General features: G+C 43.5%; 2 protein-coding genes across 2 annotated transcripts; one reads left to right on the top strand and one right to left on the bottom strand.

Annotated features, from left to right (window-relative positions):
- Positions 1–32111: 32111 nt before the first annotated feature.
- CUNH18orf63 (chromosome unknown C18orf63 homolog) lies at positions 32112–52175 on the bottom strand. Its single transcript, XM_070421554.1, has 13 exons — positions 52042–52175; positions 50059–50137; positions 48228–48284; positions 43999–44110; positions 43346–43387; positions 41816–41892; positions 38878–38987; positions 37720–37816; positions 37527–37612; positions 36189–36372; positions 33865–34863; positions 33392–33481; positions 32112–32302 (listed from the first exon to the last, which is right to left on the bottom strand). The coding sequence occupies exons 1-13, from the start codon at positions 52173–52175 to the stop codon at positions 32297–32299; spliced, it is 2073 nt and encodes a 690-aa protein (XP_070277655.1). The 3' UTR covers positions 32112–32296.
- Positions 52176–62507: 10332 nt separating this feature from the next.
- Positions 62508–90806, top strand: CYB5A (cytochrome b5 type A). The gene is made up of 5 exons (XM_070420466.1): positions 62508–62733; positions 82144–82272; positions 84208–84237; positions 87873–87907; positions 89535–90806. Exons 1-5 carry the CDS (start codon positions 62605–62607, stop codon positions 89614–89616), a joined length of 405 nt encoding a protein of 134 aa, XP_070276567.1. The 5' UTR covers positions 62508–62604; the 3' UTR covers positions 89617–90806.
- The last annotated feature ends 25728 nt before the right edge of the window (positions 90807–116534 follow it).

Here is a 116534-nt window from a genome sequence, read left to right as displayed (position 1 = left end):
GGCTATGCCTTTTCCAGTTGCATCCGACTTACAGTCAGCAGTGCTGACTTCATCTCCACTCCCCGGAGATGATACATTTTCACAATGTATCTTGATAAGTTGTAGTTAACATCACCTTGTGATGAAGCCATTCAGATCACATGCCCCACTGGGTTATAGATGACAGACATCAACTGCACAGAAACCGTGGGCAGCTCGGGCCACGTGCCCCTGACCTCGTGTTTCCTGAACGGCTCGGTCGGTACCCTGGAGGGACGGACGTCCTGGCAGGGCCACATGGCTGCATCTAACCCTCCTCTCCTTTCTTACCTCCTCACGGCTGAGCAGCAAGCCGCTGCATCTGAACAAGATTGGTCAATTCAGAGAACCACGGGCAGAGTTTCTCTCTCTACCAGTGGTCCCAGACCGCTGTTTCGGAATCACCTGGAATCTTCTTCTAAATGCAGATTAGAATCAGGGTCTGTGGGGCTGAGGCTGCCCCCACCCTGAGATTTTTGATGCACCCCAACGTTTGAGAACACTGTTCCCTAAGCCTGGCCCAGTCCTTCATTCTGGAGACCATCCCTGGGTGATCCAGGCTGGCCTTGGGCTGGGGGGGTGACATCCCCAGCTAGTCTTTCCTCAAGCATGCTCCCCTAGGTTTGGGGCATTTAGTCAGGTTTTTAAAGAAAAGATCATCTTTAAATAGAGCAATGGCTTTTCAACCAGTCACTTTTGGGTAATAGACCTGGAGGCATGAATTCCATTCTTACAGCTTCTATTCCTTCTCTTCCCATCACTTGTCAGCGTCCCTGTTCACCAAACTCCCAGGTACAAGTGCCAGTTGACTCTGACCCCCTCCTTGGGCCAGGGGCCTGGGAACCCACCGCCCGTCCTGGAGCATTTCTCCGCCCTGAGTCTAGCTGCCTGTCTCTGCAGAGCAAGTGCCAATTTGTCCTCATTTAGTTGGGAAGCGCCCCTCCCACAGCTCCTTGCTCCCTGCCCCTCCCAGTCCTAAGAGGACACCCGTGGCTCACCGCAGGGACAGAAAACCTGTCTCAGTAAAGTGTGTGAAAGGTCACTGGGCAACTCCACTGAGATCATCCCAACTCTCCTGCTCTCTCCCCACTGCATCCCCAGCCTCGGGGTACCCGACCAAGCCCCTGCCGCGGGGCCTCGGAGCGCAAGCACATTTACCAGCTGTCACATTCAAAACACAGTCAACGGGAGAGCATTACGTTCCAATCGCTGGAGAGGGGTTTTCTGATGGACATTTCAGCTCCACTTTCCATCGGCGTGCCCTCCTTTCCACCCTTGGGTCAGGTCTTCCAGTGATGAGGTCCCGAGACTCAGAGCCCCCCCTGCCCTTCTGAGCCGGGCACAGCTGCGGGTGTTGAAGAAATGACTGTGTACCTGGAGAGGACCTGGCTGGCCCTCGGCTGGGGGCCAGGCCTTCCAGGCACCACACCCATTTGCAGGTGTTTGAAAGGGCTCCTGGGCTCAGAGAGTCAGCCGGCCCCCTGGAGGCACCATGTGAGTCCCAGCCTCCCCTCTCAGACTCAGCTTTTCAAACCTTCCTTCTTTGCTACAGCTTTTCCGCTCTGTAGTCCCTTTTCCTTTTATCCTCCCCAACCACCTTTGAAGGTTGGAGATGAGACTGGAGGGTGCAGTCTAAGAAGTTGTGTAATTTTGAGGGAGCCACAAAATTCTCTAAATTCATGCTTTTAGTCGATGCCTCTCCCCACTGTGAACACTCCTGCTTAACTTCTCTTGCTGCATTCTTTATTCTGCTGCTTTCTCTGAAAATATTTGGCTGAGTCACGTGCAAGATGAGCCTTCTCCAAATCCCATGGTGATTCCGACAGAGACCAGGAGGGGTCCCGTGGAGTTTGGGGGGAAGGAACTGTGGAGGCGCCACCACAAGCGGCCTTCTCTGTGTGGTGGGCGGTGGCCGAGTGTGTCCCCCGTGGGGAGTGACACCCTAGGGCAGTGATGGCGAACCTTTTGAGCTCGGCGTGTCAGCATTTTGAAAATCCCTAACTTAACTCTGGTGCTGTGTCACATATAGAAATTTTTTGATATTTGCAACCATAGTAAAACAAAGACTTATATTTTTGATATTTATTTTATATATTTAAATGCCATTTAACAAAGAAAAATCAACCAAAAAAATGAGTTCGCATGTCACCTCTGACACGCATGTCAGAGGTTCGCCATCACTGCTCTAGGGCGTAGTGTTTCTCATAGTCACTGCTGGAGCCTCCCTGCAACAGCTGGGGGCTGATGGGCCTCCAGGGCTCTCCTGTCCTGGAGCTCTCAGTTCTGGGAAAACAAACTGTGAAGCTTTCAAGAGCAATTCAGGTTTATTGTGTTTCTTGAACAGAGGTTTTGCGGAGCTCCGTGCCCTTGGGGCCAGGCCTCACACCCACAGGGTTCTCTACAAAGGGCCAATTTCTACAGGCAAATGAGAGGGAAAAGACCAAGAACAGGAAGAAATGTAGCTTGTTCTTGAAAAGCAAATGCAGTCCATTTTTGTCCTTGAGGTAAAATACATACAACATAAAATTGACCGTTTTTAAGTGAACAATTCAGTGGCATTAAATACATTCACAATGTTGTGCAACCATCACCACCATTCATCTCCAGAGCTTTTCATCTTCCCAAACTGAAGCTCTGTCCCCGTTAAACGTGAACTCCCTCCTCCCCAGCTCCTGGCACCCACCTTTCTGCTCTCTGTTTCTGTGAATTTGACTCCTGTAGGTCCTCACATAAGTGGAAGCCTACAGTATCTGTCCTTCTGTGTCCGGCTTATTTCACGGAGCATAATGTTCTCGAGGCTCACCCATGGTGTATGTAGTATAGACCAGAATGTCATTCCTTTTTTATGGCAGAATAGATTTGGATTGTGTGGACACACCACTGCCCTATGGAGTATGGGTTCCAATTGGATCATAGCTCACTTTGCCAGGTTTGGGATCAAAGACCCGTGTTGGAGTCCCATTCCACCTGAGGGCCGTTTGCCTTGTAAACTGGGCAAGTGTGCCGCGCCAGCACGGCCAAGGGTGAACCTGATTGGGAGCGATGAAAGGATTAGGAAAAGACAGACAAGAGAATGAAAGCTGGGTCTCCGTGGGACGCTGCTCCAGATGGAGAGACAGCGCCAGTGCCCATAAGCCGTGTCTTTATTTTATAGCAGATGCCACGAGGCAACGTAAAGGCATGATCAAGATGTTTACAACATTCTTGTGGGTTCAATCCTACTCAACTACATGCACCTGAACTCTATCAAGCCCACATCACTCAGGCACGTGGGACCACGTGTTCGGACCATAGGTTCAAGCTTACAACTACAGCTGTTGGCTATAATTGTGCTGGGAAGGCTCTGCCCTCCAAGCTGGGACGGCTCTGCCCTCCAAGCTGGGACTTGCACGTGACAATGAGAGGACTGTGCCCTCTCATCAGTCCAAGGCTTGAACCTGTCCAAACACTGTAGCCGCACCCCACAGGCAAGTGCCTGGATCAGGGCATAATCACTTCTAGAAACATCTCAGTTAAGAGCATCCTCAGGCCAGCGTGGGCAGCAAATGCCCCTGGTCACCTCACCTGCTCTGTTCCCCCTGGGTTCAGAGCCCCAGGTCCTCACCCACCTGCACAACATCACCATTCCCTATTGCACCACCCAGGAAAGACATCCTCAATAAATTGTTAAATGAAAACAAAAGGCTGCAGAACAGTTGGTATTTGACAATTCAATTTTTTTCACTTTAAAAACATTGCAATATAACTGGTGTACAACAGCGGTCGCCAACCGGTGGTCTGTGGACCACTGGTGGTCCATGAGGTTCGAAAGGTTGGCGATCTCTGGTGTACAACATTGTGTAAGTTTAAGGTATACAACATGTTACATAATACATTCACATATTGTAATATGATTAGCACCATAGCATTAGCTAACATCTCTATCATGTTATGTATTTATTTTCTGTGGCAGGAACAATTAAGATCTTGTCTCTTAGCATATAATTCACTTTTTGTTCAAGAAAAGAACCACATCTGTTCGTGGGTGTGTACACACTCATATAAAACCATACATATAAAAGTCTCTAAAATTCTGCACATGAAGCTGTGACCCTCTCGGGGAGGTGAATATAATTTCATCAATTATATCCTTCTGCATCGTATATTTCTAATTTTTTGGGTAATAATCGTTTTGGTCATTGAAAATTAAAAAAATATATTTTACAATTCAATGTTTCCACAGTTTTCCAAGAGTCGGTTTTCAAAGTTTCCCAGGGAAACTTAGTTGGAACTGTTAACTTTAATAAGATTATGGGCCAAGGCCCTGGAAAAAAAATAAAAGTCTATAAAAATCAAGGTTATTTTTGCTCAGATCCTCCGTACGGAACTCCTCTGTGAGTTGGGAAGCAAAGCAACTCTACTCTCACACTCAAAATATGTGCTGCCTGTCTGTGAGTATTGTCAGAGGTGCTCTTGTACTTTTCATGGATTTCTGAAACTTGGATTTTATATTTGTGAACATGACCCTACATAAACACAGTGTCTAAAATAGGCAATGCTCATTTTGAGAGAAAACTGCATTATTTGGATCCACTGCTCATTCCGGAAATTCTTTGCAATTCAGGGTACTATTTACTCAAGTACAGGGTTGAGCAAATGTAGACTTATAGTTGTGAGACACAAAACACAGTTTAATCTTGTATTATTTATTGTAATTATTATTATTATTATTATTATTATTATTAACCTACTTGTGTTCATTCCTGTATGTTGACTGGATGGAATTTGACTTTACTTCTGATATTGTTTTTTAATGTTTTCCAGCTTTCTGAAGAAATCTATTTTATTTTTTAATGACCAGTAGCCCATACACCTAAATATAAATAGAGACAAGTGACATGTCCTTGATGGATCAAGGACACTGGAGTCTTGAAGTGTTTTCTTCAGACTTGAAGATACAGGTTGAAAAGACAGACATGACCAAAGAAAGTGGGTTTGTAAAACTTGGAACATTAATTCACCCAAAGTGAATCTTTGGGGTATCAACTTTGTTTTGCTTTGACTTGGCTTTTGATTTTCCTACTGAAGGTTCCTTGAGAAAATATATTTACTCCCAAGCCTGAGCAAAGGCTGTGTGTACCACAATGATCCATCTGAAGCCTTTTGGCTGAGGAGAGGTCTGACTAAGCACTAAGCACGTGTGCTGGGCTCCAGCATTAGCGTGTGTGCAGGAGCCTGCCGGAAATGTGTGCGAACACATCTGCTCTTGGCCATGCCTTTTTCTTGCATCCATTTTTTGCTCTCCAAAGCTTCCTGGGACTGTAACAACCCAGAAGGGGGCCAGAATGGGAGGGGCTCACAGGAGGACAGGAAGTGCCATATGGTGACTTGGAAAGTTCCTCGCAGGGTGGGGGAAGACCTTTCTACTTGAGGTCAATGGTGCAACTAATTTTCAGGTCCATTGGCCAGGGGTTCAGAAGACAGCTGTTCCTGCTGCTTCCCTGGGTCCATGTGGGCTCATAACAAATTCTAATGTGGGTTGTCCTCGGAACGTGCAGGCCTGAGATCCCTAGTGAAATCGTCCGTTCAGCCATCTCCTCTCCAGCTCGAGTCTGAAGATTAAAACAAGAGGCCTCTTTTCAACCAATAAGAAGCCAGAAGGTTTAGGTGCTTGCTCTAAGGAAATAGCTGGAATGTGCTAGCTTTGGATAGAAAAACGGTTCTCTTAGATATTCATCACTCTGTTAATCCATAAGTACACTCATGCATATCTATCTATGAATGATTGTAGTTCCTTAAAAAAGAAATAAGCTTGCACAGAAGTTAGAAATAAAATCTGAAGTGAGATGGTACTAGTTGGGGGAAATAACATCCACAGAGATTCTCACTGTATAGATGACACAGATCAGCACCGGAACTGGACACCGTTCGAAGTGGAGTTGCCAAGTCTTATTAAATGCACTGGAGTTGAGCAACCTCAAAGCTTGTTCTGGGAAATGAGACAGCAGAATTGTGAGGTAGGAATGAAATCTTCCCTGAGTCCTCTTCCTAGCACAGGAGGGTTTCCTTTAAAATGCAAACCCTCCACGTACAAGTGAAAGAACGAGTCACATATCCCCAATTTCCCACTTCCCTCTGTTATGGCAGAAATCAGGCTGGTGGGAAGCGACAAACCAGATGCACTGGGAGGCTCAGAAAAAGACTGTTTTATTCCCAGCGAAGCTTGGCTTAGCGGAGTCTTCTCCAGAGGCTGAGCCCTGAATGCAGTGGGGCCTGGCCTTTTATCCCCCCTAGCTCCTTTGTCTCCCGAATATGGACTAAGCTTCCGGACATGTCCCTAGTTCCTTTGTCTCACATATATAGACTAAGTTTCCAGTCATTCAGGGAGCCTTCCAGTTTGGGCAGTTTGATGCAGGTGAGATTAAAGGAACCAAGGAAGTGGTCTGGGTAGGATAATTAGGCAAGATTACAGGAAACAGGGAAATGGTCAGGTGAGATTGCAGGAACCAGGAATGTGGTCGGGGTAGGATGATTTAGATGAGAATTTTCCTTTCTCACCTCCACCTGGGGAAAATGGCCCAGCCTCCTAGGCCTGCATATGCAAGTGTTTTAGAGCTCTACCAGGGTCTTCCTGAGGTCAAGGCAGCAGTCCATAAGAGGGAGACATCTTAGAAACAGGCCTATTTCTTGAGCTCAGCAGGCCCAGGGAAGCATAATCTGAAAAGGGTTGGTGGGGGCAGGGATGAGCCAATACGCTGAGCCAAAGATCAGCAATGTCCTCGGTGTCTCCCAGGCACTCTGATCTTGGGAGCTGTGGGACTCAGGAAAGTGTTTGCATTCCTCCACACAGTTCTGACTCTGGCTCCTCACTGAGGCTGAAATTGGGTGTGTGTGTGTGAGTATGCATGTGCACACATGTGCGTGCATTTGTGTGCTTGTGTTTTTATGTGTGTGTGCTGCACCAGTTGGTACCAGTTCCATGTTTGGAAGCAAAAGATGAGAAGACCTCGAGGGGCCACTGAGGGAGCCACACCAGCCTGGACTGGTCCTCCAACACCCTCAGGGCATATTCTGAAGGCAGACTCCAGCAGAGGAGTGGGGACCACTGGGATAACACCTGGATTCCACAGCTTTGTGGGCCAGAGAAGAGTGAAGACTTTTCTTGGTGCTCTTCCCCTTGGACCAGTGGGCGATGTGCTAGTTCGCCTTAGCTGTTGTTCTAACCCTTAGGGAGAATTTCAACTTCCTGTGGTGGAGATGTGTAGAGTGGAGGGCGGAGGTGGGAAGGCAGGTGGGGAGGAGTCTGATGTGTCCCCAAGCCTGGGATTGGAGCTCTGGAGAGAAAACCTGAGGGGGGAGGGGCAGCCCTGGAGGAATGATGGAATTTTACATTTTGAGTAGAAACCTGAAACCTGTTTATTGACTGTAAATAACTTACAATGCTGAGTCAATTGCTGAATTGGCCAGCAAAGTCATCCATTTGAAATCACAGAGAGGAAAATGAGGAGTTTGTATACACTGGGCAGAACAAGTCACTGAAGGGATTCTTGCCAAATGGACCGAATTCCCGGCGATGTGATCACATGCTTAGTGATAAGGGGATGCGGTGACTGAGAGCATTTGGGGCTTCTCGGTAAAACCTGTCTCAGCGAAGACAGCTAGTTTTATATCCATGTACTGCCATCCTATTGGCCCTTATTTTTCCTGGTGAAATCGCAGACCATGTAATTACGGATAGTTCAGTGTCAAGTCGGGAAAGAGTATTGATCTGAAGAAAGCACTTTACTCCATTTCAACTAGCTTGGGAAGTGGAAATTGACAGGAAGCCTCATGATTCCTTGAAAGAAATAAATGGGAATCGATAAAAGAAGACTCATTGGGGCCAAAACAAAGAAACTGGTTGGGAAAGAAAAACTTAAAAAGTCAGTGAAAAATGGTGGAGCAGACACTTGAGCAGGACAATGAGGATGCTATGAGACCCTTTGGGGAGCCCACTGTAACCCTCGCTCGTAAGGAGATGGCGAAGTACCCGTCATAAGTGGGTACTGCTGTCACGCACACCAGTGGACGTCTCAGTGGATTTCCCTAATGCACGGGTGAAGCTCACCTATGCGAACAACCCCTTCTCAAAGGAAGATGCCTGGAATCTGTGACAAAATTCAGTGCTGATGGTGGCTTTCCTTGGGACTGTGAAGGATTTCTGCAGGTCCCACTGTGAAGGATTTCTGCAGGTCCCACTGTGGAGAGTGGCTACAGTGTTTGGACAGGTTCAAGCCTCAGACTAATGAGAGGGTACAGTTCTCTCATGGCCACGTGCAAGTCCCAGCTTGGAGGGCAGAGCCCTCCCAGCACAATTACAGTGGGGCCTTGACTTATGAGTGTCCTGACTAACGAGTTTTTTGAGATACCAGCTGCCTCTCGGCCAACTTTTTGCATTGAGTTGATAGAGTAATTTGAGTTATCGAGCTCCTTAACGAGAACCTTAACGAGCACGGTCTCGGAACGAATTAAACTCATAAGTCAAGGCCCCACTGTATAGCCAACAGCTATAGTTGTAAGCTTGAACCTATGGTCTGAACACATGGCCCCATGTGCCTGAGTGATGTGAGCTTGATAGAGTTCAGGTGCATGTAGTTGAGTAGATTTGAGACTCAAGAGAATGCTGTAAACATCCTGACCATGCCCTTACTTTGCCTCATGGAATCTGGCTATAAAATAAAGACACGGTTCATAGCCTGTGGCGCTGTATCTCCATCAGGGAGCAGCATCCCATCCAGACCCAGCTCATTCTCTTGTCTGTCTTTTCTCTATCCTTCACTGCCCCCTCTCAGGGTCACTGAACCAGGCTGAGCTGGCGTGGCACATAAGGCGCCCTGGGGCTGAGTATGCCATGGCCGTGCCAGCTTGCCACATCCCACATGTTGCTAAGTTTTATGATTTGGGAACAATGAGGTGTGTGTGTGTGTGTGGTGGGGGTGGGGGGGTGCTATTTCACACAATCCTGCTGGGTCTCCTAATTCCCCTGGAAGCTCACACTCTGAATAGAAGTATCCTAGGTCTGCACCAAGAAATGTGATTAAAAAATAATCTATAAACTTTGTTTTTTAGAGCAGTTTTAGGTCCACAGCAAAACTGAGCAGAAAGTCGCCCTAACCGGTTTGGCTCAGTGGATAGAGCGTCGGCCTGCAGACTGAAGGGTCCCAGGTTCAATTCCGGTCAAGGGCATGTACCTTGGTTTCGGGCACATCCCCAGTAGGGGGTGTGCAGGAGGCAGCTGATCAATGTTTCTCTCTCATCGATGTTTCTAACTCTCTATCCCTCTCCCTTCCTCTCTGTAAAAAATCAATAAAATATATATTTTTTAAAAAACTGAGCAGAAAGTACTCTCTGCCCACCCACCCACCAATGCACAGTCTCCCCTAGTATCAACATCTCCACCAGAGTGGTGTGTTTGTTATAACTGATGAACCCACACTGACACATCGTTATCATCAAAGTCCACAGTTTACATTAATGCTTACTCTGTGGGTTTGGACAAATGTATGGCATGCATCCACCATTACAGCATCACCCAGAGTCAGTTCACTGCCCTGAAATCCTCCTGCGTCCATTTGTGTAGGAAGAAGGGCAACGTGGAGGGACGCAGAGAAGAGCCACAGGCTGATAAGTGGGCTGGGGGAAGGGAAGGCCTGGAAGATGCCAGGGAAGAAAAGGGTGAGTTAGATTTCTTCATCTTTGAGAAGGGAAATCTGAGACACAATGGCCAACACCTTCCAGGGGTCTTTTAGACTGGTGGGGGATGAGATGGGCAATCAAATTTAGATTTGAAGGGCAGGGATTTTTATCTGTTTAGATCACTTTTAAATTCCCAGTGCCTGGCACATAATAGTTGCTCAACAAATATAAGTTGAATGAATGAGCCAGACGTGATCTACAGAGTAAGGAATTTAAGTTGAGTGTGATGGAGGATTTTCTACAGAGGCTGCTTTCAGCCTCAGGAACTGACCACGAAATCCTACCTCTGGAGGAAATCACGTCTGGGAAGGTGGGTCCACGTCAACACATTTCCTGAGAAATGTGGGGTGTTCAGAGTGAGTGGCGGTTTCTTCGCATTATCTGACCTAGGAGAGCAGAGCGGCAGAGGGCCAGCTGGCCGTGGGAACAGAGGGAGGCACTGCTCAGACGTGAGTAAGTGCTGGAGTGTGCAGGGCCCAGAGTGCTCGTGAGACTTTCCAACAGAGAAATGCTCAGGCTCCGTCCCAACCTTCCAGATCAGACTCTCTGGGGTGACTGTGGAATTGCTGTTTTTAAGCTTCCCATGTGATCCCGACTTGGGGCCAGGCTGCGTTGCCAGTGTTGGAAAAATACTCAAGTGGGACGTCTTTAAAAATGGGCAAACGCCAGTCTGTTCAAAGTGACCTGGGTGTAGTTCTCTGTGGAGGCCAAGGGCTGAGGTAGGGTCTGCCCTTCAACGCTATGCCCCGTGATCTGTAGACTAAACCCCAATTCCAAGGACTCCTCTGTACAGAAGCAAAGGCTGCATTTCAGGAGGTTAGACTACCATGCAGTACACCTGCGCTCACCTCCTGGGGCTGCTGTCACCAAGTACCACAAGCCCAGCAGCTGAGAACAACACAAATTACTCCCGGACAGAAGTCCAAGGTCACTTCTCCTGAGCAGGATTCAAGGTGTGGGCAGGTCTCTAGGGGGGATCTCTCTGGCCTCCTCCAGCTTCGGGTGGCTGCCCGAGTCCTTGGCGGTGGCCTCAGCACTCCCATCTATCTGTCTGCGTGTTCACATCACCTCCTCCTCTTCCGTAGTCTATAACCCATCTGCCTCCCTCTCCTAAGGACACCTGTGACTACAGGTAGGGCTTCCAGATGATCCAGGAGAATCTCTCCATCTCCAGGTTCTTGATTTGATTGCACCCGCAGAGTCCTTTTTGTCACATAAGGTTTGTTCACAGGTTGCGGGATTAAGGACATGGACATATGTGTGTGTGGCGGGGGGGGGGGGGGGGCACCAGTTGCCTACCACAAGGTCAGTCATGTAACAAGCAGGCATATAATAAGTCCACTGACTTTCTAAATTTAACTACAGCCAGCTGCACGGTTGATGAGCATTCGTTTGATGAGAAGGAGAGTTGAAGAGCTGAGGGGAGGGCTGGGTTTTGCGAGGGGAGGCCCAGGCTGCTGCATCCACCAGATTTTAGGCAACTCCCAGGTCTGAGAAAGCAAAGACCAGGGTGCAATGTGGGAAGGAGAGGCAGGCAAGCTCCAGAGCCACTTTCGGGGCTCCCCCAGGGACCTGTCTGAGGGGGAGACGATCTCTGCGCCCAGGACAGGTCGTGAGCGTTTTGGGGAACAGAGACCTTTAGCCACGTGTTAGTCATTATCGTCATTGCTTCAACCTGCACACGAGGACCATTCCTACAACGAGCTATCAGGTTCCCAAAAGGAAAGGCTCTGTTTTCACGTTGTCTGTTCTGCCCTTTTCACCTAAAGCCCCTCTGCTCCCAGAAACTTGTTTCTCCTGCGAAGCGACTCCGCCAACGTGAACAAGCGGAGAGCGTTTCTCGGAACGTTCCTAAGCGGAGCAGCTGCCGATGTGAAGCGGAGGCAGCGGGTTTCAGATCACCCAGAGCCTCCGGCCAGGCCTCCTGGTCAGGCTGCAGGAAGGGAGTCGTTTTTAAAAGCACCTCAAGATGATGAATAGAAAGTCACTGAGCTTAAATAATTGATTTGTAAGAGACATCCTTTTCCTTAAAGCAATAAATGAATCATGTTTTTGTCTCTGACACCAAATAAAGTCACTTAAGATGAAAAACTGCTTTGAGCTGCTAATGCTTGGAACGGATTGAAAAACGAGTGTCGGAGCCCCTGCCGAGTGTGTGGGAATGTGTTCTCTCTCCTGTGGGACCAGCGAGACGCCCAGGAGGTTATCGCATCGGGGCCTCTGGAGAGCAGCACAGTCCCCAGAAACCCTGTGTTTGCGCGGGGAAGGAATGTGCCAGAATGATGACATGCGGACGGGCCTGGAAGGCAGCCTCCGTCCTCCCCCGCACAACCCTGGCCCCTCCCGTAGAACAGAGGGCTTGGGGTGGCCTGGTGCTGAGTGGAGCAGACCCTCACCCGGCTGCCGCTGGCTGCGAGCTAACCTTGATGAAAACACCCACTGAGCCCTGTTTCTGTTTGTTGGTTTTGTTGCCTCGAGCCCCCACACTTTATGGGGCCTGAGGGCAATCAAGCAGAGTGCTGACGTGTGCAGGTGGATTCAAATCACGTAACCACTCCTGCATGTGTGCCTCGGTTTCCCCGTCTGGGATCAGCACCTGTCACGAAGCCGGGGCCTGTTGCTGTCTGCACCCCGGGGCGGCACAGAGCCTGGCATGGAGGCGGCACCCAATGAAGGTAGGCTGAGCTCCCCAGTGGATGTGGTTTCCCAGCCAGAGCTCTCTGAGACGGGAGGCGGGGAAGGTGTTGTGACCCCAGGACTTGACTCTCCCCCTGAGGAATGGCCACTAACTGGTTTCATCGCTAATGGGTGGTTATCATCTCTACACCACACAGTAACGTGAGGACCGTTGTTTCACCCTAAACTAAGCAACACAGACATCGGGGCCCCCACCCCTCAGGCTCTGAGATGGGAGCTGGGCGCCGGCCCTCCCTCTGGTCGCCCCACTGCCCTGCTTTGGTTGGGGCCTTGCCGAGGATCAGCTGGAGGAGCCGGGGAGTCTTGCCCCCATATCTTGGCTCCGAGCCCTGGGGTTTTATCTGGAAAGTGGGTCTGTGGCCGGACACCAAGGACAACATCGGGGGAGGCTCTGGGTTGGGCCTCAGCCAGTTCAAGCAGGAGTCAGAGAAAAGCAGAGGCCGGGGGAGATCGCTGCGGAGCCATGAGAGCCCACGGAGAGGCTCGCAGGACTCAGCAAGGGCTTCCCGTCCCCTTGGCCCTCCTAGGAGAGCAGAGGGCCACCTGAGAAATGCAGGGCTGCGCCCCTCACGCTCTGTGAGTCCGTCACAATACCGTGTCTCCCTAAGAACGTGTATTTGGGGGGAACCTGTAATGTACCAACGAGCCACCACCAGAGCCCCAGAGTGAAATGCCCATAATGCCACATGGAAAACCAGCACCCCCGCGGGTCTAACTGTTTATGTCCACACTGACCTGGCTCTTCGTCGTAGAGATGAGCCACGGGCCACTCGCAGGCCTGGCTACCCATCACAACCTCACAGCTGTCTCTGCTCCGCTGATGAAGAGGCCGGGGCTCTATGGGCACCCTTCCTTCCAGAGCCATGCCCTTTTGTGCTGTTACCTGTTGTTGTTGTTGCTTTTTTTTTTTTTTAAATATATTTTATTGATTTTTTACAGAGAGGAAGAGAGAGGGATAGAGAGTTAGAAACATCGATGAGAGAGAAACATTGATCAGCTGCCTCCTGCACACCTCCTACTGGGGATGTGCCCACAACCAAGGTACATGCCCTTGTCCGGAATTGAACCTGGGACCTTTCAGTCCGCAGGTCGACGCTCTATCCACTGAGCCAAACCGGTTAGGGCTGTTGTTGCTTTTTGCTTGTGCTGCACCCGCTGCCTCTTGGGGGTTGGGGCGCCCACATGACAGGGACTGAGATGAGGTTCCTGAGAGGCAGGAAGAGAGTATTCCCAGTGGCGAGGACCCTGGCTGGTAGGTAGGGGAGGGACTGAGACCAGGGCCCCCAGCTGAGGCAGGGCTGTCAGGTGAAGGCACCATGTAGAGACTGAGCCAGGACAGGACAGGTGAGATGGAGGACCTGTTAGCTGCTCCCACTAAGCCCTGCCTCATGGGCTGAGTCAGGGACCTGAGCTGTGTGTGTGGCTGAAAGAAAGTGCCAGAGCGAGTGTACCTAGCAGCCCTGTTCCTGAGTGCGGCGGGTGGGCATTCACACTCATCCTTGGCACGTCCTGCTCAAGGCCCAGGAGCAGGAGGCAAATCGCCCTCCCTGGCTGGGGGGTAACTGGGCATGGATACCGTGGCCGAGCCTGAGTCAGCACATGCATAAGGAGCCTCTGCAGAGGCACAAGTGGAAGGTAACACTTTCCAAGGGCTTTCTCTCCTTCCTGCCCTCCCCCCACCCCTTCTCTCCTTTCTTCTCTTTCTTCCTCTCCTTCTCATTCCTGCTCCCCTTGGCTCCCTGGCCAGGTCCTGAGACTGTCACTTGGGGACAGGCTGGGGCCCTACCAGCCAAAGACCTCCTTTGTCCTGACCCTGGGGGGCTGCCACGGAGAGAAAACCCACCCAGTTCGTGCAGCTCGGATCCGGATTCCCTGCACAATGCTGGGCCACCCGCTGAGAGCCACTTAAAGCTATTTGGGTCATCAATTAGATCAAAGGAGGCATTATAGTCCACTGACTGGCAGGCTCTGAATAGATGTGAAAACAGCTTTCGCCAGAGTCCCAGAGTCCAGGGCAGAAAGCGGCTCAGCTCAGCTAATCGCTGGAATTCCTTCCCTCCGGCAACACCCCTGCGGGTTCTCCAGTCAGTGTCTGAACCTGAACCCCCGAGGGACTAGGACCATCCAGGAGGCCCACGTGGATGCTTTAATTCCTATAAAAAGTCCTCATCCGAGTCAAAATCAGTTTCCATTTAGCTTCTACCCATTTATCTATTGAGGCCAAATAGAGTAAGTCTTCTTCCTTTTTCCACACTCCTTTGTGCAGCAAACAAGTGGAAGGCTCCCGAGTACAGTCGTGATTAAAAAATAAACATGGGCTCTGGACTCGGACAGACCTCAGGTAGAATTCCCAGCTTTGCTGCTTTCTGGCTGAGTGGCCCTGGCCAAGCCACTTCCTCGCACTGTATTTTTAAAAAATATATATTTTTATTGATTTCAGAGAGGAAGGGAGAGGGAGAGAGAAACATCATGATGAGAGAGAATCATTGATGGGCTGCCTCCTGCACGCTCCTCACTGGGGATCGAGCCTGCAACCCAGGCATGTGCCCTGACCGGGAATCAAACCGTGACCTCCTGGTTCATAGGTCGACACTCAACCACCAAGCCCCGCCGGTGGGCTTCTCACTGTATTTTAAATGGGGGTTAAAAGCAGACCTGCTCCAGGAAGTTCTGAGCCCTGGAGATGTCTGAGGCATAAGCGAAGAGCAGCTGCTGGCTGTTTGGGTGCTTCAGCTGGGCCTACAGGTGCTGGGCCTACAGGAGCAGAGCAGTTTCCAGGTGGGAGAGTGAACTGCTGGGACCTTGACAGCATCCTTGGGTTTCCGTAAGCTGCTTGGTTGTTTTATCAATTGAAAATTCCTCTTCTGCCCCATGGTCTCAGACTTCTGGTCAACAGGACGTGGTGGATGGAGCTGAGCTGAGAGCCCTTTCCTTAACATAGTGGCTCTGCTCCAAATACATAAAAAAGCTCGATAAAATGACAATACCTTGGAAATTCAGGTCCAGGCTGAAAATTCCTCAGTGCCAGAGTGAAGGGCACTCAAAGCCGTAGCTGAGAACCAGGATAGAAACTGTGATGCTCTCAGAATGCCACCTCCACCTGCAAGAAGGAAGGAGTTGAGACCATAGCCCTGTACTCAGCTCAGAGCTGGGCTTTGACGTTTTCCAGGGAGCCAGGCAGAGCTGCCTCATCTGTGAGCAGGGGTAAGAAAATTCTGCCCATCTGACGTGGGGACATGGCTCAGAAGCATGCCCCTCACTCTAGGTCACGGGTGGAAAAGAGTCAGCAAAGTTCTGGGCCACTTGCAGGGGTAGGGCCTAAATCCCATTATCCACGAGGCACAGAAACCCTGAGCTGGAAAGTTAACATGTCAACCGGGTCCAGAAGTGGCAAAACGCAGAGAGTGTTGAGGGATGGCTACATCCCAGGACAGGGACAGGACCACCTGTGGAAACAGCTAATCCTGGAGCTGATTTCACAGGCCAATGGTATGTACCATGCGAAGGAACAAACTGCCACATGAGCACGAGCAGGTGCAGCAACTGCGATAGGAAACCTCCCAGGAAGTACTGGTGATGAAGCAACCTGGAAGGGACATCAACACCAACATGCTCATAGTCTTGAAAGAGAGGAGAGGCACTGAGACAAGTACAGGAAGATTTAGAAAAAAATGAGCAGAACTTCTAAGAATAGGAAGTATGGTTATTGTAATGAAAACCGAGTAGATGGGCAGCACAGTAAGCCAGACACCACGAAAGAGATTACTAATGAATGGGAAGATAGGTCTGAAGAAGTCACCTACAGCACAGAGAGCTAAACAGAAAATACAAAAGATCCTAAGCAACATGGAAGAGAGAATGAAAACCTTCAGGACAGGCTTGGAAGTGATGGAACTCACCAAGGTTACTTCAGAAGGAAGCAGAGCAGAGCATGAGGTGAACTATTTGAAGAAAGGCTGAGAGACTTTAGAATTTAAGAAAGACAATCTTTAAGTGGAAGAAGCACACAATGTCCTGAATAGGAAACATAAAAACTCACTGTTTCATTATGATAACATTTGCGAGGCCAGGTCCTCTTTGGAAGAATTACTAAAGGGTGTATACAATGGGAAGAGAGTGGAACCCTTACATATCCTTGCACCCCAAAATTCCCCAAGTTTCAGAAGCTAGGTAATGCTGATTTTATTGAATTCTGGGGAAGGATGTCACAGCACAAAGCACATGAATCCCTAAAATCTCCTTAAAAGAAGTTCTGTTGTTACTCCAAGATTCCTTTCCCTCTAGCACAGCGGTTCTCAACCTATGGGTCGAGACCCCTTTGGCGGTCGAACGACCCTTTCACAGGGGTCACCTAAGACCATCCTGCATATGAGATATTTACATTACAATTCATAACAGTAGCAACGTTACAGTTATGAAGTAGCAACGAAAATAATTTTATGGTTGGGTCACAACATGAGGAACTGTATTTAAAGGGCCAGAAGGTTGAGAACCACTGCTCTAGCAGATGTTTCATCCCCAGTCCCTCTCTCCCAGACCCTCCAAATCTCCTCTGGAGTTTAAACAACTACTCTCTTCTCCAACCCACCCTCAGGGCTCTGTCAGCCTGCAGCCCAGCCGTCTGCCCAGCAGACAAGACCACCAACTGTTCGCCACATATGTGCTCCTCGGGCCTTGAGTCTTAGATTGTAATTAATTATTTACATCTTTCTAGTCCCTCCACATCCTACCCCCCTCACATAGTGTGGTTCTGAAGTGCATCCCCATGCCCAGCATAGCATCTGGCACACATGTAGAATGGGTGATGGATAGAGTTCAATTCTAAAACACCTGGTCCTCTCTTTGGTTGCCACACCCTGCACTGCAGCTTCCAAAGTCAATGACATGTGGTATCTCTTTGCCACATAAGGCATCTGGCTGAACCGAGGTCCCATTCTGAGCTGCTGAGAGTTCGTCATTCCTCTTGACTTGCACGTGGGGGCTGTATATAACCTCCTCTTTGGTTTCCTTCAAAAAAGAGTGCAGGACAAGAAGGACCAACGTCAGTGGGTCTGTGAGCTACTAATCTTGACGCAAGTGCATGTACATCTTGTGGGCTTTGCCCTGTGCTTTTCTTGGCTTTATCCCAAGTCTCTGGGGCAATTATTTTTGGCTCATTCAGTGCATGGCTTTAAATCAATTTCTTCTGTTCTGAATGCTTAATATAGGGCTTGCCTGCATGTTGTACTCACAGTATTATTGGAAAGTGTCTCTTGTTCATAAATCTTGGTCCCTAACCCAGTTCCCCACTCATGGGTGCTGGACATGGTCTGTTTGCCAAGCTCCACGGAGAATTCCAGGTGCTTATCTGATGCAGGGGCCCTCTCTCAGACCCCATTTCCACAGTAAGGGCAGGCTCTAAAAAACACTGTACTGGAATTTTCACAGTCTTTAATGTCTCCAGATCAGCACGAGGCCCTTGAGTCCCTAAAGATTTGTGGTCAATGATGGGAGTGAAGGAACCAACTCCATGTTTTGAAGAAAACCCTTGGGCAGAGCTACCCACACTGTGGACGGACATCCAGGTCAGTGCCCCTGCTGCAGGCGAGGGCGGGTTCTTGTGCCCAGGCCCTGCTCTGGGGCTGGTTGTGGCAGGCCCAGGCTGTCGCATGTTTTCTAACTCCCTCTTCCTTTGTTTGAGTTTTTGCTGTAGCAAATGACCACAAACTGAATGGCTTGAAACAACACAAATAATTGTCTTACAGTCCTGGGAAAGTCTCAAAGGGTATGATGTGCTAAAGTCAAGGTGTTGGGGGATGGCGCTCCTTCTGGAGGCTCTTGGGGAGAATAGTTCCCCAGCTTTTCCCAGAATCTAGGGGCCACCCACGTCTCTTGGCTCATGGCTCTCTCCTCCTTCACAGCCAGAAGCGCAGAATCTCAAATCCCTCTCTCGCCTCAGCTCTGTCCTCACATCTCCTTTTCTGACTCTCCTGCCCCTCTCTCTTTCCCTTAGAAGTAAAAAGTCACCTTGTGACTGCATTGGAACCACCCAAATATCCCAAGGTAATGTCTCCATTTTGAGGTCCTTAACTCAATCACACCCACAAAGTACCTTATGCCATACTAGTGGCCCAGTGCATAGATTCATGCACATTGAAAGGAGATTAATTAGAAGGTGGCCAGTGTGACGGGACTGGGCAAGACCGGCCAGACACGTCCTGGAGCCAACTTCCTGCAGTCCCTCCCAGGCCGGCCGCACCTGGGGTGGCACTGTTGCTCAAAAGGCATCTGCTGAGTGAGCAGGGTCCCTCTGACAGGTGGGGTCCCTCAGCCTGGCCTGCGGGGATTGGGCTGAAACCAGCTCTCTGACATCCCTCGAATGCAAGAAGGCACTCTGCAAAGTTGCTGTCGTACAGGGTGTGGAACACAAACTCAAGTGTGCAGTAAACCAGATTCGGGGACCACAGTGCCACAACAACAACATAACCCACAGCCCAAGGTGGAATCGCATGGCCCCGCCAGGAATCGGGCTCCATCCTCTCTGGTTTCAGGGTGTGTCACTGGAGAACTGCCGCTGCCAAGTCATTGGCAGCTCGGCAGCTTCTGCTTTAAGCGTCTGCCCCCTGGTGTTCAGTGCATGTCATAGTGACCGGTCGAATGGGTGGAGGGACACTTAGCATATTAGCCTTTTATATATCTAGATGAGGTAACACATTCACAGTTTCTGGGAACGACGCGGGTGGCATCTTTGTGGGGCCATTGTCCTGTCTACCACCCTCCCTGAGTACCCTGAGACCCTGATAGCAAGGCGTGTATTGACCCTTTTAGTTTCTGCCCTTCCCACCCCCAAATCCAACACAGGCACTGAACCCAGTGACTGGATGGCAGGTCAAGTGGGAATTCACTAAGTCTCATAAAAAGCTTCTCACCCTAGCCAGTTTGGCTCAGTGGATAGAGCGTTGGCCCTCAGACTGAAGGGTTGTGGTTTCAATTCCAGTCAGTGGTATGTATCTCAGTTGCAGGCTCAATCCCAGGCCCTGGTCTGGGCTAGAGTGGGAGGCAACCAATCAATGTGTCTCTCTCACATTGATGTTTCTCTCCCTCTGTCTCTTCCCCTCCCTTCCCCTCTCTCTAAAAATCATTGGGAAAATATCCTCAGGTGACTGACCTACTGACAGAGAGATGTGTCTGCCTTCAGAAAGGCCACGTGCCCCTTCACCTTCTTTGGTTCTTACCTCGACTTCTCTGTTATCAACTTCCACCTCCCAACTCATGTTCACCTTTTCTTTGATTGCAGGAGAAACCTCCCAGAACTTTCCAGAGTTTCCAGAGGAAGGGAAAGGAAGGACCTCATGGAGGTCGGGGCGGGGGGCGGGAGGATGTTTCTTCTGGCTGATTCCCCAAATGCAGCTGTGGGTAAATCGTCAGGAGGTGGTGTTGTGGCAGGTGGAGCCTCTGGAAAGGCTTCTGGAAAGCGCAGGAATGTGGTAGGAGGTCACATTTCTGTACCTGCGGTTTTTCCCTTTTTAGACTGGGCTCCTTTGCTCTTCCCTTAAAGAATAACAACCCTTATGCAATGTAATTCTGTGGCTGGGAAGACAAGATAAGCTCCGCGGTTGCTGAGGAAATGTGAATTTTAAGATCGGGAGGCAGAAAAAGAGTATGTCGTTTGGGGAGCTGGAGACACTCACCAGGGATGTGTGGATACTGTTTTATCTTAAAGGTGGAGGTTTCAAAGCCTAGGAATTTTCTTTGAAAACAAAACACAAAGCCATTCAGAGTCTCTTTTTACCATAAAATTTTCCCCCTAAATAATTTCATTTAATCAGTTTAAATCCAGCAAACAGAAAATATGGGGGTGGGGTGGGAACTGCATCGCACAGCATGGCTCAAACCAGGGCATCTGGAGCCCCGCTGGTCTAGAGGAAGTACACAGAGCTCCTGGGCTTGAACTGTTTTAAAATAAAGTCATTTATTTTAAAAGCTGAGCAAATGCTCACTAATTATCATATAATCATGACAAATTAAGTCCAAATTGGACCCCAGCCCACCACTGCAACCTTAACCCAGTTTCTCACTAGCCCTGACTCTTGTCCACCTGGTCCGCCCTCTGCTCACAAATGCATCTGCCACTCTACAGCGGCACTTGCAAAAGTGACCTTCTTTTACTTCTCTGGTCCATTTCCCAAGGCTCGTCTGGAGTTCTCAGAGTAGCATTCCCCAGCTACCCCAGGCACGACGCAGACCCCAGGAGGAACTCTGTCCCCTGACCTCTTGGAGCACGTAGTGTCTGTGCCACTCATCAGCCTTTGTTAGGTCTGTTGTGTGTCATGGTTACTTTCCTCAGGTAAATATATCCTGTGGAATAGGCCCCACTTCTCTGTAACTCTGGGTTAGAGGAAATGTAACTCTCGTAATGCTGTAACCCCTGGGAGTGAAGGTCAGAAAGTACACCTAGTTCCCTAGCTCAGGGCCCCCGACCCCTGCACTCTTGGTGTCTGGGCGGATGACCCTTAGTTGTCAGGCACTGAGACAACAGACTGACTCAATGGCCTGCCTTGCTGGAAACCCAAGCCTAGCCAGTAATTTCCACATTTGCTATCTTTAAAACATGCTCTCCTCTGAATTTCTGCTACATAATCATCTTGAATAAACTGTCTAGATCCCACAGCATCTCACCCTGTGCTGATGGAAACTCCCAAACCCACCTGGAGAGCACACGAGGGTTCAGCAGAAAGGCAGCAGGATGTCTTAAGGTACAAATGCAGACTAAAACCCAGAGCTCTGAACTGTGGGCCCGGCTGACAGTGACCTTGAGATAACAACCTTGTTAGGAAACATGAGTAGAAGTCCTCTGTGACTGTGGCAGGGTGACGTTACAGAACTGTTCGAGGAGAGCTATGGATAGTCATTTGGAGAGAAGCTGAGCTGTGGCCCTGCCTTGGCAGCCACAGGGGATGCGCAGGTTCCCAGTACTCATTAGAGAGACCAGACAAATGTGGGACAGCTTCCCTCATTAGGCTGTGGTTAAATCAGGACTGTGGAGCCTGATGGAGCAATAGAACAAAATGTGAGGGAGCTGGCCAAACGTCTCAAGATGTTGACCTTCTCAGATGTGGGCAGATGTGGCTGAGACGTCCAGTGTAGGAGTATGGGTAGACATCATGGTAAGTACCCACAGAGGAAATAACCTTCAAAAGAGAACAAAAAGTCCCCACAAACTGTTTTACATTAAAGTTGCTGGCTACCACATGATGTCTCATCCCATTTTACATCCTTTCTCCATCCCATTTCCTTTCTCAAAGCACAGAATTCAGAATGACAAAAACATTACTAAATTTCCCAGAATTTGTGACTGAAGACTTATGGGGATTCAGACTACCAACCCCAGAACTTGCTCACTTGCTTTTATCAGCTGCTCCTTCGATGATTGGTTCTCAGGGCAAGGGACCTGTGCAGTGCCTCCAGAGGTACCTCGGATCCAATTACAGAGGATTCCAACGCTCTGTAAGGAGAAAGGACAAGGGTCTCAAAACTTACTAGAGCCCCAGTGTTGTAAGCACTAAGTGGAACAAACACTGTCTAGACCAGCCGTGGGCAAACTACGGCCCGTAGGCCGGATCCGGCCCATTTGAAATGAATAAAACTAAAAAAAAAACAGACCGTACCCTTTTATGTAATGATGTTTACTTTGAATTTATATTAGTTCACACAAACACTCCATCCATGCTTTTGTTCCGGCCCTCCGGTCCAGTTTAAGAACCCATTGTGGCCCTCGAGTCAAAAAGTTTGCCCACCCCTGGTCTAGACACACTGTAAAGAGAAAAGGGGCGAAGACCGAGGGGTTATTAGCTGGCATGAGATATCAATAGGCACCCATAGGGATCGAGAGGTTATTTTTATGTTTTAACTACTTACAGAAAGCAAAGCAGAATCCACACTTCCCAGTTTAATACATGCCTCTCTTCCTTGCTGAACAATACTAATACATAGTGACCCTGGGTGAGACCACTTACCAAGATTTGACATATATATGGCTAAAAATTACATATAAAAAGGATATACATATAATTGTATATAAATTATTAGGATATATATTATATAACCATGACTATATATTCTACACCCTTAATGAAGAGTAAGATAGAAAAAAGTTGTAATTTTAAAGTTCCTGCAATTTCCTGGCTCTTGAGATGTGGTTGAATTTGTCTTCGAGGCCAAATGTCTGTTTCTTCTGAGAAGCCACCCCAATGGGAAAGACCCTCTTCTGGGAGGAAGATATTTGCAACCATGTGGCTCTGGCTCCAAGGAGCTAAACTCCTCTGCATAATAATGTAAAGGTTGTAATTATTGTGGTTGGAATCACGTTCTGCAGATCATGATTGTCTAGAGCAGTGGTCGGCAAACTGCGGCTCGTGAGCCACATGCGGCTCTTTGGCCCCTTGAGTGTGGCTCTTCCACAAAATACCGACTTCTGAGCATGGGCCACGAAGTTTCAATCGCACTGTACATGCGCGCCCACACATGGTATTTTGTGGAAGAGCCACACTCAAGGGGCCAAAGAGCCGCATGTGGCTCGCAAGCCGCAGTTTGCCGACCACTGGTCTATAGTAATTTTCTTTCCCAAATATGGATTTAGAATACAATGTGCCAATACTTTATTGCTTATTTTGTGAGTGGGTGCATACTTCCTCACAGGCAGTGTCGAGAAAAGATCCTCAGACTACAGGTAATCCATCCAGACCTGACCTTTTCTTCACTTCTCTGCACTGGATGAGAGACCATTGACAAAGAAAAAGAGAAAGAAGAAGGAAAAATTAGGTATGGCAAGGTAAGGACAGATTAAAAAAAAGGGAAGCTAATCAACAGGGCTAGGGATGCCCCACCACTAGACTGTATACTGGGTTACCATAGAAGTCTTACTAAATTTAAAATGAATGACCAAGTGGACTTAAACTAGTAAGTGATAACAGAAAGCTATCTGGAAATATCACAACTATTTGGAAATTAAACAAGCTTCTAAGTAGAAATCTGAAAGTATTTTAAACTGAATGAAGATGAAAACATGTCAAAGTTGTAGGATACAGCTAAAGAAGAGCTTTGAGGGACATTTATAGCACTAAATGCTTATAGAAAAGAGAAAGATTTAACATCAGTTAATTACTAAGACTTGTTGGTTCTCCTTCCTAAATATTTTGTTAAAATATTTTTATTGATTTCCAAGAGGAAGGGAGTGGGAGAGATAGAAACATCAATGATGAAAGAGGTTCATTGATCAGCTGCTCCTGCACACGTCCCCACTGGGGATCGAGCCCACAACCTGGGCATGTGCCCTGACCAGGAATCAAACCATGACCTCCTGGTTCATAGGCTGATGCCACACCAGCTGGGCCCTACATATTTCTTAATCAGTTTACTTTTCTCCATCATGCTGCTACAGCCTCCTAACCAATCCCTGTCTCCAGTCTTGCTTTCCTCCAATTTCAAATCTCTAGTTCCTTCTGTCTAGCTCTAGCCACATGACTCACTGCCACTTCTCTTTGCATTCTAGCCCTATTGACCTCCTCTTGTTCCTTAGCTATCATACCTTCTTTTGGGTCTTCTCGCACAGCCTCTTCTGCCTTCTTCTGCTAGTTCCCAACCATAGAAATACCCCAGCTTATACTTCTCTTCTTTCTGGGAGCTCTGCTTCTGCTATAGCTTCCATAGTAGTTCACTGTACTTTCCTTGTGTTAGCGGTTAACATCTTGCCTCAACTTGTTTCATAGTCTCTCTTCCCCAAGGGAGTGGGGGAGCAGTGATTGGGTCTTCTGTATCTGATAATTGTATATCTTTACCCTAATACAGTTCCTGGCATATAATGGATGTTAGGACACAGATATACAATATCAGCATGAAAGCATTTTTTTATCTTTTATTTTTTAAGTATATTTTTGTTGATTTCAGAGAGGAAGAAGAGGGAGAGATAGAAACATCAATGATGAGAGAGAATCATTTATCGGCTGCCTCCTACATGCCCCCCAATGTGGATGGAACCTGAAACCCAGGCCTGTGCCCTGACCAGGAATTGAACTGTGATCACCTGGTTGGTTCATAGGTCGATGCTCAACCACTGACCCACTCCGGCCAGGCAGAATGAAAGCATTTTAGTGGAAATAAGACCACTAAGCATGGGAGTGTAGAGAGGAAGCAGTGGTCTTAGTGGTCTTTGTGGTTACACGTCGTTGAGGTCAGGATTTTTGGATTATAGCTCACTGTCAACACTGGTCATTTCCTGGCATTCACTTGCTCTTCCAACTTAACAACAGCCCTGCATTCTATTTGAGGATCTGTGTGGTTCCTTCAAAGCATATACTTACCCTGGTTCCAGTAGTTACATAAATACTCACCATTGAGAAAGCAGATCTTCTCTATGGCTTCAATTGCTTGAAACTGCAATTTCTCAAATAAATAAGTTATTGGGATTCCCTATATGACTCCAGGGCCTTGCATTCTGTCATCTTCCTATCAGGAAAGGTACTGAGTGAAGGTCCTGGCAGCATTCCCATCATGCCTTTCTGGTAGGTCTATTCAACATCATCTGGGTGATTGCCCAGTGCCCTAGAAAGCATCAGCAATAACTTGGCATGCTGAGATGCAACAGAAAAGTATAAAAAAGGAAAACCAAAGTGGTTTTCTAAACACTCCGATGATATCACTCCTATGACATTTTGCATATATGAAGCTAAAGGAAATGGCTGTCTGGTTGAAAGAGATAATGTTGTGTCTTGTTCCATCTATTTTAAAAAATAACACCAATTGTCTTTTTCTTGATAATACAAATAATTCATGTTTAATATGGGCAATTTGGACATTTAAAAAGAGTATATAAAAGAAAAAAAATCACCTAAAATGATACAGAGAGTAGCCATCGGTAATGTTCTGATACATCTCCTTTCAGAAGTTTCTGTACATGGAACACAGATGTATATTTTACATATTAAAAAAATAATTAAAAATCATTTTTTAAAAAGAAAAGCATAAGGTTTTTGTTTCATTTTTATTCTTTATGTTGCACATACTAGTATATATTGGATAAACTTCTGAATTCATAATGTTTTTCACAAAAAGGGTTTTTAAGAGTAAATGGGACCATAAAGCAATATAGTTATTTTTTTCTTCATAATTATGAGTGTGAACTGCATTTTCTCCTTGTATCTCAGCTTCCTCCCTGTTAAGTGAGGTAACTGGACTGTGGGCCAAGCAAAAAGTAGGCAGGTTGGAAGGAACCTTGAGAGGACATCTGGTCTATCTCTGTATTTTCCAGCAGAATGACTGGTTAATTAAAACCAGTCCAGACGAAATGGACTGATTCGACTTGGAAATTCTACCCTCCCTTTCCCCAGGAAGAAATTGCACAGCCTTGTTACATAATCAACTCTAAATGTCTGAAAATTCTTTCTTCTGACTTACACAGATGCTCTTCACTTTGGGGCCTCTTTCCAACGAGACAATACTTTCGAGGTTGAAGTTTGGGGAGATGAAATCTAAATGAGCTGCTTGTCAGAAATGTCATAGTTCTCAACCTCCAGATGGAACTGTGTACCCTTTCCGAGAGCACAACATGCAGAGAAACTACTGGTAGTATGAGAGTGTGGACAAGAAGCAGCAAGATACGCTGGGCTCATGCTCTTGCTGGCCAGATCAAGTCTTTGTCAAGTTGGTAGTTCACACACAATATTCAGTGATATGCCTGTTGTGTGTTAATGTTCCTAACGTGGCAGGGAAACTCAAAACCTTATGTCTTAATATAAATATTTTCTGATAATGTGGAACAAGCATTCTATCTCTCATAACCCCCAGAGCTGAACTGTGCTTGAAATCAGGTTAACTTGAGCTGAATTTAATCATTGTGTGACCTGATTGGCTATACACAACCTGGGGTATTAAATATCCTACTTTATGATGCTTTTATTCTCAGTTTCATCTAGTTATTTCCTTGGGGACCACAGAGCAATAGTAGGCAGCAAAGTAATGAAATGCGGTAAATCTGGTTAAAGAGAAATATGACTAAAAATGCTTTCCTTTGTTTCATCTCAGCAGCCACATATATAGTGTGGCTTACGTTAGTTTACAAAGTACTAAAACTAGTCTTAGGAGGAAAAAGGCAGGCTGAATTTATTGCTCTGGGAAACACAGAGCTTACTCAATTTTATACCATATAAAAGTTCTTTGTTTTATAGATATGTCGTAAAAGTCTAGGTCATAATCATTAACGCCAATTTTTACTGCGTGCTGCAGCAAGCTCGCTGAACTCAGGGATCTCCTGAGATGGGACGTCACATGGGCTGTGAGGGAGCAGGGAAGGTCTACCAGCCTTGTGGCTTTACTACCTACAAAGCAATTGCACAGCCTGGGAACATTTAGCATGGGACATATATTGACACCAGATAGACTCTGGAAGTAATTGACCATGATCTCTGAGAGGACAGGCCTTTATAATGATAACAGAGAATTTATACTGACTTCTCAATTAGTTCTCTGGGTAAACTGGGAAGACCCTCATTCAGGCCAGTATCGGCCCTGGACCAATCAAGTGATGCTTAAAGTACTTGGAGGAGAAGTGGGAAGGTGCTCCCCACCTACATACCTCGGTTCTTGAAGGGCTTCTTCAAACATAAGAGCTGCATACACCACCTCAAACCCTCACTCTCTATTTTGAGATTCCCTGAGTGAGCTCCCAAGGGAGCGACTCTTTGTGAGAACTAATTTAAAGAAAGGTTTTTGAAGTTGTATGTATATGGAGACGACTGATACCCATGAAAATGATCAGGTCAACATATCTTGTAAATCCTGCTTTTGTGTCACACATTAAAGCAAGCATGTCAAACTCTCGGCCAAGTAAATGAGGAATGCGGCCCACCAGCTGAGAGTTTGACATGCTTGCATTAAAGAGTCCATTAACAGCATGGAGCAGTGTGTTTCAGCAGACAGGATGCTGTGCTAACTATCAGAGACCCAAGTATTTGTCCTGTGTGTACCTCCTCAAGCCTTTGCTCATGTTCCTTCTCTTTAGAATGCCCTTCTTCCAGTCCCCGTGTGTGTGGCATAACTACTGTTCAGCCTTCAAGGTCTTTGATGTATTCAACCAGTAAAGGAAACACAGAAATTGCATCTGAAGACATAATATAGATGCCATGGGAGAATACTTTTCCAGAAAGGGGCAATCAAAGGACAATACTGTCAAGGGGTAAATGAAAGCAAGGATTTAGAAAAGCCCACCGGTGACCCTTCTCAAAAGAGCTGTCTACACTTGTGATTTCCAACCCCAACCCATGCTTCCCCTTTCCTTTAAACTCAGTCAGGCTCTTGCTTCACCATTTCAAGGAAACTGCTCCTCAGGCATCAATCACCTCCGAATTGTGAAATCTGACACTCGATCCCAGTCCTCCTCTAACTTCAAAGCCTGCTCCTCTTCATGCTGACATCACCATTCTCCCATGTGATAGAGTCAAACACCTCTCTTTCTCTCAACTTCCCAGTTGAGGGGGCCCTATTTTTCATAACACAGCCAGAATCAGTCGTTGTATCCCCACCGCCACCAGTGGACCAGCCACTTTCATCTTGGCCTGGGCTCTGCCATGTCTCCTAGCTGGTCCCCATGTCCTCTCACACTCTTCTCTACCCTGGTCTATTCTCAGCGAAGTGGTTAGAATGGTCCTTTTGACACCTAAGTTAGGTTGTCACCCTCTGGTCTCAACCCCATTTTACTTAGCATGAAAGTAAATGTTCTTGCCATGGCCCAATATGATCAGATATTTCTCCTAGTCATTCTGGGCTCCCTGATGCTTCTTAAACATAGAGCCTGTTCCTTATGCCTGGACAGCTCATCCTTCAAGCAGCTATGTGGCTAACTCATTTCTTCACACCTTTGCCCAAGGAAGCCTACCATGACCATCTCCCGTACGTTGCTCTATTTCTCTTTTTTCTCATACTTGTTGCTTTCTAATACATCATATATATATATATAAAATCTCCTATATAATAAAAGGCTAATATGCAAATTGACTGAACAGCGGAACGACCAGTCGCTATGACACACACGGACCACCAGGGGGCAGATGCTCAATGCAGGAGCTGCCCCCTGGTGGTCAGTGGGCTCCCACAGGGGGGATGTGGGACTGCTGGCTTAGGCCCGCTCCCGAGGGCTCCCAGACTGCAAGAGGGCACAGGCCGGGCTGAGGGACCCACCCCGCAAGTGCACGAATTTTGTGCACCAGGCCTCTAGTATCCTATATAATAAAAGCCTAATATGCTAAGTGTCCAGTTGTCTGTTCAATCAAAGTGTAATATGCTAATGATATGTTACGGCCGCTCAACCGCTCACTATGACATGCACTGACCACCAGGGGGCAGACAGTTGACCAGTCGCTATGATATGCACTGACCACCAGGGGACAGACGCTCCAACCGGTAGGTTGGCTTGCTGCTGGGGTCCGGCTGATAGGAACTGAGCGAGACATGCCCTGGAGCCCTCCAGCCATCCCTCCCCAGCTGGCCAACCTCCTGCGTCCCTCCCTGGCCCTGATCGTGCACCGGTGGGGTCCCTCGGCCTGGCCTGTGCTCTTTCGCAATCCAGGACCCCTCAGGGGATGTCAGAGAGCCGGTTTTGGCCCGATCCTGCAGGCCAAGCAAAAGGAATCCACTGGTGCATGAATTCGTGCACTGGGTCTCTAATACATACACACACACACACACACACACACGAAATTTATTTTGCCTGTTGTCTATCTCTCCCCATTAGAATATAAGGTCAGTGTTCACTGATACATCACAAGCATCTACAGTCATGCTTGGCAAATAGCAGACATTAAATAAATACCTGTCCAATGGAAGAATGAAGGGCATTTCAGAATAAAAGTTCTGCAAAGTGGTGGAGACTTAAACTAGTTTACCTGATTCCAGCAGCAAATGCACGTGAAGAAATGCAACCACAGAGGTAAAAACTGTAATTTACCCAAGCCTTTCCATGCCTACATAGACACTGTGACATATGAAAAATATATCTATTTGAAATGCCTTTATTTTATATTTAAAATAAGACAGTATGTAGGATACAACACAATTTAAGCATCAATATATAATGACCATGACATCATTAAACATTTATAAATACTGCCTATTCTTAAGTATCAATAAATACCCAATACAGTTCCAGGATAACACCAGATGATGAGCAATTTGAAAAAGAGCAAGACCTGGTTAGTGAACTGGTTAGTCAAATAAAAGCTATTCATTGACAAAACCATATTTTTTACTTATTTATTATAGAAAGCAATAAAAAAAAATATAATAATGTATAATTATTACAGATAATATTAAAAAACAAATACAAATGTAGTAAGCAACACTATAAAATTTAAAATATGAATAGTACACGTACAGTATTTTTACATTTTTATAAAGATGAATTCTTAGCATTAATTTTGGCAGACTGCCATAGTTTAAATGCAATGGCTGATCTAAGATTCTTGACAAATAAAAATAACTTATGTATGGTTTTAAAATGATAATATTTATAAAACTAACATACAATTGGAATGTGAATAATGACTTGGCAGCAGGGTAAGGGGATGTCCACATGCATGTGAATCACCAAAAATTTGAAGAAGTGCAATTAGTTTTCCTTAAGTTAGATTTGGAATTATTCTGGCTTTCAAAATTATAATCTTTAAAATGAACCAAAATATTCCTTGATTTCTCTAGTGAATCCTAGCAGAGCAAATTGGTCTAGAACATGGGAGAATAAATAATCTGAACATGGATAGTAAATAAGCAATTAACTAATCTGTCCATGTATCTATACAGTAAATCATACATTACTGGGTATCCCCAAAAATGTATACAAACTTTGAATAATTATTAAGTCCAACAGGTTAAATCTGAAAAGAAACATCAATTGAATTATCAGCTGTAAAGTGTGTATACATTTTTTGGGAGAGAGTAAACTTTCATTAGCATGAATACTGTAAGAAAATAATAAACCTATTTTGCCCGGCTCAGTGGTTGAGCGTTGACCCATGCACCAAGAGGTCACCATTCAATTCCTGGTCAGGGCATAATCTCTGGTAGGGTTGTCCAGGAGGGACCAATTGATGTTTCTCTCTCATCAATGTTTCTCTTTCTTTTTCCCTTTCCCTTCCTCTCTCTGAAATCAATCAATATATATAGACAGAAAACAGACAGATACTAACACAGGCTTTGTCATGTAGGTTAACATTTCTCTAGATGAAATACTACACTATAAATTCTGAATTGGAAGATACTACACACTACTTTAGCAGTGGGTTTATCTTTTAATTATTCTGCTTAGTGCACTAACAATGTAAGTCTTTGTTACCTACAGTATGATGGCTGGACAGTCCAGGAGGGCACCTAAGACACAAGGAGCAGGGGAAGACCGGTTTTGAGAATGAGTGCATGCTGCCGACAACTGAGAGACCCAGTATATGTTCTTATCAATTGCACTTTTGTAAAACATGTTCTCACCACAGTCCCAGAAACAAGATGGCAGCCTGATCTTGACTGCAGTCTCTACTAATGATCTATCATACAAGTTTCAGGACGAGAAAGGCACACTCAGAATGGGCTTCATACTAGATGTGTTTCCCTATGAAAATGGTAAAATACTGTAAAATAGAGATAAATCTGGAAAACAAATGTTTACAGTAAAGGTATATAGTACATTAGTTAGCCAAGCACAATTTCAAGAGGAAGAATGATATTATAGCTTTGAAGTAGAGTTCATGTTCATATTTGCATATAATTGCAATGGCTTAGTGAAATAGCAAAAACAGTAAATCATACTTAAAAAATAAAAATTCCACTTATGCTAACTCTTTGATATTTTAAAAAAATGTAATGAAGGATAACTTCAGTGGGATATTGAGATATTTTTAAAGTATCTTACCACAACAATTATATTACATTTTGTAAATTAAACATCTAAAGTATATGAAAGCCAGAATAATCCTAGTGAGCAGCTCTATTTCTGTTTCTCTCATCTTATATGTTAAATTTACTTGTGATACGGACCGAAAGTTCAGTCTTAATGTTTGCTTCAAATCACAGGTGCTCTCACGTCTTTGCCAGGAACCTAGAGGGATTTGCTTGAGAGCAGACAGCGACCTATGGCGGTGCTGTCATTTCAGCAACCCCACTTTGCCTCCTGGCCGGCACAGAGCACAAGCTATGGACATGTCTGAACAAAGACACCTCTACTCCAATAGTTTGCTATGTCCCAGAAGGTTCTAGTTCTTCTGTGAAATGTTTATTGAAGGCTTCCTATTAGTTTTGTTAAACTAAAGTGAAACTTAGTGAGGCAATAAAGATATGGCAGACATTCCAAAAGAATGTATATATATACATTCTTTAAAAAAATGCTACCCCTTATTTGCTATCTTTAATGTAATTTACAATAGTAAAGAAGTATATGTGAGAAGCAGAGGAAACAGTGACAAAATATTAATAATGGTTGAAGCTGGATGATGGGTACTTTAGAGGTTCTTCATACTATTATCTGTACTTTGTGTGATTTGAAAATTTCAATAATACAAGTAGTAAGGACAAAATAAAAATATTTTCAATTAACAAAACTAATCATATAAATGGTTATTTTGCAAACATCTGAACAAGACTATTCATTCACATGACACTGTTATAGTGAAAAGTCTGGAAAAACTGAAGTGTCAATCAGCAGGGACTGGTAAATGTATCCACATACAATGAACCTTGTATGCAACCATGAAAAGTGAAACTGTTGAGTGAAAAAGGAGGTCCCACAGCTGTGTACAGAGCCCAATTCCACATGCACAGGAGTGCCCGAGTGTCCATCTATTGTTCAGAGTGTTTATCTCTGCAAAGAAGAATTACAGTGGTTTTTCAAAAAATTTTTCTTGAAACTATTTTGTATTTCTCAAATTTCTTACAGGGGCATATATTAATTTTATATTAGAAGGAAATTAGTTTCTATAATGATACCCTGTAATTTTTCTCATGTTATTCTGTCTAGGTGATGGGAATGATTTTGTATTTTAAAAAATTGTTTTAGGTTTTAAGTAATTCAAAAGTGGGAAAATTATACTTTTAAAAATTATGAAATCTGGAATAGATTTCATTTATTTTAAAAAACGAAAAATTTTAAGGCATTATAGCACATACATTTTTCCCTTAACCATGTACTGAGTTCATTAAAATGTAATATGTCAAAAACTACATGAAATACACATGATAAAATATATAGGAATAGACTTAAGTACCTTTTGATTAACTCAAATCAGACTGAAATTTCTATTAATTATAAAAATAAATAGTTTTTGGAAGAATAAAGAGGTAAATATTTTCTAGTTTGCTCATAAAGAATTTGAATTGAAAGTATTCCAATAGTTCTATGCAAAAAAGTGTTTGTAGATGTTTGAGTAATGTTTGTTCTTAGAATAGAACAGATGGCAAGATGGAATAAAATGCAATTTCCAGATGCAAGCTTTTGTGAATTCAGTGTCGTGGACTCAGCATGCTCAGCTAAATCTCAAGTTTACCTTAGCCAGCACTGCAACATTTTTGGAGTAAATTTTAACTTAATGATTAACTTTTGAAACATCCCTTAAGTTTAATCATCTTAGGTAAAAGTCCCCAAAGATACATGTTCTAGTGGTTTTGGACTCCTATCTTTGGCAGCCTGCTGCTGCTGTACCCTGGAGGCTCTTAGTCTGCAAAGATCCCAGCACAAAAGTAGGAAGAGCCCATAGTGGGACCTCTCTCCACCTCTTCCCTCTTCGGGGTCTCTTCTGTATTAACAGCTACTGTTACTTACAAAGGCTGATTTTAAGGCTTCAAGGGATTTAAAAGTAACTCCTCTTTATCAAGAGGTTGGAGATCCCTAAACTTGGCAATTCCAATTCAGATAACTTAATGAAAATAAATCAAAAGGTATCACCTAAGTTACCTTATGGATATTTCCTGCTTTCACATCCATGTTATAAGCTTGAGGGCTGATGAGAGATTTCTTAGGTTTTGATTTGTCCAAGTCATGTACCTGTAATCAGATTAAAGAATCCCATTTTTAATAACTCAACTGTATATAGTTATGTTAGGGCACATTTTCCCAATGTGTTTCTAGATGATCTTGGGAAAATCCCTTAAATATATTTTTTTAATATATCTTATTGATTTTTCACAGGGAGGGAGAGGGATAGAATTAGAAACATCGATCAGCTGCCTCCTGCACACCCCCTACTAGGGATGTGCCCACAACCAAGGTACATGCCCTTGACCAGAATTGAAACTGGGACCTTTCAGTCCGTAGGCCAACGCTCCATCCACTGAGCCAAACTGGTCAGGGCTCCCTTAAATCTTTACTTAGGGATTTTAAAGATCTATCATATGATAAATAACCCCAGATTAAAATTGTTTTCTTACCTGGTTCATAGAAGAACTGGATTGTCCATAGTGGACATTACTGGAATGAGGCTGCTTTGCAGGTTTTGAAGATTCCTGACATAGTTTTCTGTTAGGCCTGTGGGCTGTCCTGCCTGCTATCTGTCTGTGGTCACTGATATCAACTTCTTTAGTTTTATTGACTGATTGTTGAAGTAGTCGGGAACCTTCCATTTCTGTGTCTGATTCAAAAATGTGTGGTCTTTTCACTTTTAGTGACTCATGTCCCTTTTCTAAAATTTGTGCTATATGTTTGCTTGTTAAAATTTCTTTTCCATTCACTTGGCAGTCAATGGCACTTTTTAGCGTACCTAAACTCTTATTTGACATCTGCAATCCTGAACTATTAGATAATCGCTTATTTCCATTCATACTCACAGCTGATGATTTTTTGTTACAAGGGAGATATTTTGTCATATTTTCTTTTTCTTGCAGAGGTCTAAAAGTCTTCTGGTTTAAATTTCTAACTTCCATCTGAACATTACAATTATATCTTTTTTCTGTAGCTGGATCTAAATTCAGTTTGTCATCCTGGACCACATTGGTCTTAAATGAAAACAACTTGGATTCTGTAACAAGTTGTTTTCTTTTCAGGTTTTCAGGCTCTAAGACATTTTTATTCATCTGTAATGATCGAGTTTTAAAAATTGGTATGAATTTAGGGGCCTTGTTACTTTGGGAGCTAAAATTAGTGTCTTGAACTAGAGTATTTCCTCTGGTGGGCTTTCGTACTTCCAAATGTACTTGTGGTGCCTTGTCAGAGAGGGACTTCTTTCTGCTCTGAGCAGATTCTGGCTGGAGGTTCAGAGCTGAGAACACGCAGGTATTCTGCTGGCTGACCCAAGGCTCCACCTTGTGGTCTATGGCCACTGATCTCGATAAAGGATGTTGAGCCAGGGAGGGTCCTGTGGAAGGGGCCTGAATCAGAGAGGTCCTGAACATTTGTTTAGAGGTCAGATTGGGTGGCTTGACTTTGTTTTCCTGAAAGGATACAGATTAAGAATTTGTAAAAATATAATAATGTCCTTAATGGAAAAGAAATGATATAAAATACCATCAAAATAAGGATATAAAGTAACACTACAATATACACTGAGTGGCCAGATTATTATGACCACCTGATGTTTGTAGGCAAATTAGCCGTACACTGCATCATATGGGATATGGAAGCTGAAGGCCTGTTTGAACACCTTTGCTGTCTGTAGTTACCAAGACAAAACATATCCAATTCGCACAGGAACACAAGGATTGGACAGTCGAGCATTGGAAAAAAGTCATGTAGTCCGATGAATCACATTTCCAGTTGCATCATGCAGATGGCAGAGTGAGAATTTGACGGAATCAGCATGAAAGCATGCACCCCACATGCATGAGTACAACCCTTCAAGCTGGTGGGGGCAGTGTTATGGTTTGGTGCATGTTTTCCTGGCATGATTTGGGCCCTTTAATTCGTGTGGAACAACATCTGAATAGCACAACATACCTAAGTATCATTGCTGATCAGGTTCATCCTACCATGTTGATGGCGTATCCCAATGGAAATGGCTTCTTCCAACAAGATAATGCACCATGCCATGGTGCTCGTATTGTGCAGGAGTGGTTTCAAGAACATGAGGGAGACTTTACCTTGCTTAGGTGGCCCCCACAATCACCAGATCTCAATCCAATTGAGCATTTGTGGGACGAAGTTAAAAGAGCCATCAGACAGCTGGTTCCACAACCATCAAATCTCACAGAATTGGACAGTGCTATTCATCAGGCATATTGTCAGATTCCTAGCATAACCTTTTCAACATCTCGTGGAGTCAATGCCAAGAAGAATCGCTGCAGTATTGAAGGCAAAAGGTGGCCCAACGAAGTACTGATGGGGTGGTCATAATAATCTGGCCACTCACGTTCAAATATATCCCACGTTCAAAGGCTGTTAAATCGAGTTGTTTACCCGTATCTTCAGAAAAAAAATCACTTCTACTGTCGTGGTAAACAACCTGCTTCCCTATTTATAATGGTCTGGCCCTCTAGCAACTTCAGCGCATAATTATAGCTAATTTGCCTACAAATGTCAGGTGGTCATAACAATCTGGTCACTCAGTGTATAAAATAATAGCATGTTAAATACAATAACAACAAATGGCAGAGACAAATGGTTAAGTATAATCATAGTAAATAGTATTAGAGAAACAGTGACCTGAGAGAAAAATAATTATATCACAACGGATTAGGTGGTTCACCGGAGAAGGCAAGAGATCGAGTAAGACAGGTGCACAGTATGTCTCAGAGAACTTGAGAGGACACGAATGTCTTACCTGTATACTTGGTTTAGTTAGTTCTTGTGTGGAGTAGCACGGTTTCGTTGTCATCTTTATGGGAAACCCACATATATGGGGCAGTTTAGATTTTAAATCTGAAAGAAAACTTTTCAACACATCTTCCAAATCTACCCTTGGAAAGAACTGTATGGGCTGACTTCTGATGCAACTGAGAGGGTATGTGAACAATGTTAAAGAACAACGGAACATTTTTATGCAATAAAAAAAGTTTAAATAGTAACTGTTAAAAAGACACACACAACTAAATCTATTTTATATATTGCTTATTTATTCCAAGCTAAATAATTCCAACTTTATAATCCAAAGCTAAAAAGCATGTTTTCTCACAGGGATAGTAATTACTTCTATTTTAATATCCACAATCAAAACAGCTCATTGGATCCTTATGACACAGCTTTCCTTACAGGCTGGCAAACTAAGACATTCTAGAAATGATTCATAAGGAAGACACTATGACCTTTATGGATTTAAAGTAAGTATTTATAGTAAACAATAAACAGGATGCAGCTCCAGAAAGCAGTGAAGACTCAGGACAAAGAAACAAAACAGATTTCATTTAAGCTCTAAAAGCTGTTCTTTGAAAAAAGCAGTTAATTTTCTGATGAAAGATATTCTGAAGATTCAGAATAATGACTTGGCATCTAATGAAAGGGAATAATGGATATCTGTGATCTTTAATTTTATATTAAGATTTCGGTTAGGAAACAAAATACAGAAAGAACATTATGGCTCTTCTCTCTTCATTTTGAAACTCCAGCTCGTCAGAATACAAAGGCCCAGGAGATCCGTGTTAAGACTAAAGAGATTCACAGAGCACTTGCACTCCTTTGTGTGTAGATTTTAAAAAATAATGTTAAGATATTTTGTTAAATCAATGGGGTGCATTAAGTGCAAGTCAAATCCTCTAAATTTTGCCTGTAAAGCAATCTTCCAAAAATAAAATTCTTTGTTAAACTAATTCTAATTCCACCCTTTCAGTTATATCCAAAATGCCACTGGAGGGAGCCCTTGGCTAAGGAGACTCATGACTTTTTTCTTACTTTGTAATAGAAATCAAATAAACATTTTTTCCTTCTATCTACTGTAAAGTTTCTTTCCTGTCTAATTGTTGCAGAAGAGTTTAAGGGGAGAAATATCATTATTAAACTAATTCTCAAGTAAAAATGGGAAGAAAAACAAAATACTCATGCAGATAAAAAGTAGAGAGGAAAGTAGTTACATTTAGAGAAGGTTGAAAATGTTATCAGGGCAGGAGAGAGACTGGGTCACAAGGTGGGCAGAGAGCACCCATTAAGGGTGGTGTGTAAAGGATATGTAAAGATCCTTTCTCCTATCATTTTGAAGTAGATGTTGCAGTATATTTTAATATTTCCACCATCTTCTGGAAGTTTGTAGCCATACTAAAAATTAAGAACAAAGCTGAAATTCTCGAGAGACAGCTAAAGTTAGGTTAAATTATAAGTAAAATCAAGTAACTTCCTACATAATATGTATTTTTATTCCTTACCAGGTCATCCCAGTGCATCTGGAAATCTTTATATGAGTGAAAAGGACAGTCAGGAGGTGTGGTATGACGAATACTTAATATCTTCCCCATTTTCATACTATGAAAAGTAAGAGTTTGGTAAAATATCATGAGCCAGTGCTTAGATATGTTAACTATGAGATTTAGAAAGCATTAAAAACGATTTAACAGCCCTAACCGGTTTGGCTCAGTGGATGGAGCATTGGCCTGCGGACTGAAAGGTCCCAGGTTCGATTCCGGTCAAGGGCATGTACCTTGGTTGTGGGCACATCCCCAGTAGGAGGTGTGCAGGAGGCAGCTGATCGATGTTTCTCTCTCATCTATGTTTCTAACTCTCTATCCCTCTCCCTTCCTCTCTGTAAAAAATCAATAAAATATATTTTAAAACAAACAAAAAAACGATTTAACAATTATCTACACATAAGTAATAAACTAGTCATTTGTTCCTAGTTCCAAACACATACTGTATTAAATCTTAACAACTAGAATTGTTAATAATAATTGAATTGATGCAAACAATGTGCCAGTTATAAAGACAAAATAATGACTAATATTGCCACACATAGATATTCCTGGTAACTGTTACACTTTAGGGAAAAGTTTAAGAGTTGAATGAATCAGAGTCAAATCTATGTTTCCCATCTAATCTGTATCCTTTCCTGAATGATTAAATTATTATGCATATGCTTGCTAAAGTTCTTTTTTTTTGTAAAGCAAGTTAAAATTTCATCCCAAGAGTCCTATTTATATTAACAAGTCATATTTTACTGAATATAGTATAATCTTAAAATTTAGCTCATATCAAATGATAATGAATCATTATTAGTTTATAAAGTTTTAAGATTATAATAGTTGTAATCTCATGAGACTTAGAAATTTACTTAAAAATTGATCTAATAAATATGTATAATAAATGTATATTTTACATTTAATGTATAATAAATTTATTTTCATAATCTGATAGAAGTTCACAGTTTCTGTAAATCTGACAATATTGCTGCAATATGTTTTTTAAAGTTATAATTCAGTTTCAGAAGTTCACAAAATGGTTTATACTTTTGCACATCTCAATGTTGAAGCAAAATTAGGAAAAAAATGGTATATTTAACCTCCCCTAGTTAATAGAAATTGAAATCTCACCTTGGCAAAACGTAGCACCAGTTGCTTAAAATTGAATGGCCCTCAATGACACCATTCTTGTGAGTATCAAAGTCCTTTATAATGCTTTGAGAAATATCAAATTCTTTTAGCTTTCAATAGAAATAAGATTTTAATCCATAAGTCCTCAAAAGCATTTGACAAAAGAAGACATACTGTATTTGTTAGACACACACACACACATACACACACACAGTTATAAAGTAATTTTAAAGGCTTCAGTTACATTGTACCAACCACGTTCCATGATGTAAGTGATGTTTCAGCTCACCCTGTCTCTTCTCTATACAGTATAGCAAGAGCTTTACTACTTTCCTTCTTAACTCCCAATGAAAACTCCTATTCTGTACTGTTTCATAGATAAGTATGAATTGTTATAGTAGTCAGGTTGTAAAAATGCCCTATCAAAAGTGTAAGGAAGGTGAGATTTAGAGGCACTGATGACAAACTATAATTTAGGAACTTAATTTAAATGAACTAAACAAATATGTATTGAGTGTATAGTGTTAGTAGAAAAGAGAAGAACATCTTCTGATTTCTTGTTTGCTCCCATGTTGAAAAAAGCTCTGCTACCCTGATGTCGCTGTGCCCCTTATTCATTCCTCTCTAGCGCAGATGAGGTGACTTAAAATTAGGACAACTCTTTCCTCTTCCTCTTGGGAGCTGGCCTGCTGGCAAAAACTGGTGTTGTGCATTCTCTCTGTCATTCTGGGACTGGTGCCTGATCTCCCAAGGCAGCCTGTGGATTTCCATCACTGTCATTCATGGGTGGGTCAATCTACCTACTTCTAGGTTCAGATAGGCCACATTCCCCAATAGCGTCTTCTCTTCTTCAGTAATAAATAGTGTGACCATATGTCTGCTAAACTAAATAAAATGGAGACCAAACCTGAAAATTCTTTACGCAGGCAAAATCAATTAAGGCACATAAGCAAAACTTAATCTAGCTTATCCTGCAATGCAAGCAAAATTTAACTTAGATTACTTTTTGTAAATGCCTCAAGAAACCATAAGTGAAACTTAAACTGTTTTCCAAAATGGTGTTAACAAATTTTCTATGTAAACTGTCCTGGAACAACACACCTCTGAGCTTCATTTCACTGTTGGCTTTAAGACTCCTGGTTCATGAATTGTTCTTTTATGTACCATAAACTCTTAACCACCCATTTTTAATTAATGTGATTTTATTTTTAACATATTGTAGTTGATACATGTTGGACTATATCCCATTAGGCAAGTGTCCCTTTCACTCTCAAAAGTGTCCATTTTGGATAAGTTACATTCTCATCCTATTCATAAAGGTGGTGTATTGATCTCTATGTCTTACTCTTCTTTGTCAATCTCTAATTGGTTCAAATCTCAGATATTTAAAACAGAAGTATCGTCTGTAAGAAATCAAAGGGCAGATAAGGTACAATAATTAGTCCTCAAGAAGCTTATAGGGAATATATGAGGAGTATAACTCTAGAAATACAAGTAAGTACGTGAGCATGGTGTAGAATGGCATGAAGATTTAAAAGAGGGTGGAGATCACACTGGGTTTGGAGGCTTATGTTTCCTCATCAGTACAAGATATTAACACATTTCGTACCGCTCAGGAGTTTTAGCGTGTTTCGAGCGCCATCTGTTAAGGACCGCTCACGAGTGTTCTCGTTTTTCACGCCCATGGAAAAAGGAGTGAATCTAGATACTTATGTAAATTTTGTTTGGTCCCTCTTCATAGAGGAAAATGTTTTACGCAGTACCATACGTTAAAAAAGTACTAGGAACTTTAATTGTTTTTGTAAATAAAAATGTTATAATTATTGAAAAACAACACCTAAAGTGCATTATGATGATTTAAATAACGTGCAGTTTGCCCAAAAATGTGCGGTCCCTGGCGTATGTCTTAGAGATTTCTATGTGGTACGCAATGTGTTAACACCATGCAGGCCATTCCAGTTATTTATTTATATGCAAGTTAGCTTCCCTACTGGCTCACATAATTCTTGAGGATCAGAAAGTAGATCCTATTCCTCTTTGATTTGTTCTTCGTAATAAAAAAGTTAAACAGAAAAGTGAATGGAGAAGCATTTGAGCTGGCTCTTAAAGGATTAGCAGCATGTGTAGCCAACTGGGGTGCTCCAAGCAAAGGCAGAGTCATCTATCCCATGCCTGGGGTTTCTCAGCCCGGACACTTTTGACACTTTAGGCTGGATAACTCTTTGTGGTGGCAGCTGTGGGGTTGTGTCCTGTGCGCTGTGCACTGTAGGATATTTAGCAGTATCTCTGGCTTCTATCCACTAAATGTCAGTAGCAACACACCTCTTCCCCTTTGTGATAACCAAAATTGTCTCAAGACATTACAAAATGTCTTATTTGAGGAACAAAAGCACTCATTTCCCCCTTCACCTGTTGAAAACCAATGGCACAGGAGAAGGCAAATCACACTTATTGGGTTAGCAACAGTAAGGTTCTATACTGGGTGCTATGAAAACAGCAAAATAAAAGACATATCCTTCAACTAAGAAGGCAAAAAGTGTTACGTGTAAAAAGTAGGTGCACACACACAAGCTATCAGAATGCCAATGGGGGAATATTACATTTACTATGGGCTGAAACAGTGCTTTTAATATTTGAAGTTGTAAGAAGAGGCAAGAAGTGGGCACTGAGGCAGGACAGGGTTGTGGGGAGTCTTGAATGCCATTAAAAAGATTTTTGAGCAAGGGAATAATATGATTGGATCTGTGTTAAACTGACAATATTTTCTTTGGGTAACCAGATTTAGAACAATATCAATATACCAAGAATTTAATATGGATTGTGAAAATAAAAAATCTTATCACTCTTATTGTTAAAAATTAAAACCTACTGGCATGCTAGTAATAATAATAAGTATATATTAAATAAAGTTAATTATGGAAATCAAAATACGTGGTACCTCAGGTGGTGGCAGTCTGATTGTATAAGCTTCTATACTTAGACAAACTTGAGTTTCTGTTACATTGATGTCTAATGCTGAAAATAAAATATTTAATTATAAATTTTCTGAAATTATTACTCCATCCTATCAAATTAAGTATTTTAGTAACAAAAGAAATTACTTTAACTTAATTTTTCAAGTTAGAAACTCAAAATGGCTTTTTTCTCACACATGGTAAAAGTCAATCAACATATTATATCTGACAGTCGCAGATGGGACATCTACAAGAAGACAAAGGCTGAATGAAGCAACGTGGATATTTGGGTGTGTATGTGTTGGGAGATGTCATAGGGCAGGGTGGCATTAAGAAAAATGGGATATCTCACAGTTGAGAGGGAAACTCAACAAGTATCTTTTACAAGTCTGACATCTGTCATATGTAAAAATGTAGATTGTCTTCTTAAATCAGGTGGTACCATGCCATGATTCTGACTTCAGTAGTCATTCACTAACGAATGCCCTCAAATATTCTGGCAGATATACTCTGGATCTTATAGAACCCCAAGGCTTCTAACTTGCTATTTCATAATTAAAAGTACTTTACAAGTCAGATACTTATTATCTTGGGAAGGGGTAATACCTGGAAGAAAGCAGGAGGAAGCTTGTGAGGTATTGGTAAATGTTCTGTTTCTTTATTTGATAACTGGTTATAAGGGTAAATTTAGTTTGTGAAAATCCAATGAGCTATAACCTTCCAATTTGTCAGTTTTGCTGTAGAATATTACATTCAGTAAACTAAAAGAAAAAATTCTAACACAGAAATAAAGAATTTTGCTCTCCTAAACTGTTATCTTTAATCTCTGATAGCTGTAGTCTCCTGATAGTGTTTAGGGATTAAACTAAATTTAGGAGCGAACCTATTTATCCATAGCTAGAGTATAATGACTACCACTGTTCAACTTAAACATAAAACTAGTGCAAGGAGGACAGATGAGATCCAAGAGCTGTGGATTGATTAGTAATGTCTACCTGGGCTTAGGATTTCCACCTGTCTGCTACATCTGGACTACTGCCTAGGAATTTGTCTAACTGCAAATAGCCACACATACCATTGAAAGAATTAAACTATATCATAAACTGTTATTTTAGATCATCTGTGTCTTTTCAGACTTCAAGGAGAAAAAGAATCATGTTTCCATAAGAAATAAAGCTTTTATTTGCAACAATACTGAAGAATTTCTTATGATATAATTCTGGAAACTACACATTATAAATTCCTGTAAGAATTAAATCCTTTATAGTCATAATTTTCTTTAAGTAGAGAAGTAAAAAACATAGCTTTTATTCCAATAAAGATAAGTGAATTTTTCTCAATAAGGAAGGCTATATATTTTGAACCAGAATTATTTTCCCAGGTGAAATTGTGATTATAACAGCTGATTAAACTCCAATATAACCTAATCACCAAGAGTACAACTCAACAATTTGTAGCAGCTTAACTGTTGACTAGATTAATGTTTTTATCTATTGACATACATTTTTACTTACCAACAGCATTTTGCTTTCCCATCTGAGAAAGAAATTCTCTTCCTTAAAAAATGGATAGAATATGCCATATTATTATAATCTATAAATCATGCTTGATAAATACAACGTTTTCATGTGATATTATCAAAGCTACAGAAAATGCTTTAAAATGCAGTTTTATATAAAAGAATATCTGATGTCAGCTCAGAGAAAAAAATATAACCACTCAAAAAGTACCTCTTCAATTAAAAGGACAGAAATACCCAATTATACCCTCAAATATTTATTTCCTAATATAAAATGCTTAGGAAAGGTCAGACCTCAACACAAAACTCAGAATAGCCTTTTGGTTCCAGAAATATTGATAAATTCTGTTCATTTTATAGTAAGGCTCCTCAGTTATATTTATTTCTAAACATCAAGTATTATATAATAAACATATTTTCTTTTCCTTTGTTAAAAAACACATTTTGTATAAAAAAACATCAGCAAGCTTTGGATATAATCCCAAAGTAAAGAGATGACATTTATGTTGTTGTGGACTTGCTTGAGAATGCTTGGTTGGGGCTATGTTTTAAAAACTATTCCCTAAATATATACTGAAATTAAAAACATATGCACATAGTAGAAGTAATGTAGTCAGAAAGCTACAGTGCTGAAAAACATAGCGTTACCTTGCACCAAGAGATGGCCAGTTTTATTCCAGGCTGGAGCTAGTCTGGCCGTGAGTGAATATGAAAGGCAGTTTTGAAGAATTACAGGAATTACTCTTCGTGGTGCCTCTACCTAAAAAGATCAAAGGGTAAAATATAAGCAAATTACACCAATCAGTATGTCCCTATAAGCTACCAGAATATGTCTGTCTTTAAATCACCACCTAACAAACTGGGCTATTCTGGATGATAGTTCTAGTCACCACAATCCCATCTAGTTCTAAAGTTAAAGAAGTGTTCAACCATTTCCACTCCGAAATTATAACTACTGCCATGTTATAATAAGAGACCAATTCCACCTGCTTATCCTGGCCCAAGGAACCTAAACTTTTAGGGCCTCTGTGTTACAACCTTACACTTTACTTTGTATTCTGCTATACACAGAAGAAACCAGACCAGAACTACATTGTAACATTTTTCATAATTGTTCACTCTAGTTCAACACCAGAAAACAATGAAATACTTACATGGGTACCAGCAAAGAATCTTTCCTTGTAGAGAATTTTTAAAAATTAGAACTTCTGATCAAGGGGAATAATAGGATGCAGATTTATCCTCCCACTTGAGACAAAGTACAAAATGGGGCAGGTTCTATGAAACAATGGTTTACAGGACATTGGATATCAAGCAACAAACAAAAGCAGTTCCTCAGAGACGGGAACCTATGATCACCCCAACATATTGACCGAAGAGGGTTTCCAGGCTTTGTGCATGGAGGGCAGCCCTGGAGGAGCCAGAGTTGAGAGTCCAGGGTGCAGAGCCAGAGTTGAGAGTCCAGGGTGAAAAGGGAAGGCAAGCTTTGGGGGCAAAGAGTTGGTGATGAGAGAGCTGTACAGAGAACAGACTCTGTACAGAGAATAGACTCTGAGACCAGGGCTGGGGACAGAATCAAGGCTGTTTGCTCTACAAACATCTGTGCAAATACAGTTCAGAAGAAAATGCTGCCACTGCCTCTACTACCAAGACATGCAAAAAAGTGTTAGCACCAAGGAGAACTGTCTCCCAATATTATCCACCCTCGTTTTCATACTATTTTGGCTTCGGGTAAATTCTCTCAGGATGTAAATAATTAAACTGTTGGTGAGGAACAGGACCAAATCTGTTCAATTGTCTCACAGATCATTTAATTAAGGCTACTATCAACAGGACTCCAACCTGCAGCTTTGACTTCACACATGCCCCCAGGGTCCAGGACCCAAGCAGCTGAACAAATCCTGTAACTATCAGGATCTACCTTACAAAGCCAAATGGCTTTCTCCTTGATTCTGTGTTGACTTCCCCTTGGCCCGAGGTCTTAACCCAGATACAGCAGGATATACCAGCTCACATTCAGCCGTGACATGCAAGGAGGAAGTCTAGGCCAATTCTATCATTCATAAACATCTTGACTGGTGACCTGGATGCCTTCCAGGGCACAGATGGTATTACTGATCACTTCAGCTATAGTCCGGGGCAAATTCTTTATCACATTTTCTCAGTAACTGATACAGTAGGTAGACAGAAAATAAGTGAGAATATAGTACCTTAACACTGTCAACTAACATGACTCAATTATCATGTCTCAATAAATTCTAAAAAATTCAAGTTATACAAAATGTGTTCTCTAGTCACAACTAAATTAGAAAGCAGTAACAGAAAGATCCCTGGAAAATCCCCAAATATGTGGAAACTACATAACAAACTTCTAATCTATCCATAGATCAAAGAAGAAATCAAAGGGGAATTAGAAAGTATTTTGAACTGAGGAAAATAAAAAACAAAACATGCTTACAAGGACATTTATAGCAAATAAATGTGTCTATATTGGGAAAGAAAAAGTTCTCAAATCAGTGAATTCAGCTTCCACCATAAGAAACTAGAAAAAGAGCAAACTAAACCCAAAATAAGCATAAGAAAATAATAAAGACCATAATGAAAAATCAATGAAAAGCAAAAGAGTAAAACAATGGAGAAAAATCAATAAAACCAAAAGATGTTCTTTGAGATCAATAAGATTGTTAAGCCTTTAGCAAGACTGGTCGGGGAGAAAAAAATTTAAAAACATATTATCATATATAGAATGAAAGAGGTGACATCACTACAGACTCTATAGCAAAGGAAAATAAGGAAATATTATATGTAAGTTTATGGCAATAAAAGTGACAACTTAGATGAAATGGACATATTCCTTGAAACAGACAACTTAAATACTCTATTATCTATTAAAGAAATTGAAATTATAGTTTTAAACCTTCTATTAAGGAAAACTCTAGGCCAGTGATGGCAAACCTTTTGAGCTCGGCGTGTCAGCATTTTGAAAAACCCTAACTTAACTCTGGTGCTGTGTCACATATAGAAATTTTTTGATATTTGCAACCATAGTAAAACAAAGACTTATATTTTTGATATTTATTTTATATATTCAAATGCCATTTAACAAAGAAAAATCAACCAAAAAAATGAGTTCGCGTGTCATAGGTTCGCCATCACTGCTCTAGGCCCAGATAACTGTATTGGTGAATTTTACCAAACATTTATAGAAGGAATAACAAAAATTCTACACCAACTCCAAAAACTTAAAAAAGGAGGAAGTTTTTTTCCTACTATAAGCTTTCTGAGCAGGGAGTTTATGTGGCTCACAGCTTTAATTCCAGAAACAGGTAGAGTGCTCAGGATATGCTAGGTGTTCAATAAATATCTGCTGACTATAATTACTATTATGCAGAAAGTATCCATAAAAAGAAAAGTTGAGCAAAATCACAAAGGCCCAAGAGGAGAGGAAAGTCAGGCTGGAAGAAAGCTCATGAATATCGAGGCACCTGGGATCTGGAAATCTGGTGAAGGGGCCTAAGTAAGTTTACTTAGTAACAATGAGGAATTGGGATTCATGAAAAAAGGATAAGAGTATAAACAAAAAGATTTTAAATATTTTGACATTGGACAACTTGCAGTGATAAAGTCAAAGGTGTAAATTACAAGACTAGAAGAAAATTCATCAAAAAGTGTTTTTTTTTATTAGTGTATAAAGACTATGGGAGATGTGTTTATTAATTTTTCCTTTTTTCTTATATATAAAATGATGATAGTTGGTATAAATATTCTTTTACTAAATCAATACTGAAATGCTATATATTCTTGTGCTAAAAATAACTGTTTTGATCCTTATTATTCATTTCTAAAATCGTATTGTATCTATTATTTTTGTAACACATTTGTCAAAAATCAACATAATGTTTATCTTTAAGTCAATATATTAATAAAAAAGTATTAAATTCCCCCAAGAGTGTGACAGTAAGACAGCAAAGGAGTCCCCACAAAACCATGAGACATTTTCCACAATAAAGGACAGAGTTTTGTAGGGATCCCTGAAGACCTAGTTTCTAGTTCTAGGTAAATGATATACCGTAAATATGGTTCTCATAGTTCAGATTTGTCTTAGCCAAAAGATTAAAGAATACAGCTTTCCCATAGATTGTGACTGACAGCTGAAACCAGCTTTCGGGTTCTTCAGAGATTTCTTATGGAGTTGCAAAGCACCTTTGGGTATTGTTAAGACGTTATAATCCTCCTAGAACCTAAAGAAAGTATCTAATCTTGGAGTTGACCAGAAACCTCATTATCCCAAACCCCAGTTGATCAGCCTGCTGGAATAATCCAGAACACAGTGCGCCTCAGAGAAACATGCAGAAACATGAAGTGAGCTCTAGCCAAGTCTCCATGGTCTGAGTAACTGAGACACAAGAGATGCTCAACCCATGTATTTATATTTTCCTTGCTAAGATCCAGAAATTCATTACCATGTAGAATACAATTTATATTGTTTTGTGCCTCTGCTTATAATATTTTTGTTTCTCTGGGTTTCATTTTCGTCATCTTTAAAATGGGAATATTCAGTTCTTGGAAGTTATATATGCTAAATAAGATTATGCCATGTAAAATGCCTGCAAGAAAGTACTCAACAAAAAAATAATCCTCTTCCCCTCTGTCTCCCTGCAAGAAAGTACTCAACAAAAAAATAATCCTCTTCCGCTCTGTCTCTACTAACTGTGCACAAATTAATTGCTTGAGAAAAAAATTGTTCAGCTCTTTCACATGCATAGCAACAAATTATGAGAAAGATACTCCAATTTTTGTTGGCTTATAAAAGAAGTTGAATACAAAATCAATATAAACAGCATCTGAAATTATTATCTTTAAAAAAAAACACGTACCTTAGCTCCATATTTTTCAATATAGGCATTAAGTTTTCCAGCTTTATAAAATGGTATCTATAACAAAAATCCACATTTATAAAGATGACTTAACATATATTAAATAAAGCAATACATAAAAGACTTTAAATGTTACACAGCAGAGAGCACAGAATCAGGCCATCATCCTGATAGCTTTTATGCCTTGGAGAAGCAAGTGATGACCAATCTCTCCCTGAAATAGAATCTGTGGATACATTCTCAAAATGAGGAAAGCCTTTCTGGGGGTGACATGAACCAGAAACCATAAGAAGAAAGAGGCCAATAAATATTTAACATCTTCCATAATATACAGTAAGTTATTATATCTTAAGAAGGAAAATGGACATAGTGGAAGATCAGAGAAAGTTCAAAAGGCCAAGGCGCTTCAACTCACCAATGAAATAAGTACAAATAAAAAGAAGATATTATTGCCCTGACCAGTTTGGCTCAGTGGATAGAGTATCGGCCTGCGGACTGAAGAGTCCCAGGTTCGATTCCGGTCAAGGGCATGTACCTTGGTTGCAGGCACATCCCCAGTAGGGAGTGTGCAGGAAGCAGCTGAATTGATGTTTCTCTCTCATCGATGTTTCTAACTCTCTATCCCTCTCTGTAAAAAAATCAATAAAATATTTTTTTTAAAAAAGAAGATATTATTTGTAAGCTAAAAGATTGGCAGGTGTATAAAGGTTGAGCATATCCAGTATTTGTGAGGATGTGGAACTATAGGTTTTTTCATACATCATTTGTTAAAAATGTAACCTAGAAGAACTGTTCAGATAGCAATTTTGCAGTATCTAGATTACAGTTAAAATGGCCTGCCATCCCTCTTCTAAGAATTTAATCCATAGAAACTACCAAACGAAAATTATATAATTTCAGTAATGCTTTCCGAAGCACTGTTTGTAATAGCACAAAACTAGAAACTCAGATATGCATAAATTATTTTATAGCCATACAATGAAATATTTCACAGCCTTAACATTGAGAAAGATACATGTGTTGACAGAACAGTATCCAGGAGAGGCTGTTAAAGGGAAAATGAAAGGCAAGCTTTAAAATAGTATGCATAATAATTCCTTTTATAAATAATGTTGTAAATTTTTTTATAGCATGTAATATATTTGCAATAAAGCAAAACATTTTTAGGTGGCTCTTCTAAAATTAGATATTTGAATTTACTAGAAAGCTAAAGAACAATCTCTTCCTTATTCCATAAAATTTCCAGGTAGAAAAAAAACACACAATTAAGAGGTATGAGTGTCTAGTTGTTTACCAACAGCTTGTCTTTCTTAAAAATGATATTAAGGATGAGAGGGGGGAAAAAATGAACATATAACAATATAACCTAGAAGGAAAATAAAAGAACTGATAATTTTGTATGGTTTATCAGCACTGTTAATAAATGTTGATTTCAATAAATTCTGGGATCTTAAAATCTCAGAATAAGATCAAAATTATTTAAAAACAATTGGAGATTGATGGAATGAGAAACTTCTTCCTTTATATTAAGTGGAATTCTAAAGAATAAAATATAAGAAAAGGATTATATCATTAAAAATGTTGCAGTAACATATTAATCATCATTCGTAGTCTTCATCTTAACATTTATGACACAAAAAACTAAATATGAAATTAGAACCACAAAAATAGATTTTGAATGTCAGATATATCAATGTTAAAGTCTGCTATGCTTCAAACTTTAAAACACTATAGTCTTCAATTTGAGCTATAATTAGTACCTGAATTACTGTTTATCAATATTGCCCCAAATAATTAGTAATAATACTTTATAAAATGTTAAAATACTAACCGCCATCACCACCCAAATTTGGCTAAATATTCCAGGCACAGGTGATACAAGAATATCTTGGTGCAAAAACAGCAACTGCCTGTGGAGATAAAATTATTCATTTTGAAGTGGATTTGCCCACTGTTTTTTCCTTTAACGGAACATTTTAAAATCACTTAGCTCCAATTACGAGTTTAAGTCTCTTCCAGGCAAAGATTGTGTTATAGATTTCTGTATCTCTCCCCACACTTAGCATTACCTTGAACACTGTAGGCACTCAGCCAAGACTTGAATTAAGGGAATTTTAAGTTACAGATATTGATATTAATTTGTAAATTTGTCCCTGCATCTGAGTTTCTTAACCTCTTTCATCTGTGAATATGAATTCCCCTTTTAAAACCCTATTTCTATCGTAAGTGTAGACTTAAAGAAGTCTTAACACTGAAGAATCCAGCTCTTTTAACTTCTGTTTCTTCCATTTTCCTTTGTTTTTTTAAGTGGTGGTTGGGGGAACAGGGGCAACAGTTTAAGGACTCAACTATCAGTGAATTTATCAACTAGTTCAACGTTAGAACTAGATTCTTTTCCTGCAAAAATGAAAATTTTGTCCAAGTCAGATGACATTAGTGATTTTAGTTTAGCATTTAACAGCCAAATAAACTTAAAACAAAAATTGCTACAATTGAAATTATCAATAATTTTGTTTTCAAAGGTCAAGGAAAAGGTGGGAAAACACAAAAAGGAAGAGTTGAAAATATAATTTTCCAAATTACTAATCATCTAGGAAACCAATTTAAAAAACCATGAGTGAGTGTGTGTTGGGGAGGGGTTATCTCAAAAAGTAAAATGAGACAAACCCAGTCTCATCTTTGATGTCAGAACCTGGGTACAGCAGGTACTTGCTTTTACAAGGCCTGCCTTTGTCTGAATTTCTCAGTTACTGGGAGGATAAGTAAAAACATCCCACTCTATGGGCATGGCCTCATTCCATTTGAGAGCAAACGTGAGAAAATCTTGCAGACAGTTTTCTACCTATTTGTTCCCCAAATGGGTCACAGATAACTGCTCTGCAGGTATCAAACTACATACTAGCAGGAAGGGTACAGGCTCCTAGATGCACTTGGGTGGGAATATATACAACAGGGAGAAGAAAAGTTTTGTTAATAGGAGAAAAATGGAGGACACCCCAAGTGTCTTTCTTATTTCTGACCCCTAGCAATTTTAGAAGTGTCTGTTCCTCCCCAAGAAATTCAGTTACAGAGAGAATCTTGTCATGTATTCTGAGTCTTTTTTTGAATGCCTCAAACAATTGAAAGGACTAGCACAAGGTGGGTCCTCAGTAATCAGGGAGTTAGACTTGAGGCTTCAACTTAGCTGCCTTCCAAAGACTATATTGGGTTAGCAATATAGGGGTGGGCAAACTTTTTGACTCGAGGGCCACAATGGGTTCTTAAACTGGACCGGAGGGCCGGAACAAAAGCATGGATGGAGTGTTTGTGTGAACTAATATAAATTCAAAGTAAACATCATTACATAAAAGGGTACGGTCTTTTTTTTTTTTTTTTTTAGTTTTATTCATTTCAAACGGGCCGGATCCGGCCCGCGGGCCGTAGTTTGCCCACGGCTGGGTTAGACATTTCAAAATAGTTGTTGGAGAAATATTCTTCAGAAATACTCTTATATTGACCTGAATATTAAGAAATTATATTAATTTAAAATGTTTACAGTATCTCTTAAAGTGCCTCATAAACAGAAGGTACTCAGTATTTATTAATTGCTACCTCTAAGTTTTGAGGAACCTGATTTATTTCACCAATGTCTATAAACAGTGAGATATTCTATCTCAAGTATTTTAAATGTAATCCTATATACCTAGCCCAAATAAAATTTTATTTTAAAATAATATACACAAACTGAGTACTTTGCTTTAAAGAAGATACTGCTAAAACAGCTCTCACAGGTCTCAAAAAGTTTAGAAACCATTAGTTATAAATATATTCTTACCTGCACATCTTAATTTGTGTACTTCTAATCTCGGTATCTGCCACCCCATTATGCAATATTATCTTGACGGCACAGAGTTTCTGTAAATCTGGAAGTGTGATGAAGAACAGTGACTGCTGCCTAGAATCATTCATATTTTCCTGTTGGCTAAATGCCTCAGCAATCAGGCCTTTAAAATCAAACAGACAAACAAACAGCAATAAAAAGGTAATAAACTATACCAATGCAACAGAATTATTTGATACTGTGTTGAAATCTTTATAATAAAAGCATAATATGCTAATTAGACTGGATGGCTGAACAGCAGAATGACCATCCAGATGACCTTCTGGATGAAGCCAGGGCTGGAGGGCCTATTCCACTGCATGAATTTCATGCATCGGGCCTCTAGTAAGATAATAAAAACAAATAAAAAACTTTAGCAGTTAAATGTCACTGACATGTTACCTTTAAGGTTCTCTAATAATAATCTAGAATTGTTTGGTATATGTTTGTTGTTTTTTTAAAAAATATATTTTTTTATTGATTTCAGAGAGGAAGGGAGAGAGATAGAAACATCAAACACTTCTAAGATTGCTAGAGATCAGAAATAAGAAAGACACTTGGGGTGTCCTTCATTTTTCTCTTATTCACAAAATTTTTCTTCTCCCCATTATGAGAGAATGATGAAAGAGAATCATTGATTGGCTGCCTTCAATACTCCCCCTACTGGGGATTGAGCCTGAAACCCAGGCATGTGCCCTGATTGGAAATAGAACCCTAATCTAGTTCCTGGCTATTCTTAGCTTTCATTTTGATCTTTCCTATGAAAATAATAATTGTTTTAGAAATCAAAATATATAGCAAAGTTTTCTGCTGTTTTAGATTATCTCTGTAAAGTACTTCAAAGTTAAGGAATATATTTTCATCATTTTATATGAAAGAATATGTTTACTGAATGCCTAAATTATCTAGTTTCCTTTTCCATTAGTTATCTGGCTGTAAAATGTCTATTTGGGACACATTTTACAGTTCATAATTCACAGAGTATACCTTTGAAGTCTATCTTATGTGTTAAAGAAAAACTGGATTTTAAGTTCAACTTCTCTAATGTGCACAAGTACATCAGGGGGAAAAAACTGAGATTGTACCACTTCAAACTTTTTTGACATCAACATATTTTCTCTCTTTAATAAGAAAAGTAACACATACAGCCTGGGAATCTGCAAGTGTGACTAGCCTTAAGTCCAGTCTCCGTAACCAAATGCCTGTATGGTGCCATTTGAGCAAGACTTCGGGTTGCTCCTCCTCACTCAAGAACCACTATGCTTAACGTTTTCATCGTTAGAGATCACTTGGTTCTTTAAAAAGTGAAAGTACTCTTAGAACCTTTAACAAATTCACACAAGGTGTTCATGACCTAATGATTTCTGACATTGAAAATAAAAATATTATGTCCTTCTCTCTGCTTTTCCACTCTCTTCTATGTAAATGCTTACTGTTGTGAAAAGTTAACACAACATGAAGTACAAACGACTGCAAACACAACCTACTTCACAATTTTGCCTGAAGTTCACTTCCTGTGAAGCGTTCTAGTAAAGGCATCAATAATGAATGAGGTGCAGCATAGACCACAGAACTGATTATGGCTTGGGTCCAGAGGCACAAGTCTGCGTATTTTAAAGAAAATGGGTCACATCATTGTGGGAGAAAACCTGCGATGTCACTTTCATTTCTGAAACACATTTTCCACTCAAATTACTTTCTATTCATTTTCCCAATAAATACCTTGTAGCAGAGTTAGCAGGAAATTCCTTTGAGGGGCCCTCCTCTTGTCAATCCTCAAAGACTGATCAGAAAATTGCATGTAAACAACTCTGACCTGTTCAGAAATAGGCCAGAATTTATTTACTTTCATCATTTAGAATCACCTTAACATTTTCCTAGATTGTATAAGCACACCATGAGGCTCAAAACCTGGGCCGTCGCCTGATAAACACGTGGATGGAGCGCTAACACCTGGCTCCGGAACAGCTGCCCTCCAAGTTCTACACCTGAGGACTTCGAACCCAGACAGAACCTAACTTTCTGCGGCCACTGAACGTAAGTCTAAGTAACTTCCGGCCCACCTGGAGTCTGGAGCCTCCTTTACTTCCGCCTCCGCGGGGCCTGCTGGGAAAACAGGGACAGGAAATCCCACAGGCTAGTTTCTTTCCTCTCTGCGCCTCACGCTCTTACGGACAGAAAAGGGCTGCGGGCCTTCGGGGAGGAATGTTTCTCCCGCCCCTCAGCCACACCTGGCGTTTCCACACCGTTTCCCCACCACACACGGGTGGGCGTCCTGTCCCGTGGACGAGCCCCTCCCCTACTCCGTCTGCTCCTAACAGCAGTCAACCAGGCCCGCAAAACGCTTCTGAAAAGGAAAAGCGACGCCTTCCAAGCTGACGCCTCCCGCCTCCCGAGGCTGATGTGTGGGCCTCTGCGGGGAAGAAGCCGCAGGGTGTGGGGCAGGACCTGCAACAGCCTCCCTTGCTCCTTCTCCGGCTCCTTCTGCGGCTCCCTCGGCAGATGTTTCCCGTCTGTCCTCACCTCTGTGGGAACACCGAGCGTGCAGTTCGCCCACTGCCTCACAGCGCTCTTGGCTCCACTCCCAGCATGCTGTGCGCGCCACCACTCCAGGCCGCCCTGCAATCCCAGCATGCCCTGCGCGCCACCACTCCAGGCCGCCCTGCAATCCCAGCATGCCCTGCGCACCACCACTCCAGGCCACCCTGCAATCTCATCATGCCCTGCGCACCACCACTCCAGGCCGCCCTGCAATCCCAGCATGCCCTGCGCGCCACCACTCCAGGCCGCCCTGCAATCCCAGCATGCCCTGCGCACCACCACTCCAGGCCACCCTGCAATCTCATCATGCCCTGCGCACCACCACTCCAGGCCGCCCTGCAATCCCAGCATGCCCATCGCTCCGGGCAAGCCCCGCACACCACGTGCTCCGGGCATGCTCGATAATTCACCACACCCTGTCCGCTTCCACAGTCACCCACACGCCCTTGCTCTCCCCGCCAACACCTGCCAGGCTGCCCCTGTGGTTCCCTGAGAGAAGAGCTGGGGTTGGGGCCAGTGGGTGGGGCCCCGGCCGTCCTCGAGGGAGAGGAAAGCTGCAGTAGGGCCGCTGGGGAACCGCAGGCACGAAGCCCCGCGCTGCCTACGCTGGAGGGCAGTCCGGCCTCAGATACACAAGTCCACACTTGGCGTCCCCCGGAAAGACCTGCGGCGGCTGAATTGTCCATGACTAGGACATCCTGCGGCGCAGCGTGAAGGGGAAACCTGGGGCAAGTGCGGTACAAATATTACTAAGTGCCTCCTGTGTTCCGGGAGCTCTTCTAGGAGTTAGTGATGGAGCATTAAGCAAACAACATTCCCTGCCCTCGTGGGGCTTACATTGTACTTGGGGGTCGGGGGACAAATAAATAAGCAGAATATTAATATGGTGGATGCTGATGGGATAGGGAGCCGGGGAGTGTTGGGAGAGGCCGTTACAGAAGTCAAGAGGCCTCCTGGGCAAGGTGGCACGTAGGACGTGAAAGAGGTGGGAGGGGAAGACCGTGCAGGTGTCAGGGGAGAACATTACAAGAGAGGCACAGCAAGGACAAGGACCCAAAGGGAGTTGGCTGCAGTGGAGCTGGAAAGAGAAGTAGTGACTTGAGGCCAGAGAAGTTAAAACGGACAAACAGTATCAGGCCTGGTAAGACGCGTTACGTTGTAAGAGGTGCACCCGGGCTGCTGTGCTGAGCATAGACTGAAGGGTACAGAAGGACAGGAAGGAGAGCAGTTAGGAGGTAGTAGCATTTATCCAGGAGGGAGATGATGCGGGTTGGATCAGGAGATTGGCATAGAGGCGGTGAGATGGCATGGGATAAAAAGGTACTTTGAAGTTACATCTAATAGGCCTTGGGTGTGGATTGACGTGGGGTCTGAGAGAGAGGAGTCAAGGAGGACTCCAAGGTATTTGTACTAAGGGCTTGAAAGGATGGGGTTGCCATTAAGAGGAAGACTGGGCGGGGGGGGGGGGGGGGGGGGGGGGCAAGTGTGGGATGGAGATCAGGAGGAGTTTCGGTTTTGGACTTGTGGAGATTCATTCGGACATGAAGGGGATTCTTCTGGGGGAAAGATCTGTATGTGATAGATGGTATTTAAAACGATGAGTCCAGATCAGAACTCCAAGAGAGTGAGTGTGGATGGAAAAGAAGTCCAAACACTGAAACCTGATAGACTCCAATGTAAATTCCGGGAGATGAGGAAAACGCATGGGTGGAATGTCAAAGTTTTTCCTAAGAAAAGATTTGGTACTTTTCAACTTTACATTTTACCAGGTTCCAGCAGTTATGTTCTGAAAGAATGAAATTTTGTATTGTGTTTAATGTTTGATTTACAGTAGAAGAGTAATTATTTTATTGCAAAATAAATTTTAGCAAAGAGGAGTGTTTTCAGATATCCTCCTAACTCAGTAAGAAAGTGCTCAATCCTTACATATAAGGATTGAGTTTGGTTAATCCAAACTCAATTATATGTTTGGTTACATATAATCACGGTTGTGAGATCATTGTAAGTGATTATCACAAGGTTGGTGAGCCAAATCAGCCTCCTATGACAAAATCAGCCTCCTATAGTTTACAATAGTAAGTGAACAAAATACAGTCTTCTCAAACGAACATTCCAACAAATTTAATGTCCTAAACTTAACATTTATAGACTGAATAGTCATTGGAATTATTAAAACAAACCTTTGAAGATTATAGAAAAGGTCTTTATCCTACGTGGTACATTCACATAGGGAAAAGGGCTAGATATTCACCAGCCTTTCTTATCTATTTAAATAAGGGAAAAGCCAACTGTTTTTCATTCTGAAAAGCACGGGTCACTGCCTCATGTTCTGAATATCTCTGCTATTGAACTTATAGCCTCTGGCTTCAGTAATCGCTTTAACAATGCAGAATGAAAGATAGTTGAAGTTTTTAATTATGCTCACATCACCAAACACCCAAGTACTAAACAGTCCATTTCCATTCACATAAAAGGTGAAACATATGGGCCTTATTTCAACCTTTATTTGAATAAACAAACGATAAAAAACTATAACAGAAATTTGCATACCAACTGTATATTTAGTTGTACTAATTATTTTATAGACAGGAATATTGCTTTGGTAATATTTGTAAGATCTATGTCTCAGACATATAAATTGAAATATATATTTATGGATGAAATTATATAACTGGAAATTGCTTTAGAATGATTCCATGGGAGATAAGGGTGGTGATAAAGAAGAAACAAAATTGGCTGTTTTAATAATTGTTGAAAATGAGTGAAGGTTTATATTGTCTGTGCTTTTATGCATTATACATAACATCCTCTCTACTTTTGTATATGTTTGAACTTTTATATAATAAAAAGTTTTTTGAAAAAAAACTTCTCCTTCCCCTCCCCCTCCCCTCCCCCCTCTCCCTCCCCTCCCCCTCCCCTTCCCCTCCCCCTCCTCCCCCTCCTAACCCTAACCCTATGTTCTTGACCCACAGGTTGAGAACCGCTCAATAGAGGATCCAGAAATTGACCCAAGCCATTATACTCAATTAATATTTGACAAAGGAGGCAAGAGCATACAATGGAGTCAAACAGCCTCTTTAATAAATGGTGCTGTGAAATTTGGTCAGATACATGCAAAAAAGTGAAACTAGATCACCAACTTACACCATACACAAAAACAAACTCAAAATGGCTAAAGGACTTGAATGTAAGACGGGAAACAATAAAAACCCTACAAAACTCCATAGGCAGCAAAATTGCAGACATATGTCGTAGCAATATCTATACAGACACAGATCCTAGGGCAAGAGAGACTAAGGAGAAAATAAACAAATGGGACTACATCAAAATAAAAAGCTTCTGCACAGCAAAAGAAACCATCAACAAAACAACAAGAAAGCCCACTGCATGCGAGAACATATTTGCCAATGTTATCTTCAATAAGGGTTGAATCTTTTTGTATTTTATGGCATTGCCTGCTTCGGTTTTTGGCCTGAAGATACCTTCTTGTTCAGGTGGCCATTACACCTCTGCCCCATGAAGAACCTATTGGAAGCTATTGTAAGCAGGTAGGCAGGTAATCATGAAAAGCAGGTCCGGAGCAGTGGTAGTGGGGATAAACAGGAGAGCACTGATTAGAGAGGTATTTAGGAGGAAAAACCTATAGGACTTGCTGATGGATGGTTCCCAAGCTTCTGACTTGGGTGACACAATCAACTGTATTTCATAGAACTGTCCTTGAACCCTTTACAAAGTTAAAGAGGATATCTGGAATTTTTCTTATCTACACCATTTCACTCTTGTTCTATTTACTTGTGCTGGAGACAAGAGTTTAAAAAAAATAAATTTAGTATTGCAACAATGCCCTACAATCAAACATTTACTCTCCCTAATTACCTGCTCCTACTTAAAGATGGATATAGCAGGAACATGTGCTTAAGGAAGTATTTACAATAAGATGTCCTACACATAATTGACTTACTGTCTGATGTTAACTGAGGGAAATCACCTTACTTCAGCAATGAATTTAAGACATTTGTATCAGGTTTGTGATCAGATAATATCCATTGCTCTTTGCTCCTCATTTCTGCCTCTGATTGATCAGAGATTCTCAACTGACATTCTGGTCTGTTATAAATATATGTGAGTAAAAGCAACTTCAACTCATACATGATTAATTTTAAAATGAATAAAATTTTAATAATTGAGAAAATTTTGGAAATTATTGCTAATAGAAGGGTAATTGTTTAGAAATCAATCAAGCTATATATACTAGAGATATATAGGGTGTCCCCATAAATGTATACACACTTTAACAGCTGATAGCTCAATTTAAAAAATGAAATGTATGTTAATAAACATTGCCTTTATAATTCAAAGTGTGTGCATACATTTTTGGGACACCCTATAGATATTTTGGGGAGGATAGAATAACATATGGTATCATGAGTTTTAAAATACATGGATATAATGCAAATTATCCATGTAGACATTTGAATTAGAGTCCATCTTTGTAGAAGTACCCATTTGTTGAGAGAACCAGCTTTCTATGGTTGTAACTATACAATAGCAAATATAACTATTTACCAAAATGGGCAGGAAAGGGATGCTCATGTAAGTCTTGTGCACAAGTTGCAGAAGGAATTGGAAAATAAATTTTAAAATAATGTTTGCTTATTTTTGTCTTACAATGAAAGAGAAGGCTGAGTGCTTTCTACAGTATATTTTTACCTGAGGAATTTTAGGAGTAGAACTGGTTTTCTAAATGTTTATACAAATTCATTTGCTGGAGGGGAAAAGGAAGTATTTGTCTTCCTTTACCAGGTTTGTTTGTTTCTAAATTTGCCTAAGTTTACTTCACCTTGGAGCACCTGCCAGATAGGATGTTTCCTCATACCCGAGTTTTAGAATAAGGAAATTTTGTTGAATAATAATAATAATAATAACAACACTAGTTAAATCTGTTGATTGCTTTCTGTGCCAGCCCCTGTGCTATGCATGTTATAAGCAGTGATTTAGAAGAGTTAACCATCTGGCTCATAGTTATGCATCTGATAAGTCACACCTGATAGGATCCAGGTCGCTGGCACCAACCTTTTCTTTTTCATCACTTCTAGAGTTATTTGAAAATGGGACTGAAATCTGAAACAACCTTGACATTGAATTTAAAGATAGCCATTCACTCAAGAGATGCATTGCTTTATCTTGGGGAGATTTAGTAGTCCTGACAACTGTTAGGGAAATAGTATAATTTTTGTTTACTATTTTTAAAACATATAGGAAATTTTAACATTAAATGCAAACATTAGGAAAAAGAAAAGTCTCTAATCAATAAACTTCCACCTCAAGAAACTAGAAAAAAGCAAATAAATAAACCCAAGGCAAGCAAAAAGATATAATAAAGACAGAAATCAAGGACATTGAAAAAAAAGAAAAACAATAGAAAAAAATCAAAGAGCAGAAAAGCTGGCTCTTTGGAAAGATCAGTAAAATTGACAAATCTCTAGCAAGGTTGACAACAAAAAATGGGATAAGTCACAAATTACTAATACCAGGATATCACCACAGACCCTGCAGACATCGAAGGATAGTAAGAGACTACCATGAACAACTATATACAAATAGATTTATCAATTTAGATGAAATGGACCATTTCCTCAAAAAGCACAAACTACCACAACTCACCTAGAATGAAACAGAAAATTTGAATAGCTCCATAACTGTTAATGGACATTAAACTCATAGTTTAAGACCTCCTAAAAAAGAAATCTGCTGGCCCATATGGTTTCACTGGATAATTTTACCAAACTTTTAAGGAATAACAACAATTGTACATAATCTCTTCCAGAAAAATAGAAAAGGGAATACTTCTCAACTCAGTCTATGAAGCAGTATTACTTTTATATCCAAACCAGACAAATGTAAAGCATAAATAGAAATCTACACACTATCTCATAAATATAGATGCAAAAACTCAACATAAAATTCATCCTGTACAACAAAAGGCCAATATGCAAATCGACCAAACAGTGGAACGACCGATTGATATGATGTGCACTGACCACCAGGGGAGCAGAAGCTCAATGCAGGAGCTGCCCCCTGGTGGTCAGTGCACTCCCACAGGGGGAGCACTGCTCAGCCAGAAGCCAGGCTCATGGCTGGCGAGTGCAGTGGTGGTGGCAAGAGCCTCTCCCACTTCTGTGGCAGTGCTAAGGATGTCCAACTGCTCACTTAGGCCAAGCTGTCAGTTGGACATCCCCAGAGGACTCCTGGACTGCAAGAGGGCACAGGCCGGGCTGAGGGACACCCCCTGCCCCCCTGAGTGCACAAATTTTGTGCACCTGGGCCTCTAGTTAATAAATAAAATTATTATATAACATAGACAAGTGGGGTTTATTTCTGAGATGCAGGGTGGGTTCAGTATTTGAAAAGCAATGTGTTCTATTATATAAAAAGGCTAAAAAATGCTTGAGACGTTTGGAAAAATGTTTTCTTCTTGATGGCCTGCATTCCTATAGAGGACATAAGGGGCGGGGGAAAGTGGGGACTGACATTCATCCAGGACCTAAAAATGGAAGAACTGTGCTCAGACCCAGGGAGGATGACATACACGTGCACCCTGTTGTGTAAGTTCTTTTGGAATTAACTACCATTTCTGAAAAGGGCCTTAATAAATATCAGATGACTTTTTAATATGATGGCATTTTTCTGCTTTGTTTTTCTCAATCATTTGTAAATCTTCATATGTACCTCCCATAAGGCTGCTGGGAGGTATTCTTCCAGACTTTATTCCAGGTGCTATCCATCATTTAGGACTCACCTTAGCCATATACAGTGGGATCTTGACTTACGAGTTTAATTCGTTCGGAGACTGAGCTCGTTACGGAGCTCGTTAACTCAAATTACTCTATCAACTCAATGCAAAAAATCGACCAAGAGACAGCTGGTATCTCAAAAAACTCGTTAGTCGGGACACTCGTAAGTCAAGGCCCCACTGTACTATTGAGACAAGACAATGAGCCAATACCAGAACTCGCCTAGCCAGTGGTCAATAACGGACAAGTACTTGTCTTAGAAGATACAAAGATAATCAGAACGTTTTTAAAATATATTTAATTGATTTCAGAGAGAGTAAAGGAGAAACATTGATCGGCTGCCTCGTGCACGCCCCCTACTGGGGATAGAGCCCAACCCCGGGCATGTGCCCTGACCAGGAATGGAACCGTGACCCCACAGGTCGAGGCTCAACCACGAGCCACCTGGCAGGGCCAGAATGTCCTAGCTTTTTATGAACAGTTCCGCTGGGTTTGTTTTTCCTGTGAGAACTGGGCAATTTGAGGGCGGGGTGAGGGAAGGGGTTGGTCAAGCGAAATTAGAGTGAGTTTGTTCTGGGCAGTACCCTTGTCCCACCCAGACTAAGTGACCGCGCGGTGTGTTTTAACGTCCACCAGGCTCGTTTCTCTCTCACGGAACGCTAACAAGTTACCGGAGACTCGCCGTGGAGACTGTTAGAAATTAACGCGCCGGTCTGGCTGATCTGACGTGATTGGGAAATAGCGGCGATTTTGACGTGCGGTCGCTGGCCCCTGTGGACCACCCCGCCGGGTCAGTCCTTCCCACGCACGTGTACCTGTCTGTCACCCGAGTCACCCCCGGGGCCCCCCCAGCTTCCCTCTCCTCCTTCTGCGCAGGCGCAAGGAAAGCTCCGCATCGCCCCACCCTTCGCGCAATAGGGCATCTTCAGCCAATCAACACCCGCTTTGGGCGGGGCGCGCTGGGTGGAGGGTGTCAGTCGAGGGTGGCCCCTTGAGAGACACGGATTCTGGCCAATCATCGGAGGCCGTCAGCAAGCCGCCCTCTCCGAGGTGCCGCTAGCCCGCCCCAGGCGCCCGCCGGGACCGGGGGGGGGGAATGTCCCGGCACCGTCTTGGAGAGACGCGCTTTGCTCCGCCCGGCGTGGCTGCTGTCTGCAGGCCCTGAAGCTCGCGGTGTTCCGAAATGGCCGAGCCGTCGGACAAGGCCGTCAAGTACTACACCCTGGAGGAGATCCAGAAGCACAACCACAGCAAGAGCACCTGGCTGATCCTGCACCACAAGGTGTATGATGTGACCAAATTTTTGGAGGAGGTGAGTTGGTGAAACGCGCCGCGGACCGGGGTTTGGAGGTTCCCTGCTGGGACCTGTGGTTCGCAGCGCGGCCGGGTTGCGGTACGAGGCTGTGCGCGTGCTCCTGAGCCTGCCCACCCAGTTCTGCACACTTGGGAGAGTCTCCGCGCCTGCACGTCTCTGTGTGCACACCTGTCTCTGCACACACAGGGTCAGCCGCCGCTTCTGCGCCCTCTGAGTTTGCGTGCCGGTGTATGTACTCCTGGGAGCGCCCACTTGGGTGCGACCGGAGGCGCCTAGGCCCGCGCTGTGGCGGGGGGAGCCGTGGCGGGGCAGGCGTTGCCTTGGGAGCCCATGCGCGGGCGTGTAGGACCGCGGCACCACCCAGCACTTAGTGGGAAACAAAGTCGCGTTTGGATCGGCTTCCCTGGCAGAGGGCGCAGCTACGCGGGAGGATGTTGAAAGATCCCCTTTTTCCCCTGAGTTTGCATAAACGGGATCTTCATATGGAACGGGGTCGTCCACTTCTGGTATTCCCCGAGAGGATTCCTAAAAGGAGCAGGTTGGATGCCCCCGCCCGTGAGCTGTGGGGTTTCCTCCAGAGGGGACTCTGAGGTCGGAGTGTGTGGACCGCACCCACACCCACCCGGTGATTGTGAACGCGCCTGATGAGGACTTTGCCACAAGGTACAGAGCTGGACTCCTGGGACTGCGTGTGGGTGTGTGGCTGGCTTTGAGGAAGGAAGGAAGAGGGACGGAGCAGTAAAAACGCTGCCAGTGGGACTTGATCCTAAAGCAACTTTGGACATTGTAAAACAACTTTGCTTAACGTAAAGGAAAACATCCTTTTGTTAAGATTCTTTGTATTAGATGATCATTTTTGCAATAAATTCTTAGGGGCTTTTCTTTGCTACCGTTGGAGGTGTTTTATCACCGTGGGGGAGTCTGAGTCATAAATCTTAACATTTAACTTCCTTCATCCCCCCAGACAATAAAAGAGAATGTTTAATGATGGGGATTCTTTACATAGTTTGAGGGGATAACTGAGATGGAGCCCTGGGCTTAGCTGAATTACAATTTGCATCAAGGGACTTGTTTTGCAGAGAATTTTAAAAAACTGTTTTAAAAAAGATTGGAGTTGATGTTTATCAGTAAGATATTTCACCATGGACTTGTCAATTGGTGGAGTGCCAGAAGATAAAATAGTGTCCTATTTTAGTTAGGAGTGGTTTTTGTTGGAGTCACATCTGATTTTTCCTGCCCCTTATGCTGAACTACAGAGCTTATTTGCCATTAGAGTTTCTTGAACTAAACACCCTGAGCATAACATCGGGCGTAATTGACACTAAATGTCTACTTGGAACTGTTTCTCCTCTCCCTATGGTATAAGTAATTCTGTAGTTTTAAGATCCAGTGTGTGCTTTCTTTATTCGTGTCTATTAAAAAGGATAGATCTATAAAAGATTAGTAGGCTGTTTGATATTATGAAGCATCTATCATTTCTTTTTTTTTTGTGGGTTCTGAGCTACACATTGTGCTGTACAGGAGGCCTCCCTCGCCTTCCCCCACCAGATGTCAGTAGCACCCCTCCCCCAATTGTGCCAACCAAAAATGTTCCCAGTTTTTGACAAGTGTCCCCTTGGGGAGAAAAATCATTCCTAGTTTGGAAGGAGTTCCTGCTCTAAAATGTGTTTTGCATAACTTTAAGGGGTACATTTCTCAGAAGAAGATAATAAGAGGAGATTGTTAAACTTTACTATAAACCATTTACTGTTAACATGTCATTGTTTTGAGGCAGGAAGGGGGAATTATACAATGTTTTTTGAGTAAAACTGGAATAGCTCCCAAGTAAAATTTGAGGAAATGAGTTATCACTAATATTTGGTAATGAGTGCTTATAGTGAGATAACAAGAAACTGCTGTTTCTAGTGATTTAAATAAACCCCAGTTTACAGCAGTCGCTATACACTGTACTTTTCTCGATTGGTACTTGGTACTGTGCTCCCTGTAGTAGCGTCCCTGAGACTTGAGTTTGGGTCCCACTGTTCTCTTTGGGACCTTCCTTCTGATCAGTCAATGTGGTATTTGCTGAGTGAGCTCTTTTCGCCTCCATGTCTGTCAGGACACCGGAGCTCCAGAGGAAGCAGGAATACGGAAAATAATGTTGTGGACAGGAACGGTGACATAGCTGTCTTCAGCCATCGGGAGTATCCCTGGGAACCTCACATGTGGGCTCTAGTAAATAGGGCCTCAAATCAGTGGACCAGAGTGGAAAGGGCTTGATCAGCTTACAGCAGGGCTGGATTTAGGTAGAAGAGGGAGGGAGGTGGCTGATACTTTGGAAGTAGACCTACTACAGGGGTCCTCAAACTACGGCCCGCGGGCCACATGCAAATACAAATATTGTCTTTGTTCCCGTTTTGTTTTTTTACTTCAAAATAAGATATGTGCAGTGTGCATAGGAATATGTTCATAGTTTTTTTTTAAACTATAGTCCGGCCCTACAACAGTCTGAGGGACAGTGAACTGGCCCCCTGTTTAAAAAGTTTGAGAACCCCTGACCTACTAGAAGGAACGCAGCATGCAGAGGGGAGGACTCCCACTAGCCTGTTCTAGCTGGAATCCCCAGCACCAGCTTTCCCAGGACATCCAATTCCACTTTTTGGGGAATGTCTTCCATTTGCCATCGTTGCTCTTTGTTGTCACTCTCTGTGACATCTCTGCTTAAGGCAGGGTCCTAGTCTTTGGCTTCCCACCCCAGCAGGACCATCCTAGGATCCCTGCCCCTGGCTTCCTGCATCTTAAACACACACCTTCTCCTTCACAGGACTGCAGGATGCTCTGACAGGGGTTCTTCCTTCTTCCTCCATCCTCCTGTTCCATTATTTTACGAGGCCACGGCTGAGTATCTCATCCCTACTTTTGAAACAAAGAAACCCAGAAGATGTCTTCCCCTATTCCCCTTCCCCTTCTATCATTTAAAAGCTCCAGAAATTCATGAAGATTTTACATCCTAACTAAAGAATATTCTGTTTTCGCTAATTTACCTAAATAGGGAAGGTTTGTTGGGGGAGGGGAGGCTTCCTACCTCTAAAGTGAACTTTTAACTATGGGCAAGATCTCCTTATCCTATGAATTCACCCATCCGTATGGACAACATGGTTTCCGTGGCATCATTCAGAATACCATAGATTATATGCATGTCTATGTTCATGTTGAGAAAATGCATAGTTGATGGGTGGAAGAGGGTCCTGGTCTGCTGCCTATACTCTGTGCTTCAGATGCCTTATTTAAAGTAAAATGGGAAGATGATAATAGTGCCAACTTCATGGGGTGATTATAAGAATTAAACAAAATAATGCTGGTAAATGCATAACACGGTCACAGGCACAAGATCCGTGCAGTAAATGCAGACTGCTACATCAGCCGGGTCAGGGTAGGGTATGGGCTTTCTTTCTGTAGCATCGAATGTAGCTGAGTGCTAATATGAGATTTTAAGTAAAGGTGTATATCTGGCAGGTGCTATTGAAACAGGAGAGTGTTATTAAAAAATTATATTCACCCAGTTAAGAACGTAGGTGAAGTTTCTTAGTTGCACAACAGGCTCTGTCCCCTGAAACAATGGCCTTAGAAGCTGTTTTCATGTTCGAAAGGACGGTAGACACCTGAGAGGGCTTAATGTTAGTGGTCAGCTAAGTAGCAGCAGGTGTTGAGTTACTATCTGATACCAACCTGCAAGATTATGAACTTAGCTGCCTAAGTATTTTGAACTAGTTGTTTTTTTCTTTCAATCCTGAATTCTAGTTTTTGAATTTATACTGATGAAGTTGGGTCTGGTCATATGATTATATTATTAGTAGGGTTGATGAGTATAGAACATTGAAGGGAAGTTATTGAAATGAAAATATAGGCACGTGCGGCCAGGAAAGAAGGGTGGTTTACTTTTCTCTTTCTGTGATTTAGGCGGCAGCATTGACTCAGCTTTTGAAAGAGCTGTGAAGGGAGAGAAGGCGTCGCATAATCGATGACAGCCAGTAGGTGTTTAATTTGTGAAATAGGCATCTTCCTGAAAAATGTTATGAGCATAATGCTGTTGTGTCCAGTTGCCCCTCCTTTACATGATGCAGATGGAAATTGGTTTCTCTACCAGTGGTCGGCAAACTGCGGCTCGGCAAACCGCGGCTCGAGAGCCACATGCGGCTCTTTGGCCCCTTGAGTGTGGCTCTTCCACAAAATACCGGCTCTTCCACAAAATGCCGACTTCTGCACATGGGCCACGAAGTTTCAATCGCACTGTACGTGCATGCCCACATGTGGTATTTTGTGGAAGAGCCACACTCAAGGGGCCAAAGAGCCGCATGTGGCTCTCTCGAGCTGCGGTTTGCCAACCACGGCTCTAGACCATTTCTGGGGACCCTGGGGTTATGATGCTTTTGATCTGTGTCTAGGCTGATCCTTAGCATCATCTGCCTCATAAAGGCTGCTGGCTCCAGACTCTCTTTTGCTTTTATCATCTTAGGCAGTGTCTTTATAGCAGCTTTTGTGGTAAGGACTTACTTTTTGTTACTGTCCATTGAACATGGCTGCTTACTTTGCAGAGACCAGTGGTTCTGAGCCTGGGGGACCTCAGTGCTCCTGGAATCCGGAAAAAGACTGTGGGTGTCCGAAACTCAGTGTCCTTAATTTTGAAAAACCATATATCTTTACCCTTGATAGGGCTGTGGTATATAGGGCTAAAATCCTAAATGCCTTTGCTTTTCTCAAGGAAGTTTGGTAATATTCTAAATCTCATACTACTACAAAGCTGCGGTTGCAAATTATTTAACCTATGTAGTTTGGTAACTAAAAGTAGAAATTATGAAATCCATAGGAGGAGAATATAAAGAGACTCTGGTGTTTAAGTGGCTCAGGCATCATGGGTGAACAGTGACAGACTCAGTCTCACACACCACCCGGTAAGGTAAGCCTGTGGGCAGGGCCACTTTTGTAGATTCTACATAATTTTTTTTTTCTTTTGCTAACTTTTTGCTACTTTTGAGGAGAGGTTTTTAATTTGTGTTTTTTTAGTTGCTTTTTTATTGTTTCAAAGCAAACACTCGAGATTGCTAACTTTCATTTTTATGTATCTTTAAGGTAGATGGAAATTCTAAATTGAAGGGAGCACAGACTGTGCAGGCCATTGTGGGAAACTCAAGGAGTAAATAATGCTCATTTCTCCTTAATGCAGCTATCTGTTATTCTAAAAGTTCTCCAAACCACAAAACATAACCAATAAGTACCTTTTAAATTTTTTAAATTTAATTTATTGGGGTGACATCAGTTAATAAAATTTACAGGTTTCAGGTATGCAATTCTATAATACATCATCTGTATATTGTAGTATGTTCACCATCCCAAGTCAAGACTCCTTCCATCACCATTTATGCCCCCTAGACCTTCTGCTACCTCCCTCCACCTCCCCTTTCCCTATGATAAAATCACGTACTATTGTCTGTGTCTGTGAGTTGTTTTTTGATGTTTGTTTGTTTTTGCTTAATCCCTTCCCCTTTTCCACTTAAGCCCCCAACCCCCTCCCCTCTGACAGCTGTCCATCTGCTCTCTGTATCTAATGGAGTCTGAACAGCCTCTGTCCCACGAGGCAGTTGTGGGAAAGTATTGGATGGGGGTGCAGAAAACTGGATCTAAATCTTAGATCTATTGTCAAGGTGGTTGGAGCAAGTCAGATAAATTCTCTAAATCATTTTCTTCTAAAGTTGGGAGCATTCTGCCACCTGAATCTACCTCAGACTTGTGAACACTGGCAGGAATAATATATGTGAAAACACTTGGGAAAGTTTGGAAATCTTTTACCAAGTGTACCAGTTAATAATGCAGATTTTGTAATCAAAGAAAACACGGTAATTTCAAGAGAAACATCAAAAGTGCTTTATTCAAAGTAATGTCCATCGCTAGCTACACATTTCCCCCATCTTTCAGGTAATTTATGGATACCGTCCCCATAGAACTTTTCTTGTTTTGAGGCAAACCATTCAGAGACCCAATTTCCCACTTCTTCGTATGTTTTGAAGTGCTGCTCAGAAAATGCATGTGCCATCGATCGGAACAAGTGGTAATCTAAAGGAGCAAGGTCTGGTGAATATAGCGGGTGGATTAATACTTCCCAGGCAAGATCTTTTAACATTTTTTTTACTGGTTTTGAAGTGTGTGATGGTGCGTTATCATGAAGCAAAATTACTTTACCATGTCTTCTGGCCCTTTCTGGTCATTTTACGATCAAAGAGTGGTTCAAATTGATTATTTGTTGTCGGTAGCGATCAGTATTAACCGTTTCACCTGGTTTTAGGAGCTCATAATACACCACACCTTCCTGATCCCACCAAATGCAGAGCATTGTCTTCTTTCTGAAGTGATTTGGCCTTGCAGTCGATATTGATGGTTGGCCTGGATCAATCCATGATTTTGTGCATTTGGGATTCTCAAAGTAAATCCACTTTTCATCGCCAGTCACAATTCGATGCAAAAAAGACTCTTTCGTGCCGTTGAAGCAACATTTTACTGGTGACTTTTCTGTTTTCCATTTGTCTTTCGTTCCGTTGATGTGGCACCCATTTTCCTTCCTTTAAAATCTTTCCCATTGCTTGTAAACGATCGGTAATTGTTTGCTGAACATTTAATCTTTCTGCAAGTTGTCTTTGAGTTTGACATGCATTTTCATCTAATAATGCTTGTAATTGTTGGTCTTCAAACTTTTTCGGTTCACCTGGATGTTCTTTGTCTTTCACATCGAAATCATCACTTTTAAAGCGTTTAAACCAGTGTTCACAAGTATCTTGAGATGGAGCATGTTCACCATAAGCTTTCTGAAATATACGATAATGTTCAGCAGCACTTTTCTTCAAAATAAAGTAATGAATTAAAACTTCCCGCAAATGCTCTTTTTTTTTTTGGCATGAAATTTGACATTTTTAAGCGTAAAAATATCTATGATGTTAACACCTCCAGAAAATTTGACATAGGAAGTTTTGAAGCTTGTCAACACAACAAAATAACATACATATCAAATAGCATATATATCAACATATGTGTAACTCCTTTTATTGAAAGAAACCTGCATTATTAACCGGTACACCTGTAAGTTCAAGTTTACTTATAAATTAAGTGTTATAATTATATCCCACGTCGGTCACACCAGTGACCACAAGGCCCACAAGGTAGCCAAGTCTGTCCTCCCAGGTTCAGTTCTCTAATACCTGTAACACCTGAGAGGCTTGGTTGATTTCCCACCTCCTCTCCTGAATTATTTGGGTGTGTATTTTTTGTCAGAAGGGGAAATGCATGGAAACATTTTTTTCTGCCCCTTTAACATGTAAATTCTCTTAAAAGTGCAACTACAGCGAATAATGCCTTATTAAGCTAACATGAGCCACAGTTGTCAGCAGCAGTCCGTGTCCAAGTGCTCAGGACAGTGGCCAGAGGTAGCAGACTCAAGGGGGGATTTAAACAGCAGTGGCTCAGAGGTGTTCTCCAAATCTTAGTGTGTGCTTCCCCCCCTATTACCTTTGAACTTGTTTTCTTGGAAACATCCCGTTAAGTGTATTTATTAACTGGCTCCCTGTGTCTTTTATCAAGTTCCACATGGGACAGGAAAGTGAGTTGAAGACATGGGTTGGAGAAGTCAGTTCGAGGCCAGGTCAGTAGAATTTGGCCTGTGCAACCTTGTGGTAAGCGACCTTTGGTTAATGAGAGCTGACGTCTCAGGGATGATGGCAAAAAGTCACGTTCTTCCATCCTCAGAATTAGGTCTCTGGCCTGTCCATGAGGACGGCATGTCCAGAACAATGACATTGAACCAGCATTGATGGCGGGGAGGGAAGTGGGCGGTGTTTACCTCCTCTAGGCCCCGTCAGCGGTTTTCTGTGTCTGGTGGTTTTCCCGCAGGGCAGGCAGCCTCTGTCTCTTCTGCAGCGACGGCCTGGATGTGCCTGTTTCTACCTGTGTCTTTCCACGCCTGCTGTTTTCTCAGTGGCAGAGCTGAACAAAAACGGGCCAGGACACAAAATATATCCAGCCTACTCCTCCGCCTCCCACATTCTGCAGAAAGTATTAATAACTGCCATTCACACTCCCTCCCTAGTAGAAATCCCCGGTGGGCTAATACTACTTGTGATAGCAGTGGACACTCACTGAGCATTGTTGGCCTTTCCGTGTGTGCTAGATGGTGTGCCAAAACGCATAAAACCCCCTTTGCATTTGTACTGTTAATTCTGAAAACAGGCCTCTCAGGTGGGTAGTGGTGGTGCTGGTGTCCTTTTTAGGTAAGAAAAATGTGGCTTAGGAGCCTCCGTTAATTGCTCAAATGACACAGTGGGTGAGGATTGAAAGCCAAGTTTTCAATCCAGGACATGGGACTCCCCAGTCCGAGCTCCTCTGCTGACTGTGACACGGGCGTGAGACCGCAGGCATTTTTGAGGACCACTAGCAAAACTGTCAAAGAAAAAAGCCACCCTACCTGTACATAGTTGCCATCATTTGCTTTGAGATTTTTCTCCCTGTATCCAGAGTTCTCTGTAGGAACCAGGAAGAAAGCAAAGGGAAGTTGTGAATGGAAAGATCTGAACATAAAGAGAATCCTTGGAAGGTAAAGAGGGGGCCAATAATGCCTTTCTTCCCACCTGCTGTCATTTCCCGTGTTGCCTTCTAGAAGGTGAAGGAAAGAGCAGTGGCAGCTCTTCACAGGGGGGTCTAGAAGGAAAGAAAGACCTGGGGGTCTGCAAGGCCTCCGGAGGTTTCTAACACAGGGCACCTGGGTGGTGCTGAGAGTCAGTGTTGTGCTGTTTAAGAAAGAGCTTGTTTGCATGCGTGCTGCGCGTGTGTGAGCAGGGCCCATGCTTTCAGGAGGCCTGTTACATCACTGGCTCGCACAGGCTGCTCTGAGTGGAAGTCTGATGAGGCTCCTGCTCTGGTGAAGTCCGCCTGTCTGTGGGCTCAGCTAGTGCTGGCCCACTCCTGCCCACCCCCTGGCTGGTTGTGGGTCCTTGTCCTCTGTGGGTCGGTCTCTCTCTCTCTCTCTCTCTCTCTCTCTCTTTCTCTTTCTCTTTCTCTCTCTCTCCTTGTCTGCCAGTGCCCTCATTCCACTTCAGTGTCACCTCCGGGCCCTGCAGGAAGTCTGTCCTCTGAGCTTCCTCTCGCTGCCCTCTGTCTTTGAGTCCCTGCCGTACATGTCAAGGATTCTCTCCCATGTCAGAGCACGTGTCCTGACAGAGCCTTCAGGATCCCACTGCTTCCATCGCTCAAGTCTTCATGATGAGTGACATGTTATTATGACATTAAAGAATGTAATTCCTGGAAGGAAATCGAAACAGCTTTATCTGGTGGAAACAACTTATCATTTCTCTGCTTAGCTCCTTCCCTCTGCCTGGTGTACATTCCCTTGGTCACCACCCCCTTCAGGCCACAGCTCAGTGTCGCTTCCCAGAAAGGGGAATTTTCTGTTACATCATCATCCTATTTCATTTCTCTGCTAGCACTTCAGGCGATGTCTGCTTGTTTCTTGTTTGCTGGCTGCGAACGTCCTCCTTCACTGCCCTGTGTCCTGACACATAGTAGCTGCTCAGTAAACGTCCCTTCAGCTGGGAGGGGACAGTCCGGTGGAGGAACACAAAGCAACCTGTCCTCTGTTACCATCCTATTTCCCTTTTCCTCCCTGTTTCCCACACAACTGGCACATACTTGTGTTATTATGATGTGACCTTTTCTAAAAATAACCAAGAATTTTGCTTCTCTTTTTCAAGGAGAGAGAATTGTAATAGCATTCTGCAGAGCTGCCAGCTCTCCAGCTCACAGCTGCATTATCTCTCTGTCCTCATCCTAATGGCCTCTAAAGATGACCCCCGGTAGAAAATGTCATTGTCCTTATGATACCTGTTTCTGTTGACTCTCGTCATTTGGTTCTGTGCCTCAGTAGAATCAGGCCAGTTGATTTAATCCATAGAGGAAGAGGAAGGTGGGTGGGGTGGGAAGAAGGGTGTGGTGCTGGATGTAGCCTTCAGCATTTCGGGTCAGGAACTGTACCAGGTCTGTACAGGTTCTTTGTGGCAATATCAGGTGGGGGTAGGGACAAAAGGGAACTCGATATTACTGAAATGGCTGTTATATGCCAGGCATTCTAATGATATCTTTTACTCTTCTGTGCAGTTTAGGAGGAGGGAGATAGTTGATGCTGGGGAAATGGACACTCGGAAAGATCAGTACTTTCCTGGGTGTCTGTGAAGACATGGCAGAGCTGCACCTTGAGCTCCTGGTCCTGTCCCTCCCAGCCTGTGCTTTTTCCATAGCGCGGGGCTGCCTGGACACAGAAGCTATGCCTACTGGAGAACAATCCATCACTCCTTCTAGGGCAGTGGTTCTCAACCTTCCTAATGCCGCGACCCTTTAATACAGTTCCTCATGTTGTGGTGACCCCCAATTTCATTGTTACAAATTGAACATAATTAAAGCATAGTGATTAATCACAAAGACAATATGTAATTATATATGTGTCTTCCGATGGTCTTAGGCGACCCCTGTGAAAGGGGTCGCGACCCACAGGTTGAGAACCGCTGTTCTAGAGCATGACATGGGAACCGGAGAAGTGTAGGAAGGTGGGAGCCCATGTGGGGTCAGGCAGGCGTCACAAAGGGGAAAGTGCTTGCCGTGAGGTTGGGCCAATATGTGACTAACGAGGGCTTTCATGTAACTTTAGATAAGTGATATGGGAAAGTGTGATTTATAAAGTATGGGAGGTGATATGTGCTTAATTCTCCTTTCTAATTGCCTCCCCCTAATCCAGTAACAAAGAGTGAAAAAAAACTAACAAATAGTTGTCGACTGAAAAATAATATCGACTAGGTGTTTTGTCATCAAGAAGGGCTTATTTGGGAAAAAGAAAGGGGTGCAACCCAGAGCACGCAGACAAGGCAGCCGAGTGCACACTCTGGCCTGCGTGCCAGGCGGGAGAAGGAGGTTAAGGGAAAGGAAGTTAGGACCACAGAGCTTTACTATAAATATTGTTCTGCCTGTAGGGTTCTTGTGATTGGTGGAGTATGAGACCTTTTTAAGCCCAGCTCCTCCCACAGACCCTCCACACTCATTGTGTTTGCTCCAAGTTCCAGTTGGACTTCATCATGCATTTTTATCCCTGTGAAGTGGTTACGCACAGCACCTGCAGTTCTCCAGGGTGCCACTGTGTTACTGCCTCTGGGTCTTTGCAGTGTCCTTTCCTTTGCTAAAACGTCCCCACCCGCTCACCTGGCGAACATCTCCTGAACCTTTCCCACCTCAGCCTCTCCCTGACCCCCTCTCAGCCTCCTGCTCCAGGGCGAGTGGATCCCTTCACCTGCTGTGCTGGCTCCTGTACCTGGGGCTGCTGTGTGTAGCTGCTACTTGTCTGCCTGCCTGTCTCTCCCCTGGACTGTAACCTCTAAGGCCAGGGCCGAGGCTTCCCCATTGAGGTAACAACCCAGCTGGCCCGGGGACTTTGCAGATGTTTCCAGCTGGGTGAACGCACAGATGGGCCTTGTAAGTTTCATCCCATAATCTTCAAAGTGAGACAAGGAGCTGATGCTCCCCAGCCTGGTCCTGAGCTTTGAGGATTCAGCTCGAGGGGCATGCACAGCCCCGGCAGTGCCATCCAGAGGTGTCCCTCCACGGAGTCCATGTGGGGGGGCTGTGTGCAAGTCTGGAGAACCCAGCCAGCTTCGAGGCCCTTCATTCTTTGCCTCCTCGGAAAAACAGCATCTAGAAATGATAGAAAACATTTGGTTAGGCAACTTATTTTGTTCCTAATCTTTTTAAATCGTTCACTTTCCACACTCCCTTGAGTTGTTCTCATCTTTGGCTTCATTACTGCAGATAATCTCTGTGCACACATTGTTCTGCCGAGTCATTGTTTACCACACCTATTTTGGCAGGGCTAAGTGTTTGGATTGAAAGGTACTCCAGAGTTGGTGGACTTTGGGTCTGTATAACAGTACAGCTAAGTGGAAAGGTTTTTATTGTCATTTGTTTTTGTGTAGTTTAAATGAGCTCTGGGTGTGGGGGGATGGATTTAGAGCACATGGTGACACCGAGTGGACGTCTGCACACCCTTCTGAGTTTTTCGGGGAGAACCTGGTAGCCAGGTAGTTCCCTGAACTAGGGGAGAGAGAGAGAGAGAGAGAGAGAGAGAGAGAGAGAGAGAGAGAGAGAGAAAGAAAGGGGGGGGGAGGGAGAGAGACACCTTTGAATCTTAGTGATTAAGGCTCAGGAAGGCAGCACAAAGTTTCTTGGGGTCTAGAAGAACCGAGACAGATTTCCCTCTAAATTTCCAAAAGGGAAATGTAAGAAGAAACTTTTTTTTTTCTAAGGCATCCTATTAAAGTCACTTTGTTCAGAAGCATAAAAATAGTCATTTAATACACATGTTCCAAAAAGAGGGGGAGGCCCAATGAGACCAGAAACTGGGTTCTGGGCCTGTTTCCTTCATGAACTGTCAGCGTGAAGTTGGGCTTATTTGCTCTGGGTCCCGCTTTCTGCATCTGTGACTTTAAGAATGTTGTGTCTCTGAGGTTCTTTTAAACTCTCAACTTCTGGGATTTTAACCTTTGGCCTGCCTCAGGCCTGCCCTTTTGAGCGAGATCTCCAGCTGAGTGTCATGCTTTTGTTGCTGGCCCACAGAGGAGGTGGAGGCGGTTGAACTTTGTAAGGCTGCAGCCTGTGCCTGGGGGAGGGGGTGGGGATGGAGAGGCCCTGTGCTGCCCCCACTGGTCAGATGCCTGTCTGCACTTGGAGACTGGCTGTTCCAACAGTGATCCTGTGATGTTTGTTTGAGTCACGCTGCTGTTCAAGAACTCATTATTGTCTGCCCTTTCCCACAGGCACTCACGGCCCTCCCTCATTTGGTTCATTCTAACCATCCAGCTGTGTTAGTCAGGGTCCTCCAGAGAAACAGAAGACAGGACACACAGACGATCCATAGAGTGTAAGGGATTTATTATGAGGAAGGTCAAGAAGTCCCAGGTTGTGCCATCTGCAAGCTGGAGACCCGGGAGAGCTGGTGGGCCACTCAGTTCAAGTCTGTAGGCTGAGAGCCAGGGGAGCCAATGGGGCAAAACCCAGTTCAAGGGCAGAAGAAGGTGAGATGGCATGTCCCAGCCCTATCAATAAGGCAGGAAAAGAGGGACAGATTCTCCCTTCCTCCACCTTGCCTTTTGTTCTACTCAAGCTCTCCTGGATTTGAGGAAGCCCACCTAAAGGGGAGGTCACCTCGTTGACTAAGTCCTCCGATGCAAATGCTAATCTCATCTGGAAATAACCTCCCAGACACACCTGGAGATAACAGTCTGAGCATCCCCTGGACAGTCAGGTTGGCTCACAAAATGAGCCCCGGCACAGCCTCACGTATTTTGCTTTATTCAGACGTACCTCTTCACTCACCCAGCTCACGAGCACATTTCGGCCCTTCAGCCTCATCCCTGCTTGGATTCCTCTTGAGGTTTCTCATCTATATCTACTCTGTTCATCCAAATTCTAACCTAAAGGGCCCAGACTATTTTTAAAGATATCTATGAAGATAACCCAATTATTAAATATTGGATATGTTAAGATGGTCCCTTAATATTTCTCCAGTTGTTTAATATATGTGAAGACCATTGTCCTAATTTGTCTTTTTAAGTTTCTCAACACTTGCATCTTTTATGTGCTTCAGGACTTTAGTGTCTGGCACATGGTGTTTCTTGACAAATGATGAATGTAGTAATTAGAATTAAGCTCAGAAGAACCACAAACAACTGTGCTTAAACAAGGTAGAAGTTTGTTCACCTGCCGTGAAGAACAAGCTTTCCAGGTGTGGTGTGCCGGCTGTGCTCCGTCAAGTCCTCAGGGCCACACTTCTAGCCCACTTCCTGACCATTTCTAGGGTCTGGCTCTCATCCCAAGTTCAGAGGCAGCCTCTGCACTCCAGACAGCAGAATGAAGAAAGGGGTGAAGAGAAATGGTGTAAAGGGGGCACACCACTCTAGAAGAGAAGGCTTCTAGAAGGTTCTCCTGACATTTACACCTACGTTCCATTAACTGAGATTTAATCACATGGCATACCCAGTTGCAAGGGAGTCTGGGGAAAAAATCTCTATTATACTAGTAAGTAGCTATTTCTCAGCTAGAAGTTTAACTGTTTGGGGAGGGAGAAGCTGATGTGGTTTTGCACCTGGGTACCCCCTGGACTATGTAGATGGTGAAGCTCTTTGTGAGAAATTCAGGAGGACTTGTATTTGCCTGCAGAAATTCACCACTGTAGATTTTTGAGTAGGCACCTGAAGTGGTCAGAATGGTATTTGAGGATGAATATTCTAGCAGATGTAGAGGTGGTTAAGAACCATGAGGGTTGGCCCTAACTGGTTCGGCTCAGTGGACAGAACTTTGGCCTGCGGACTGAAGGGTCCCAGGTTCAATTCCGGCCAAGGGCATGTACCTTAGTTGCGGGCACATTCCCAGTAGGGGGTGTGCAGGAGGCAGCTGATCGATGTTTCTAACTCTCTATTCCTCTCCCTTCTTCTTTGTAAAAAAAAAAAAAAAAAGAACCATGAAGGTTGGAGAGAGGAAGACCTGTCCTATCCAAGGCTGGAGCTGTGAACTTGATGGGTAGCTCCCCCTTTCCCCCCAGCTCTATTTACAAGCATGCAAGGCTTTCTTGCCATGTAAACAAGATCTTCCAACCCTTGGCTTTGAAATTGTATCACTTTTTTTTTTTTTCAAAGCCACTAAAATGTAGGGATTCTAGGAGTTAAGGTCAAAGACTAAGTAAAAATAGTATTCTGTATCAAGCCTAAGACTATCTCACTTATGAAACTGTTGGGGCAGAAAAATAACTCCTTCCATCTCAAGGTCCTTCTGACTGCTCTGATAATCAAATTCACATGAGACTTTAGCAGAAAGAAGGCAAATTCAAGTTTAATAACATGTATACCTTCTGTATATATGATAAGAAACCCAGGAGCAGTAACTCACCAAAATGATGGAAGCCGGCACCTTAAATACCACTTTCACCTAAAGATAGAGAAGGTGTTGGAGGTGGAGAGTCAGTTGTGGGAGGTGACAAGGAAGAGCACAGTAGACAAGGGTAAGATTATTATGTAGATGTAAGACCTGCGTTCTGCACTGACGGTGAACAGCAGGCCTGGTACTGTGAGGGAGACACCCTTACAGATGGAGGCTTCCCTTCAAAATGTAAAAATCGTTTCACAGCTGTAACTTCTACTTGCTTTTCAGAGCTTCTCCCACATCTGCTGTTGCTTACAATTAACCAGTGTAAAATGATCAATGTCCCAAAGAGGCATATTTTGGGGTGGAAAACTTTGCTCACCTCTTTTGTATTAAAGGGGAACATAACTAGCAAAGGTGATGCCAAAATTATAATTTAAACTCATCTTTATATTTTGAGTAGAGAATCTAAGGAACTGTAAAATGGCTGTAGAAATAAACAGTAGGAATGAAGAATGGACCAGGAGAGTGTTTTGACTCAGTAATCAGTTTCTGAATTAATGTAGTTGGAGACTGCATATTTGAGTGCAGAATGACTGATTTTATTCACATTTTCTGTCTCCTTAAGATTATTGCCTATATATCAAGAATTTGTTGAAATCATCTGCATCAGGAGTAGTATCTAAGTTTCTTTTATCTTGCCAGTTTTTAGAGATCATTTTTAGTGTACACCATTAAATATGAAATAGAATTTTCCTGTAATTTAATAAATCTTGGATATGGTGCAATCTCTAGTAATGCAGTTATTACTTCATTATTTCTTTTTGGCCTCATTCAAAACAGGATTTGAGGCACCACTCACATTGTGTTGACTATAAATCTTGGTCTTTTCATACAGAAGTAATGTAACCCAAGACCATGCTCCATCAATTGTGCTTTCTCTGTATCTGACCCTGATCTGTTTGTGCTGGTTTGCTCTGGTGAAGCATCTGGTGCTATTTTAGTCTTATAGTATATTTTTTTTTCCTGTGCATGACAAATTGGTTGCATGTGTTATCTCTCTCGCTACTAGTTATACCGAAGTAGGTTAGAAGATGGGGAGCCGGCAGCAGCCCTTTGGGGTCTGGCCTTCCTCACTTGAACAGTTCAGATGTGACCTCATAGGACATGGGAGGATTGTCCATTGGGTTTGGGTCATGTTTTTTGTAATGATATAAGCCATTGAGCTTTGTAGTGTTAAACATAGGGCACCGTCTTCTCAGTGAGGTTCTTGGAACTTGTTGGTTATGAATAAAGCTTATCATATGGTCTCTGAGGCGAGGCTGTGAGTGTGGGGCCAACCCTGATAACCTTGTTCGCTCTCCCGCAGGAAGCAGGAGAACACCACCTGCACTCAGTATTTATCCTATTAAAGCAAATTCTTACCACTGCAGTATATTTCGAAAGAGGAAGGGTAGATGGGATCACGGCTCTGTCAGCTTCACAGGTGAAGAGGGACATGTTGGTCATTGGTTTTCAATATGTGGACTTTTCACAGCAGGTAACTCAACAGTGTTTACCTGGAAAATACTGTGGCACTGCTAATTAAACATGAAAGGAGAAGCTGAGCTTGTTCTGTTTATTAGCATTGTCCAAAGGACTGTCGGTATTGCGTCATCATTATAGGTATTTGGTGCCCAGTGAAAAAAATTTATCAAGTTTATAATATGTTCTTCCTTTTTGGACTCTTAGTTTTGTGTGTGTTTTTGTTTTTAGAAAACAGGGGATACACCTTTTAGATCATTGAGCCCCACACAGGCTCAACGAGTGCCATTAATTGGAATGACTGACCAATCAAAGGGAAGGGGCGACCTGCCCTCCCATCTGTCAGGCGTTGGGTATATGTATTGAGACATATAGTGAAGTCCACAGGCTTTCCTTTGTTGCCTGTCCTTCCACTGGAAGGACCTCTCCTTTTCTTGGCTTTATTGATACTCATTTACCACTTTTTGTTTTCTGCCTTATTTGCATTTCTCTCATTTTTGTATGTATCTGGCATACACGTAACTTTGATAAATCCTCAAACTCACAAGCACAGTTACAACTGTATTTCTCACATTACATAAAGTGTAACTGAAAAAGATTTTAAGAGACCGCTTCAGACCTTTAGTGATTGTAAAAGGACTGAAGCCATAAAATTATTCATTTGTGTTAAATTAATATACTGAAACGATCTGCATCACGAAAGGCCTTATTGCATTGTCATTATACAGGTAAGAACTAACAAATTCCTTACCCTTTAACACCCCAGGGCTGGCAAAATGTAATACTGGTGAGACTCGATCCTGAGACCTGCTACACAGAAGAGTCATCTGGTCCTTGGCCAGCTTCAGCTTTGATGTTGGCCATTCCTTCTTGGATAAGTCAGTTGACAGAAACTTGACAGGGGCTGCTGGGTGCACCCTGTCTGTCCCGCACATCCACCTCCTTATCTCCCACTGCCTTCAGCCTGCGCTGGGCTCCCATCACCCTCTGCCACCCTCATCTAGATAAGCTCACTGCAGTCTCCCAAATCCTCTCCTGCTCTGACAGCTGCTGTCCATGCTGAAGACAGGGTTTTAATTTTTAAATGAACCTGATTTTGTCACCTTCCCTTCTTAGAGCCTCTCAATGACTTCTCGTTGCTAAAGATGACAATTTCCGAAGAGGCCTGAGCTTTGTGCGCCTGCCCTGCCCTCTCCACCTGCTCTTTCTCCCTGGTCCTGGACCCACCTGCTCCCTCCTCTCTGGGAAGTTCAGACACACGGTCCTGCCCCTCACTCAGCTTCTTGGCTGTACACCAAGCATGTCAAACTCGTGGCCCGCAGGCCTCATGCCTCGTTTATTTGGCCCGTGTTAGCCTTTGAGTTTGACATGCTTCTCAGAGCAGTGGTTTTCACTTGAGTTGTAATCATGGAGAGCTTCTGTTGCGTCCCTAAGCAATTGTCAGGAGCCCTGACCCTCTGCTCATGGTGGAGCCTGGCATATTTGCTCTCTGGCACATAGCAACATGTGGTATGTGTTGAGTACATAATAATGCAAATAGCACATTATTTTCCCAAGTTCACATAGGAGGAGTAACCATTAGGCATACTGTCTCTGTACCATGTATCATCATCCGCTTTTTGTCTAACAAAGCTGTGTGCATAAGGTCGTGATCACAATTTTCTTTTTTAAACTATTCACATATATGCATATGTATACCCAGATTTCTCCGGATGGCAAAATTATGGGTGATTTAGGTGACTTTTATTTTCTTTTTGTGCTTTCCAATTTTTCTATAATGTAGATGGATAACTTTTATAAATAGTAGAGAAAAAATAAGTAAATTTGTTTAGCACTAGATATGTTTACACAAAAGGAGGAGAAACAGGTTTCAAAACAGAATAATTGTCCACATTTCTAAAGTGCTATGAACCTTTATGTCTTCCATTATTGGGAGGAATTAAGATGAGACTACAGTCAGTTGTGCAAGAGAGAATTGTTTTCTTTGGTTATTGGATACTTACAGGTGCTTAGCTCAAGGGCAGGTGAATTTGATCTGAGGTAATAATGAAGCTCAATTTATAAAGGTTTTTACCCCTGCAAAAAGATTTAGGATGATATAACCAAGTACTTTCTTTTTATTTGATCGAGAACTCCTTCCCTTGCTGTCACCCATATCCATGACTGGGCTCGTGTGTCAGTCTCTCCTTCCTGCATCATGACCATCCTTAGGTTTTACCAATTAAAGCAGCTAAGAGCACTGAAATGCTTTGATTGCACAAACGGCTCTTTAGACCCCTTCCCTGTGTAGAATTGAACTCCTTCCTCTTTGCTTCTGCTCCCTATCAATGACATGTCCCTATGGCAGCATCTTGAGCAAGTCACTATGATATCTGCTTGCATCACTTTTCCTTTTGACCAAAAGGTAAGTTCTGCAGAAAGCAGGGGACTCGCTTACCTGTCCATCATGCTGTCCCCTCTCTGTACTTGGCAGGTACACAGTGTACTTTTCAAAGATGAATTACATCTAAGGTTATGGTGTAGGTTCACACTTAGACCTAAGAGGTCAAAGGGACAGGACTCAAGACAAGTAGATTAGATAAAGACTGAGAAGAGCAAATTTGAGAGCTTTATGGGAAAGTAAAGACGACATTTGCCAAAGGATTGAAAATATCTGCCTAATGCTGTTATTGCCATGTGAATAACCCGGAGAAATGAACACCATTAGAGAAGGGTTCTACCGTACTTTCAAGAAGGGATTTGAATACAAAGGAGTATATTGTTTTCATCCACATTATGGATGAGTTATACTTACGTGTTGTCATCTGTGACTTCTGGAGTAACCTATTTGGTTAAATAAACTGGCCACTTCCTTGATCTCATTTGCTTGGAAAAATACTTACTTATTCTTATGTTTATAAATCTTTTGAACAGCATCCTGGTGGGGAAGAAGTCTTACGGGAACAAGCCGGAGGGGATGCTACTGAGAACTTTGAAGATGTTGGGCACTCAACAGATGCTAGAGAATTGTCCAAAACATATATCATCGGGGAGCTGCATCCAGTACGTGCTTTTTGGGGGCCTTTACTTCTTTCTCTTTAAGGCTATAGGTTGACATTACCCAAATCTGTAGACTTGCAGATTTAAAAAGGAATAAAGTAGAACAATTCCTCCCGATTTTACAACACCATCTTTGTCAGAAACAAATTGCCTAGAAGTGTCTTTGCATTTCCCCGGTTGCATTTTCCATTGGCATTTAAAGTCAGAATCCTCTAACCCCGAGGCCATGCCCTGGGGACAGTGTGTCTCAGACCCTGAAGGGTCACAGAGGAGCAAATTTTAGAAAGTGGAGGGTATAAACCAGGGGTGGGCAAACTTTTTGACTCGAGGGCCACAATGGGTTCTTAAACTGGACTGGAGGGCCGGAACAAAAGCATGGATGGAGTGTTTGTGTGAACTAATATAAATTCAAAGTAAACATCATTACATAAAAGGGTACGGTCTTTTTTTTTTTTTTTAGTTTTATTCATTTCAAACAGGCCGGATCCGGCCCTCGGGCCATAGTTTGCCCACGGCTGGTATATACCCAGTATAATTTTATTTTTTGTAGTTTTCTTTTTTGACCAAAATATTTTTTAAGAGTCCCCCTTCTATTTTCATTAGTTTGAGACTATTGTATTCTTAAAGAATGATTTTAATTAAGAAAAATCAGCTCTATTAAATGAGTAGACTCTGCCTTCTATAAAACTCCACCCCAGATCTTTGGGACCATCCCCGCTGGTGCTGGTTGATGGACTGGCCTTGAGGAAACACTCGCCTGATTCAGCTTTTATATCAAGCCAGGGCTGTGATATGAATGCAGGACCTTCCCTTGCATTTGTAAATGGCCATGTACAACTTCACTAGTCTGTCCACTGAAGTTATCAGGAAAATAGCTGCAAACTTGGACAGAAGCAGAGAGCTGCCCAGCGTCCTGAGCAGCGGGTGCTCCCGCCTTGTGGTGCGTGAGTGAAGGAAAGGAGAGAGGAGGCTCTTCAGGGAAGCCTGTAGATGGGACCGTTTAGAGCACTTCCACATTTCCATTGAGTTGGCAGTGGGGTTTGTGGAGGTAGGAATGGTACTTGGAGAAAATAGGCTTCATTTGTCTGGAGATATTATTCACCCACATACTTTCATCTTCATACTTCACCAAAGGGGGGGCAGTTTTATGGTAATCAGCGGGGCCTGCCCTTAAAAACGTTCCATCCTGTCCTTACTCTCCCTTCCAAACCTTGTGAGGGTAGAGTGCTGGCTTTTTAGGATGTGATAACAGCATTTTTGTCTTTTCTGCCTATGGGATTCACCTGTGGTCTGTTTTAGATGCACTTTATTTTGGACTGACTCAGCCAGAGGTTTAAGTAGATTATGACACTACAATTGGGAGATTGCAGGAATTCACTGAGGATATCACACAAATTGTACACACACATACATATATACACAATGCATATACACATACATATACACAATGCATATACACATACACACATACATATATACACAATGCATATATACACACATATACACACAATGCATATACACATACACACACATATGTAATGCATATATACATACACATGTACACACACATACACACATCTCAAAGGCAATTTGAGAGGATAGAAGGGAGGAATCTGATTACTCAGCTGCTCCCCGAAGTAAAGATCAGAATCCGAGTCTAATAAGTGTACACACATCAACATATAAGTATGACTATCATGGATACTGTTCTAAACCTGGAACTCTAGATCAAAATACCTCTCAGCACTTAATCAGCTAACAATTTTTGCAGTCAAGTCAGTGGGATCAAACTTTGTGTTTAGCAGCCTAGATAAATGAACCTGTAATGATAATTACTGAACAATAACATTTTTTAGAAATCGCAGTAAAATGAGCACTTTGGAAATGGCACCTTTGTAGACGTTTCCATTCTGTAATGTGTCTTGTTTTTTATTGCAGGATGACAGACCAAAGATAACCAAGCCCACGGTAAGTGTGACCATCTTGGTGTCTTGGTGGCCATAGTTATTGCCACTGTATCTCATCCCTGAAAACCGGAGGGCAAAGGTCTCTTACTGACCTGACTGAGGCCAACACAGGCGTGTTTCTAGGTTAAATGAATATGTAACCTGTTGGGTTGGCTCAACACACTTTTGTATTTGTATAGACCAGTCATTATGTTTCATTAGGAGAGTCGTGTGTTCTCATCATAAACTCTCAATACCTAAGAGAATTTTCCCATCATGATTATCAGTGGATAACTTTTGAAGAGCTAGCTCCTTTTTATAACTCGCACTGTGCCTTTGGAGTGAAAGATTTGACTCAGCCCTATTTTCAGAGAACTTAAAATCTGATTGAGCTGAGGTCTTAATGCTTAAACCTTTGAGGACACTTCCTATGTCTTCATCTCCACATCTCGGGCATAGTAGATGGTCAGTAAATCCTGGATAAAATTAATGTTATTTAAATTAAATGATTACTTTTTGGTGCATTTTTCCTTAGGAAAGGAAAATAATTCTAGTGATACTAATTTTGTGCCAGGTACTCTAGCCCTTCTCTCTGAGGTGGTCATCTCACTCATACTTGAAGATAAATCCATAGTAAGAAATGTGACAACCGCCCAAGTCCCTGAAAGGGCAAGTGGGAAAAATAGTCCAGGCCTGTAACTAAAGGACTGTGGGGGAAGTTTGCTTAAAACAAATGACAGAAAGTATACTTTTTCTGTTTTGGTTTATGTTCTTGGTTTTATTAGAGAGAACACAGCAGCAAGACTGCACAGGGCTTGTGTTAGGATCTGGTGAACTCATTTACCAGCTGTTACTGACAAGACATTGTCTAAATTTAACCTACAAGAAAATCAAGCAGTTAATCTAGCAGAGCATGAAGGGCCACTTTTACCTTGGCAACCCAGATAGTACAGTGAAAGTCTGTTTCATTTATATTCTCTCTTCCCCTATTCAAGGAAGGCTTAAGTTCAACGTTTGTATCTTTGGGAAGATAAAAAATGGACTTCAGACTTTGAATTGCCTCTGTAACAATTGCGTAGAATCCTTGCTGTTGGTTCATATGGCTTTAGCACCTTTTTTGAGGCTGCTTTTTGGACTGCAGAAATTCTGCGGTGCATGAAGTTTTTGCTTTTTCTCCAATGATGCATTTTTAAATTAACAAATCTATATCCAGTTTGCTTACATGGAGGATATTAGAGGTTGGAGTGCCTTTTCTTGGTTGTAGTTTTCAAAGCATTGCTGTATGTGTGACTTTATTTGGTTCTCAGGCATCCCTGAGAAGGTGAAGACTACGACACTCAGACCTTGTCCCAAGTTTGACCTTGTTCAAGGTCACACTGCAGCACCAGGGCCAGCACCCATTTTAGGTTTGCAGACTCTTAATCTTAAGCTTATGTAGGCTCTTGACTTCACTAATGAAAAGCATTAGTCTGACAATAGTATTTTAGGAAAGAGTTCCAATTGAGGAATGGGCTAAATTAGATGATTTTGATTTGCAAAAGCTCGATGGACTTTGCATGTCTTCATGTATGTACTGTGTTTAGAGGTTCCGGGAGGTAGCTTGTTAACCTGCCACCTGTTTACTCAAGGTCACAGAGTGAACCGGTGGCAGAGCCTGTAACAAAAACCATGGTCTTTTCTCCCTGTTTGTGGTTGACATATTGGTTAGTTACATACGAAAGCCGAACCTAGCCCCTTCAGAGCATTGGGTAAGAAAGACCATTTCCTTTTTCATCAATGGGCTAATTGGTAATTCAAATTGGCTTTATTCTCAAGCATCCTGGGGTAAGAGCCTAACAGTTAACAAGCAATCAAAATCGCATATGATCTCTTAAAGATCAGCTCTGTACAATTTCACTGTTGCTGCTGGTGGTGAGGACGTACCAGTGGTGTTTGAGCATCAGTGCTCAGGCCGAGTGGGCGGAGGGAGGCCAGGCCAGCTGTGTCCACACAGTTGCCAGCATGTTCGGTCAAGTGCATGTGCATGTGCTCCGTATAACAAAGTAACGGATGCGTGTTTGCCTGCTGTTTACTATTTCAGGCCTGACTTTCTGGTGTGACGATAATATTTTGCCTTCAATGAACTGTTGTGTTGCAGAGTTGATTATGTCTTTCTCCTAATAGCCAACTAGTATTTTTGCATATTCCATTTCTAAGAATCTTTGCTAATTTTACTTATGATATATACAATTTGAAAGATCACCTTGCAGTAGTTGTGAATACTTGTTGTAGTCTCAAGGATTGAACGTTGCTCAAAAAGATAAGAAATGTAAAGTTTTCTTTTTTAATGATTTATTTCCTCCCCCCCGTGTCAGGAATCTTAACGGCCATGTTCCCAGGTTGGTGGGTCTCTGAACTGCTTTGCTTGCTCATCCCTAACAGGTGTCCGCCCTTTGGCGGGAGCTTCAGCATGCCTGCTGTGTGGAGCTTCGCTTCAGTGCAGACCTGCACACCGCTGCTTGTGTTGCTAACGGTTTTTTGTTCTGCGCTTTGAGACCCTGCAGAGATGAAATGCTGCTGCCGCCTTATTTATGGCCCCCTTCCTCTGCTGTCCTAATGCTTTTGCTGGTGTGGATTTCAAAAGAATGCTTCTTAACACGTTTGCAAGCCTAGAAAAGTTTCTGAGTCACGAGGCCTTAGTCATTCGGCTGTTTGGGGAAGTGTGCATTTTCCAGAGCCATCTCAGTTCACTTTCCCTGTATGCCAAAAACTCTCAGAAGCTGCTGGGAGGTAGACAGGCCGGAACTGTGACAGACCCCAGCACACAGGGTGTCCTGGTCAGGAGGTTCTGGGGTGACAGTGTGAGGTCAGTCCCCAAGGCCTCCAGGATCTTTCTAGAACTGTCTTGTCAGAGCTAAAGAAAGGTTGCCCGGTGTGTTACAATTTAAATGGCGGTTCTTAATTTTTTCTTTTTGGTTGACATGTCCTTTTAATATAATTTGGGGACACTTTTACTTCATATAAGATATGAATGAGCCGAACCGGTTTGGCTCAGTGGATAGAGCATCGGCCTGCGGACTCAGGGGTCCCGGGTTCGATTCCGGTCAAGGGCATGTGCCTTGGTTTCGGGCACATCCCCACTGGGGGGCGTGCAGGAGGCAGCTAATCGATCTCTCTCATAGATGTTTCTGAATCTCTATCCCTCTCCCTTCTTCTCTGTGAAAAATCAATAAAATATATTTAAAAAAAAAAAAAAAGATATGAATGAAATAAATGTTTTTATTGAACGTTTCATTCATGATTTTGAAGAATTAAACTTTCTTTTTAAAGGTAATGATGGGGTTGTGTGTGTGTGTAAATCATATCTGTTGTCCTTTTCTACATTAAACTATTCAGATCTGTTGTTTACAGGATCTGTAGCCTATTAGTTTTTAACATTTTCTTTCAAATTCTCTAGGTTATGTTCATAAGTAACTTAAATGTAGATCAGTCTTAAAATTCTTCAGAAAAAAATGGTGAAATTAGGCATTTTAGTGAAAAGAAGTATATGATGTAATTTCCCCTTTCAATATCTTTTTGAAGAATGCAGTAGATGAAATACTGTGATCTTATTATAAAACAGGTTTTTCAGTCAGTTGTTCCCCTTAACTTACTTTACTTTTTTTTCTTGCGTTTCAGGAAACTCTCATTACTACGGTTGACTCAAATTCTAGGTATGTGGTACTTTCCTTTTAAAATTATTGTCATCAGAAGGCTCCTAGAATCAGAGTTGGACTAGAGGCCCGTCCCTGACTTCAGGGCCTCTCTGATGCTCAGGCTCTCATGGAGCTCCCCTCAGTGGGCATCTAGGGGTCACCTCCACTCAGCACCCAGACTGCTCAGGGCATTCCCTCCTAACCTGCACACAGCTCAGACCGAGAGTCTCCTTTCCCCACAGGGCAGTCGAGGGCTGCACAACCTTTTAATCTCCAGGCAAACATTTTATCTCCTTCCTTATTTGATTGTGGTCAGTTCCTTAAACTGCAGTGATTCCATCTCTCTAAGCATGGCTCAGTTTTCCGTGGCCCTGAAATTGAACCCTGTCATCCAGGTGTGACCCAAATCACTTGTTCTGTGGACTAGATTTCTTCATTTTAGTCCAAGATTATGGGAACATTTTTGGCAGGTCTGTCGTATTGACTTGTATAATTTCCACCATATATATTTTTTTTGGACCTGAGCTTAAAACCACAGATTTATGCCAATTTTATTTCACCCTGTGAAAATTAATTGCCTGGGCTGTTGGTGTTCTGGTCCCTTCCTTGCCTCCAGGCAGTACCACGCCTTACTCTTTACTGCCACATTGTTCCTTCCAAAAGGGAAACTAAAACCCCACCAAGATGAAAATCACACCTGTGATCCTTCTGCATTGAAATCTTTATAGTGACATGGTCTTTGAATGGGTTGATGTGTGCAGAGGATTGATGGATGGAAAGTGTATGGCAAAAAATGGATGTATTACATAGATGTTGTCTGGCTTTATTCAGATTCTAAAACCTATATATTAATTTCTGTTTCCTAAGAAATGATAGATTCAAATCTAAATTGAAGACCTCCCTAGCTCTGCCCCTGATTTGATCTGTAATCTGTTATTTATAGTAGGTCCAAAATTCTATGCCTCAGGACTGATCACTAGGTCAGTTAGGCATTTTTGTGAACTTACATACAACTGTGGGCCACATGTGGTTTCTCAACACGCTAAGTCTGCTACATGCGTGTAAAGATTAGATTTTCCAAACAGAGTACAAGCGGTAGAGCTGTGGTGCTGGTCAATCTTAATCAGCCTTTGGTTCAAAGCCCTTACCTTTCCTTCCAGCTCAGGGTGCCGGATTTGCCCTTGGCAATAGCGCTTGCCAAAGGCTCTCCCAAAAGGGGAAGCTTGTCCTTCTGGTTCTCAAGCTAGTGCTGTTTTCAGTTCTTAATAAATGTCTGAAACTAGAATAAAACCTGTAAGGACTATTCCCTTTGTGAATTTGTGATACATAACCCAGAGTTGATGCCCTTTAGGTAAGTCACCAGTCCTAGATCGTAACATCTTTTGGGGGAGTGATTCATAGCTGTTTGTATACGTTTATAGAAGGAGATATAAGTGGAACTGGGGGGTGTGGGAAGAGGTCATTAGTTTTCTTATAAAGCTAGAACAATAGCGGAATTGGCCAGAATGCCAGCTCACATCACTTTTAGCAACTCAGAGTGGTCTTTCATGGAGAGGTTAGAGATGATTTCCATGGTAGCTGGAAGGTGCAGAGACTGTGTGACCTGCATCAAACACCATGAGGTATCATTGCTGTTCCTTTCTAGCTGGTGGACCAACTGGGTGATCCCGGCCATCTCCGCACTGGTCGTGGCCCTGATGTACCACCTCTACATGGCGGAAGACTAAACACCCCTGCAGAAGCCGATGGAAGAAAAGGCTGCCTTGGATCAGGAAGAAAGAAGCCAGTGTTAGCTGCTTCGACGAACAGAAACCTTCACCTGAAAAGTAATCTTAATACACCTATTTCCCTCTCCTACGTTAGAAACAAACCAAGTCAAAAAGAACTGTTCTGTTCTGTCTACCCTTGAACTTTCGCATTGTGCCTTCTTCCTCACCAACTCTTTTCCAACGTCCCATGACTACGTGATTTACTCACTGTAGGCACGATCTTTCAAAAATGCACCTGGCTTTTCAAATATTCCACCCTGTGTGCCTGTCAATGTGGGATGTAATTGTCTTTAATGTTTCAAATCTCTGTCTAGCGGAGTCATTTAATGTGTTAATTAAATGAAGGTTTGTATGATGTGAGGAAGGGAATATCTAGTTGAAAACTTGGTATTGCATGTTTCCCATTTAATTTCTTTCTCAAGGAAATTAAGAAAGGCCCTGGGTACGATAGCCTAAGGATTTCTAAAAATTGTTCTACCTGAGATGATCAAAAGAGAAAGTGGAGATTTCTTCTCTTCTTTGTTTAAAAAATACCAGCAACAAAAAACAAACTTGAAACCCATGAGAGGACATTACAGCTGTCCCTTCTCTCAGCTCCAAAATATCAGTCCAAAGTTTTTGGTTTTATAGGTTCTCAAGGTGAAAACTGTTTGTGTATTCTTGCAAGGAAATGCTGATTTTCTAATCCATAAAAATACACATTTGAAAGAGATTGTGGGACATTTGGAATCTGATGTTTGAAGGCGTTGAGCTGTTGGAGATGAGCCTTGGGGGATCTAGCAGGGCTCCGAGGACTGAGTGGCTCATCTTTGATTATTTTCTCTGCCCCATGCTTTTTGTCTTTCAAAGTGGAAGCTGGGGGATGAATCTGTAGACACTCAGTACTCTAGTTAGCTTTGACTGTGCAAGTTTCCATGGGCATGCTAGCTGACTACAGAGGTGAGGGTTCTTCAGAAACCACTGACACATTGAAAGGAATTTTTTTTTTTACTACAGAGAATAAATTTTTATAACCACTGACATGTATCACCCTTTGCATCTTCTGTCACTGAAAGTTAAGGTTGGAGCAAATCTAGGGGGTGGGAAAGATGCTGTATCATGTGGGAATCCTTTACTCAGATTTCAATAAACGAATGCCTGGAACAAAATCACGCCTCCTGTGATGGCCTTGTGGTGCTGATGTTTCCTCTGAGTTCCGGGACATCACCGACATCAGAGTCTGGGGGCTCCAGTCCACACGTGCTGCCTTGGCTTAATCATGGGTAGCTAAGGAGTGAACTAGAATGACTGTTAGGACCTGCATTCTGCTTTTTGACACATAACGAGGATTCCCATGTCCAGTTTCTCAGTTTTTCCTCTAGGAACGGAGAGAGGTTGGTTAACTGCTCAAGATGTGTTTTTCAGCATCATTATTGTAGGTGTGTCTGCAAAAGGAGCAGTAAGACCAAAGGGATTAAAACAAGGAATGAGTGCTCGCCACCAGGGCTTTCTGTAATCTCAGAACACACTCCTAGGAACTGTTGCTAATGGAGACCACACGGCGTCGCCATTGGGGAGAGGAAAGCTGGTGGGAGGCTTAAAAACCTTTTCTTGAGTATGTTCAAGTTTTAAAAGTTATGCCAGGTGAGGTATTTCTTCTTTCATTTATATATATCTAAAAAAAGTTTAGTTATGGCTTTGCTTTAGTTCTCTAAAGGATACACTCAAGAACTTCATTAATACTAGAGGTCATAATGGTAATTTTATTATTCATCTTGTATTATTACTGTGTTAATGAAAATTTAGATGAATACAATTTTATGTACTGTAATTACAATTTATAAGGTTATGTGTTTATATGTAATACTAGAGGCCCGGTGCACAAAAATTTGTGCACTGGGGGGGGGGGGGGGTCCCTCAGCACGGCCTGTGCCCTCTCGCAGTCTGGGACCCCTCAGGAGATAACGACCTGCTGGCTTAGGCCTGCTCCTGGGTGGCAGAGGGTAGGCCCAATTCCTAGGTGCAGCCCCTGGTTGGGCTCAGAGCAGAGCTGATTGGGGAGTTGGGGCGCCGCCCCGTGTCACACTCAAGGCAGGGTCGATGGGGAGGTTTCAGCGCCACCCCCTGTCACGCACAGAGCAGGGCCAATCAGGGGGTTGGGGTGCTGCCCCCTGTCACGCACAGAGCAGGGACCATCAGGGGGGTTGGGGCTCCATACCCTGTCACGCACAGAGCAGGGCCAATCAGGGGGTTGGGCACTGCCCCCTGTCATGCACAGAGCAGGGCCGATCAGGGGGTTGAGGAGCTCCCCCCTGTCACGCACAGAGCAGGGCCCATCAGGGGGTTGGGGAGCTCCCCCCTGTCACGCACAGAGTAGGGCCGATAGGGGAGTTAGGGCACCGCCCCCTGTCACACACAGCAGGGCAGATCAGGGGGTTGGGGCGCCACCCTCTATCACCCACAGAGCAGGGCCGATCAGGGGGTTGGGGCGCCGCCACTGTCACACTCAGGGCAGGGCTGATGGGGAGGTTATGGCTCTACCCTGTCACACACAGAGCAGGGCCCGTGGGGGGGGAGGGGGTTGGGGCACCGCACCCTGTCACACACAGAGCAGGGCCGATCAGGGGGTTGGGGCGCCGCCCTCTATCACCCACAGAGCAGGGCCGATCAGGGGGTTGGGCCGCCGCCACTGTCACACTTAGGGCAAGGCCGATGGGGAGGTTATGGCTCTACCCTGTCACACACAGAGCGGGGCCTGGGGGGGGGGGAGGGGTTGGGGCGCCTTCCCCTGTCACACACAGAGCCGCAGGGCGATCAGAGGATTGGGGAGCTCCCCCCTATCAGGCACAGAGCAGGGCTGATCAGGGGGTTGGGGCGCCTTCCCCTGTCAGGAACAGAGCAGGGCAGATAGGGAGGTTGTGGCCCCGCACCCTGTCACACACAGAGCTGCAGGGCGATCAGGGGGTTTGGGCGTTGCCCCCTGTCACGCTGATCCAGGTGCTGGGAGGCATATTACCCTTTTACTATATAGAATAGAGGCCTGGGGGTTGCCCCTGATGTGAGGCAAGCTAGTGTGGTTTTTTCAACTAGATATTCCCTTCCTCACATCTTTTGCCCCTGAAGGGTGTCCTGGATCAGGGTGGGGGTCCCCACTGGGGTGCCTGGCCAGCCTGGATGAGGGGATGATGGCTGTTTGTAGCTGGTCACACACCCTTCAGGGTGGGGGTCCCCACTGGGGGGTGCCTGGCCAGTCTGGGTGAGGGGCTGAGGGCTGCTTTCAGGCTGGTGGTTGTTGACTAAAGCTCCCAACCGCTCCTTTTTTTTCTTTTTTCTTTTCTTTTATTCTGGGCCAGCTTTAGCTCTGGCTCTAGCTCTGAGGCTTCCGCTGCTGAGCGTTCTATAATCGAAACAATGTATAACTTCAGCTCTGAGATCCCAGCCTTCTATATTTGTTACAAAACTTCAAACTGCCGGCTCAGAGGCCGGCAAGTTAGGCGGGGAACTTGGAGTCTGCAGTTACTGGAGCAAGCAAGCCTCATGTTCACTTCCAGCTGCCTGGCTGCCGGCCACCATCTTGGCTGACAGTTAATTTGCATAAGGATATGCTGATTAGCCAATGGGAAGGGTAGCGGTCATACGCCAATTACCATGTTTCTCTTTTATTAGTGTAGATTACTGTCGTTTTTCTTAACTGACACTTTTGAGCACTTCCTGGATGCCAGACACTGCCCTGAGTAATTGACATGAATCACATCCTTCTGTCTTTGTAATTACTGCCAAGTCTTGTTTTGCAATAGCACAGCTAGGATAGCAACCTAAGTCTGTGTGGCTCCAAATACATTTCCTTTGACTACAAGACTCACTGCATGTTTACATGCATATTGAAAGACTTCTACCAGGGTGGGCTCCATGCTATGCGCTCCGAAGGATGCACGGGAATGGATGCTGGGAGCTTCTATCTCATCACGGAGGTAAACACCTGCACAAACCACTGTGAGAGGAGGTGTACCAGGAGACTATAGAGCAAGTCCTAGGATGCTGCAATCCCAGAGGTATTCCATTGTGTAAATGTATCATAGCTTTTTTATCCACTCATACTGATGGGCCCTTGGGCTGTTTCCAGATCTTAGCTACTGTAACTAATGCTGCAATGAACATAGGGGTGTACATATTATTTCGAATTAGTGTTTTGGGTTTCTTAGAATATAGAAGTGGAATCGCTGGGTCATAAGGCAGTTCCATTTTTAATTTTTTGAGGATTAAACTGCATACTGCTTTCCACAGAGGCTGCATTTTGCATTCCCACCAACAGTGCACAAGAGTTCCCTTTTCTCCACACCCTCACCAGCACTTGCTATTTGTTAACTTATTGATGATAGCCATTCTGACAGGTGTGAGGTGATACCTCATCGTGATTTTAATTTGCATCTCTGATGATTAATATAGCAGAGTTTGGTTGGAAATATTGGGTCTATGAAGCCTTTCATCGAGACACTTGTCTAATCAAGATGCTATAAATTCAGGTAGGGCTCTATGCTTGTCTCTTCTTTTTTTTTTTTAATATATTTTATTGATTTTTTACAGAGAGGAAGGGAGAAAGATAGAGAGTTAGAAACATCGATGAGAGAGAAACATCGATCAGCTGCCTCCTGCACATCTCCCACTGGGGATGTGCCCACAACCCAGGTACATGCCCTTGTCCGGAATCGAACCTGGGACCTTTCAGTCCGCAGGCTGACGATCTATCCACTGAGCCAAACCGGTTTTGGTGCTTGTCTCTTCTGATGTGTATATCTGGTGAGAGCAATTGGGCCTGTTGTGAGTTCAGATATAACATGTAATGGATAGTATAGGTAATAAATTAAATTTAATGGTATCTCTTCTCTACCTTCACTATCTTGAAAAATGCCTCCCTTCAGAGAAATGGTCTGGGAAGACTACCTTCAGACAGGTCATAGTATGAATTTCTTTCTCTTTGAGTGCGTATGATATGGGTCCACATGAAATCCAAATAAAAGATTTTAATCTTACTGGTATGTATATATTTCTGTTATAGAGAAGTATGATAGGGAGACAAAGACTTTCAGCCATAACGGTATCTTTTCTTTGGATAACATTCTGGGGAAAAGAAGTGGAAACATGAGGTCAAGGAGAAAGAGGTACTTTGTGAAATTTCTGTCGGTGAAGGACGAGTGTCAAAGCCTATTTTACAGAAGGGGAATGATGATGGCAAATTGCTCTGAGATTTAAATTGTACTGAGCACATTTAAGTGATGTTTCAGCTTTCTTTTAAAATGGCAATATTTAAAATATACCAACGTTATGCCTTTGCAGATACTTAAATTCATGATGAAGAATTATAAAGGACAAGTGAACATTTTGTTTTAATTCTCTTACGGTTTTACGGTGTGATCTACGCAAGTGTGTGAAGACTGGTCTGCTATGTGCTCGTCCACTGTTCGGCCACAATAGGAGCTCAAAACATGATTTTTAAATAGGGATGGTATATGTTGAGCAGTGTGCATGCTGCATGCTTAATTTTATTTATTTATTTATTTATTTATTTATTTATTCTCACCTGAGGGTATTTTTTCCATTGATTTTTAGGGAGAAAGAGGAAGGGAGGGAGGGAGAGAGAGAGAGAAAAAAAAATATCTATGTGAGAGAGATATATTGATTGACTGCCTCCCGCTTGTAGCCTGACCAGGGCTGGGGATTGAACCTGCAACCCAGGTACATGCCCTTGACCGGGAATCGAACCCTCAACTCTTTGTCGCTAGTGCTGATGCTCTAACAACTGAGCACACTGGCCAGGACTGCTTGCTTAATTTTAACATCAGGCTGCCCGATTTTTCTTATTTCTTTCAAACTATTCAATATTGGATTGTGTCAGTAACAGGTGTCAGCACAGCCTGGCTCACGGGAAGCATTTGAGGATTTGAGCTGGACCTATATTGTGAGTTGTATTGAATTTCCCATGGCTTACCAGTCTTTGGTTGGTTTTTAAAACCCTTCCTGCCCCTGAACTGGGGACTGTTTCATTGGAAACACTATATCTAACAATATTATTTTTAGGTGAAGGTAAGGCGGGCATCTCTGAGGATGCTATAGTGGAAACCACACACTCTTTCAGGAAGGAATCTGCCGTACTAAATCCAGGTCAGGATCCAGGAGAGAGGAAGGCTTGGCCCAAGACCTCGGGTGGAAACCAGTTGCCTGACTTGGAGTATGTTCCTTATCCTCCCCGAATCTTACTTTCCAAGTTCATCATTTGTGAGCAGTGCTGCTCTTGCCCTCAATAGGAGGGGCCTCACCCATGTCAGAGGGTCCCACTCTGGCCCCTGGCTGTGCCCCTCCTCATGGCCAGGGGTCTGGGGTCCGTGCTGCACCTTCCAAGCTACACTTGTTGTCCTGACCCCAGGACACCTGCACCATGGACCCAGCCTGCCCTTGGGCCTGTGTGGGTCTCTTCTCCGAGTCCATCCTCCCAAGGACCGACCAGGTATGCCCACATCTTGGCCTGAAGGGTGGGCAAGGGATTATGGTTTCCAGGGAGCTTGGACAACTTAGGTGAATAGTTTGGCAGCCCACAGGTGGTATCCTGCATGCGCTGGGGCTCCTTTGCAATATGGGGTGTACCTGGCATCCAAAGGGAAGGCTGCATGAGCTGGTTCTCCAGGCACCACTTCACCACAGAACTGAGAGGAATCTGAAAATACTGAATTCAAGCCCAACCTTTAAGGCATTTGTCAAGATAGGAGGAGACACATTTTCCTGGGCAGACTTGTTACAGATTTATAGCATTAAATACTCAGACCTGCTGTGTGCGCTCTTCCATCTGTCCCTGCCCCGCAGATGTGAGGGGCCAGAGGCTCTCAGGGTTACCGTGGGGACCAAAGTGACTGGCAGGCCCGCCCCCTCTACCTGGCCATATGCATGAATATTTGCACTCTCCCAGCTGGGTTTCTTAGGAGGCTGCTCTAAAGCAGGACGAGGTCTGTGGTGTCTCATATTTGAACAAAATGAATTGTAATTGTGATATTTACAATTTATAGCCATGTCATGTCCGGGTATAGGAATCTGAGGCTGGGCCACCCAGTCTTCAAACTCCCATGTCTGCTCTTCTCTGACTACGTGTGTCTTCTCTCTGTCACCTTATCTGGAGGCACCACTGGGTTTGGCTCCCTATCAAGGTGGGGAGCTCTGGTCCTTGGGATAGTAGAGTCGCCCTTGAGAAATGAGGTCAGCTCCTGCTGTCAGCATCAGCTTTCCTGTGGGTGGTGAGGGATGGATGGTCCCTGCCCTTGCCATGGTCTCTGCCCTCTGTGTCCCTGGGAGGGGAGCCATGTGAGTGAAGACAAATGGCATCCACAGGGCTGGACTTCTGTATCTGCCCAGTCAGCTGCTCAGAGGCAGGGGCAGACTGTGGGAGGAGCAGCAGGGCAGGAGGATGTTTTATGTCAATCTCAGAAACTATAGAAAAGGGCACAGGTGTTCCCATGGTGATGGGGGTGGTGGTGAGAGGGTGCTATCAGGACACATACTTGGTGGTCAACCAACAAATATTTTGAGCATCTGAGAGAGATCACGAAATCCTTATGTCACTCCTGAAACATAAATCACAGTCTTATTTGTTTTGGGTTGTCCAATGTGAAAATTATCATCAAGAGGGAAAGCAAGTTCCAAGTCACGGGCAGGAAACTCTCTCAGGGGAAGTGTCTAGAAAATGGGAGAAATGCGTGCTGCTGCTCTCTGCTCTTGTCTCAGGCCTGGGTGTCTTCCTGGTGACCTCTTCTTACTGAGGCTGATGAAAAAGACCCCCTGAGCCAGGAAAGTCAGTTGAACCGAAGGACTTCTGAGACCAAAGGCAGTTATGTTAAGGAGGGTGGGTGGGGGCAGACCTTCCTGATGCCAGGTGGTCCTTGGCAGCTGCTGGTATTTGGTGTCCCGAAAACCAGGCTGAAGCTGTCTCAGGGTTTGGCCTAGAAACAATTGTACATCCAGGGTGGGGCTCTCTGGTATCCCTGATCCCTTTAAAGAAGCATCTGAAACCAATTTGCTGTGTCTATCCCTTAGGTGCCCCAGAAAACCAAGGCAGGATGTGCAAAGGCAGACATTTCACCTCCAGTCCAAGTCATTTTTAGGTAATAAAGTTTGCTGGTGTGTTTTAATATTCTTGGAGCCATGAGGGAACACTGGAAATAACATTGCTTAAAGCCTTGTCCAATTCCTGGGACATAGCAGATGTTGGTTGGCTGAATAACTGAATAAACGAACCAATGACCAAAGTCCCTTAGCTGCTTTCCCACCTCTGATCTCTGTGTCTTACTCCCATCATCATCAGGTTATTTTTACTAAAACACCACTTCGACATCACTCTTGCCACCAAGTCCACGGCAGTGCCCCAGGCGCTCAGCAAACTGCTGCTTAGCCTTTAAGGACAGTGAGTTTGAACAGCTGCAGGCAGGAGGCTGACTCTGACTTCCTTACCTTGGAGCCCACGTGCCTTTAGACTCCAGTGCTTTCTCAGCCTGGCGGGAGGCCGACAGAGATGTTATCTGACAGAGCTCTGATATTCTCTGTGTGACAGATGCTGTCGGCTGGTGAAGCCCTGTGGAGGCTCTGTGAGTGCTTGCAACTGGGAGCCCGTCCAGAAGAGCGAGGGCCAGGAAGGGCACAGGGTTATCAGTAGCAAACAGATGGAGGGCAGGGCAGGCGTCATGCCCAAAGGTCAGGGAAGTTCTGTGAATTTGATTAATTTCTGCTAAATTACTCTTTATCTCTGCCAAGCCGCAGTATCTTGTGACTTCAGCAAACATGCCTCAGACCTGAGTCTGTAGACTCTAAGCTGCTTAGTTTATGTGGCAGTAAGCCCAGTACCTGAAAGCCTTTTTAACTAAAACCTGTTGATTTGGGGGGCTCCAAGTGACACGTTCCTCCTGGGAAAATAGTGTTTATTTCAGCATTCCAGACTCGCTACAGAGGCCTAGCAATCACTAGAGACAGTGTCTCTCTCACTGTGAGCTTGGTCACTGATTTACCCCTGGGCACTGAGGAATGTGCAGAATTTCCGGAAGATACGATTTAGAGCAACTCAGTGTTTCTGGTTGAAGTTTCCATGTTACAGAAAGCAATGCTTGTAGGGAAATCACGGAGCAGATTTATTTTTCACAATCATTGAGGAGCCGCATGCCCTTTCTTGGCTGGCTCCCGATATTTTTCAAGTTTATCTGGATCCCCAAACTCTTTTGTTTCTCTCCCTGTGAAGGTCTCCTCGCTGAGGTAAGTTCTAATCATGTGTCTCTTCACCTGTGCGGCCTCGGTTTACAGGGCTCTCCTTCCGGACCACACAGGAGTCCTTCTGTACCAGCGTGCCCTGCTGAGTCGCTCAGGTGGAAGATGGCGGGTGTGATGCATGACCTCTTTATGAAAGCTCATTCCAAATGCTCACAGAATTTCCCTCCTTTCCTTTATGATTTCAGGCAGCTGTCTCCTCTCCCTATTTCAGATGTTTGGATGACTGATGACTCAAAAGTCCGGGAAAGTGAAATGTCATTTTATTTTCACTTATTTAAAGACATTCAAGTGTTCATTCACTCATCAAGAGCTTTTCTCTGAGTGTGGGCCCACTGATTGCATCACTAAGGCGATTTTAAATTTCCTTTACTTCAAAGTAGAATGAGAACCGAGAGAGGCTTCTGGCATCCCTAGAGTTTCAGCATTTTCTACCTGGTCTATTCACACCCACCTAACAACCCCTTTAGCAGAGCTTTCAAGAGCATTCAACTTAGCAGTGTGTATAGGAACATCTCTCCTTTGCACAAACATTTTTTTCAAGTTGTGTCATACTTAATAAAATAGTGTAATTGCAATTATAGATGTGGGTAAAATAAGCAGACTGGGAACCAGTACAAGTGATAAGCATACCCTCACCTAGTTGGAGTAGGGCTGTAGGCACTCAAAGAGGCAGACTCTTGGTGGCCGTGGGCCTCGTGTCTTGTGTGTGTCAGAGGACATGGAGACAGGCGAGTAACCGGTGACAGGATTAGGCAGAGTTGGGTTGACAGGATGCCTAATATAGATTGTTCTGCTGAAGCTAAACTATTGATTCATTCTTGCCCATCTCAAGCTCCACTTGTGTACTTCCATTTGCAGTTTGTGTGGGCGTCTTCTCGTAAACAAATGTCATTGTACGAGAGAGTCATCTGCCCCTCAGTGAGAGAAACCCAAAGGAAAGACCTTTCTGGTCACTTCTGGCCCAGCTGAAGTGGGGCCCAGATCAGCCAGTGGCGGTGAGTTACCGCTCAGGAACCCCCCTTCCTGTGGGGACATCCATAGGCTCTGGGGGTGTAAGGATGGAAAGCTGTCTTTGGGGGGAGTGGCTGCCCCTGACGTGGATGATCCCTCATCCTAACATCAGCATGAGGGGAATTAGTGCCTTCGCACATGTGTTGAGAATGGACGAAGAGGACTCGAGCTGCACACAGGTGTTTGAATTTTTCCCCTTTACGTGACTATTTGGGAATAGCCAGGAGGGGTTTGGGTGTGGCCAGGTAAGCCAGCAATACCTGTGTTGCAGGCTGAAAGAAGGCTTTCCAGGTTAGGCTATGAATGGTTTACACTGTTGGTTTTTCCTGCTCATCTTGCTCCATAAGCTGCAGAGTAAACGTGAAGCCATAGCTACTTAGAATAACCTGTCACCTTTCACCACCTAATGTGCTGCTTTGGGGGAAGAGGAATTGTGAGTCAGTTTGCATATATGCCATTCCTGTGCCAAAAATGCCTGTTTCCTCATTTATTCCAACTGCTCTCCTTTCCTGGCAGAGCTGCTGCAGTGCAGGGGCAGGTGGGACGAGTGTGCTTGGAGCGAGCAGGGCCTCGTGCCTATTCACCCATCTGCTACCCTAGCCTTGCTGGGTTGAGAGCTCGTCCCCAGCAGGAACAACTGCTTCATAAGCCAAAGAAAGCAAAACCTGGGCTTTGCACAGTCCCATGAAGGTCAGCAGAGGCCTCTCATGCTTCTTGGTTTCCCCGTCATCAAACAGTAACTTGGCCCGGCTGTCATGGCTCAGTGGTTGAGCATTGACCTATGAACCAGGAGGTCACTGTTCAATTCCAGGTCAGGGTACGTCCGGGTTGCAGGCTCGATCCCCAGTAGGGGGCGTGCAAGGAGGCAGCCGATCAATGATTCTGTCTCATTATTGATGTTTCTGTGTCTCTCCCTCTTCCTTCCTCTGAAATCAATAAAAAAATATTTTTTAAAAAACAAAAAATAAAAATCCAGTAACTTGGATATGACATTATGGTGAAACCCAATGCTGACCAAAGTTCAGAGCCAAACCTTTCAAATCAAAGTGCCCGCTCTTAGGGCAGGGAGATGTAACAGTGCTCTGTTTATTTGTAAAACATGGTCACCTTTCTGTCGCTCCTACTGTCCCTAGGAAAAGTCACAAGCTCCTTACTGAGCTCAAACCTACACAGGACAGCTTAATTTTTATACGTACCCAGTTAGGTAATCACTCTCATTGCCAGGGCCAGAGTTCAGGGAGCTCTAAAGTCCATGTGCGTTCATTCTAAGGGCTGCATAATGAAGAATTACATATGGTTTTAATATCGTGAGAGTCAGGTGTGGAGAAACTCTTAGCATTTGCTTTTCTGATGAGGGCTTTGCTGCCTCACGGCTGTGCAGGGTTTGATATTCAGATGAGAAAATTATGCTCATTGTCACGGCTTCCCCTAAGACAAGGCGTGAGCCAACACCTGGCCTCACTCTGCTTAATCTGCCTTTGAAAAGAAAGATAACATTGAATGCTAAGTGTGCCTGCTTTTAAGGTTAGTCTTAAGGATGTGAAACCATTAACTAATAAGCAAGATTGATTTTGCTCATCACACCACCCAAATATTATGATTTCCTAAGACATAAACTTCTCACCTGTTGCTACCAAGAGGTCTTTTTTGAAGAAATATGCTAGAAAGCCCTTTCGGTAAACCTCTAAAATGATGGCAACCTGGAACCTAATATTTTAACAACAATGAATCTCCAGTACAATAAAATATATGATGCTAAAATAACTAATAGATAATGAGACCTGTGCTACCAACCCAAAGAGTTCACTTGGCTAGAGATTTTGGGGGCTGATGTGAGGCTGACCTGTGTTACAATGTCCCTGGAAAAGCCCACGAACACAGGATGAGAGGGAAGCATCGACATGGTCTGTATTGATGCGGACACCAGGCCGTTAGCTGACACTCCTGTTCCACTGGTTATAACAAGTCAAAGTTGGGGGGTATTTTCTACAGTACAGCTGCTAAGGGGTGCTTCTCTATCACTTCTGTTCAGAACACACGGAATGGCATATTGGGTGTGCCAGGGATATTTCTAGAACAACCAGGTGGGCCAGAGCAGGACAGGTAGGAAGATGAAGTAAGTGAAATGAACCTGGGCTGTGCTGGGGAACACAGCCATGAGGCCAAGTGTGCCCTGTGCATGTTTGCAAGTGGAACCTAGAACCAAAACCCACATCTCCACCTCGTTGAATTTTTGAATCACAGGTGGTTTGGGCCCCAGGTGGTTTCACCAGGCTCTGTTGCTCTTCCCAAATTAAAAACCTCTCACCTGCTTGGCACTTCCCATGCAGGTGACTGGGCACCTAGCTGGGAGCAGAGCTTTGCCCAAAGGTGCTGTCAAGCCAGGCCTGCCCCAGGCACCTTGTCTATGGCTGGTGTTCAGCTCCATCACTGAGGTCACTAGCAGTCAACTGAACTCAGATTTTCAGTCTTGAATGGGAAGAGGGGCATTTGTAATGGATGCAGTATTGTATAAAGCTCCGGACAGCTAGTGCTCACTTACCCATCAACATCCCTTCTCAAGCCAGCAACAGAGTGGTCCTTCTGTTAGCTTAAAAAAAGAACCTTACCCTGGCTGGGAGGCTCAATTGTTTGAAGTGTTGTCCCATACACCAAAAGGTTGAGGGTTTGATTCCCAGTAGGTGTGCATTTAGGAGACAGCCGATCAATATTTCTCTCTCACATTAATGTTTCTCTTTCCCTTCCTCTCTCTAAAAAAAAAAAAAAAATCATATCCTTTCTCTGCAAAATGTTTACCATGTGATTCTCAGGCACAGAGTTGAGTCAGGACATCGCAGAGAAAAGGTAGGAGCAAGTGTGGTGGCTCAGGAGTGCAGGAGGACTGCACCAGCTCCAGGGACGAGGGTCTTCCTATCTGTTTCTAGTAGCCTCACTTCTCAGTAGGTGTTTTGCTTCTTCCCCTCCTCTTTGCATTTTCTGGTGCAGATGTTGGCAGAAGCTGGCCTCTTGGGCTTGGCTACCTACTGGCTAGAGCCTTCTGCAGCTGCTATTCCCCTTCAGGAGGGCTCAAGGGTACCTGAGTTCCCAAGCCTTACTGAGGCAGGAGATACTGTCTGTACCCCACCTGTGTCCCTGCAGCCTACCTGGGAAGTAACTTTGGGTCAGTTCTGGTGGGAGCTCTTGGATTTCTGCATCTCTGCCTGATAGCATTCTCTTGACTATGCCTGGGATTGTGGCTGACCCTCCAATGGGTAGGGAGATCATATACTAGGAGCAGCTCAATCAAGAAGGCAGGAATGGGTGGGCAAGTAGCCTGGCTTCTTCCCTCCTGGGCAGTGCTAAGGCATGCTCTATGCCCTCTCTGCAGTGCTCTGCTGGAACTGAGCTCTGGTGTTCCTGCCTCATTAACACAAACTTCACTGCTTCTCCTCCATTCTCCGTGTGACTTCCCCACTCCCAGTCACCCCCCACATAACCTGTTTGTACTTGGAGGCTTGTCCCAGGGTCCACTTTCAGAGGACACTTAGTTTGAGACACACAGATTTCTCAGGCAGCCACCCATCCTTACTAACTTAGATTCCATCAAGTCCGAATTATTGCTAACGCTCACTGAGCTTCTCTCTTCATTTCCCTATTTGGGAATACTGTCCTAAATAAATCACTCAATAAAATATTAAGTTAAAAACAAGATATCGAAGGGCATAGTGACATACTTAAGATAATTTCTGAGTTAAAAGCAAGAAATACATTAGCACTCCAATAGCATAGATATAATCCTAATATATAAAAAACCCAGGGTCCATAATGACTGACTGAAGGCTCCATCAAATACCGGAAGTCAGTCCTGCAGTCAGTCCTGCCGAGGGGGTGCGGATCAGGCCCAGAGAGAGGCCCGAACAGAGAGGCAGGGTCTGATCCACAGCCTCCGTGGCAGCTGTTGATCAGCCGTTGCCTCTCTCTTTCTCTCTGGACTTTGCCAGCAGCCGCACCTCTCTCTCTGGGCCTCTGTGGGGGCCTATCCTGATCAGGCCCGGAGATAGGCCCAGAGACTCTGACTGGCATAGAAACTGACCAATCAGAACCAAATCTGGGTGAACTGCGAGGAGCCAATGGCTGCCTAGGAGGCGGAGCTTTTGACACTGGCATAGAAACCGACCAATCAGAACCAAATCTGGGTGAACTGTGAGGAGCTAATGGCTGCCTAGGAGGCAGAGCTTTTGATGCTGACTGGCATAGAAACCGACCAATCAGAACCAAATTGGCCGGCAGGGGAGGGCAGTTGGGGGAGAGATCAGGCAGGCAGGGGAGGGCAGTTAGGGGCGATCAGGCGGGCAGGCAGAGAGGTTAGGGGTGATCAGGCAGGCAGGCAGAGGTAGTTAGGAGCCAGTGGTCCCAGATTGCAAGAGGGATGTCCGACTGCCGGTTTAGACCTGATCCACAGCCCTAAACCGGCAGTCGGAGATCCCCCAAGGCGTCCCTGATTGTAGAGGGTGCAGGCTGGGCTGAGGGAACCCCCCCTCTGTGCATGAATTTTGTGCACCGGGCCACTAGTATTATATAATACTAGCAAACCATCAGTAAATATTCTCCCATCAGATATTTTAAGCACCATACTTGTCAGCTCTTAGTTTATTAGAAGTCTATATTAAGGACTATTAATCTAATTTGTTACTGATTCACATATACTGCCTGCTTGATGGAATAGATCATCAAAACATGTCATAGTCATGTCATCTTAAAACTAGAGAACTGTCACTCTCTAGAATGTGCAATGATTACTCATTACATTTTATCATTTACTAGAGGCCTGTTGCACGAAAAGATTCATGCAATAGGTCTTCCCTTCCCCTGGCTGCCGGCACCAGTTTTCCTCCAGCACCCGGGACCCAGGCCTTTGCTCTGGCCGAAGCCGCCTTTAAGCCTTTGCTGCGTCAGCCGGAGCTGCCTTCAGTTTTCACTCCGCTGCTTCTTGGCTATGTATGCAAATTAACCGCCATCTTTGTTGGTGGTTAATTTGCATATCACTCTGATTAGCCAATGGTGGGTGTAGCGAAGGTATGGTCAATTTGCATCTTTTGTCTATTATTAGATAGGATGCTTCCTTTTACTGAGAAAATATTCATGAAATATGACCATGTGTTGGAGACAGTTTTTACTAGGAACACAGACCTGCATGCACCCAGTGCAAGCCGGAGGCACATGCATAAAGGAAGGGGACCAGGTAGGCTGTGTGCTGGGACAGAGGTGGGCCCAGCACATACCAGGAGAGACCAGAGTGAGAGGCTGACCAAAGATAAACTAAATATACTTGACATGTAGAATCTGAAATATAACATGCTTTCCCCACCCAAAATGAGAGCTAGGGTTGTCCAAAGCCTGGCCTCCCATCAAACAAAATTTTCATTCGGAGTCCGGCATGTTGCAATTTCAATGGACATTTCAGGTCATCTTGCAGCACAGGCTTGATGGGTGTGCAAGACTGACTGCCCTCAGGGGACACTCTGGAAGGCCCATGCTATTGCCTCATTGTCATCTCCCTAACCATCCATTGGTGAGAGCACGCCTGTTGCCCTTGATATGAATCGTGGGATGAAACAAAAAGGATATTGGATTAGGAGCTAGGCAAAGTGGGCTTTTAAATTGGGTTTGGCCTGTAACTGACTGACCTTGGGCAATAAGTGGTACAACTTCTTTGGGTCTGAATTTCTTCAATCGTGGATTAATGGAACAGTGGTGAGCATATTTTATTGCACAAGAGGCAGTTTAAGGAAAAGATGGTCGCCATAGTTCTGACCATGTTACCCAATACTGGTTAAGGGGATGGAGGCACCGAGGAAAGAGAAAGCTTGGTGTGTGCCAGGTGGGGCCAGGTTGATGAAGCTGCAGGTTCTGGGATGCTGGTCTATGCTGGGCGCAGTGTTCCCAGAATTGTAGTAAGTTGTGCAAAATAACCCAGAGTTGTGTACTTCAGGGTGGCAGCTATACACAAACCTTTTCTACAGGTAAAGGGTCCAGAGTGGGTGGCCCTGCCGCCTGTAAGGCCAGCCGTCTGGGGTTGAGCAATAGCTGTGTGTCTTGCTAAAGGCCCAGAAGTTCTAGAGGAAAGGTCTCTGGAACATGTGTGCACCTAATGAACGTCCTCCTGCCCTGAATGCTCAGTTCTGGAATAATAAAATAATGGAATATTTTAAAAGTGATTTTCAAATTAGTAATAAGTAAAATCTTAAAAGTATGAGTATTTTTGTAAGGGAGTTTTTTTCACTTTAAAAATATTTTTAAATTTGATTTTAATTTTTTAAAATGTTTCTTTTTTGATTTGAGAGAGCAAGAGAAAGGTAAAGGGAGAGAGAGAGAGAGAGAAACACTGATGAGAGAGAAATATTAATTAGCTGCCTCCTGCATGCTTCCTACTGGGAATGGAGCCTGAAACCTGGGCATGTGCCCTGACCAGGATTTTAAACAGCCACCTCTCTGTGCATGGGATGATGCTAAACCAACTGAGCCACACTGGCCAGGGCAAAAAAGATTTTTTTTTAAAATATATTTTTATTAATTTTTTACAGAGAGGAAGGGAGAGAGATAAAGAGTTAGAAACATCGATGAGAGAGAAACATCAATCAGCTGCCTCCTGCACATCTTCTACTGGGGATGTGCCCGCAACCCAGGTACATGCCCCTGACCGGAATCGAACCCAGGACCCTTCAGTCCGCAGGCTGACGCTCTATCCACTGAGCCAAACCGGTTTTGGCAAAAAGATTTTTAATTGTGGTAAAATACACAACAAAATTTGCCATCTTAACCATTTGTAAGTGTATAGTTCAGTAGTGTTAACTACTAGCATATATTTGCATTATTGTGCAAGCAATCTTCAGAATTTTTTTTCACTTGCTAAACTCTATACCCATTAAACAACTCTTTTTCCTTTCCCCCCAGTGTCTGGCTGCCACCATTCTACTTTGTTTCTGTAAAGTATGGCTGTATTGAGCTGAGTGGCATGTCCATTATGTAATTTGCTTTTAACATGCAAGCACATAGCCAAAAGACTAAAATAGCTCCCAAGGATGTAAAAACTGAGTTTTGTCATCCTTAGCCTCCAGTCCTTTTGTAACATTCTGGTAATTCCAAAGTCATTCTGTGCATTTATAAATATATTTCATATATTGCCCTAACCACACGCACACACACACACACCACATTGAAAAAATAATAAATTTATTGGAGTGACGTTAATAAGATTATGTGAGTTTCAAGTATACTATTCTGTTATACATCCTCTGTATATTGCATTGCACACACCACTTTTAAAAATAAGTTTTTAAAAATAATAATTTATTGATTTTTAGGAAGAGAGGGAGAAGAGAAACATCAATGTGAGAGCACAAACCTACAGGCTATTTTACATCAAGATTTTAAAAAAATTTTGTTAATCCTCATCTGAGGATATTTTTTCATTGATTTTTAGAGAGTGGAAAGGAGGGGATGAGATACAGAGAGAGAAAGATTGATGTGAGAGATACATCTATTGGTTGCCTCCCGCACACTCCCCGACCAGCGCCAGGAATTGAGCCTGCAACCAGATTTGTGCCCTTGACCAGAATTGAACCCAGGACCCTTCAGTCCAAGTGCCGATCCACCAATCTTGACTAGGGCAAGGTTGTTTTTTAATAGGCAAGTATTCACCTAGTATTCTTATGCTTTGGGATTTTCTTTGGCTCTCAGATTTTTCACCCACCTGAGGATGAAATACTATTTTGCACATAGGAAGTGAGTTAGGAAGCCCGCTTTGCTTTGGTCTCGGTGGCGGCTGTGCAGTTGTCCCAGCACCACTGACTGACTAGTGACCTTTCTGTTAGGAATCCCACCTCTATCATATCCTGAATTTTTGTATGTACAGGGGTCTGGTTCTTGATGTTTGAATTCTGTTACTTTGGTCTGTCTCTTCATGTACCAGTACCAAACTATTTTAAATACTCTAGTTTCATAACATGTTTTAATATCTGGGAAGACTAGTTCCTGCTTCATTTGGGTTCTTTTTTCAGAATTTTCCTGGTTATTCTTGGATGTTTATTTTTCCAAATGAACTTTAGAGTAGCTTGAATAGTCTTTTTTTTTTACATGATTTTTTAAAAGGTGATCATTTGTCTTTTAAACAAATGATCACCTTTATTCTGATTTTCAAGTTCCAGAGAATTTTGGTAAATTGTAGTTTAGTTTATCTACATTAGCAAGTTTTAGCCATCTATCTACGGAGGAATTTAGGACCTTCCTCTCTCTTTCTTTTCCTTCCTTCCTTCCTTCCTTCCTTCCTTCCTTCCTTCCTTCCTTCCTTCCTGTACTGAGTCTCCCCCCCCCCCCCCCACCCCCCACTCTGGTTCTAATGCTTTGGAGCTGGAGGAGTTCCTTGGTAGCACAGACACAGGGTTAAGAGGAAGCTGCCTTTGCCTTCCTTTCTGCAATGCCTTAGACTGAAGGAGGAGGATGTGCTTTATCCTACTGGGAATCCATCCCACTGGACGCTGGACCGGAGCAGAGGCACAGAGATAAGGCTTTTTAAGCAGTAGTTGGAACATGAGTTAGTTATAAAACTTTAAATATGGGTAGATTCTGAATGATATTGAGCAATTACTGTGAATTTTTCTTAGTTGTAGTAGTGACATTGCTATGTAGAGGTTAAAGATGCATATTTATAGGTGAAATTATATGACATCTGAGATTTTCTGATAATCACTCAAAATTTTGATAATTGTTGAATTGGTAAATAAACATGGGAGCTTATACTATTTTCTATGTTTTTGAATATGTTTGAAAATTCCATAATAAACATTTTTAAATGGAAAAAAGAAAGAAAGACCCGGTTGATCAGTTTCCTTTACAAAATGAGAGGTGGTAACTCTAAAATCAGGAATTGTGATACTCTATCTGCCTTTGAATGCAATATTTGTGATTTCATTCTCTGGAAATTAGAGTGTGTGTTGATGGCAGCAGTGAATGAGCAGAGTTCACCTTGGACCTCATGCAGTCTTGGAAGTCCCCAAGCTGCTGCTCTGCCTCAGGTTGCAGCTAGGTCTTTTGAAATACTTAATTTGTCTTGAATATGACATGTAAGGGTTGCAAAAGAGGTTTTACATGTGCTTACCTTTGTATAGTTCTGAATCCACTTGTGAGCTGGGAGTTGTCTTGTGGACTGGGGTACACATGAGGGGGAGGAGCAAGGCTGCTGACCCATCCAACTCTACCCAGAGCCAGTCCATGGTCCCCAACATTGAGGTCCACTGTGCCCAGAACATCACATGAGGATTGATGAACATCTTTTGTTTGTTTGTTTAAAGTATTACATATGTCTCCTTTTTCCATCGATTGAACCCTGCCCCCCATCCTTCCCTCTCCCCAGGACAAGCCCCCACCGCCCCAGTGTCTGTGTCCATTGGTTATGCTAATATGCATGCATACAAGTCCTTTGGTTGATCTCTTACCACCTCCCCCCCGCCCCTCCTCTCTGAGGTTGGACTGTCTGTTCAGTGTTTCTTAGTCTCTGGATCTATTTTTGTTGATGAACATCTTATCTGACATAAATATTTGCTTGTTTGATTGTGCCTAAATCACATTTTCTTTCCTCCTGCTGTTTATTCACATCTGAAGTTCTATTTACAAGTCACAGAGTTTTCAAAAGCATTGCTCCAAGTCCTAAGGACACTCACCCAGAACTCAGCTTTGGGAGCACAACCTGCCTCACCCCTGTGGGTTCTGCTCATCCCCAGCCTGCGGTGCAGGGAGCGGACCCTTGGCAGTTTTTCTATCGAGTCTAGTCCTCACTTGTCCCTGTTGGGCTCTGTGTTACTTGAGGGCTACCTTCATAGGCTCCATACTGAGTGTGCTTCCCAGGCTTCCCAGGTGGCTGGCTCTGGCCCAGCTCAGCTAGCAGGAGGCACTGGGTAGAAGAGCAGGGGACAGGCGGGCATGCTGCCCGGATTCGGCACCAGGGGCATGACTGTGGCTCTAACTCTGTTGGCCAGGCCTGCAGTGAGTGCAGGTAGGCTGACTCCACTCTCCTCCCCTGTGTCCCTTTATCCTCTCCTCTGTCCCTCTGTCCTTCCCTCTGTTGGCTTGCGTGCTGTGGTTGGCCTCCCTGGCCCTTGCGTCACTTCTGAGTGCCATCATCTGCTTGGCAAAACTTCCAGCATTGAGTTCGCTCTCTCTGAAATACCAGCATGGTTCCCGTTCTCTGATCCAGCCCTGGCTGCTGCAGTGGGTCTTACATCTTCATTCTATCATTGAGGAAATGGAGGCAGAGACTACGTCGCCAATTCAAGGTGTGAGGGCCAAACCCAGGTCTTCAGACCCCAATGCCAGAGATACCCATAGACCAACTCACCTCAAGTCCAATACAATTGAAAGCTGAACACGGACCATTCAACACTCACTCACATTTTCCCATAATATCAGGAGTCCAAGTAGATTGGTTTAGAGGAGTAGCATGATTTTTAAAAATCAAATTGGCAAAAATGTAGAAAGCAGATTGTTTTAGATAGATTTTTGATTCCCACCCCTTCTTATCAGTTAAGGGCAACTTGGAATGCATATTTTTGAAAAGGTCTTAAGGAACAATGAAGTGACTCTAGGCTGTGAGATGCATTCACTTCCTGATGTGGACATGTAGCTTCTGAATATTTCATCTCATCACATTCTCCATTCCTGGGGCAAGGCCACTTTTGCCCCCACCCACATGCCATAGCAGCCACGTATCCATGCCATCCCACTATCTGGTGGCCAGTGCGAGAAACAGCCCCAGGCGGCCGCCTCCCCTGGAAGCCCAGTTCATTGGACGGCACACCATCTTTCCGTTGTTGGAATAGAAACACTCCTTCCATCCCTTCTTTCCCTATCCTGGCAGGAAAACCCTTCTCCTGCCCTAGAATTTCATCCCTTGTTTCTTTGAGGGTCAAAATTATTTTGGTTGTGAGCTATTCTCAGAGTTTTGGTGGTAAGTTGATGTTTAGGCACATACTCTATGCTGGAATTTTAGCATTTTTAGACTGATGAGACCTAAGTAATGAGCCATAATTTAAGGCACAGTCCTTGAAGGTATAGCTGTTTTATCTGCGATTGTACATGCTCTATTTTGTTTTTTAACATTTTTATTGAGATATATTTCACACACCAATACATGCTCTATTTTGAGAGTGGAAAATATTCTAAATCCGGAATTCTGGCCTAGATTGAAATAATAAGACCATGGACATGCAAATCTAAAAATAGAATTTCCTTTGTACATCATCTCCCACAGTTAGTACTGTGTCTGGTTATTTCGATATATACTTGCATTTTCCAAAGCAATCTGTGTTACACAGCAGGCACACGCTCCAATGAAGCATTTTGTAATACTTCTTTGACTTTGACTTATATCTCTCCAAGGAAGATCTTTAATTCTGAGTGCATGCAGCATAATAAAAGTCTTTCATCTCACTGATCAGTGTTTATGAGGAACTAGTTAAAAAACTTAAATGTAGGTATTTATTTTCTTAAGCTGCCTTTGCTCCCAGCACTGAGTTGAAGTGAGCAAGATAAACAGGAACAATTTCTCTGTCCACTGTGTACCGCACAAAACACTGACGGACCTTGCACTTGATGGAATTTTTAATTTCTACTGTTAGCATGACATGGTTATATGTATCATGGGCTTAGAAATAATATTCCCATGTTATTATACTTTTCCTGGTTGAACGCCATTTCTCATTCTTCCATACTGATTTGTTTTTGGTTGACAACACTCAGAATCCTAAAACATTTGCTCTTTAGAAGAGAAAAATAAAATGTGGTGCAACCTGACCTGTGCTGCTTCAGTTCTGTGCTACTGTGCTGCCTCCCACCTCAGTCCCCATCACAGCTGCCTTTATGTTGCTGATTTTTCTAGAAGGGATTCCTGGGTGCTCAGTCATAGCTCATGAAAGACAAAATTCCTTCTAATTTCTTAGATCTGAGATAAAGTGAGCTACTCACTCCCAGGCTAGTATGGGAGCTTTTAATTTCCAGGAAGTTCAAAAGTGCTCTTTAAACCCGAAGATCATGACCAATTACTTCTCAGTAAGTTTTGACTAAAAAAGAACATGTCAATGAGCTCAATGTCTGCCCCTTTGCACCTCACGTAGAGTTTCTTATACTCGAGTGACATTATTCACTTTAGGAAATTTGAAAATATTTTTTTAAAAATGTAAAAACTCCTCTCCTTTCTTTAACTTAATTTCCAAAGATTTAATTGTTTTCCTCCTGCTATTATTACTATAAGTTTCTATTCAGAATAAATGAGGCATGATATTTTTGGTTAATGATCAACTTATTTAATGAGATAACTGAAACTGTCCCAAACAGTCAGTTACATTTCAAATATTGTTCTAATTTATAATAGTTATTATTACAAAGTTGATATTGTGGAAAACAGAAGGTAAACAATATTTGCCATAATTGGATTTCCAAAATGAAAATAAAGCAGAATAATACATGTTTAACATCAAAAAGTTAATAGAACATACCCAAGCCTGGATGGTTTAGAGAGTGATGGGAACCAGGCTGTATGTCTCTTCAATTTAGGGGGGAAAGGGGGTGTTAATTAACTCAATTATTCTGATGAAGACTCTATAGCCTTGAGAGGCTCACTCACCCAGTGACTTGCCAATGAGTTTAGAAGGCCCCTAAGAGGGACAGGTCTTTCTGATCACTGGGTCCTCAGTACTTAATACCTGAACCATGTCTTCAATACCTGTTGAGAACCATGTTTCTCAATAGCGGTCTCAGCATTGAGACTCTGGATTAAAAACATACAGAAAACTGAGTTACTTATGTTCTGCCCTCAGTAAATTGTCATAAAAAATATAAGCACCGCTTGCTTGTCATTTGGATAGTGAATAAAAAATGATTTTCAAACAGGATTCGATTTGGATCACCACTTACCAGGCAAGACTCAAAGTTGTTCAAACAGAATTTGTGATAAAGAGTCCCTGACAATTTTATCCTTATCTGGAGTCTGAACTTTCAGTACTTAAGACCAGTGACTTCACTAAAGGCCTCTGGGGAGGTGAGCAGGCCTTGCTGAGGGTCTCCCGCCACCTGCACCTGGGGGTCATGTCTAGTCTATGGGTTGCTTGGTGACAGCCTGAGCCCCTCCTCTCCACCCCCGCCCCACCTGCCACTTCTTTGGGGGGTGGGTCTTTGTGGCGTGGGTGGAATTGTTGGGCTCTCTCTAAGAACACAGTTGTGGTGTGTGGGGGATGGTTATCTCCCAGGACTTCCTGGAGGAGGAGCCAGGCCCCGAGGCCAGAGCCGCCTGCCCTCTCCAGGAATTGAAGGGAGCCAGCTGCTGAGAGCAAAGAGTTCAGAGAGGAGATTCCTGCCGGTGTCAAGGTCCAGCCCCAGATGTCCTTGCAGCCCAGCTGCAGCTGTGACTCTCCTAGTATCTGGCTGTTTAAGTCTGTCTTTGATTCCAGGGGCTGTTAAATTTCTTTTATGCCTAAACTTGCTTGAGCTGGTTTCTGATACTTGAAGCTACAAAAACCTGACTTACACAGATTAATTTGTTAGACACAATGTCGGTTTATTCCCAAATAGCGTACAGACACGCATATCTGCTGTGGTTGACCCGAGAAACTGAACTCCAGAGGAGAAGGTGAGCAGGTGTCGGGGAGAAGGGACCTGGGTGCTCTGAGGGGTGTGTCTTCTAATAACCGTGGTGCTCACACTGCCATGGAAGCCAGAGATGGAAGGGAACTTGGAGATTCCCTGGCCTGTGTCTCGTCTTATAGTCCTGTCATGGAGGCCTGGGAGAGGCCTGGCCACACAGGTCCCTCTGCCATCACCGATGAGGACAATCAGCTCAGCAGCTCCTTTCTGCTCATCAGCAAACTTCCCACACCAAGCTGACTGGGATTTGGGTCAGTGGAAACCTCCAGTCATTAGCTCAGACCAAGAATCTGTCCCATGGGGCAGACCGATGCTGTGTGTCATTTGGCTGCTTGTTTTAAGTCAGATTCATCAGTGCCCAGGAGCTCTCACCTTTGAGTTCTCAGGTAACAAGCCCTTCTTGGATTTATTGGCATTCCCAGTCCCTGGGGAAGAGGAAAGCAAAGGGACCATATCTAACACTTAATCAGCCTTCACTTACATAATCTCATTTAATCCTCATAAGCAGCCAGTGAACAAGGTCTATTACTGTATGAGTTTCTTGGGCTGCAGAACAAAGTGCCCCAGACTGGGCAGCTTAAAGTGATAGAGCTTTATTTGCTCACAGGTCTGGAGGCCAGAAGTCCAGGAGCAAGGTGTCAGCAGAACCACCTCCAGGGGAGGGTCTCCAAGCTTTGCCTTCATCTCTCCTGTTGTCTCTGTGTCTTTTCACCTCTTATAAGGAGAAGGTCATTGGATTTAAGGCCCACCTGTATCCAGTAAGACCTACCTTAATTCACATAGTAAAGGCTCTTATTTCTAAATAAGGCTACATCTAACCCCCACCAATTACCATCATTCTACAGGTGAGTGAGTCAAAGTTGAGAGCAGTGAAGTCACTTCTCAGGTTTTAGTCTGTAAGAGGTGCAGAGCCAGGATTCAAAGCTGCTTCTGTCCAGGGTAGATTCAGTGCCCCTCCTGCTGGCCAGGCAGCACCCCTGCAATCCCCTCTGCACTTGCAGCATGGGCCTAAATGTTCCTATAACCCACCCAGGTAGTATCACAGCAATTTGCTCTAAAAAAGGTGCTGATACCAAGAGTCAAACCAGGGTGCTGGGGTACCGGGGTGCCAGCTGCCCTGTGGAGATCAAGGTCAAGATGCTTCTGCCTCTTCTAGGGACTTAACTGTACCAAAATGGAGAAGAAATAGATATGAAATTCAAAATTAAAGGAAAAAATATCCCAGGAACAAAGATCCCATCTTTAGAGGAATAAGGATACTAGTTTTAACCTGGGAACATAAAATTTAAAAAAATTGCCATTTAGTCTTTTGGGCTGCTAGTTCCATGACCAAAGTGTGATTGTCAGGTGGCCCTTTATTGAGGTGCCTGTCAATTGTCAGACTGTCACATCTCAGCCATCATGAACTTGTCAACTGTGGCCAGCAAAACTGAGCTTTCTTGAGGATAATTTCTCTGCTCGACAGACAGGTTAATGATGTAAATACAGTTTCAAAGGTGTCTCTAAACACTGAAATGACAAATGGAACATATTTAATGCCCAGAGTGTGCCAGAAGCATAATTTAGCATTGGTATGCCATTTACTGATCATTCGTATGAATTCATCAGCTCACATCCCCTAAGACTTTACTGGGAAGCATGGTCTAATTTTAGTTATTAGATGTAACTGATTGTAATCTCATTTGACTTGTACTTGACCTCTATTATTTCTCAGACTTTTGACCAGTTCATATTAGCTTATTTCTTAGCCCCTCACATTCAATATCTTTCAAACCAAGCTGTTCTTTGTCAACTTGTCCTTTGTCCTTCAAGTTCAAAACCTCGCTGACATTTTCAAATCGACTTTTACCTCCACTACCCAGGTCATTCAGAAACCAAGTCCTATTGATTTTACTTCCCAGCATGTCTAGTCTTGCTGGCAGATTTCTGCTCTGTGGCTCTAGCTCAGCCCCTGCTGACCCAGCGTCTAACCTGGACCTTTGCCACTGAGTCCCACCCAGCCTCCTGCCCGACCTCATCTGAAGGATAGCACCCTTCCTCCCCTTTGCACAGCCCAGTGCCAACTACAGGAAGTGTCAAAGGGGACCAAAATGAAAATACGTGTATCTCCCCTTTGAGGAGCTCATAGTTTCAGCTCATCCATTACAGTGCGGCCAGAGAAACCTCCCTTCAGCATGTTCCTGTGCCCATACCCTGCTAATGTAGGCCCTCCAGCTCCTACCACAACACCGTAATTGTGTCTGCAGGTCCTGGTGGGAACGTGTGGTCTCAGAAAGTCTGGGATATATCATGGGAGCCCACTGTTGACTTCCTTTCTGGTTCTTTCTCTCCTGTCAGGGTCTGTTGGCCAAATGTCACCTGTGTCCCCAGCACAGAAGCCACTTCCTGCCAGGCAGAGTCACTCCGCTGTGGCTGGGTCAGCTTTCCCAGATCAGCCACCTGGGCCATCTGGGCCACCTCCTGTTCTCTGTGGTCTCCGTGCACCACAGCTGTGTTGGTTCAATTGGGTTCAATGTGGGGCAGAGGTGTCCCTGTGTCTGTGCCACTTCTGTTATCTGAGCACTAAAGCTGCTCTGCTCAAATGTTTGAGGAACCCAGGACCCCAGGACCCCAGGGTTTAGGCGTCAGCACTTAGGGCCTGAAGGTCACCCTGGCTGTCATCCAGGCATCCTCCCTTCTGGGGTGCCCACATTCACTGTTTCTTCTCTCCATCTGGTCATCCTTTTTGGCTCTGAGTTCCATGAACAGCCCTATTTTGACCAGGGGCCCTTCCCGCCTGGAAGCTTAGCAGCCTCCACGCTTCAAGAGTCTGAACACTCTAGGTGGGTGTATCTGCACGCCCCCCCCCACCCCCACCCCACCTACTCCCAAGCATTCCTGAACATGCTGCCTGCTGTCACCCTCCTGGGCCTGGCTGG

This window comes from Myotis yumanensis, unplaced genomic scaffold, assembly GCF_028538775.1.
Source record: "Myotis yumanensis isolate MYYU_CA2020_CCGP unplaced genomic scaffold, mMyoYum1.0.hap1 SCAF_7, whole genome shotgun sequence".
NCBI classification, from domain to species: Eukaryota; Metazoa; Chordata; class Mammalia; order Chiroptera; family Vespertilionidae; genus Myotis; species Myotis yumanensis.
This window is presented reverse-complemented; position numbering and strand designations above follow the sequence as displayed.

What these genes read in the sequence shown, in the direction of transcription:
- CUNH18orf63 (XM_070421554.1), bottom strand. Translation starts at nt 52,175, where the DNA reads ATGAATGATTCTAGGCAGCAGTCACTGTTCTTCATCACACTTCCAGAT. An exon ending in ACACAAATTAAGATGTGCAG is followed by an intron (nt 50,138 to 52,041) that starts GTAAGAATATAT and finishes TTATCTCCACAG; the next exon opens with GCAGTTGCTGTTTTTGCACC. An exon ending in TAACTAAACCAAGTATACAG is followed by an intron (nt 34,864 to 36,188) that starts GTAAGACATTCG and finishes GTATCCTTTCAG; the next exon opens with GAAAACAAAGTCAAGCCACC.
- CYB5A (XM_070420466.1), top strand. Translation starts at nt 62,605, where the DNA reads ATGGCCGAGCCGTCGGACAAGGCCGTCAAGTACTACACCCTGGAGGAG. An exon ending in CAAAGATAACCAAGCCCACG is followed by an intron (nt 84,238 to 87,872) that starts GTAAGTGTGACC and finishes CTTGCGTTTCAG; the next exon opens with GAAACTCTCATTACTACGGT. An exon ending in ACGGTTGACTCAAATTCTAG is followed by an intron (nt 87,908 to 89,534) that starts GTATGTGGTACT and finishes GTTCCTTTCTAG; the next exon opens with CTGGTGGACCAACTGGGTGA.